General features: G+C 54.5%; 2 protein-coding genes across 6 annotated transcripts; both read left to right on the top strand.

Moving 5' to 3' along the window:
* ELN (elastin) lies at positions 49,807–82,492 on the top strand. 5 transcript variants are annotated; one of them, XM_018040738.1, is made up of 36 exons: positions 49,807–49,973; positions 56,062–56,112; positions 57,195–57,224; positions 57,754–57,786; positions 61,129–61,164; positions 61,858–61,953; positions 62,197–62,268; positions 62,350–62,412; positions 63,107–63,154; positions 64,130–64,201; positions 64,425–64,454; positions 64,949–65,020; positions 65,864–65,905; positions 66,318–66,377; positions 66,647–66,697; positions 68,137–68,232; positions 68,318–68,377; positions 68,929–69,105; positions 70,113–70,166; positions 70,740–70,820; positions 71,061–71,099; positions 71,504–71,608; positions 72,306–72,362; positions 73,942–74,073; positions 74,165–74,215; positions 74,724–74,855; positions 75,469–75,507; positions 76,923–76,994; positions 77,173–77,232; positions 77,478–77,561; positions 78,442–78,480; positions 78,686–78,739; positions 79,070–79,114; positions 79,456–79,482; positions 80,130–80,180; positions 81,239–82,492. In XM_018040738.1, exons 1-36 carry the CDS (start codon positions 49,892–49,894, stop codon positions 81,280–81,282), a joined length of 2,337 nt encoding a protein of 778 aa, XP_017896227.1. In that variant the 5' UTR covers positions 49,807–49,891; the 3' UTR covers positions 81,283–82,492. The 5 variants fall into 5 exon arrangements, with proteins under 5 accessions (XP_017896227.1, XP_017896226.1, XP_017896228.1 ...); XM_018040737.1 differs by having other exon boundaries at positions 49,810–49,973; positions 71,058–71,099; XM_018040739.1 differs by lacking the exon at positions 65,864–65,905 and having other exon boundaries at positions 49,810–49,973; positions 71,058–71,099.
* LIMK1 (LIM domain kinase 1) lies at positions 94,920–120,915 on the top strand. Its single transcript, XM_018040965.1, has 16 exons — positions 94,920–95,214; positions 96,907–97,003; positions 104,121–104,259; positions 104,607–104,716; positions 106,295–106,501; positions 112,524–112,629; positions 112,729–112,895; positions 113,924–114,107; positions 114,624–114,710; positions 115,019–115,150; positions 115,506–115,565; positions 115,897–115,962; positions 116,320–116,476; positions 119,044–119,099; positions 119,326–119,483; positions 119,593–120,915. Exons 1-16 carry the CDS (start codon positions 95,160–95,162, stop codon positions 119,753–119,755), a joined length of 1,944 nt encoding a protein of 647 aa, XP_017896454.1. The 5' UTR covers positions 94,920–95,159; the 3' UTR covers positions 119,756–120,915.

Raw genomic sequence — 140,273 nt, 5'->3', positions numbered from 1 at the left:
GTTCTGGTACCAGGGTCCTGTCTGGTACCAGTCTCCAGGGGGAGACTTCAGGAGACCAGCCAAGAGAGGGACCCAACCCAATATTAGAATTTCTTGCCACCGAGCTGTCAGGAGAGTTTTCGTCCTATTCACGATCTTTCTGGGAGCGGTCACTGCCTGTCCATTGTCAACAAGAGTTGCCCTTCAGAAAGTCCAGCTAGAGCCCGGGTATCATGTCAAATTAAGACCCTCATGTCATTGTAGGGAAACTGAGGCTCAGAGAAGTCAAGTCACCAGCCCAAGTTGCTTTACTAGAACAGGACTAGGGCTGGACACAAGGGCTGTCCGATGGCCCCCTTGCAAGACTCCCTCCTCATGTACTTGACCAGAGCCTCTGGGGGTCTGGGATGAGCTGGACGGTGATTCAGGGAGGAGTGGAAAACAAGATGAGCAGCTGTGGCTGCAGCCAGCTGCCTGCGGGCCAGGGCGCCCTGCCACCCACGGTCCAGCCCACTCTCTGCCAGGGCCTGTTGCCTGCTGCATTGCAGGCGGCCGGAACGCCCAAGCTCCTGGGGCCGCCACCCTCTCCCCTCGTGGCCCTGGCACAGCATCCCACACCAGTGGGCCTGGATGCCCAGACCGCCATCTGCCAGCAAGCACCAGTCTGCCGCCCAGCATGGCCAGCCCCAGGGTCTGCTGGTGGATAGACAGCCCTGCTGAATGGGGGGCACCAGGCCTCTGGGTCTGCCTCTGGCCATGGTTGGGCTCCTGGACACCCAGGCAAAGGACTGCCCCTCTGCCCACCACCCATCTAGGGCAAGCTATCTGGGGTGGGAGGTGAGGAGTGACTGGGCATTTTAGGAGGGAATTTCCAGGGTAGAGGACCCATTTGAGACCCAGACACTGAACTGTCTGCCCCTGGAGGGCCCCAGGTGGCTGCCCATCAGCTGCCTTCCCCCGCCCCTCCTCTGTAGGTCCTGTCTCAGTGGGTGAACCTGCCAGCCCATCACTCCCCAGCAGTGTCCTGGCAGCCCTCTAATGACAGCCACATGGTCGTTGCTCCAGGACAGACTTCTCCATCCCTTACGCAATCATTCACCAGCCTTTGCCAGAGACCTGCCCCCTACCCCCAGGCCTGCCAGCCTGCCCCATCAACAGTCAGGGTGGGCTTATAAAAGAGGCACATGGGGGCCATGTCACCCTGAGCCTTACATCTTCCCTGGCTCCCTGGTGACTGCAGAGAAAGTTCCAGCTCCTTAGCCAATTGTCAAGGCCCCTGGTGTCCCAAGGCATCCATGCTCTTCAGGCCCCAGTTTCCCTCCTAGCTAAACATCTCTGGTCCCTGGAAAGTCTGGGCTGCTTGACAGCACCTCTAGTCCCAGGCCTCGAAAGTTCTTCCCACAAGATTTGCCTTAACTACGGCCCCTTCATGAAGCATTCCTGCTGATTCCTTTGGCCTGGGGGAATTGGCATGGTGTACCCATGTGCACCACTGCGCTCAGTGGCTCTGATTTGGGTCTCAGCCTGCCTTCCCCACTATAATAAAAGCTCCTAGAGGCAGTAATAAATCCTGTTTCCTTCTCTCTGCGGCCTCAGCGCTTAGCACAGGGTCTGCCCCAGAGAGAGGGCATGCAGGAAGTACGTTCATCCATCCATCCATCCATCCATCCATCCATTCCCTACACTTGAGGTGTTCTTGGAATATTGCACAGCTTTCTCAAGCAGGACAGCCAAGGGCAGCCATGCTCAAAACCACAGGGTTTGGAGGCAGCTGACCGGAATGACCTGAGAGGCGAGGGGAGGTGCAGGTAACTGGTGTCTAAGGGGGGAGGCCCGGCCCCTGGCCCAGCGAGACCTGTTTTGCAGTAGCCTGATGCGTGGGACAGCTTGGGTTTAATTTTTTTTTAATTGGAATATAGTTGCTTTGCAATATTGCATTAGTTTCCACTATACAATAAAGTGAATCAGCTATATGTATATGTATATATATCTTAATTTAAATTTTTTAAAATTTTTCTTTGGCTGTGCTGGGTCTTCATAGCTGCACGCAGGCTTTCTCTGGTTGCAGAGAGCATGGGCTGCTCTTTGTTGCAGCGTGCAGGCTCCTCTTGCGGTGGCTTCTCTTGTTGCGGAGCAGAGGCTCTAAAGCGCAGGCTCAGTAGTTGCTCTGCAGCACGTGGGATTTCCCGGATAAGGGATGGAACTCGTGTTCCCCACATTGACAGGTGAATTTAGCCATTGGACTACCAGGGAAGCCCCCACCCTGCCCCGCCTTTTCATTTTAAGCTCTCCTACTTCCTAGCTGAGTCTCGTGGGGCAGTTGATTACCTGCTCTGAGCCTACAGTGATATTTTCCCTTGGTGTTTCATAGGCAATGAGGTGGTGGTGGTGTTCAGTTGCTGAGTCATGTACGACTCTTTGTCCCTGACATCCCACTGTAGACCCATGGACTACAGCACACCAGGCTTCTCTCCCTCACTATCTCCCTGAGTTTGCTCAAACTCATGTCCATTGAATCAGTGATGCCATCCAACCATCTCGTCCTCTGTCGCCCCCTTCTCCTCCTGCCCTCAATTGTGGGTGCTTGGTAGATGGTTGCTCTCCACTCCTTCCTTCTTTGGGGAGCCTCTTGTTGGTGTGAGACACCTGGAACCTCTTCTTGAAGAATTGGGGAGTTGGGATGCCTCAGCCCTGTAGAAGCCAGTCTGAGGTGGCCCTGTGGGAGGTGAGCATGGCAGAATGGTCCCAGAGGTCTCTGCCTTGGGAGGAGGGGCCTCCTGAGTCACGGGCACATGGATGCCCGCCTGCCCTTCTTGCCCACACACTGCCATGGCCTCTGGCCTCTGCACTGCTTGGCAGGGCTGGTACTGGGTGCGCCCAGCATTGGCCCCACAGTGGCTGGCAGGGCCAAACCGTCATCAGGCCTGGCCCCGTGCCTGGCATCCCCCTGGCATTGCTTGGACACTTGCTTCCTGCAGACGGATGCTGGCGTGTGCCCTGTGCTGACAGGCCCTCCCTGGGGCTGAAGGTGCCTGGGGCCAGCCCCCCACCCACTGACCCTCCCAGGGAAGGCCTGATGAATGGAGGCTAGTCAGAGAAGGGCCCCATCTACCCTCAGGTCACAGCAACCGGGGCAGGGTGACACCTTCCTCCCCTGACTGGGGGCTTTTCAGAGCAGGGCCTTGCCCACCACCCTCCTCAGACTGGGCTTTCTGAGCCAGGGCTACGTCTCCCCCTTCAGACTGACTTACGTTTTAGGGTGAGTCCGTGTCTCCTCTCTTCCACCAGCTTCACGGGCAGAGCCATGACTCTTGCTCAGACAGAGAGGGTGGTTGCAAGAACATTCTAGAAGGACCTGGTGGTAGGGGAAGCATGGTGAATCCAAGGCCCAGTGAGTGGTCCCATGGGTGCTGGGTGTCAAGTGGTAGAGGAGGGAAAACAACGGATGAAAGATGGTGGGTCCGTGGCTCCCTAAGGCTGGGCTTTTTCCTGAAGGTGGAGAGGCGCCGGGGAGGAAGCAGGAGGGTTAGGCGGGTGAGTCCCGCAGATCCTGGCTGCCATGTGGACCACAGGAGATAAGCCTGGGTGCCGAGGGGTGGTGGGTGGGTGGGAGAGCGTGAGGAGGGGGCCGTTTGGGAAGGAGGAATCGATGGGCCTGCTGGCGGGGGGACAATGGGGGCGTCAGGCCCAGGCCCCCGAGCCGGGCTTGGGCAGTGGAGGCAGGTCCATAGCAGGGGGGCGAGGGCCTGGAGGCGCGCAGGTGGCCATACCCAGAGCACAGCCCTGGGGGGACCTCGAGTCCAAGGAGCCGGGCAGCAGGTGGAGGTGCCGTGCCCGTGAGAGGCCAGGGAGAAGGAGAGGTTTCGGGGCTGGGCAGGAGGGTGCAGAGAGGAGGCAGGGACGAGAAAGCCCCTCCGGCAATGCCCGTGTCCTCTGCTGGAGGAGGGGCAGCACGTTCTGCCTGGAATGTGGGGGTCCCAAGGCAGCTGGTGCTCAGGGGGGCTCTGTGGGTTCCCTGACATCCCACTGCCCTGGCCTGAGGCCACCCGCCTCTGCCTCCAGCCCTCCCACTCCACACCGAGCCCTCGCAGGCCTTTGGAATTTTCCAGGTGGAAATTCACCTCAGAGGCCCTCTGGCCCAACATAAGACAACCCGTCTCGTCTCTGGTCCCACCACCCCTGAACCCCAGCTGTCCTGTGGGCTCCAGCACGGGGGCTCCCCAGGATCACCGGGCCCTCCTCCCCGGGGGCAGTGGCCGAGGAAGGAGACGGGCCCCCTGGTGACCCGCGTGTACTTCTCCCCTTTCCCCACCAGCTCCAGACACATTTGTGGTTTATCTCTCTGTGTGTTGTTTATTGTGTGGAGGCCAGGCCTCCCAGCCAACTCGGAGCTGGACCGGCCAAGCCGTGGCCCGAGACGGCCATCCCAGCCAAGCCCGGAGCAGCCCCCCGCCCGCGCCCTCTCCGCCGCCCCTGAGCCAAGCAGGCCCTGAGCTCTGGCCCGGTCTGTCGCTCTTTATGGAACCCCGGGGCCTGTCTCCCCCATTGTCTGCCCGTGTTTACAGCCTCGCTGTATTTGCCTCATTGCAGTCTGGGTGACGCCCCAGTCTGGACAGGGCCTGCATGCCATCCTGCTGAGACCTCTCTCGTCGCCCGGGCCCTGGGCCCCTGGGCTCCTCGTCTGTCATTTCACTGGATTCCACCCGCCGGCAACCGGCTTGCTGCGAGGGGTGTCACCCACTGGAGACTGAACGAGGGGCCCTGGGTGAGCAGGGCAGGAGGCATGCATGTGTGGGATGTGTGTGTGTGTGTGTGTGTGTGTGTGTTGCGGGCCTGGGGAAGGCGCGGACACGGACCCAAGCACACACATACACCCTGCCTGAGCTCGTCAACTGTTGCCCCATCTCTGCTGCAGCGACACGGCCTGGAGAGCTAAGGCCGGGGATGCTGACAGACCTCCTTGCCCGTTCTCTCCTTCACCAGCCAAGTCACTCACCTGTCTGGGTCTCGGTTTTTCCTTTTGGGTAGAAGGAAGGCTGTATTCGTGCTGCAACTACTGAAGCCCACGCGCCCCAGAGCCCACACTCCTCATCAAGAGAAGACAAGGCCATGGAGAAGCTGGAGCGCCACGCCTGGAGAGCGGCCCTGCCCGCTGCGCCTGGAGAAAGCTCGCACAGAGCCATGAAGACCAGCGCAGCCACAGATTGATAAAGAAACAGTAAAAAAAAGAAGGGGAGGCTCTGTTGACCCCAGCCTTGCAGCCTGCCTTTGGGTGTCTAGAAGGGCTGTGCTGGCCTCTGGCTACAGTCCTACAGCCTGTCTGTCCCTCTGCCCTTCTCTCCCTTGGCTACCGTTGTTAATCTTTGAGGCTCTTCCCAGGAAAACACATCTGGTAAAATTCAGTAAGTCCCCTGAAGTACCCCCCTCAACTCTCCGGTGAAAAACCTTCTCTATGAGACGGGACAGAAAACCCCCCGGAGGCCTAGAGTCTTCCATCCCAGATGCAATAAAGGTGGTAATCACTGCGATGTCCCAGACCTGTCTCCTCTGTCCATTAAGAAGCAAAATAAGGGAGCAGGTCTCAGACACCCCGAGGCCGGGTGCAGCAGATCACCTGAGCTCATACCTTGACGCTGTATGATAACAAATGTTGGTGCCCCTAACTCTAGAAACTAGGGGAGTGCTCACGTAGCTGTGTGATCCTGGGTTGAGGTCCCCTGCCAGCCCCCTGGCTAGAGTGACCCCGGGAGACTGTGGCCAGAGGCCTGCAGCTCTCCGGACCAGGGAGTGGACTTGAGGGCAGGATGTGGCCAGGTGGCAGGGCCGCGTGGTGTGCAGGATGGCCGAGCGTTATTGATCTTGCTGGTTCCTTAGTGGGTGCTGACAGCTGGGCGGCGCTGTGTAACACTTCCCAGGCGCCCCCTTGTCCCTTAGGACTGGAGCTCTAGAGACAGCGGTGGTCAGGGGACCACGGCCTGGGGCTCCCAAGGGCAGGCCGGGGAGGTCTGTAAAGTTCTTGCAGAGATCAGTTCCCCAGGCCATCTGCCTGGGATGCCTGCCAGCCATAGTGCTGGATTCCCAGGGTCTCCCTTCCTCGGAACCATAGCTATGTTCCTGCGGCCCCCGGGGCTCCCCTGTCACTGGAGACTGGAGACCAGCCCAAGCCCTCTGGGGCTGAATGAGGAACTGCAGCTGGGGTGGTTGTAGCTGAGGCAGGGGGCTCAGGGGTGCCCTGGAAAGGACAGAGAGGTTACTCCGAGGGTGAGGAGCCCCTAAGGGGGCTGGGGTCTTCTGAGCCTTTTGACCTTGGTAAAGAACCCACCTGCCAATTGCTGGAGACGCAAGAGAGGCGGGTTTGATCCCTGGGTTGGGAAGATGCCCTGGAGAAGGGAATAGCGACCCACTCCAGTATTCTTGCCTATAGAGTTCCATGGACAGAGGAGCCTGACAGGCTACAGTCCACGGGGTCGCAGTCAGTCAGACGCGACTGAGCTGCCATTCTATTTCTATTCTATTCGGGCAAAAGGCTGCTGCAAATTTACACAACAAATCTTCTACAAGCCATGTCCAATAACCTGAGTGGGCAGGGTGCTCCCCTGGGAGCCCTCAGAGCCTTCAGTGACCAGGCCTGGGCAATCTCTGTTCCCATCACCCGCCCCGGGCTGCCTCAGACCCTAAGACCCTTCCGCTTGTCTCACACCCATCATGGGATGCCTGAGGAATTGACACAGCATCTTTCTGGATGGTGAGGGAAGGTACAGGGAGGATCAGAGGCTTCCCAGCGGGCCCCTTGTGCCCAAAAATGGTCCAGTCCCCCAAGATCCAGGCTGCGGGGAGGCATGGTCCTGGAGAGCCAAGCTCCTTGACCGTCGCTGTGGCCAACCCTCGCGCTTGGGAAAGGCTGTTGTGCACTTGTGTGAATGCTCTTATACCCGAAGCCTCAGGGTCTGTCTAGAGACTCCATAGACAGACGCACCCCTGTGACTCTGAGGCAGGCCATGCGGCTCCATCTGGGAGTCCACAGTCCGGGCCAAGGATGGGCTCGCGGCCCACCCACCCATACACACACACAGGCCAGCATCCCTGATCGCCTGCCTTTTGGAGAACAGAGGATTGGGGTTTGAAGGTCTTGGGAGAGCCCGTAAAAGAGCCAATAAATGCATTTATGTTCCTCCAAATGACAGAAAGAGGCAGCACTCACGCATCTTAAATCATGGCCATGAGGACCTTGCGATTAATTTCCATTTATCATCCTTCCTGTGCTCTAGAAACATCCACGTCTCAGACTAGCCCCCGCCCCCACAAGCCTCATAAATCTGTTTTGCTGGTTCCACTCAAGCTGCCTGGGAAAAGGCCCCATGTGCCGCGTCTGCTCCTCCGTCCAAGCGTTCAACGCCTTTGAGATTTTATGGTTTCACGTTATTGACTTGGCTTCCCAGGTCTCCTGGGGCAGGCAGCTGTTTGAGAGCGCAACAAGAGGCTTGGGGTGACCTCAGGCTCACCCCCTCGCCTGGCCAGAGCAGGGAGGACCGTGCAACAGGCCTGTAGCTGCCCAGGGGCCCTGAGGCTTCATGCAGGAACTCCTGGGGGACCCTGATCGGGGCTGCCCCCTGTGCCCTGACTTGGGCCCCACACCCCACTCTATCCTGAGGCCCATTTGTCCTCACCTTCCCCTACCTGCGTTGCCAAACCCTCAGCTTCTGCTTCCTTTCCTCTCTCCCTCCCCAGCCAAGCTCCTCCATCCCCAGGGATGCTCTCAAGGGAACAGACCTGAGGTTGGTGCATCCTAGAAGCAACATGTCCAGGTGCAGGTAACATTTTGTGAAGGTAATGCCCAGGGTGGTTCCCTCCACAGCCTCTCCAGGCATCCTCTATGCCACCGGGGATGCAGATGAAGGCCGGACTGATTTTCAGCAGCCGTGTCCTAGAGAAGTGGCGAGTGTGCTCAGTGGCTTCAGTCATGTCTGACTCTTTGTCACCCCGTGGACTGTACTATGTTATAATAATAATTATAATTAATAATTATGTTGGTTTCTGCCGTAAGAGGCTGAGTTTAAGCGGAGGAGTAACATGGTAAGGTTTGAATTTTGGCAAAACCATCCTTCAACGAGGGGAGTCAGACTGGTAGAGGTCACCCTACTTCATACCATATACAGAAATTAAGTCAAAGTGGATCATAGACCTACTAGTAAGAACAAAAACTATGAAACCTCTAGAAGAAAACATAGGGGAAATTTTTTAAATTACCTTGGACTTGGAAAACATTTCTGAAATGCAATACAAAAAGTACAAACAATAAAAGGAGGAATAAGCTGCAATAAATAAAATGCAGAAGATTAGCTCTTCTATCATTTTTTTAAAAATTGTTTGTTTTTGGCTGTGCTGGGTCTTCGTTGCTGCTTGGCTTTTCTCTAGCTGTGGCAGACAATGTGTGGGCTTCACGTTGTGGAAGCTTCTCTTGTGGACACAGGCTCTAAAGCGCAGGCTCAATAGTTGTGGTGCATGAGCTTTGCTGCACGTGGGATCTTTCTGGACCAGGGATCGAACCCCGGCCTCCTGCACTGGTAGGCGGATTCTGTACAACTGAGCCACCAGGGGCACCCTGAGATACGCTTAAGAACGTTTTACAGGCGAGGCGCAGACTGGAGTTTTTGTAAAGCACATAGCCAACAAAGGATATACGCAGAAAATGTACAACTAAGTAGTAAGATAAATATCCAGCTTAAAAAAAGGGCCTAGGACTTCCCTGGCAGTCCAGTGGGTTCCGACTCTGTGTTTCCAATGCAGGGGGCGTGAGTTTGATCCCTGGTTGGGGAGCTAGAATCCCAATGCCATGTGAAGCAGACAAAAAAAAAAAAAAGGCCAAAACTGGAACCCTGGTGGGGCTGTAAAATGGAATGACCACTTTGGAAAACAGAGTGGTAGTTCCTTAAAATGCTAACCATCCATGTACCTCATGACCCAGCTGTTCCCTTCCTAGGAATTTTCCAAGAGAAATGAAAGAATCTATCCACACACAAAAAAAATTATACAGGAGTATTCATAGCAGGAGCTGTGAATTTGTTTGCACCCCAAACTGAAAATGACCCAAATGTTCATTATTGGGTGAATGAGTGAACAAGCAAATTGAGATGTAAACATGCTACAACATGGACGCATCTCAAAATAATTATTCTGAATGAAAGAAGCCAGGCCAAAAAAGAGGATATAAAATTCTAGAAAATGAAAATAAATCTATACTGAGTTGTTCAAGGACATGGTGGGAAGCTGGAGGGAGAGACTGCAAAGAGGCAGGAGGAGACTTTGGTGGGTGATGGATGTGTGTGTCCATTATCTTAAATGTGATGACGATTCTGTGGGTGCACACCTGTGTCAAAACATACTGAAACTGAACATTTCAGATTATTAATGTTGATCTATGTCAGTTGAACCTCAATACAGCTGTAAACAAACATGCAAATTACGGTGGGCAACCAGAGAGGTCTGGGGTAATGTCCAGGACTGTGGGTGGAGTAGTAAATACAGGGCTATTCCCCTTGCGCTAAACTCTAAGTCCCATAAAGGGAGAATTGAGATCTGCATTGCCCGAGTCGTAGGAGGCACTGGGGCAGAGAAAATTGGCTCGTCTCAAGAGGCGTTTAGAAGGCACTTGGCCAGACCTGAGGATGACTGAGGCGAGAGAGGTTGAGGAACCAAAAACAACCACTATGTTTCCAGCTCAAGCAAATGCTCCTGGGGTACACATCCCAGTGGGGAGGGGAAGGTGCGTTCCGACCTGGGGGTGCTGAGTCTGTGGTGCTTGGGGGCCAACGTGTAGAGACAGGCAGGACTGGGGAGTCCCCAGCCTCTCTCCCAGGGGTTCGCAATGTGCGTTTCATATTAGAATGAAAACTTGGAAAGTTTTTTAAACATCCTGACACCTGGACCCCATCACTAGACCGATAGAATCTCTGAGGAAGGATTCCACTTGGCCCTGGAATTTTTCCACAGCTCCTCGGGGATTCTAAAGTACAACCTAGACCATTTCAAGGAGAAAGAACATAAAGGTCAGTGGTGAGGGGTCCCGCCTGCAGCCACGCACAGTGGGTAAATGGTGAGCGGAGTGGGGCTCAAGCTGGCTCTGAGCACCCTGAGCCTGTCACCAAGCAAGGTGGCTCCCTCAGGCTGGCCACCTCGGCTCCCTCCCAGCTCCGAGGCAGGGCCCTGAGCCGCGTCTGGTCCCCCACCGATGGCTCCCCTCACGGCGAGGCTGGATGCCGGCCCCTCACATGGCCGGTGCTGATGGATTGGCTGTCTCCGGTGTGCCGGCGGCTGCCGCTAAGTGGCCTGCTGGCAAGGAGTCAGAGGTCATCTCATCGCCGCTCCGCTCAAGCAGCGCTGGACTCTTTGGGGCGCCTCCCATGTCTATCTGGTGGGATGGAGTGTGTTCAGCATCAGCTCTGAGATCTAGCCCCTGCCTGGTTTCTCCGGGAGAACCGCGTTGGGAACCCGCAGTCCCACGGGCCAGATGAGCCGCTGGCCAGAGGGGCGCTGGGTTCGAGTGAGAGAATGGTCACCACGTGTGCAGGGCAGGCAGTGTTCTAAGATGCTATATGCCATCCCCTTGCTCTGGCAGGCAGTGTCCGGGCCAGTGGCTCCAGGCAAGCCTTTCTTTTTCTTCTGGTAGTATTTTTCCCCTTGAAGCCTATGTGGGGCCCGGGAACTGGGTGAACCTGCATCCGAACCTCCATCTAAGACCATAGTCCTGGTCCGTGAATGGTGTAGGGCAGGTCCTGGTGCAGCAAATGGCCACAGGGGTCAGGGCACCTCGGTTCCAGGAGCCATGCCATCACCTAAACTGAGTGACCCTGGGCGAGTCACTTTCCTGGCTCACGGCTCGGTCTTCCCTGAAGAACAGCAAGAAGAGGGCCGAGTACCTGACAGGACTTCGGCAACCCCAAGATGGGAGTCTGAGCGTGTGTGTCACGGCGAGGCTGGTCTGCCCCGCTCTCCCAGCAGTTCTGGGCCAGCCCGGCACTGGGACTTTAAACCTAGCCCAGCCAGGAGGGGATGCAAGTTCAGTTCAGGTGACAAGTGCCACTGGCAGATACGTCAGAGAGAAGGGGCAGCACGGACCAGGTGGGGATCGGGAGAGGCTTCTTGGGGTGAAATTGGAGCCGTCCGTGAGGCCGAATAGGGGTAACCCCGGGTAGAAAGGAGGAAGAGGAACAAGCCTTCCAGACGGAGGGGCCAGCATGTGGAAAAGCAAAGGTTATCGTGCTGGGGAAACAGATGCGGTTCTCAGTGGTCAGAGCAGGGAGTGTGTGGGGGGTGGGGTTGCAGGAAGCCAGAGGGCAAAGTGGGGATCTGGGGACCAGGGGGCGGGGCTGGGTGAAGCCGGGCGGGCAGGGCAGGTTGCTGTGGTGTAGGCTTTCTTCAGGCGTGTCCGCAGACCCGCTGTCTCTGATCACCTGCTTGTGTGCGCGCACGCGCTCCGTCGCTCAGTGTCTAACTCTTTGCGACCACATGGACTGTAGTCCGCCTGGCTCCTCTGTCCATGGAATTCTCCAGGCGAGAATGCTGGAGTGGGTTGTCATTTCCTTCTCCAGGAGATCTTCCCTACCTGAGGGAATCTGTTAAAAATGCAGGTTCCAGGCCCGTAGCTCCAGCAGGGTAAGAAGCAGAGAGATCTAAGGAAAAGTGAGATGGCCCCCTCTCAGCCTGATCAGGGCCTGGGGCAGTTTAGGGGCCCTTTGCAAAGAGCAGCTGAGGCCTGGGGTGAACCCTGCCCTGTCTGTGTCAGGCTCCTGGCACAGATGGGCCCTCTGCGTGATCCCCGGCAGGAAGAAGACCCAGTTACCTCCACCTCTCCCTTCTGAGGCACGAAGGGGCAGGGGCTGAGCCTGTGGGTCCCCTGATCGGGGCTGTTAGGGCTTGATTCCTGCAGCAGGAAGCCTGACCCCGTAGCCAGCAGGCGGAGCCCTGTCCAGTTGATACGTGCTCTTTGTCTACTCCCCAGCAGGGGAGGTGACCGTGTCCAGCCTGGTTGGGGTCCAGGCCGGGTCAGCAGTGCCAGCCTCCCATCTGGCCCCGGAGACACCCCCAGAGTTCCAGGCTCTACTAAGCAAGGTCAGGATGCTGGTACCAGGGCTGGGGAGAACTTGGGCTTTTCTGCCATCACCTGCCAAGACTCAGTGGGTAGGTTCCCAGAGATGCAGACTGGCTGTGCTGGGCCGAATCGCCCACCCATCTGGATCAGGGTGGCAGACCCCCGAGCTGCCCAGATGGCTCAGGGCTCCTTGAGTGTGCACAGGGAAGTGAGGCGTTCCCCCAGATCACCAAGGATCCAGACTGGAAATAGTCTCCATTCAGGGCGGGCTGGGGGCTGAGGAGGCCAGGCAAGAGGGTGGGGCTCAGGGACACAGCCCAGAGGGGGACCCAGGGCTTCTCAGAGGGGCCTGTGCCCTGAGCCCAGGGACGGGATGAGGCTTGGCCTAGGCTGAGCTCCCTTGGTGCCTGGCACCGGGTGAGGCTGGGGGTGTGGGTGGGCCTGGCCTCTTCCAAAGCCCTCCTGGTCGGGCAGCGGGCGGGGTGGGCCGGGGGCTGGGCGCGTCCCTTCATATCTTACCCGTTACTTCATTCATTTTGCTCCTACTGATCCCTTGTTTATCTCACTGGGAATGCAGCCGCGGCGGAAGCTGGGGCCAAGGGGAAGGCTGGAGCCCGGGCAGCCTCCAGGAGGGCCCCAGCCCCGACTGCCTGCCTCCCTCACCTGGGTCCCCAAGCTGAGCCCACCGGGTCAGCCATCTCAGCCCCGCCGCTCAGGGAGGGGCTGCTCTAACAGCCCCTAACCTGGAGCCCAGAGGCGGGGTTCTGGGCTCAGCCCTGCATGGATGGGCTATGCGGCCAGGCTGAGAACATACTGTCTCCGGGCCTTGCTTCCTCCGTCTGGGAGTTGGAAGTTGTCCTAAATGACCTTTGAGGGTTCTTGTTGCTGTTAGCAACAAACCTACCATTTCATAAGCACGGACCCCATGTCCACCCTAGGCTGGTTCTCGGGCTCCCAGCTCCCACCCGCACCTCGCACCTGTGCGTGGATTGTCATGATCCCACTTTTAGAGAGAGGCGGGCTACCTGGAGCACCCCCAGGTGGAGGTGGGATGGAGCCCAGGGTGAATAAGACCCTCTGGGGTGGGGTGGGGTGGGGGGTAGCAGCATCGGAGGTCAGATCTGCCCTGGGGCAGGGATGTGAGGGCTCCAGAGAGTCAGTGCCTGAAAATGTCCTTTAGAAACTGATCAGGGGGATATGCCAGGCCCCAGCCACACCTCCTGCTGCAGGGCCCCTGGCTGAGCGTGGCGGATGGGGGTGTTGGTGGCCCTGGGGGCTTGGGTTCAGTGAGTCCTAGTCCCCATCGCCGAGAAAATCTGCCTGGGTGAGGGAGACCCACCCTCTGGGTTGAGGGGGCAGCACTTTGACTTTAAGCCGGCCAGTCTGAGCCCTGGCCCTTGGTCAGTGATGTCCAAGGACCGTGCCACCCTGCCAGGAGGGGGGCTTCCAGGTCCCTCCATCAGATGTGGCAGCTGAGTCTCGGAGAAGCTGACTGAGTTCCTCAGGGCGCACAGCCGTGAGTGGCCGAGCTGGGACCCCCTCCACAGCCTGTCTGACCCCCACCATGGATCTGGACCTTGGCCGTTTTCCGGGGCCCCTCCCCTGAGCTCAGCGACCCAGGAGGGAGTGAATTCAGGTCACGAGAGCCGGAGCCTCAGCGCCCTCTTGTCTTCTTTCCACTCCCCTGGCGACTTGGTTTTCCAGTCTGTGAAATGGGATGGGTGGGTCCAACTCCAGGCTTGTTTCTGCCCTTCATGTTGGAGCCCTGAGGAGGAATGAGGTCATGTTTGTCTAGGGGTTGAAGCGTCTTGGAAGGAGAAAGCTCGGCAAAGACAAGGGCCCATTGTCCCCCCTTCCCCGGCCCCCTGCCAGCTCCCGCCCCAGTCACCAGACAAGGCCAGCCCTGCCTGCAGGCCCCAGAGGCCACCACATGCCAACAGGGGGTGACTCAGTGCCCCCTCCCTTCCCATTGGTTGTCACTGCCTGGAATCCCCCCCTCAATGCTTTGTTGGGGTGTGCAGAGGTCCAGGCAGGAATAGAAGCTAAGGCTTTGGGGGTCCCGGCTTGGGGATCCCACATTCAGGGTGATGCAGTAAGCTTGAGTGAGGGACCAAGGACAGCAGTACGTGGACTTGCCTCTCAGCAGCCTTGCTGGGGACCTCCTACCAGCATCAGCTCGGTGATCGCTCACAGCACCCCTGAGCGGGGCATTGATGCCTCTACCCCCATTTCACAGATGAGGACATTTGTCCTCGGCCACCCAGTTCTTAGTAGATGTGGAAGGGCGAGGTGGAATTTGAACTGGAGTCTGTGTGGTTTAAGAGAACTCTGCAGGGAGGATCCAGGATATGTAGACGGGGGTGGTCGGGGGCGCAGAGAAGGGGCAGGCCCAGACCCCGGGGCTCACAGTGGTGGAGTGGTCCCAGCAGCGATGCAGCGCCTCCCCTCTGAGCCTGTGGACAAGGCCATCCATGGTCCTTCTTTGCCACAAAATGAAGAGGCTGGGCCAATCGGGTCTTCCTCTCCTAGGAAATGGGAAATTTCCTCGGCCTCCGGCACCTTAAAGACGAGATAAAGGATACCTAAAAAATCTCAGCACTTCAAAACAGCAAATGGGGGGACTTCTCTCGTGGTCCAGTGGTTAAGAATCTGCCTCCCAATGCAGGGGACATGGGTTCGATGCCTGGTCAGGGAACTAACATTAAACATGCCGCAGGGCAACTAAGCCAGCACGTGGCAACTACTGAGACCGCATGTGCCCAAAAAGAGAAGCCTGTGTGCCACAAACAGCCGACACAGCCAAAGATAAATAAGTAAGTATTTTTAAAATGAGAAAGAAACACCTTTCTAATGGGGCCATACATGGCCAGGGCCGCTTCTGGGTCAGAGACACCCCTCTTTCTGGCCTTCCTGCAGCTCCGAGACCCATGGAGCTCTGTCAGCAATGAACCAGGCAAGACAAATAATAGCTCAAGCTTAACACGTCCAAAAGTAAACTCTTGATTTCCTCCCCAACCTGCTCCTCCCTGTGTCTTCCCCATCTCAGGAAATGGCAACCATCGTCCGCCCAGTTGCTCAGGCCAGAAAACTGGGAGGCATCCTTGAATCCTGCCACTCCTCGCCACCCACATCCATCCCCTGCCAAACTTGTCAATTCTACCTCCAAAATAAATCCCCAATCCACTTTCCTCTGTTCCCGCTGCCACCGCTGTGTCACACCACCACGGGCTCTCCCCTGGACCACAGTGCCTGCCTCCCCTCTGCCAGAAGAATGGGCTTAAAATGTAAAATGTGAATCAGATCCCACTCTTTTGCTTAAACAGCTCCTCCCCCCAACAGCTTCCTGTTGCTTCCAGAGCAAGACTGGCATCCCTTCAGTGGCTCTGAGGTTCTGGTGACCAGGTATTACTTCACCTCCTTCCACTCTCCCGATCTTCTCTTTGCATCTGTGTGTTTGCACATGATGTTCCCTTTGCCTGGAAGCTCTTCCCTGCAGTTCTGCACTCAGACAGTCCCTTCTTGTCCTCCAGATCTGGGCTTGTGTCTCACTTTCTTCACCATGGTCCCCAACTAGGATTTCACCAGGCTGTTCCTTCAGAGTCTCTGGTTTGTCTCCTTTATAGAAACTTGCTTTAATTTACGATTATGCTTTTCTGGCGGCTCAGATGGTAAAGAATCTGCCTGCAATGCAGGAGACCCAGGTTCGATTCCTGGGTTGGGAAGATCCCCTGGAGGAGGGCATGGCAACCCACCCATGTATTCTTGCCTGGAGAATTCCATGGACAGAGGAGCCTGGCGGGCTACTGTCCATCAGGTCATGAAGAGTTGGACAAAACTGAGCAACTTTCACTTCACAATTATGCATCCCTTTGTCTCTGCCGCAAACTGTTAAGATCCCCGAGGGTAGAGCACGTCTGTCTCGCTCTGTGTTTCTGATTGGCACCAAAATCTCTGCTGAATGAAGAGCAGCAGCTCTTCCTGATTGAGCACTTAAGCCTCTCTCTCTCACTATAAGCATCTTCACCACCCGAGGAGGTAGATAATATTAGTGCCCCCATTTCTCAGATGTGGAAACCGAGGCTTTGAGGCTGGGATGAGTCGCCCAGTATCAGCAGCCAGAACAGGGCAGAGCTGGGCTCAGAACTCAGATGGGTCAAACCTGAGGTCTGACCTAACCCTTGTGCTAGCTCAGTGGTGTGATGCAATCAAGGCCATTCCTGTATTCCACCAAGGCTTAGAAGCCATCCAGTCAAGGATGTGCCCATTAAGAAGGATTAAAACCCCTGACAGTTAAGCTGGGACATGCCATCCCAATTTCAAAGACGTGAAAATGTGAAAACAGTGTTTTGGGGGAACTGATGAAATATGGTATTTTGGAAACAAAAGCCATCCAGTCCTTACGATCCAAGGGACAAAATAGATGGGTTTCTCAGCAGCACTGAGGATTCTTCTGTAGCCACCCCGGGAAGAGCCGAGAAGCCCCGCCCTTGGCCCTCGAGAGTTCAAGGTCAAGCAAGGACAATCCAACCGTGATGAACCGAGCTCAGTGCTGTAGCCAGGAAGCCCAGGACCTCCTGGGGGCGCCAGAGGGAGACCCCAACCCTGGGAAGGGCACAAACAAGCTTCCTGGGGGAGGGGGCAACTAAGGTAGATCGCGGAGGAAGAGCAGAGGGGCAGAGAAGGGCTGGGTGGTGTCGGGCAGAGGGAAGAGCGCCCCCTGGAGGCCTCAACGGACACGGCATGTAGCTCCCTGGGGCTGGAGTAGAAAGAGGGGACCGGCTTGAGAGGGGCATGTGGGGTGAAGGGTGACCGCTCCTTTCAGGGCTGGAGAGCTTCGAGGCTTCCTCCTGCAGCGCAGGGAACCCGTGAAGTCACGAGGCAGTGGAGTGAGCAGGCCAACTCTATAAGCGAGAAGGATGGAGTGAGTAACGACAGGGGCCTTGAAGGCACTGTGGTGGCCTGGAGCGTCTGGGAGGATGCTGTCGAGGATCCCCCGTCACCCTTGGGCTGGACAGGACAGGCAGCTTGAGTTACACTCTCACTCTTGGGGGTTCCCCTGGCTGTGGTCCGACCCACTGGTGAGGGGCACAGGGAGCAGGCTGGGGCTGGGGTGGGGTGCAGCTTCCCACTCCCCCCCCACCACACCCCCCCCCCAGGGCCTGGGAATGTCTAGGCCAGCTGAGAGCCCGCTAGAAGCTGGTGAAAGGCCCCACTTACCGTGACGGATGGGGGCCCCGTCAGGCCACGCCAATTAGGCAAGATGGAGTGCCAGGGCAAGGCTATAAATATCTTGGCCAAGGCCGGGCCCAAGAATGTAAATGGTGGAGTTGAACAAGCGGGAGAAAATGTTCAGTTCAGACAGGATGGGATTTTTTGTGTGTTTTAAAAACATGTTCTTCCCACTGAGAAGACTTCACAATTGGGCAGCAGCAAGACTGGGTGCCCAAGAGCTGGCTTCTTGTCCAGTCGGGCTAGAACAAAGGCTGTTGAGGTGGAAAGTTTCAGGACAAGTCCTTGGGAAGATGCATGCATTTGAAGCCCAGAAAAAGCCTGACCCCACTTGCGGCGTTGGCCTTTGAGTGGGGGTACACATTTGCCATCCAGTTTGGGGACACACAGCCCAGCCAGGTGTCAGGAGTGCCACCAGAGAATAGAGGCATCTCCCCACACCGGGCAGCTTCCCTGGAGTGCTCTGTCCAGCTGCGGGCACTCTGGATGGGGCATCACTGAGGGAACAGCTGTTCAGGGCGAGATGGCAGGGCGGCGGAGGAGCTGCTGGGGTCACGGATGGGTGAGGCTGGGAGACCCTCAGTGGTGCATCTGGAGATGGAGTCCTGCCCACCTTAACAGCCTTGTAGGGACTTCCTTGGACTTCCCTGGTGCCTGAGATGGTAAAGAATCTGCCTGCAATGCAAGAGATCTGAGTTCAATCCCTGGGTTGGGAAGATCCTCTGGAGGAGGGCATGGCAACCCACTCCAGTATTCTTGCCTGGAGAATCCCCATGGACAGAGGAGCCTGGTGGGCTACTGTCCATGGGGTTGCAAAGAGTTGGACACAACTGAGCGACTCACACACACACACACCACAAGGACTTCCTTGGTGATCCAGCGGTTAAGAATCCACCTTCCAGTACAGGGAACATGGGTTCTATCCCGGGTCACGCGTGGGACTAAGATTCCACACGCCACAGAGCGATTGAGCCCGCATGCTGCAACTAAGACACCAGGCAGCCAAATAAATAAATAATTAAAAACCAAAAACAACCTTTGTAGATCTCAGAGCAGCACTGACCCACAGGATGACCCCTCTGCCTTGATGTCTCTGTTAGTTTCTAACCACAAGGTTGCAGGATCACAGGGAGAGAGAATGAAGAGCTGGCTGAGAAGCGGAGGCACGCAGGTGCCCAGCAGCATTGGTACCTGCCCCTCTGCACAGACAGGCAGAGAGTGCCGAGCACTTGGCGCCGCCTGGAAACCCTAGGTCAAGCTCTGAGAGTAACATACTCACTTGTCCTCAGAGGGGTCTGAGGACACTCAGCACAGGAGAGGCAGGGTGGGAGGCCTGGACCGCCAAATGAAGCAGTGGCTGAGCCAGGCCGGCAGAAAATCCCGGGGCAACAGGAAGGGTGAGGTCCAGGAAAGCTGGTGGTGCTGGGCCCTGCTCTGAGCGCCGAGGAGAAGGCGCTCCGAGTAAGGAAGGACGACCCCTCCACAGGGATGCCTGGGAGGGTGCGGGAAGGGGCTTGAGCAGAGTTGCCCTGAGCAAGGACTCATCTCCTGGCCCAAAGCAGCCCACCCCTGGGGTCCTGGCTGAGCGGACAGGTCAAGGAGATCACTAGAGTATTTGAGGGGTTGTTGAGGAATTGACTTATTTGGCAAATATTTATTGAGAACCTACTATGTGTTGGGCACTGTGCTCAGTTCTGCCTGGCATCCTCAAGCACAGAGGTGGGACAGGGGGTCTGGCTTTCCAAGGAAGGGGCTTCCAAGCGCTTGGAGATGGGACTTGGGCTCAGCCAAGATGGAGCTCAGGGTGGAACTCAAATTCTACAGGGAAGGGCTGGGTCTGGGGAGTAAGCCCAGGCAGATGTTGGGGTTGGAACTGGACCGACTGGAGAGGGGTAAAGGGTGGTGTGGGCTTGCCGGGCAGGAGCAGACCTGGAACACACAGGATGGAGGCCAGTCCTGCTCCCTGGAGACCCCCTAGCAGGTGGGGATGCCTCCTCCCAGCCTGCGTAGGTAGGAGGGCTTAGAGAACAGAGCTGAATCTGCAGGTGAAGGGGACCCTGTGACCTTGCCTGGGACATGCCACTTGTCCCTCAAGGCCTGCAGATGCACAGTACTGACTGGGCTGGAGAGGTGGGCTAGGCTGGGAATATGAGGGGGCAGTAGGAGCTGGCAGAGGGGTGAGCACATTTGTGGGACACAAATTGGGGTGTGTGAAGTCAAGAGAAGATGCCTCTATGGAAATCCAAGGCTGTGAGAGTGCAACCAGGGCTGTAGTGCACAACCCAGGTGTGAGTGTGCCCTGAGGGTGTGGCCGGTGTGAGCATCCAAGGGTGGCCAGGTACCAGCAACATGGCAGCCTTATGTTGGTCTCTTTCTCAGTCTTCATAGATGGTTTATACCACTAGCCACTGTGCCCTCGTCCCCCGTGGTCATGCCCAGGGGAGTACCCTCTGCTCTTTCCCCTGACATCACCCAACCTGCAGCCAGAAAGATTTGCCTTTCTCCTTGTGATTTCTTCTATTGCTTAGAAGCTTATAACCCCCCTCAGGAAGTTTAAGAAAAGTTAAAGAATTTAAGGAATATGTATAAATGCTTTTCCAGAGGGAAGAAAATCTTCAGTATTTCCTACTAGCTACTGTAGAATTTTATTACTTATTTATATAAGTTTTAACTCTGTCCTCTGCCTGGAGATGATTTTAGTGTTAAACAGGACGGATTTTAGCAAATGGCCTCCACCCTGAGTTGCTGACCCTTCGTTTTATAATCCTTGCTTTACCGTGCAATCCATTTTTCCATAGAAGTGGTCCTTACATATAATGACTGCTTTGTATTCTATTCCAGTGATGCCTGTTCCTAATCTTACTGCACCGTTAAATTATTGTTCTTAGAGGACATGTTTTATTGAAGGCTTTATAGCATAGTAATTATGATTATGGCCTTTGAAGTCAAACTGACTGAGATTTACATAGGAGCTTTTTGCCACTTAATACATGTGTGACCTTGGGCTAGTTACCTCACAGTAAAATGGGGCATTAGGAGGCCTATAAATAACATCTTCTTTACCAGTTCAGAATAAAAACTGATAGCTGCAGGAATCTGTCAGAGACAGCACTAACCTTATGACTGTGAATTGCTGTCTGCTGTCTCCATTTGCGTTCAACATTGTACGGGAGAGCCTAGCCACTGCAATAAGGCAAGAAAAGAAAAGGTATGATGGTTAGAAAAACAACAAAACAAAGCCTCAGTGGGCATCCTAACCCTTTCTCCCTGACTTGGATAGAGTTAAACCTTAATCATTGGTAGTGCCAGACCTCCTAGACATTCTTCCCACCCCTGCCAGGCGGAGGCTCCCCTCATAAAGTTACTGCCAAGCACAGCAGAAAATACAAGTGTCCTGAGAGAGGAGAAACACGAATGGAGAGAGAACTGGGACGTCCTCTCGCTGCCATGCCTTCAAATAGAAATCTGAGGTGGGGTGGCAATGGAGACTGGCCCCTGATGACAACCTCACATGTGCCCCGGTGATGATGCAGTGAGACAGTGCCCATGAAGCACTCAGCACAGTGCCTGATACAGTCAGTGCTGCACGTATTACCAATGTGCATGGGATCTTGTTCGATTTCGTTTCTCCTCTTGTCTTGAATTTCTAAAAAAAAAAAAAAAAAAAAAGGTTCAGCCTGTATTTTTGCAGATGAAATGTAGGATGCTTTGATGGCATTTGAAGGAAAATAAAACCCACTCCCCTCCAACCTTTGCCCCTCCCTCACTCTTTCAATAGTTGCTGGATCAACACGTAAGTGGTCCTGGGGTCGGGGGCTTCATCCAGGTGCAGGACGGGAGTGGGCAGCAGGGATGGGAAGTGTGGCAGGGACAGGTACAGTTGGAGGGAGACAGGGCACAGAGGGCTGCATGGAGAGGGCAGCATGAGACAGACACTCAGGTGCATCTGGGATGGCTGGACTGGTGCAGTCGACTGGAACCAGATAACACAGGGCTCTGTGAGCATGGAAGGAATTTCCTAGGTTATCCTACTGGTGGTGGGAAGTTATTGGTGGGTTTGAGGCAAGCAGCAGGATGAGCTTGGCATTTTGTAAAGATCAAGCTGGATTAGAAGGGGGCAAGAGTGGATGATGGCAGTTGAGTTGGAAAGCTATCTCAGTAAGGCGGGTGAAAGTGACAGCGGCTCGGTCAGGTACAGGGGTGATGCTGGAGGAGGGCGGTGAGGTGGGAGGGGAGGGAAGGAAGGCGTCGGGGCAACGGGAGCGATGGTGGAGGAGCAGTGGTGATGGGAAGGGGGTGGGGGTGGGGGAACGGGGATGGTTTGGGGAGTGATGAGCTCTGAGGATGGCAGGGGAAGGGAGATGAGGGGGGAGCCGTGGCTATGATGGGGGTGGGAGTGAGTGGGGGTAACGAGACGGTGCAGGGTGGTGAGGGGATAGGCACGGGGCAGAAGGAGGCAAGTACTCGAGGGATTCATGAGGTCAGATTCCCCAGGGCACAGTCCTGGTTTGGACCTGAGATGGAGAGGAGGGGGCAAGCGTGGGAAATGCCTCGGGTTTGAGCGGCTGGGACATGAGCACGGCAGAGGGAACAGTTTAGGGGAAGAGGAGGACTCCAGGTTTGGAAGACTGAAGTTTAGGTGCCAAGGGAGAGCCAGCAGAGATGGTACTGCCTGTCCGGACCAGGGAGGGTGGAGTAGGGTCCTCGGAGCCAGAAAGGATAAGGGTTTTAGGGAGCGGGTGGTCCGAAGTGCTGAATGCTGCTGAGATGGCGAGTAGGGTAAAAAAACCGTGATATTACCCTTGGGGCTGGGCTCTATGGGGTCACCGCTGACCCCGGTGAGGGCTGTTTGGACAGTACTGTGGGGGCGGGAGCCAGACAGGAGTGGTCTGAGGAGTGAGAGGGAGGTGAGGAGTGGGAACAACTGTGCAGACAGCTTTTTGGAGAGTTTGGCTGTGACAGGGAGGCGCGAGATAGGGGCAGCCAGAGGTGGACGCGGGGTTCAAGGGAGGCTTTCTTTTTGTTTTGTCAATGGAATGTCTGCATGCCATTGAAGCGACTGATAAAAACAGCGGTGCTGGGAACCTAAGTGCTGGATGGGCTGAGATGCTGAGCAGGTGGAGGGGAGGGGAGCCAGGCACCTTGGGAGGAAGGGTCTCTTCGGCCTGGATGGAGAGGAGGAGAGTGGACAGACAGCCAGAGGCTTGGAAGCAGCAGGTTGATGTTGGTCCTGTGGAACGAGCCTCAGGCTGTGAATAAAGGCTCAGAGCTTGGGGACTGTGATAAGGACTTGAAGGATTTCTGTTTAAGAGCTCAGAGGCAAGTCCAGAATCAGCCTGGGGCTGGGGTCAGAGGTCACTGTGGACCTTGAGCCAGGTCTAAGTCTGGAGTTAGGGCCAAGATTCAATCCAGGGGCAGAGAGGGTCCTATCTAGAGTGGGGAGGGAAAGTGTGAAAGTGTTAGTCACTCAGTCGTGTCCGACTCTTTGCGACCCCATGGAATGTAGCCCGCCAGGCTCCTCTGTCCACGGGATTTTCCAGGCAAGAGTATTGAAGTGGGTCACCATTTCTTTCTCCAGGAGATCTTCCCAACCCAGGGATGGAACCTGGGTCTCCCACATTGCAGGCAGACTATTTACCATCTGAACCACCGGGGAAGCCCTACTTTGCGTGGCGACATAACTCTACTATCACCATGTAGAGTGAGGAGCAGATGGTTAAAACATGGTCAGAGCCCCACACCCCTGGGGTTCACCCCAAACTCAGGGTGCAGCCCAAGAGCCACTGAGGACAAAGGTGAGCTCTCCCAGACGCTCTGAACTCCAGCTGTCTAACCTGGCCCAGCTCCTATCCAGGAACCCTCCACCCTGAAGGGCAATGCTAGCCCAGACCCCACTCCAGCCCTCTCTCCAGGGCCTCCTGGCTCAGCTCACCCTCCCTGCAGCTGGGCACGAGCCGAGTCCCACCCTGCCCAGTCCAGGGTGAGAATTCCGGCCACACGTCTCTGTGATGTGGTCACGTTGGAAAAATGTTAATCAAGTATTCTCCTTGGTGTTTCCTTTCTTTCCCAGGCTGGATTCCTAGAAGACAGGAATTTATGGTGTGAGAGCTCCAGCCCCCGCAAACCCACAGCCAAGGTCAACAGCACGAGGCGGGCAGCACTGCCAAGCAAGTGGGGGGGAGCCCAGAAAACCAAAGTACATGCATTTTAAAAATTCCCTTCTTTCTCTCACGTTCCCAAAAGGGAGGGAGGGGTGTGCTCAAACAAGGTCCTCTAGACAGGCCCAGATGAGCCCCACTCAGAGGCAAAGCCTGCAGAGCTGCAGGAGAGGGGGTCTCTGGCCCACGGAGGGTCTAGAAGTGGCCCCACTGATGAGCCCTAAGCACAGCAGCCTCCGTTGGGCCTTGGGGGCGCTGGGCCGGCTACCCCTGGTGCCCCTCCTTCTGATCAACCAAGGGCAGCTGAGATGGACAGAGGTGCCCTGGGCCAGAGCCCCCTGTGGTGGGCACCTGATTCACCCAGTCTGGGGGTCTGAGGGGTCTCAATCACCTACACACAGGGAAGGCCCCGTGCCCAGGGGCCAGAATTCCCTGTCACAGGTCCTGGCCCCGGACTCTCTGGCAGAGAACAGGCTCGTTCCAGCCTCCTGGGGTAGCCGAGGAGAGATGAGGCAAGGCCTGGAGACCCCCACGGTTCAAACCCCAAAGACTCGGTGCCGACAAGGCAGCCCCCACTCCGGCTGTGAGCCCCTGAGAGTGTAACTAAACATCCACGCATCACCCACACGCTTGCCTCCAAGTGAGGATGGAATGAAGGCTGATGTGGAAACAGCGGGTGACCGGCACATGAGGGGCTGTGGATCCCCCAGGAGAGAGCAACCTCCCAGCAAGCACATGTGTGTGTAGCGGGGGGGTACAGAGCTCAGTCAAAGAAAGCCTCCTCAAGGAGGTGGCTGGAGTTCACCAGGCAGACACAAAGCAGGAGGGGGCTTGCAGGGAACATTCCAGCTGAGCTTGCTGCATGTGCAAAGGCCCAGAATGTTTATACCTTGGTGAGACTTTTCATATAAATACATTCTCAAATCCAAGAAAGCCCAGACCTCTGGCAAACCACACGTCTGGGTTTCTTGCTCTGCCCTGGAGCCCGGGGATCGACAGAGCGTGTGGCCCGACACAGCCCCCGGGTCCCTGCTCTTCCCGCCAGCTTCCACTCCAACAGCGCCACACCATGCACCCCAAAAGGGGCCCCCCTCTACTACCGTCCAGCCCCTCAGCTCCAGCCTTACTCTGCCTGCTTCCTCCTCCCCACCATCTCCCTCCCAAGCCCAAGGACCACCTTCAGCCTGTTCTCCCCACGTGCCAGGAGTCAGGAAGCGATGGGGGACTCTCCCCTGGGACCTCTGAGTCTCTCTTTCATGGTCTCTGCTCCCTGAGACCCTAAAGTAGAGGGAACATGAACTTCCAGCTTATATTTTATTTTTTTATTATTTTTTAATTTACTTATTTAATTTTGGCTGTGCTGGGTCTTTGTTGCCTGCGGGCTTTTCTGTAGGGACGGTGAGCAGGGGCTACTCTCTAATAGTCAGACTTCTCACCGCGGTGGCTTCTCTTGTTGCAGAGCATGGGTTCTCTGGCATACGGCTCCCAGGCTCTAGAGCACAGACTCGATAGTCGTGGCACACGGGCTTAGTTGCTTTACGGCTCATGGGACTTTCCCGGCCCAGGGATCAAATCTGCGCCTCCTGCATTGACAGGCGGATTCTTTACCAACTGAGTCACTAGGGATGCCTTACATTTTAATTTTTCAATCTCTTTTTGACCCTCAAGCACAGACAGTTCGTTTCCATTGTTGTTTTCAGCCCCGTGGCCCTGCCCTTCCTGGTCATCTTTCTAACGCAGGTCCTTTTCTTCACAAGGGTTCTTGCAAATGTGGACTACTAGTGACTGCTTGCGGGGCTTCCTTTCAGGGGGATGACATGTCCCAGAGCTACAAAGAGGGGGTGATTGCACAACATCATGCAACTGGATTGCGCACTTAAAAATGGTAAATGGGGGGGGACTTTCCCAGTGTGCAGTGGTTAAGGTTCCTGGCTTCCAATGCAGGGACCACTGGTTCAATCCCTGGTCTGGGAACTAAGATCCCACATGCCACACAGCATGGCCAAAAAATAACATTAAATTAAATTTAAAATAATTTAAAAATGGTTAATGTTATGCGAATTTTAGCTCAATTTTTTAAAATGTACATTACTGTTTGGGGGGATTTTTTATTTACTTGAGTGGAATTGGGCTGCGAGCTATATTTCTTTTTTACTTTTTCCATGCAGGGCTCTGTTTTTAAGATCTAACAGCGTGGTCTTGTCTCCATCGGGCTGGTCACTTTGCATGGTGACCTACCTCGTACACCCAGATCCCAGCGTGGGCACCAAGGATACCCCTCTCCCTGCCACCAAGAGCAGTGTGGCTGTGGATGCCCCCTTGTGGGCCCGGGTGGCAGTGTTTTGATGATACTGCCAGGTCTGAAGGTACGTGTGCACTTAACGAAACCCGGCTAGATGGCCCTCCATCAGGGCTGATCACTCCTGCCCACATCCAGGCCAGCATTTAGTGTTACATGGCTCTCTAATGGCCTACCCTGGTGGCTCACATGGTAAAGAGTCCACCTGCAATGAGGGAGACCTGGGTTCGATGCCTGGGTTGGGAAGATGCCCTGGAGGAGATCTTGGCAACCCACTCCAGTATTCTTGTCTGGAGAATCCCACATACAGAGGAGCCTGGCGGGCTACAGTCCATGGGGTTGCAAAGAGTCGTATTCTGTGTAGTCGTACGACTGAGCGACTAAGTACACACTAATACCCAGCAGTCTGATGAGTGTAAGAAATATCTCATCATTGGCCTTCCTCGGTGGCTCAGCGGTGAAGGGTCCATCTGCCAGTGTAGGAAACACAGGTTCGATCCCTGGTGCAGGAAGATCCCACATGCCGTGGAGCAACTAGGCCTGTGTGGCACAACTATTGAGCGTGTGCTCTAGAGCCCAGGAGCTGCAACTACTGAACCCGTATGCTGCAACCACTGAAGCCTGCAGGCCCTAGAGTCCATGCTCCTCAATAAGAGAAGCCACCATGATGAGAAGCCCATGCACCACGCTAGAGAAAGACGGTGCAGCGAAGAAGACCCAGGGCAGCCACAAATAAATAAAATTTGAAAAAAAAATTTTTTCATTATTGTTTTAATTCCCTGGGCTTAAAGGCTTCCCTGGTGGCTCAGCTGGTAAAGAATCTGCCTGCAGTGTGGGAGACCTGGGTTCAATCTGGGTTGGGAAGATCCCCTGGAGAAGGCTACCTACTCCAGTATTCTGGCCTGGAGAATTCCACGGACTATACAGTCCATGGGGTCACAAAAAGTCGGACACGGCTGAGCAACTTTCACTTTCATTATCTTAATTAGCATTTCTCTGATTATAAGTGAGGTTGAGTCTCTTTTCCTATGTTCTCTAGTTGGGCGTGTCTTCTCTGCAAATTGTCCAATCAGAGCCTTTAGCCCATTTTTCTACTGGGGCTGCGGTCTGTTTCTCCTTGCTCTGCAGGCATTCCTTGTCTATTTCAGGCCACAGTTCCTTGTTGCTTAAAAACCATGATGTGTCATCATCCTCCCGTCTGTCACTTCTGGAACCCCTAGTTCCATCTGGATATTTTTGAGGAGCTCGATAAACTTACTCTAAAATTGACACAGAAGACAGATCCATGAACGGCCAGGTGACTTGGAAGTACCGAGAGTGAAGGGTTCGCTTGCCCTGCCCAACATTAGCACACAGAACAAAGCCGCTGGAAGAAAACCATTTGGTGTGGGTGCGAGAACAGAGGAGCTGGTGACAGAGCAGATGCGCAAGCTCGGGGCAGAGTTTAACACACTCCAGGTCCACGGGGAGAGGGTGGAGGGCTTAATAGGGTTGAGGAGAGGGGCTCACTCGACCGAGAAAAATTACCACCTCATCCTGGTTTAATATTATCGTAAAAAGGGGACTCCAGATGGATTAAAGACGGAAATATAAGAAGCAGAGTTCTGAATTTGCTAGAATCAACTGTTGGAGAATAGTTTTGTAACACAGGAGTGGGGAAGGACTTTTTCAAACAAAACCCCTGAAGCACAGATCTGAAGGCAGAAATGGCAGGCCCCATAGCCTTATCCAGGGGAAGCGGCATTTCCTCCCGGATGCCAGCCTGGACCCTGCCCACCTGGTGAGTCATGGGCGCTCTCGAGGCTGGCGGCCTGGCCCGCCCTTCCCGTCGGTCCCCAGGCGGGAGCAGCCTGCAATGCCCGGCTTATCTCGCCCTCGCCCAGGCCCTGTAGACATGAGGTCAGGGCCGGGGATGTGATGCGGGGGGCAGGGGGGGCAGGGGTCAGAGAGAGGTCAGGGGTCGCTGGCAAAGCTGTCGCTGCCCTTTCAAAGTGGGAGTGAAAGACATAGCAGCCCTGAGCGACCCCACCAGCCCCTGGGGCTGGGGGCACAGGAGCAAGGCTCCTGTCACTGGCGACGGCAGGGGTGAGGGAACAAGGACACGTATGGCAGCCTAGCCCTAGATCAGGATCCCCAATCTGGGAGTCTCTCTGCACCTGCTCCCACCTCGCAGCATCCTCTCCAGTTTCTCCATCAGTTCTTTGTTTCCGGCTCTTCCAGCCAGACTGAGAACAAGCAAGAGTGTGTGTCCGTCCGTCCGTTGTCTGTGCTCCGCCTGGGCGCCTCCCTGGGGCGTGACGCACATCTGTGTGTCACCCTTCGGGTCTCCCCGCACCAGCCCTCTCCCCAGGGCACTCCGAGTCCAGGGTGGGCTGAGTCCCTCTCAGAAGCAGGGTATTCGGACACCTGGGTGCCCAGGTCCATACTGGGTGCATCTGTGACCTTGTGTGTGCAGCTCTCTCCAGCCATCTCGCCCCCTTGTCCTGTCCCCGAGTCTGCACTGCCTGTGTTGACCGCTCTTCCCGGAAGTTCCCTGATGAGTGGAACGAGATGGTGTGTCCTCCACCTGCTTCTGGGCATTTTGGCCAGTGCTGGGCAGCAGTCTGCAAGCTGGGCAGTCAGTGGATCAGCACGTATTTATTTAGGGGTGTATAGGTCGGCCTTGAGGGGCTTACAGCCTGGTCTGCCAGCCTGCAGGGACCAGGAGGAGGATATCGATGCAGTCGTCTGCTCTGGCCAGCAGTGTTGTTTGTCTCTGCAGCTCAAAGACCACCCCCACCACAACCCCGAGCCCTTCCCCTTCCGGTGGAGGGATGTCAGATCCGAGGGTCTTTGTTCTGGGTGAGTGGGGGAGGGGGGACCTGGTTCTTACCTCCCTTCACCCACCTCCCTGCAGGGAACCCAACATGCAAGTGTTATCGAAGTGTTCTCAAGTACACATAGCTAAATGATGATAGATGTTTGTGCGTGCTCCATCGCTCCAGCCGTGTCCGACTCTTTGTGACCCCATGAACGGCAGCCAACCAGGCTCCCCTGTCCATGGGATTCTCCAGGCAAGAATGCTGGAGTGGGCTGCCATCTCCTTCTCCAGGGGATCTTCCCGACCCAGAGATGGAATCTGCATCTCCTGCATTGCAGGTGGACTCTACAGCTGTGCCAGCAAGGAAGCCCAGATTTGTACACACACACACACGTGTACTTACATATATATTCAAATATTGTGACTCATCTTTTAACTCTTTAGTCACAGTATTATATTATTGGGTTGGCCAGAAAGTTCATTTGGGTTTTTCATACCATCTTATGGAAAAATCTGAATGAACTTTTTGGCCACCCCATTGTTCCTCTAAAAAAGCACAAAAATCATATGTGAACTCTCATCAAATCCAATGTGAATTTTCACAAACTGAGCACATTTGTATTGACAGCACCGAAATCAATATAGAGACCTTTGCCGGGTCCCCCAAAAGCCACCTTACACCCCCTTTCCGTCTTGATGACCGCTCCCCCCGCACCCCAGGATGACCACTGTGCCAGCCTCTCTTACCATAGACAGATTTTGCCTGTTTCTGAACTGGATGTAACTGGAATCCTACAATATGTCCCCGTTTACGTCTGAGGCTCATCAAAACTATCGCGTGGAGCTGCCAGGGTCGTGTTTACGTGTCTATTTGATGCAGGCAATGGCCTGTGCCTCCCCTTCACCACCTGAGCTCTCAGGAGTCCACCCCTTGGATCTCTGAAGGGCCCCTCCTGGACGCTGCAGCCCCTTCCTGGGCACCAGCGGGTGGTGTTCTGCACACAGATGTGATGCCCTGAAGGCCATCTGAAGATGCAAGTCTGGTCGTGCGGCCCCTCTGCTTCGGACCTCCCATGGCTCCCACTCGCCTCCATAAAAGCCACGCCTGGAGGGATCCGGCCCTGCTGGCCTCCCCGCCTTTTTCTTTCCACTTGCCACTCTCAGGCACCCTACCCGAAGCCCAGCCTTCAAATCTGGCTTTTGTGTTTTCTGAATTGTGGTTACCCTAATTGCTATGTCCTTGTCTCCCTTTATGCTAGCAAACATCTTGTCTTTGAAGACTTGGCTGAAATGCACCCTCCTCCAGGAAGACTTCCCTGACTGCTAAGGCAGGGTCAGCGCCTCCTCTGGGCTCCCACAGCCTCCTGCTCCCCTCAAAGTACCCCCATCTCTCCATTTCAGTAGCATCAGTTCACGTGACCTGGGTGCATCCGGCTTGGGAAAGATGTCAAGGGTCCTGGCCAGGGAGCCCAAAGGAGAACCATCCCTGCAAGGGTGAGCCAGCTTCTCCTCCAAGCTGGCTTGGTAACAGAGAAGGCAGTGTGACCCTTCAGGTCAGAAGCCAGTCTTGGACAGCACCTCTGATCAGGGTCTCCTGTGACTCCTCCAATTTCCCCCGACCAGGATCCCACAGCCCTCTAACAGGGTCCTCCATCTGCCCTGTTGCAGCCCAAGGGTAGCTGCTCATCCCCATATCTGATCATGATGCTCCCTGTCTCAAACCCTCCATGGCTCCCCAGTGCCTTGGGCCCACATCTTGGTGTGATTCCTGTGGTCTGCTGGCCTCCCCAACCTCGCGTCTCAACACCCATGGCTCATCCGCAGCACTTCACTCCATCAGATAGACCCTGGGCAGTTCCCCAAACTCTGCCCCCCAAGCCTTCGCCCACCACATTGCTCTGCCCAGAGCTCTCTTTCCGTCCCCCAGCCCAGCCCCAGGTATGGTAGAAATGGATCCTGTTCTTTCCAGAGAGGACTGACTGCTCTGCCTTGTCCCCTGGCACCCACTGTACCATCTGTCCTAGACCTTGAGATGCTGGGGGAGCCCCTCTGGGTTTGTCTATCTTCCCCTCTAGACAGTAGATGCTGCTTGGTGTCGCCTCATGCCTGGAGCCTGGCACGCAGTGAATGTTTGTCCGATGAAGGAGTGAATGCACCCATTTCACAGACAAGGGACGTGAGGCCCAGAAGAGCGGGGACAGGGCCTCTGATCCATTGTGGAGTATAGACACAGGCCCTAGAGTTTCTCAGAGGGTGTGGGCCAGTTTCTAGCCTCTAGCGTCTTCCCCTCTGCACCAGACCCCAGACCATCCCCTGCAGGGAACAGTAGTCTTGACCACCCCTCCAGGGGCCAGGAAAATCGGGGTCCCCTGGAGCAGTCTTTGGAGAACTTTGGGGCTGCTTCCTGAGAACCAGGTCACCGGGACATCTGTTCTGCAGAGCTGGGAGCTCCAGCCAGGCCCTAGGCTCACCTCTGGGCCCCCCTCTGCCTCCCCGGATGGGTGGGACTCAGGGTGAGGCGAGCAGCAAGGGGAGGACACGGCCAGAGATGGGAGGTGCTGGGGAGAGGCAGGCCTGACTTATGAGACAAGCAGTGATGGGACCACTTGGCAAGGTGGGCACGCACGACAGACCCTTGGAGATAAGAGCCCAGAAGTATGTGAGCGATGTAAACAGCAGGGGGTGGACACCGTGGCCCACCCCCCCCCGCACTCCCCACTGCCCCGTACCAGCCGGAGACACCCAGACTGGGGCAGGTTAAGGACGGAAGGTGTCAGGACCTTCCAGGACCCAGCCTGCCTTTCCCCAAGAGCTGGCCTGAACCTCTCCTTTGTGGGGAATGGCCACCTCCACACATCACTTCATCCTCTCTCAAAGCAAACCTAGTCCTTTCTTTCATCACTGCCTTTGCTCAAGTCAGTCTCTCCTCTTCCTGGCTCATCACAGTCCTTCTCAGTCTCAGCCTTGGGGCTTCCCTGCTGGTCTGATGGTTAAGGATCTGCCTGCCAATACAGGGGGCATGGGTTCAATCTCCCGTCTGGGAAGATGCCACACACCTCGGAGCAACTAAGCCCCTTGCGCTGCAACTATGGAGCTTGCGCAGCTAGAGCCCATGCTCTGTAACAAGAGAGGCCACCGCCATGAGGAGCCCGCACACCATGACTGGGAGTAGCCGCCTCTCACTGCAACCGGAGAAAGCCCGTGCAGCAACGAAAATCCAGCACGGGCAAGGATAAATAAATAAGTAAATACAAATCTTAAAAAAAAAAAAAAGCACAGCCTTTCTAAGTGTGCCTCACACTTTATACCACCTTGGGGGCCTTTGCACACATGATGCTTGATGCCTGGTCTCTAAACTCCTTCTCTGCACTGATCTGCTGGCAAACTCCTACTCAACCATCAAAACCCATCCCATAAGTCCCCTCCTTGAGAGTCATTCCTGTCTCCCTAAGGTAGGAAAGGGGTTGCCTTCAGCTCCTGCAACCCCCAACCCCACCCCGGTCCTCTTGGTTACAGTACTCAGCACTCTTGCCCACCTCCTCTTTCTCTGATGGGCTCTCTAAGGCAGAGGCCTCAGCACACCTTCTCTGGGCCCCTGACCTCCATCTTAAGCTAACGAGGACTCAGAATCTCCAAGTTCATGACTAGAGGCTCCCTCCTTTTATAAAGAGGCCGGAAGGATCAGACCTCCAGCATAATCCACCTCCTATACACACCCACACTCTCTGTCATTCCCCGTAACCCAGTCCTGGGCCAGAGACCAAGAGAGTCCTGGCCGTCGCACTTGATCCTGATCACAGCGGTCGTGTGAATGACAAGAACCCCTTCAAGAGGAGGAAACTGAAGCTAAGGGTTGGGGGGCACATACATATCCAAACCATCCTCCAACCAGCCCAGGCCGGTCCCCGGGCAGGACACGCGGGTGGGGAAAGGTCAGCGAGTGCAAGGGCAGAGGCTGTACCAGCTGCCTGATCAGGACTGAGGACACTCGTGGGCAGGGTCATACCAGTTGTCCCCATGGGGGCAGGGAGATGACCAGCTGAGTGCTGGGGGCAGGACACAGAACCGGGACGTCAGCTCCGTGACAAGGCTGGTGTCCACCGGCAGCCTGCATGGACGGTATGACAGCTGCCTGCCCACGGCACCACCACCCGGCACTGACTGTCCTTGGCTGTGGACGCGGCCCGGGGACCCACGTCTGCAGACAGGACTGGGTGTCTCAGCAGAGCCCCGCTTCTACAGACAGCCGAGACCCCTCCTCACAGCCCTCCCACAGGAATGCGTGACTTGGGTTGGAGACTGTGTCATCCAAGAAACATTCCGTGTTTTCTTTGGTGCGTGCTCTGGGAACGTGGCAAGAACGGCTGCCCACACGGCCGTCCACATACTTGGGTGGCTGCCGGAAAGCTGGGCTGCCCGGGGCCAGCCGCGGCCTCCGTCCCGAGAGGACTGGCCCCCGGGAGGCCACCCCCCCACCTCTCTGGAGAACAGGTGGGAATATCCTGGGGCTGGCATCTGGATCGGAAGGAGGAAGGGGAGGGTGCTGGGGACGGAGGTCTCCCACCCAGGCCCAGGGCCCTGCTGGCCAAACACTGCCTTTGAGTCTGGGATACAGACATGGAGGCCAGATCCCTTTCTGGCCACAACCACATGACTTTGGGCAAGCCACATCCCTCTCTGAGCCTCAGTCTTACCCTCCAGACAATGGGCTCTCTTCAAGGTCCTCTCAGCTCTGAGGGGTCTGAAGATAGAACCTGGGTCTTGGAATCTGAGCATCTCATGCCCAAAGGGCTCACTAGAACCACCTGCCCCCCAACTCCGAGACATCAGGGACACGCCAGCCTTTGTGCCTGTGGGCATCCTTCCTGAAAAACTGCCCCCTTCCTGCTTTGAGCTCAGCGGCCAGCCTGCCACGGTGTCCTTAGTCTCACACCGGCCCCACTTTTGTGCTGAGACAAAGCAAAGTGGGAGCGGTGAGGTGTGCTGTCTGCCCTACTCCTCTCAAAGGAGGAGCCCAGGCCCAGCCCTCGGGCAGCTCTGAAACATCTCTCAGCCTTTCCCTCCTTTGCTCCCTCCTTTCCCCAAGAAAGGCCTCCCACCGAGGCAGCGGGTCTGGGTGTCCCTGGGCCCAGAGTATGCGGTTGGCTGGCAAGGAGCACCCACCTGCCAGCCCTGAACTTGCCCACGATGGAGTCTGGGGCAGAGGTGTGCATCTGGGCACTAGGCCCCAGCACCGGGCCCATCACTGGCTCTCCTGGAGTTAACAGCAGTGCTCCAGCCCCTTCTGTTTTCAACTGGACGTGGTGGACAGAGCTTCAGGATCTCCATGTTTCCTTAAACATTTCTGGCTGGGGCCTGGGGCAGGGGCCGAAGACAAGCGACTTCAGGGAGGAGCGGCAGGCACCACCTGCCCGCTCCTGGAAGGCCAGGTCTACACAGAGACGTGGGGTTGTCGTGGGCCACAGGCTCACAGGGCGCCAGGGGCTCGGGGGTGACAGACGAGGAAGCTGAGGCCCACCGGGCATGGGCATGGAGCCCAGATGGGAGCCCAGGGCATCCAGCCCTCAACCTTTGGCTGCGCAGTTTCTAGCCTGTGGCAGCTCTAAAGAGTGGTGTCTTTTGGGACCCAAAGACTCAGGGTGAGGTGGGTTTCTCTATCTGAACTGGGCCTGTCCCTCCGTCTCTGGGCCTCAGGCTCTTGCGTGGGGTATACGTATATGTCCGTGTGAGAGGTGTCATGGCTATGCCCCGGGAAGCCCAACCCTCTGTGACTGGCATTTCAGTTTGGGGGATTTATCAGAGAATAACCTCAGGGCCTAATGCTCCAGCATCATGGCTCAGGGCCTCAGTTGGGACCCCCTGGAACTGAGACCCGGGCCTGGGTCAGCCTTTGGATCCCTTGACCAGCCAGGCCTGGCCTCCCTGCCTGCCCCCTGCCCAGCTGGCGTTTGCCTTGGCCTGCCTCTCACCAGCCTCGGGGAGGCCCAAGCGCCTGGACGTGGTCACATCCGGCCCAGCCGTCTAAACAGGCCTGAGGCCCCAGGGCCCGCCAGGCCCAAGGGGAGCCCAAAATAACATCTGAGTCAGCGTCCCTGCAGACACCCCCACCCTTTTGGGCCCGCAAGGAGGGGCCTAGAGGCGGCCCAGACCGGGGACTGGGCCGAGGCAAGCGGCCACCTGCTCCAGTGGGGACCCAGCCAGTAACGGTCACAGCCCAGAGGGTGGCAGGACCGTTAGGGTCAAGAGAGGGAGGCTAGGGAGTGGCAGAAGAGGGCGCCCGGCCCTGCGACTCCCATCTGAGAAGAGTCTGCAGGTGCGGGCAGCCCAGGGTGGTCGAGGTCCCAGGAAGGGGAGAAGTAGGGGCCTGGGGAAATAGAAGGGAGCCCTCAACCCCGCCTAAGGTCAGAGAAGACACCCAGAGGCCAAGAAGTCCTGAAAGATGGGTTGGGTATGGACAACGTAGTCAGGGCTGCAAGATGGACAGAAGCCGCAGGCACCCGGGGGCCTGCCCCAGAGTAAACGGGGTACCCCCACCCCTCGGAGGGCACATGTGAGCAACCCAGGACAGCTCCTGCCCCAGGTCTCAAGCCAGAATCTGCCCCACACCATGACCCAGCTGCCGTGGCCGGGATCTCCATCCCATGCTGTCTCCCACCCGAGCACAGCAGTGATCCCAACAGAAGGGACCATCTGCCCTGAGGTTCCCACCTCCTCTGACCCCTTCCTCCAGGCAGATCCCAACCCCAGGAGACACAGAGTAGGGGAGATCCCAGGTTCGGGGCAGGGTCCAGCCGGGGGTCAGCGCTCAGCCGGGGCTGGAGGAGAGGGTCTCCAGGCTGCGAAGCCAGGTTGACTGAGGGGGCAAGAGGGCCCAGAGTCAGGTGGCCCTGGCTCTTCTTTGAAGGTGGTTCCCAGGCGAGCCGGCTCGGGGGGTGTTGTGTCCCCGAGAGGGTGGCAGCTCTGAGGTTGTCCTGCCCCTCCTCTCCAGCCCGGGGACAAGAGGCGGATACCTGAGTCCCCGCTGGCCTGCGGCTTAATCCCCCAGCTTTCCTGAGAACGGCTCTGCTGTTCTTGGCCAAGGGCCTCCGCTGAGCCTGGCACGGCCCCGGCTTGGCCCTCACCAGCGAGTGAGGGCTTGGCGGGGGCCCAGCCAGGGCGGTGGACATGATGAAAGCGGAGAACATGGGGCCCGGGTGGGAGGCAGGGGCCCAGCTGGGCTCCGATCGGCGGCTCTGCAGCAGACTTGGGGCTCACCTCCCAGGGCCCCCTCTCGTCCAGCCGAGGCAGCAGTGGCCTTTTTCCCAGCTTACCTGGGATAGAAAACAGACAGACCCTGTTCCTTCAGGCCTCTGAAACCAATTAGGGCTTCCCCAGAGGGAAGGAACCAGAAGATTGAGAGCAAAGCCCTGATCTTTCCTCCCTCCCTCCCTCCCTCCTGTAACAGGCCTTGATTGCATGTCTACCATGTTCCCAGCTCCGTGCCAAAGTCTGCGCAGGGGGCACAGTGATGAATGTTCTACAGATGCCGGGCCACGCCCTCCGCCCTGCTCCAGCTTCTCGGAACAGCTCTGAGCCAGGGATCTAAGCGGGGCCTTGGGGGGTGCTCCGGTAACGGTTGCTGAACCCCACGCCCAATGTGTGTGCCCTGTGCTCGTGGATGTCTCACCCACCACCCTCTCTAAGAGATGGGGACGCTGAGGCTCGGGGAGGCTACCTCACCCAAGGCTGAGTCCCAAGTGGAACAGTGAGAGCTTGAACTTGAGATCTGTGAGCACAGACCCTTGTGGGGCAAAGAAGGTGTGTCTAAGCCTGCATTTGTCTATGGCCCCGTGTGCGCCCCTCTGCGTGTGTGTATGTGTGTGTGAGTATCTGTCTATGTGTGTGTGCATCTGGGGAAGAGTGGAGAGCCCTGAGGCTGGCTCAGAGGGAGAAGGGTGTACAGACTAGGGGGCAGGACCAGGGGGTTGTTGTCGGATGGTGCCCAGACAGTCCCCGAAAGTCATTTCAGAATCCCCGGGGTCCCCCTGGGCCATTTCATTAGCGATTTTCACATCCTTTTGTTACAGGTCTCGTCTGTGGATGAGTTTTGTAAAAGTTATCTGGGGAGAAGCACTTCAATCATGGAACTTCAGGTACATACCAAGTTCCATTTTTTAAAAATTGCACTATAATTTCACCCCGGGGACTGGCACTGGAGGATGAAGAAGTGAGCGACGGCAGGCTGGCAGGATGGGAGATGAACATCATGTGAGACCCCCTGATTCACTGATTCTGTATGTTGAATACTGGCATCAGGGAAATCATGGGATGAGGGATATGCCAGACTAGGGCTTATTGATCATTATATCCTCAATGCCCAGCTGTTATCGTTCAGTTATTAAGTCATATCCGGCTCTTTGCGACCCCATGGACTGCAGCACACCAGGCTTCCCTGTCCTTCACTGTCTTCCAGATTTTGCTCAGACTCATGCCACTGGTGATGCCAGTGCCCAGTTCAGGGCCTGAAGTATTGTAGGTGCCCCATCGATATTTGGTGAGTGAATGAATCAGCTGCTTTTTGGCTGAATGGGTAACACCTGAGCTTCCAAACTCTCTCTCTCTTAATTAAGAGCTGAGAGCCCTTGAATGAGTCATTGAAACTTTACTTTTGACTAATCCTAGTGAGAGTCTTAGACTGGATCAGAGGCATTAAAGACACAACGTGCAGGGCACAGCGCCCATCTCTTATTTCCAGGCAGACGTTACCAAGCAACCGTGCAATTCTCACCTGCTGAAACTGGATATCCCCCGAATCCTTTTTAACACCACTTCAGGCAGCTGATGCCAGTCAAATGCAGTCAGTGATGGAGCCTATTTGTCATCCTGGTCAGGACAGGCTCCTCTGGCCCATAAATCTACGAACAAATGGAGAGAAGCTATGGGTAAGGTCCAGGCTGTGGGGTGGGTTTGGGGAAGAGTAAGGAGGCTCCATATCCCAGTGTGGGGACCCTCAGAGTTGTAGAAACTGATGAGCTTGTCCCACCCCAGGTAGGAATAGACACGCATATGGAGAGGGGATGGGGGACCCCACCTGCTGCCTAAATCCTGACAGAGGTTGGAGCCAACATTCAGTCTGAAAACCACAGGCAGCTCAGAGCTTTTATTAAATCCAGGGCCTAAGGGAAGGGCAGGGGCTAGTGAAAGAGGCCATACAGCCGGCAACACAGGAGGGAAGGACTTCTCCCAAAGGCTGGAGCCACCAAGCTTGGAGAGTGGTTGGGTGGGCAGACTGAGGCCTGGCTCTGCTGAGATTTAAAATACTCTTGTATTGGGACTTCCCTGTGTGGCCTAATTGTTAACAATCTCTGCTCCCAATGCAGGGGGGCCCAGTTTGATTCTTGATCAAAGAACTAGATCCCACACGCCACAGCTAAATATTCGCATGCCGCAGCTAAAGATCCCATGTGCCGCAAAGAGGTTCCGGTGCAGCCAAATGAATATTATTTTTAATTACTTCTGTGTCAAAGTAGATCTGAGACCTAAAAGTGACAAGCAAAACTATAATACTTCTAAAAGAAAATAGGAGAATATCTTTAAGACTTTCGAGTAGGCAAAGATTTCCTAAATGAAACAGAAAAGGCACTAACCACTAAAGAAATATTGAAAGTGTGCCTTCATTAAAGTCAATGATTCCTGTATGAACAGACAGAAAGGCAAGACAGGCAAGCTACAGAGTAGGAGGTCTTTACAATACTTACAGCTAACCACAGAATTGTATCAGCATACCTAAAGAGCTCTTACAAACCAATAGAAAAACATCAAACAACTCAATTTTCAAAAGTGGATAGAAGTCTTAAATAGGCAGCATGTCACAAACACAGATATTCAAAGGCCCAAAGGTCATATGATAAAGAGCTCACCATCATCACTCATCAGAGAGATGAGAGTTAAAACCATAATGACATACCCCTGTATACGCACCAGAATGGCTAAAATTTAAACACTGACAATTCTAAATGTTGACAGGATGAGGAATAACTGGAATTCTCCTAGGCTGCTGATAAGAAAGTAAAATGGTACTTCTTTTAAAAAAAAAACTGTCCAGGAATTCTTCAAATAATTAAACATATATTTAGCATAGAACACAGCAATTCCACCTCTAGCTCTATACCCATGAGAAATGAGTACATATTTCTACTAAAGACAGGGATGTTCCCAGCAGCATTATTGACAATACCAAAAAAAAAAAAAAAGGAAGCAAAAGCACATTAAAATTACAATAGATAAATGCACTGTGGTATATTTATCAGATGGAATATTACACAGCACTGAAAAAGAATGAGTTCTAGTTCTATACGAAAGTATGGGTAAATCTGATAGTCACAATATGAGCGAAAGAAACCAAATACAAAGAAGTACACACTGTGGGATTTCATTCCTAAGAGTTGGTATGAGCTTCCTGAGACTCATAACAAATTACCACATACCTGGTGTGCAAACAAGAGAAATGTATCCCGTCACAACTCTGAAGGCTAGAAGTCCAGACTCAAGGTGCTGAAAGGGCCATGCTCCTTCCAAAGGCTCTAAGGAAGAACCTTCCGTGCCTCTTTCTAGTTTCTGATGGCTGACAGCCGTCCTTGGTGTTCCTTGGCGTGTGGGTGATTCATTCCAATCTCTACCTTCATCTTCGCAAGCCAGTCTTCTCCCTGTGTGTCTGCACCCCCACATCTTCACATGGCCTTTTAAAATTTTATTTATTTGGCTGCTCTGTGTCTTAGCTAAGGCATCAGTTCAGTTCAGTCACTCAGTTGTGTCCGACTCTTTGAGACCCCATGAACTGCAGCATGCCAGGCTTCCCTGTCCATCACCAACTCCTGGAGCTTACTCAAACTCATGTCCATCGAGTCAGTGATGCCATCCAACCATCTCGACGCCTTTTCCTTCTGCCTTCAGTCTTTCCCAGCATCAGGGTCTTTTCCAATGAGTCAGTTCTTCACATCAGGTGGCCAAAGTATTAGAGTTTCAGCTTCAGCGTCAGTCCTTCCAATGAATATTCAGGACTGATTTCCTTTAGGATGAACTGGTTGGATCTCCTTGCAGTTCAAGGGACTCTCAAGAGTCTTCTCCAACACCACAGTTCAAAAGCATCAATTCTTCACTGCTCAGCTTTCTTTATGATCCAACTCTCACGTCCGTACATGACTACTGGAAAAACCATAGCTTTGGCTAGACAGACCTTAGTCGGCAAAGTAATGTCTCTGCTTTTCAATATGCTGTGTAGGTTGGTCATAGCTTTTCTGTCAAGGAGAAAGCGTCTTTTAATTTCATGGCTGCAGTCACCATCTGCAGTGATTTTGGAGCCCAAGAAAATAAAGTCTCTCACTGTTTCTATTGTTTCCCCTTCTATTTGCCATGAAGCGATGGGACCGGATGCCATGATCTTTGTTTTTTGAATGTTGCTTTTTAAGTCAGCTTTTTCACTCTTCTCTTCACGTTCATCAGGAGGCTCCTCTTCACTTTCTGCCGTAAGGGTGGTGTCATCTGCATAGCTGAGATTATTGATATTTTTCCTGGAAATCTTGATTCCAGCTTTGGCTTCATCCAGCCTGGCATTTCGCCTGATGTACTCTGTATATAAGTTAAATAAGCAGGGTGACAATATACAGCCTTGATGTACTCCTTCCCCCAAAATGGGATCTTAATTGGGGCATGCAAACTGTTAGTTGCGGCATGTGGGATCCAGTCCCCTGATCAAGGATTGAACCCAGGCTACCTGCATTGGGAATCTTAGCCACTGGACTACCAGGGAAGTCCCCACATGGCCTTCTTATGAAGACACCAGTCATTGGATGTAGGACTCACCCTAATCCAGTAGGACCTCATCTGAATTAGATTACATCTGCAAAAACTCAAGTATTAAATAAGGTCACAGGTGGCAGCCATTAGGGCTTGGCCGTATCTTTAGGGGACACAATTAGGCCCACTGCAAAGTTAAGAACAGGCAGAACTACTCTGTGGTGAGAGACATCGGCCGAGTGGTGTCTCTAGTGGGGACTGGCCCGGAAGTGTTCTGTATGTTGATGCGAAGGGTAGTGACACGGGTGTGTAAGCATTTAAAAACCCTCAAGCAAAATAATAACATGAAACAAAAACCCTCAAGCTACCCGCCTACTCTCTGTGCACTTGACTCTGTATGTGTTGTGTGAAAGTTGCTCCGTCATGTCCGACTCTTTGTGATCCCATGGACAGTATAGTTCCTGGACTTCTCCAGGCCAGAATACTGGAGCGGATAGCCTTTCCCTTCTCCAGGCAATCTTCCCAACCCAGGGAGTGAACCCAGGTCTCCCACATTGCAGGCAGATTCTTTACCAGCTCTCACTTTAAAATGCCCTTGTGGAGTTGAATTCACCGATCCCTGGCCTGAGGTTGATTAGGGCAGGTGAGTGGTGGCCAGGAGGATGAGAGCTCCGTAGAGGAGGTGGTTGAGGTGTGAACTCTGGATTGGCTGGTTTATATGTGAAAGTCCCTCTCCCAGGCAAGTTGTTTACTATCGATAGGAATTAGCTTGCCCTGGGAAGGATGGCCCCTCCAGAGTCAGCAAGAGCCAAAGATGGCAAAAGTATCAAAAATACCAGATAAAAAGTGTGATTGAGTCAGGAAAATAACACCAGCTCCTCTTTCATTTGGAGATGAAATGGGTTACTGCCGTTGAAGCTCCCAGCATGGGGCCTGACACATGAGGGGAGCACAGTACCAGCTGGATCCAAAGCCACGTCCTTCCTCCTCTGAGAAGCCTTCCTGGGTTGACCCCACCTGACACTTCTTCTGCCTGATGGCCCCCAACCCCCTTTAGCAGTATCAGTTTTTTGTTTTTTTTTTTTCCTAACCGGCGAACTCTACACACACATGGTTCTGGAGGGACCAGGGCTCTCAGCAGTCTGGGTTGATGGAGAAAGAGAGGGCACCTTAGCCAAACACTGCCAGGCAAGGAGCCCTCCTAGATTCTGCCAGTCTCCAGCCCTACAAGACCTCAAAATGCGTTCTGAAAGCAGCAGATGAGAACAGTCCTACACCCATCTGGATAGTCGGCCCATCTGGTAACACCGCGTGATCAGGAGAGACCCCTTGGAGAAGCCAGCGGAGGGGAGGGACCTTCTGTCCTCTAGGGGACATTTTGAAATGTCATGTCAGGAGGTCTATACACCTCCTGAAACCCACCCCGCAAATCCAGGCAAGAATCAGCACCAGAGGGACTGCTCTCAGGAATGGGAGCAGTGAGCATGTTGAGGGTCAGGAAAGGAATCAAAGCATCAGGAGGGCCCTTGGGGGAGTCTTGGGGGCTTTGGAGCCAGACGGCAGGCATAGCGACCCCCAAGAACTATGGTGACCCAAGCTTGGGAGCCAAGAACTCAGTTCTCAGCAGCTTGGTGGGAATCCCACCTGTGGCCAGGCAAGGGGTATCAGGAAGGCGTTGTAGGACTGGAGGGTCTCCCTCCCCCCGCTCAGCTGTCTACCTGGACGTCACTCAGTCACATCACAGGTGCCTCTTCCCCACAGCTCCCCTACGCAGAGCATGAGAACAGTTCGTAAACGCTCATGGTCATGGTGCCTCTCGGACTGTGACATGCAGGAAAAAAAAATCATCTTCATCCAGGCCTCCCAGGCAAACACGGGAAAACCAGACAAAAGAGTTAAGATACAAGGCTGGTTTGGTCACATGTATTTCACAATTGCATCTCTTCTTTTCTCTGCTTCTAAAATGCTGTTCCTGACCCACTACATCAATTTTATACCCCATCAATGGGTCACAGCCTGCTAGTAGAGCGGGAAAGCCTGAGCAGGAAGGGCCAGCATCCTCCCAGGGTCAGTTACTGGTGGCCTGAAACAGGGCGGGGACAGCTGGGATCTATGCTTTCGGAAGCTACCCCTCCCCCATAGGCAGGCAGGCAGGCAGCCCGTGGGTGGGCTGAAGGGTACAGGTCTCGGCCAGGGCTTTCAGTCTTCCTGCTTCTGCAGATGCCACCCAGAGTGCATCTCCCTTTGAGAGAAGGGACCAGGATGCAGCTCTGGCGTCATCTCCTCCAGGAAGTCTTCCTGATTGCTCCTCATTTCAGGATTGCTGGTGCTAGTGTTCTGTGAGTCCCCCACTCCCAAGGCTCCATGCTCAGCCAAAGCAGGCAGCTCAGGAATGTGAAGGACAGAAAGAACTGACAGAGTAGATAACCCCATCCCAGCAGGACCCCTGGCCTGGCCTCGCCTGCCTCCCACCCTTCATCCTGGCAGCTGCCCTGCCCATCCCGTGGGACCCGCCTGGCGCCACAGGGATCAGGCCAGTTAAGGGTTCCGGGCATGGGTGGAGGGGTCTGCTCAGGGCAGGGAGTGGCCCCAAACGTGGTGTAGAGATGGAGACTGGCAGGATCCAGGCGAAGAGAGCTCCCTGCCCAGCCGTGTTCGTGGGTCAGGCTCTTGGAAGGGCTCCTGGGCACGGAGGGCTGGGGGAGGCGAGGTGATAAGAGCGTGCAGGAGAGAGTAGTGCTGAGAGCCGGGCAGAGGGAGCACGGAGGAGGGAGGGGTGCACAGACTGCTCTTCCCACCAGAGCCCTGTGGGAACCCCTGAGGGCAGACAGCTCAGCCCCGGGCCCTACTCTGTGCCCCACCCAGGGAAGAGAAGGCCCTGCTCTCCATCACTTGATCAGAAGACAGGTGGCTGAGGGGTGAAACACCGCAAAGGCCTCAGCTCCAGGCCACAACGCCTTGGGGTGACCTTGGGCCGGGTGTGTGCTTTCTTAAGGCTCAGTTTCCTCATCTGGGAAGCAGAATAGTTTATTTGGTTGTGAATACCTGTAAGTGTCAGTCCTGAATCCCTCCCCTCCAGCAGCTTAGCAGGCTGCTGGCCAACAGGGCTGAAGTCATCCTCACTTTGAGTCAGAATCCCAGAGAGACAGGAGGCCCAGAGGGAAGAGGTCCTTCTCGGGCACCAGGAGAGCCCTCTGTGACTCCCAGGAGGGGATTGCCCCATGAAAGCCTCCCCAGGCCCTGGCTCCCTAGCCGCAGCGCAATGCGGGGTACACAAAGGCACAGAGGCTCCCACATGGCGATCGTTGAGCCAGAGCCGATTTTAGGCTCCAGGGCTTAGCGGAGACGCCTGGATTTTGGTTGGGGGTGGAGGGAGGAGGCAGAGAGGCCCAGTAACTGGGATGGAATTCGCTGCCCCCGCCCATGTGACAGGGGCTCAGAGTTAGAATTAAATAGATCTGTAGGAGATAGCAGTGCTTTCTGGCGGCCCGAGTTTGTAGACAGGCCTCCTAACCCCTGTGTTTATAAACTTGGTTAATAATATCTCAGATCGAAAATGGAGATGTGCTTTTGTAAACTGTCAAGTGTGAAAGCCGTGAGAGGCGTGTCCTGGACTCCTCTGTCCCGGGTCCCCTGGGGAGGGGGGCTCAGAGCACCCAGCTCACGATGTTCCCCCCAGACGCAGCAGACAGCCCGCGAGGCAAAGCCTGAACAGCACGGGGCAGAACGGCCCGTCCAGGACACCCACCCCCTGGCTCGCACCGGCCAAGGACCCAGACTGACAAATGACTCAGACATACAAACACCCGGGCCTGGGCAGAGGTTACTGGATCGGAGATGCGGGCCTCGGGAGCTGGGACACCCTGGGGCAGCATGTGGAGCTGGGGTGTGGGGCGGGGCGGATGGTCCTCCTGGGCCCTCTCCTCCCTCAAACGCCTGCTTCAGTGGACCCTGTCCCACTCTTGAGTACTTGCTCTGTGTGTGTGTCTGTGTGTTAGTCACTCAGTCGTGTCTCTTTGTGACCCCATGAGCCTGCCAGGCTCCTCTGTTCATGGAATTCTCCAGGCAAGAATACTGGAGTGGGTTGCCATTCCCTTCTCCAGGGGATGTTCCCAACCCAGGGATTGAACCCGCATCTCCTGCATTGCAGGCAGATTCTTAAACACTTGAGCCAGCAGGGACTAGACTCTTAAAGCCGTAAGTTTTCCCTCATAAGGGCTTGTGGAGACCCCGTCCCGTCTCCATAAAAGGACAAGGTGATCCGTCTCAGCTCACACACTGATCAGCGTTAATCCCTGTCACAGTGACAGCCACTGGCCCGTCTGCCCTCCCAGCCTGCTCCCACCACCCCAGCTGGGGGGTTGGAGAAATGCTAGCCCGCCTTCCCAACTCCCAAACCCGCTCTGAGCACAGGCTGAACTTCCCCTGGGTTTACCCGGGTTCGGGTTGATCCCATGTGATGAAGTAAGATTCCACGAGTGGCCCAGATCTGCAGTCTTTTTTCAGCTGCAGATGCTTTACCCCCAGGAAGGTCCGCTGCGGGGGTCCCAGCCGCCTCTGGGGAGGCCGAGCTGCAGAAGGCCGCTCTCCTCTCCCGGATGAAATGCTGCCTAGTACCCTTTGGTAGGAGGCTGCCCTCCCTGGCTCGGTCACCAACGCAATGGCCTCTCCCCTGTGCTGTGTGCGTCTCGGGCCTCCCACTGAGGGCCCCCCAGGACTGCCCTCTTCCCTCTGTCCCTTCTCCTCATGCCCTGTCCCACCGGTAACCTTTCAGTAGCATGAACCACCCTCTTGCTACCAGTGTTCCCTCCTCACTGGTCCCAAGTCAGGCTCATTCCCCACCAGACCCAGACCCCTCGTGGTCTCACCCTGGACCATCCACCCAGCAGCCACTAGCCGCAGGAGGCTGCTGAGCACTTGAAATGTGACTGATCCAACCAAGGTGATATTCAAAGTGTACCCCACACTCCAGTTTGAAGACTTTATACAAAAAAGAAGGCAAAATATCTCCCGAATAATTTTTTGTATCCATTACTTGCTCCAAATACAATCTTTTAGGTATAAATTAGCTTATTAATCAAATTAATTTTATTTGTCTTTTCTTTCATTTCAAGTGGCTACTTGTTATTGTTCAGTTGCTAAGTCATGTCCAGCTCTTTGCAACCCCATGGACTGCAGCACGCTAGGCTTCCCTGTCCTTCCCCATCTCCCGAAGTTTGTTTGAATTCACATCCATTGAGTCGGTGTTGCCATCCAACCATCTCATCCTCTGTCATCCCCTTCTCTTCCTGCCTTCAATCTTTCCCAGCAGCAGGATCTTTTCCAATGAGTTGGCTCTTCGCATCAGGTGTCCAGAGTATTGGAATTTCAGCTTCAGCATCAGTCCTTCCAATGAATATTCAGAACTGATTTCCCTTAGGATGGACTGGTTTGATCTCCTTGTTGCCCAAGGGACTCTCAAAAGTCTGGTCCCCCACCACAGTTCGAAAGTATCAATTCTTCAGTGCTCAACTTTCTTTATAGTCCAACTGTCGCATTCATACGTGACTACTGGAAAAACCATAGCTGTGACTACACGGACCTTTGCTGGCAAAGTGATCTCTCTGCTTTTTAATATGCTGTCTAGGTTTGTCATAGCTTTCTTTCCAAGGCTACTAGAAAATTTAAAATCAGAAGAGGGGAAAGCTCAGACCTTGATGTCATTGGCAGCTGGGTCTCATGGGTGAGAAGGGATGGGCCAGGGCATCGTGTGTATGTATGGCCTTCACTCTGCCTTCCTGCTGATTCTCTCTTAGAAGGTCTGCACTGGAACCCTCACTATCCAACCAGCATGCAAGTCCTTCCCAAACCTCACTTAGGTTGAGAAATTCTTGTTCCCGCTATTAGTGTAACGAGAACCTTATTTCCCATGGGACCACCTGGGGGGACACTCGCTCACATGGAGGTGTAAATAACTGACAACTGAGACCCCCTCATTTGAGGGAACCCCAGTAGGGGGTTCCAGGTCTGGGATGACATCAAGCTCTTCCCAGGCTAGCTGGCAGCCTACGCTTACTCTCTCTGGTCCGAGGTCCCGTGCAGATAGATAGCACATCCTGTACTCAACGGACAAAAGGACCACGTGTAGATAAGGAAGAAAACAGAAACCACACCTCCCGGGTTTCTGGAGGTCTGTCCCTATCACCAGGACACTGCCCCATCTCCTGGAGTGCACGTCTGTGTTTCTCATCTCATACTCTTCAACCATAAAGGAAGCAGAAATAAATCCGTCCTCACACTTCCTTCAGTAATGGCCAGGCCAGTGGAGGATAAGAATGAAGTACCAAGTTCAAGTCAAGAACCCTCAGAGAGCTTCCAGGGGCAGGGATGTCGAGGGGCACAGAGCTGGAGGAAGCTGAGTCCAGCAAACTCCAACAGCAAAGGTCCAGCACCCAGCCCTCCAGGACGAGTCCAGGTGCTGGGGAGCCACTCCATCAGCCAGAGGGGAGGAAAGAGGCAGAGCAGTGGAGCCAGATCGGGCAAGGCCCTGAAGGACATGCTCAGAAACCTGGGCTTTGTCTGAGACGCTTTTTCTGAGGGTTTCTGAGCACAGCCATGACTGAGAGCCAAATGGAGGCTGGGGCTCTGTCCTTCCTAAAGGTCTGGAAAGGCTGGTGGCCCATCAATGACTCACCTGGATGCTCTGGACCAAGTGGGTGGGTAACACTTGTCGGTGGTAACAGTAAAGCCAAGCCCCTGCAACATTTGGTGCCCGAGGCAGTTTGACATTTTCTTTCTTTCTTTTTTTTTTTTTTACATTGCTTCATCTGTATAGCTATGTAGGCAGGTGGGCAGAGAGCAATTCAGGACTGTTGTGTTTCTTGAATGAATGAATGTTGGTCTATCACTGTAACCCCCAGTTCTTACATTATGCCTTGAATGCATTGGACTAAATGGCACTGGATAATCAGTCTACTGGGTGTGATTCTTTGGAGGTGTACAGAAACCTTGTGGCATATGAGTTCATGGAGCTGGTGTGATACAGGATGCTAAGGAAAAGGGGGGACTCAGGGATGCAGGTGGGGAACAGGACACAGGGGAGAGGCCGGGCCCGGCAGCCTCAAGTCATACCCTGCAGGTGCCCCCACACCTCTCCTGGACACCCCCCTCCCACCCCAGCAGCAAGTCCTCTCCCGCTGGCTCCAGCCTCCCTCCCAGTCCTGGAATTAATAAAGACTCTGAGCAGACTGCGGTTTGCAAGTCTGAAAGCCGGTTCCTGCCCACGTCACTGCCCTGAGAGGAGTGGGGCCCAGTTTCTCCCCAGTACCCTCATCCTTTCCCCTCCCCGGGAAGGGGCAGGCACTCAGATCCACCCTACCCCCTGGCCTCCCCTCCCTTCCCCCAGCAGGCACATCTCAGGCCCCAAGCCTCAGCCCCTAACCCTGAGCATCCCCTACCCTCAACAACAAGGGCTGCCTTGGGCTCATCATCTCATCAGAGACGCCCCCCCCAAAGGACCCCCAAATAACACGCACAGGAAGTAAGAGCTGTACACTTACTGTGCACACACAGCTTCAAGACAGTTCTTCTAGCATGCACACCCACCCCCTTCCAAACTCTTGGAGCAGCCATTGCCTGAGACCGTGGAGAGGAAGGGGACAGCGCAGGGTCCCAGGGTGACCCAGCAGAGAGCCAAGTCTAGTAGCTACAAGGCGTGGGGCTTGCAGAACTAACGTTAACAGCAGCAGCCCTGGAACTAAGACCAGGGGACAGAGCATTTCGGAACTGCAGACGCGGTACAGAAATATATGACCTCATCTCACCCATCTTTGCGATAAGCTCCCAGGCAGGAGTATTTATCACCATATGACAGATGAGGAAACCGAAGTCCTTTGAAGAGGTTACCCTGATAGAAAGTGCTCGAGCCAGAATTTTAATCCTGGGTCCCACCGAGCCCAATGCCTGGCCTCTGGCCCCTGCAGTCCCGGCCTCCCCCGCTGGCCCTGCCGACTGCCTCGGTGCTCCTGGCTTGAGGAGGGGTCCTTTAACTCCTGTCCTCGGACTGGTGACTGTGCTCTCCTCTTATCCTCCCTCTGGATGCAGGGAAAAGCTCTCAGAACTCACGGCCTTGACTCTTCCCCGTCATAAGCTGGGGTAAAGTCAGGTACCAGTCTCCCCCTCCTATCCTCTGGCCCCCAGATTTTTTCCCCACTTAGGTGGGGAGGCATGACCCCCTCGTTTCCCACCCCATCTCACCCCCTCAATCCCCAGGGTCCCGATCCCGCAGTCAGGCGAGGACAGCCCAAGTCCTTCTGGAAATGCTGGTCCCAGTTGTTTCAGCTCAGGGCCTCCCCCTCCTGGCCACAAGAGGAATGTTAGTCCCAGGCATTCTCCTGGGACAAGGAGAAATCTGGTAGTCTGAGGGCTACCAGGTCTGGTTTGGGTTCTAGGGATGCTCGGCGTTGGGACAGGCGGGGGCCGAGTGATACAGGTGGGGGATGTTGGGCCACTTATCAGTCTGAGTGGGCTCCCCCGCCCCCCTGGTTCTCTGTAGGGCACCTGGGGATCCAGCCTGATCTTAACCAGACACTGTGGCCCGCATAAACTGCAGGGGGCTATATCTTCACCCGTGACAGACGGAGCCCCTGTAATATATCAGTCTCCAATGTGACCCCCCGATGCCCCAGGGAATGACACCAACAGGGTCTCAACCCCCAAGCCATTCTGCCCACAGCCACCTGGCCTCTGCAGACCTGGATCCTAGACCAACCCATCACCCCCTCCCCAGCCTCAGGCAGGAGGCTGTGACCTTAACCCACAGAGAATGGAGCCCTGCAGGGCATCAGGGGCCCCTTCCCTGCACCCAGATGCCCCACGGGGGCAGCAGCAACACGGTCTCACCTTCCCAGACATTCTGCCCACAGCCCCTTGACCTCTCCAGACCCTGGCCTGGATGGACCCTGGACCCCAGGTCTAACCAACAGCCCCCTCCCCAGCTTTGGCCTGTCTCTGGCTGGGTCTGGGAGTGTTGAGGGAGTCTGGAGGGCCGAGGTGGGGGGGCAGAGGCGCAGGACAGCTGGCCTGTGTCCCCACACTGGGCCCGGGGCCCAGCCAGAGGGGCGGGGGCCTGGCCACTCAGGCCTTGGCTGGGGCCGGATTTTTGGCCGGGCTGCAGGGCCCTCCCTCCTGCTTCCTCTCCCGAGGGCTGTCCTGGCAGAGGCCCCCCTCGCACTTTCTGGCGGGAACAGGGCCAGCAGCGAAAGAACAGCCGCAGAGGGAAAGCAAGAGAGAGATGGGGGGAAACTCTGTGTGTGCGTGTGCGCGTGTGTATGCGCGTGTGTGTTTTAAGGGAAAAAAAAAAAAGAGCCCACAGTCCAGTCCAGTCAGACCCAGCCTGGGAGGCTTGTGAGCCGGCCTTTCGTAATTGCCCCCTCCCCGTGGCCCCCTCCCCGAGGCCGCCCCCTTCTCCCGCCTTCCCGCCCGCCCTCTCTCCCTCCCTCCTTCCCTCGCAGCCGACGAGGCAGCAATTACGCTTTGGGGATAAAACGAGGCGCAGAGAGCGGGCTGGGGCATTTCTCCCCGAGATGGCGGGTCTGACGGCTGCGGCTCGGCGGCCCGGAGTCCTCCTGCTCCTGCTGTGCATCCTTCACCCCTCGCAGCCCGGAGGTAGGCCTCACCCTGTTCCCCCGAAGGACCCGCAGCCCTGGGGCCGCCCGCTCAGGTGGCTGGACCGACCGACGAGAGGGCGCCCTGCCCTCCCAGCACCCTCAAGGGGGGGCCCAGGCAGGAGCCCCTCAGCCACTGGACCCTCGGAACCACCCCTCCTGGGAGCCAGCCGTGCGGAGCAGAAACCTGTCATACGTTTGCCCCGAGACTCAGAATGGTCCCAGACCAGCGCCGGCTTCTGCTGCCCCCACAGAGCGGATGAACCTTGCTCTGTCCTGGGGGGCTCTCTCAGGATGGGGGTCCCGAGCACGCTGGGGAAGGGCTGACGAGGTCCCTTCGGGTCTGTGAGCACCGGCAGTTGGCACACCTGTGGACCCAGTGGTTGTGCACACGTGCCCCAGGGACAGGGGACCTGGGCTGCAGGCCAGCTCTGCGGCAGTGAGCTCTCTGACCTCGGCAGGTTCCTCGTCCCCTGGGAAGTCGGGACCCGCTCCGGGTGATGTCAGGGTTAAGTTGATTGCAGGATTGCGGGTTGGAAAGCTGCCGCTGTGGTCTGTCCCTGATGAGAAAGGCTAGGACTTCTGAGCATGTGTGTAAGTGTGTGAGTGTGCGTGTGTGCACGAGTGTGTTACATGCCCTTGCACAGGTGTGCATGGTCTGTATATGTCCGACTGTGTCATCAGATAAAGGAGGAGGCTTCTGGGAGGGGATGAATGTTCACAGGTTCATCCCGGGACAGGTGTGTGTGTTTGTGTGTGAGTGTGTGTGTGTGTTGGAAGGAGGGGTGTTATAAGATATGTGAAAGTGCCTGTTAGCATGTGCAAAAGTCTGCCACCCAACAGGCGTGTCCCCAGAGGCGATCTGGTGTCCAGGTGTCACTGGGTGTGGTTTGTCACTGAGCACGTGCGTGCGTGTGAGTGTGTGCATGCGAGTGTGTGTGGTATGGAACACCAGCGAGGACAAGGAAGCTGGGGGAGGTATCTGTCTCCTGGCAGAGGGAGAGCCCTGAGTGCTGGGGGCCTGCGTGAACCTGGGGGCACTCCCGGGCCACCTGGCATGTTCCCTGCCCTGGTCCCAGAGGACGCCTCTCTCCGGGCTGCTACGCACCTTGGGGGGGGAGTCTGGGAGTGGTCCCCCAGCATCCCCCGAAGGTGCTCCTGGCCGTGGGGAGAGAGAGGTGCAGGCAGGCTCCTGAACCTTTGGTGGGGTAGCCTGGGTGGGGTCTGGTTTCCAGGAGAGTCCTCTTTGCCGTGAGAACCAGTGGGGTCCAGTGTCGGGATGGGGGGAGCCACTGGGTGGAACAGGGCCAGGCTGGAGGGCAGGAGCAGGAGCTGGGCAGGGGCAGCAGCTGTTTCCGTGAGATTGACCAGCAGGGCAGGACCGCTGGGAGCAGGGGCTTCCTGCACAGAGGTCAGCTCCCGAATCTGGACAAAGCTGAGGGATGCTGGCGCAGCATCAGGTGGGGCCCTGCGCGGGGCAGAGAGACCATCCCAGGGCAGCAGCCGTCCCTGGGCCTGAGATGGCAGCTCGGGTCCCATCTGAACCTCCTCCCCGGAGTCTGGCCCCTGAACACCTGCCTTCCCAGAGACGGCTCCTCGCTAGAGCATGACACCTAGCCCCCGCAGAAACACTAAGAGTAGAGAATTTTTATCTACGCTCCACAAACAGGGAGACTGAGGGTGAGGCTGGCTAAGGCAGCACCAGAGGGTGAGTACCAGCCAGCTCATCCCTGGGCTAAAGGATGAGGGAGGTGGGGGCCAGGTTCCAAGCGGCATTTGGGAAGGAGCAGGCCTGGGACTGAGTACTCCAGGGTGGGCCTGCCCTAAGAAGAATGCACCCTCAATGACCAGGCTAAATGCTCCGCTGGCCCTGTTCTTTTTTTGCAAACATAAATCTCAGCTCTGTCCCGGGTGGTAGAGTAGCCGGGTCCAAATAAGGGGTGTGTGAACTGATGCGGTCTTCTGGGGTTTGTGCCCAGAGCCTCCCAAAGGAGGGGCCCCCTCCCACATGCACAGGCTCGCACAAGCACACACACACTCACACCTGCCCGGCTCTCCTGAAGGATGTCACCCTCATGGGTCCCCCAGTCCCAAAGAACCGTGTTGCCAGTGGAGACAAAACAGGGACAACCCAGGAAGGCTCTGCGATGGAAGGGTTGTCTGGACCCATTTAAGATGGGTCAAAAGTAGCTTTGAAGATCATTTGCCCCAGACTCCCTTGCCATTTAAAGAGAGAGAGAGAAATTAAATCACTATAATTGGGACCAGCTGCCCCAAACCCCCAGAAATTTTATCATTTTAGCTTTGGGTGGTTTTTCATTTTTGTTTTTCTGATTTTGGAACTGAAGATGGTTTTGAAACAGGGGTTTTTTTTCAGCCTATTGGAATTACACAGGGAAGTTGAAACCATTCTGACATGCGGTCTCACCCAAAAATTCTTGCTTTACTCGGTCTGAGGAGGGACCCAGATGTGTAGGTCTTGTTAAAGCTGCCGCCCAGGTGACTCTGAGGGGCCTCCAGGGCCTCGGACCCCCAGTTTTGGGGTTGATGCTGCTCTCTGAGTCTGCTGGGGCCAAGGCAGGAAGGCAGGCGTACCCGAGGGGAGGGAGGGGACAGACTCAGTCACTGAAGGGCGGATTGTTTTTGAAAAGCCCTTGGCAGCCTTTCTCCATGCAAACAACAAACAGCTTCATGTGGTCTTATCTGCTCCCCAGGCCGGCCCCCCTGGACTTGGAATTGGCAAAGTCCCCTGCCAAGGCCTGCTGGCCCTCTGCTTGCTCCCAAACAGCCATCTCCCAGCTCTTTGAACCCGGAGCCCAGGGCCCAGGCAGAAGGCCCTGTGTGCGACTGGGGTCAGCTGTGGGTACCTGGCCAGGCATTTCATCCCTCTGGTTCATGGATGGTTTCTCTGGCTATAAAACAGGGAGAAGCATCCTTGCCCAGCATATCTCCTAGGGCCAGTGGGTGACTCCAGCAATGTCACATTGCAAGTAATACATCAAGTAAGAGGACTACGGGAATGCGAATTTTAAAAACCATGTATCCTCTTATTGGGGATTTGCTAGCATGAACTAATATCAGCCTTTGTAATTCATACACATTTATAAGGTTTAATTTTTCTCTTGCCACCCATGCCACGTTTTGTCTAATGGGGAGGCAGCCTATGTGTAAACAGAGACACAGTAACGGAGGAAGCTGATGAGACTGGGAGAGGGGGTGGTGTAGAGGAAATCCAAGAAGGCTTCATGGCAGAGGTGACATTTGAGTTAAATCTTGAAAGACAATTAAATGTTTGAGGGGCTTCTGTGGCTGGGAGGTGAGCCTCAGTCTTTGGGGCTCTGGGGGGAAGAACTGGAAAGAGGAGCAGATTCTACCTCAATAGGAGGGAGAGCTCTCTGTTGGTAGAGCTGATAGCATCAGGAGGTGGTGATTTGCCTGTCACTGGAGGCGTGCAAGCAGAAACACAAGATGTTCGCAAAGGAATTTCAACCCAGGCCAAAAGACTGTTATGATCCCTGAAAGTCTAGGACCATGATTCTAAGATGCAAGAGACAAGTTCCACCCTGGGCTAGCTGGTGAAACAAGCCAAACCCACATAAAACAAGACAAGTATGCTCCAGGCCAACTGCTTTGGGCCAGCTGAGCAGTGGGAACCACAGGCTCAGAGACGGCAGGGGGGAGAAGCTGAGCCCAGTCTCGGTGGAAGGGTAGGACTTGGAGAGAGGAAAGGGCATTCCTGGCAGGAGGAACAGCTCAGGCCAAGGACGGGAGGTGGGAAGCAGGATGACCCTTCGCATGAGGGGCAGGAGAGGAGACCGCTGCCTTTTCAAAGGCCTTTGATCACCACCAGTCTTATTCTGTTCTCATCTTTCCTGTCCTCAAGAGGGGCCCGGCGGGGGTCCTTTACGCCCACTAAGGCTTCTCCGTTTCCTCAGTGCAAAACGGGGATCAAAACCTCTGGCACCGCGGGCTGTCATGGTTCAGGCATGGAGTTTGGCAGACACTGTTGGGCTCTGAATCATGGAGGTGGAGAGCAGGGAGAAGAGAGAGCTGGGGAGAGCTGGGTAGGCCCTGGGGAGAGCGAAAGCAAAAGAGGAGCTGGCCGATCCCAGGACGGGCCCAGCCCCTGTGCTGGGGGGAGAACAGAAGCCCAGGAGAGGAACTGGGGGTTCAACCAGACCAGCCTGAGGTGGGGAGACCAGTAACCTGGTTGGGGATGGAAGAGGTCAGACCAGACCTCCAGGCAACTTCCTTGCCTCCCCTCCACCAAATTCACCCATCCTTTATTGAGCACCTATTGTCTCCCTGGCCCCAGGCCATGTACTGTGAAGTAGAAACAAAGTGTCAGTCATTAATTAATTTATTTTGGAGCAATTATTGAGCGAGCGCCAGGCCCAGGGCAGGTCTCTGGAACTCTTTGACAACGCAGCAACCTGGCAAGGCAGAAGCTATTAGCCCCACATTGCTACAAAGGAAACTGAAGTTCAGAGAGGTTAAGTGACTTGCCTGAGGTCACACAGATGGTAAGAAGTTGGCACTGCCGGGATTAGAGACCAGATGGGTCTGTCCTGAGCCCTTTGCTCCCTCCGCCCACCACATTGTTCTTGCAGCCCCCTCACTCCGACTCTGGAGCCAGAGAGCGGAGGGGTGAGGAGAGAGGAGGGGGAGGGGAAGGAAGGGGAGGAGGGAGAGAGGCCGAGGCAGAGAAAGGCACACGCGAGACAGTGCTCAGAGCTGGAAGCCCGAGCCAGAGAAGGCATCAAAGGACCATGTGTGCGCTTGGCAGTTGATGACAGGGCCCAAGCGCCCATTCCCAGCAGGCCCAGCCTCCTGGGCCACCTCTCTGAGCCCCTCAAGGCTCTGAGCAGATTACTTAGACACTCCAGGCCTGGATCGTAGTGCCTGGGGCGGCAGGGGTGGGGGGGAGGGGTGGGGTGGGGGGGGAGGGGGCGGCTCAGGGGCTCAGGGGCTCAGGCTCGGGTGGAGGGGCGGGTGGCGCCGGGGCTTTGGCACAGGGGGACCATGACAGCTTGGCATCCTCCACCCTCCTGGGCCATGGCTGAGGCTGACCAGGCCCTGGGGCCAGCAGGCCCAGCTGTGCAGCACAGCCAGGCCACAGAGGCCAGATGTCTGCTGGGCATGCTGGGGAGCTGCCCGACATGCTCCCCTAACTCCGTCTGTTCAGCCATGTTCAGCTGGGTGGTGCTGGGGCTCAGGCTGGGGCACTGGCAAGGCGGCTTGTCAAGGGGCCATTCAGTGGTGGTGGAGTCAGGGCCTGGTCTGCACCAGGATTGTCTGTTGCCATGACTACACATAGGCTGGGTCTGGGGCCCGGCCTCCCAGTGTTCCCCTGTGAGAGCTTCACGGGTCCGTGGGGACTGAACTCGTGATCCGGGCTGGGCAGACGGCCCCTTTGGCCCAGCCAGTGAATTAGCTTTTCCTTAGGAAACTATTCACTTTGCTCATTCATGGTGTCCCCCTCTGGGCCCCCGCACCTCCTTAGACAGCTCTGTGTCAGACAGCCAGAGCCCCACCCAAGCTCTGCTGCCCAGCGGCTAAGGACGCTGACCTCATGCTTTCCTATCAGTGTGGGAATGGCTGGGCCTCGGCTGGCAGCAGCCGTGTTTCCTTAGCGCTTGCTGTCACAGCCCGGGCCTGCTCTCCCACAACACTGGGTCCTGCCCACGCCGCTCAAGGCGGGAGAGATGTGGAGGCCCAGCCAAAGGTGCTCAGACCCAGTCCTCGGTCAGACCCTCTCCAGGTAACACAGCGTGAGCCATTTGCTCAGAGGAGTGACCTGGCTTTGAATCCAGCCTCCATCTATTTGCAGCTGTGTGACCCCCAGCCCGTGTCTTAACATCTCTGAGCCTGATTTCACATCTGTTAAATTGGAGTTAATAATTCCTGCCCTTCCAAACTTACTGGGCCATTTTGAGGAGCAGGAAAGAGAAAATGCTTTGAAAATATAAGGTGCTTGGGTGATATTGGTTACTTTGTAGACACACAGTATTGTTGCCATCATCCCTATCTTTTATCATTAGCTTTTAATTCATTCTGGCTCATGGGGGACTCTGCCTCCTTCCTTCCAGGGGTCCCAGGAGCTGTTCCTGGTGGAGTTCCTGGAGGCGTCTTCTTCCCAGGTAATGTACATGAAATTTGCACGTGCCCAGGTAAGACAGATGCTGATTAAATTTGCAAGAGGCAGACATGTGAACACTGCAAAAGGGAAAAACATTGGCATGCCCGCCGCAGAGGACTCATCAGTCACTCCTGTATTAAAAAGCTGTTTACATGATGCTGGTCTACAACTACTGAGCATAAATTTTCTAAAAGATGAAACTCAATGCCTGGAAAACGGGAGGAAAGTGGCCGCCTCACTGATCCTCTGTTGTTTACTCTTCGAACCATTAACCCCACTCTTGGGAATCCATTCAAAGGAAATAATTGAAAAGAAGAGGGAAAAAAAAAAAGCCATCTGCCCCAAGGTTCATAGGAATGTTACTAGCAAAAATGCAAAACAAGAAACCCGCTTGACAGGAGGGTGTGATTAAGTAAACTAAGGTTATGCAACTACTAAAAAGTATGCATATGCTCTCTGATGGTCAAGTGATTTTCAAGTAAAAACAATATAAAAGCAAGAGCAAGGTGCAGATGAAGAAAAAAAAAAGGGCAGAATGTTAGCTCAATGGCATGGCTGGGGGGCGGGGAGCGGGGTGGGGGGTGGATAGAGGGGGAGGCAATCTCGTCCTTTAATTGAGAAAAAAAGCATGATGTTTTAATGTAGATTGAAAAATCACAAGTAATATTTTCAATACTTAAAAAGTGTTTAAGGAACTTCCCTGGTGATCCAGTGGTTTAGAAAGCACGCTTTCACTGCAGGAGGCACGGGTTCCAGGTCCAGGGGACTGAGACCCCTCATACCACACAGTACGGCCAAAAAAAAAAAAAGAATAAAAGGGTTTGAGCATTCAGAACTCATGTGGAAGTGAAAGAAGCCACCAGCACATTCCCAGGCACACACAGAGGCAGGAAACTTTGGCCAGATGAGACAAGAGGAAACAGAGGCTCACAGAGCTCAAGGCTTGCCCAAGATCATGTGGCTAGGCAGCGATGGATTTGACCATGGGTCAGTGGATGGCTTCTTGGCAGGGACTTTGATGGTTTTCCCTCTCTCTCTCTCTCTCTCTCTCTCTCTCTCTCTCTCTCTACCGTGCCAACACAGGGGCTGGTCTTGGAGGTCTGGGAGGAGGAGGTGAGTTCAAACACCAAACTTGGCTCCTCACTGATGGGGTCTGGGTCTCAGCCTAATCCACACATATCCTTAGGCCTCAAAGCTCAGAAAACCCAGGCATTAAGGGGTCCCTCGTTTCCCAGACTGAGTGTCTAGTGAGGAGGGACTTTTCTAAAATCTAGATCCCCCAGCCCCCTAAGCCCTTGCCCCCTAAGCTCTTGCCCCCAGTCTCTTTTCCCTGGGGGGCCCTGCCTTCTTTCATATTTCTTTTGATCCTTGGTAATATCCATGCAAATCCAGCTGAGTGGGAACGATCACCCTCTTCAGAGGCCTGATAAACAGTGAGAGAGGGGGAAACCCCAGGTCAGGACGGGACCTGGGCCCCCCACCCAAGCATCTAGGTGCTGAGCTCCCAGCAGCTCCTTGTACACAGGGGAGGACCATGCTTGACCCCACAGTGAGACCCCACAGTGCCCTGTGGTGATAGTAGTGGGACAGGTGGGCTGGGGCTCCCCATTAACGACTATCTCTTCCCTCCTTCCCTCCGTAGCACTGGGCCCTGGAGGGAAACCAGCTAAGCCAGGTAAGCTCTGCAGCCTCTGAGCACTGAGCTAGGGCCAGGGGGCAGGGGAGGGAAGGGGCCACAGAGCCCTAAACCGGGCCTGTGGATGGAAGGAGGGAGTGAGGTGGTGGACGGACCCTCCCCTCTAGTCTACGCCTCTCAGGACCAGGCTAGGACCGAGCTCCAGGGCTTCCAGGGTCAGGAGGCTAGAGGCAGCTTACAGTCCTCCCTGAAGATGGGGTGTCCAGCACCGACTCTGCCCAGGCCTCTGTGTCCCCCGAGAGTCCCCTCTGCACCAGATCCCAGAAAACAGCCCTGGTGCTGGGGTCAAAAGTCAGAAATGATGTTCCAGTGGCCACCAAGTCTGTGAATGTCACTCTGGGCTCAGACACAGATAATTGGAACCTGGCCTCTGCTTGGATGATCCCAGACTCCCAAATGAAGCCCTCTCTTACTCCAGGCCAAGATCTTGGTTATCCTTGACTCTGATGATCCATTCTGAGCCCTTATCCTGACCCCAGGCTGAGCCTTGACCCCAGATCAAAGCCCTGCACCTAACCCTAGGCTGCACCCTGACCCCAAGCCCCTTTCAGCTGTGCTCCGACCATGGAGTTTTCCAGTTAAGATGTGGTTGGCTGTTTCCTGGCCCACAGGGCTGCAATCCACTACTAGGTCCACTAAGCTCCAGAGAACACACCACCCCCGCTCCAAGGAAAGAGGGTGGGTGCGTTCCTCTGGGAAGTCCTGGTGGATAAGGAGCAGGTGGAGGAAGGGGTGCCTCCGTCTGGATTTATGATCTGATCAACATGAGATATAGCCTTCCCCCCCCACCCCCCCACCCCCCACCCCGCTCCATGTCTCCCTGGCTTTGAAGCCTGAGACTCCAGGACAGTTTGCATGTCCAACAGCTCTTACGAAATCCAACCCCCCCTCCAATGTTCGATGATTCAAGTGCAAATGAATCTACAAGACCCAGATTCCCCTTCCCTGCAGCCCCATCTGGGTTGTGAAACGCTAGGGCTGGGGCCAGGCAAGAGAGAGAGAGACACAGGAGGGCAGGAGGCCTGGGCATAGGGTTTACTGGGGTCTGTAGGAGTCTGCAGGGCTGGGAGCCCTTTGGGATTCACTGCTTATCCCAGCAGAACCTGTTTCCTATCTTCTCAGAGGAGTGAGTGATCTTAAAAGGGTCTTTGATGGTGGAGAGAGAACAGAGGAAAGGCTAGATAAGCAAGAGGGTGGAATTAGGATCGCACGTATCTGGAAAGACCCAAACGGAGGAAGTCGTGACTGCAGAGCTAGAGGAGGGACTGGGTGATCCCGCTGGCAGCCGGGGACACACGGTCGGTTGTGATGAAACACCAGAGAGAAGGCTGAGAAAACTGCACACAGTTGCAGTTGATAAAGTGAAGCTTTGAGTAACGAAAGATTGAGCGTAGACTTCCAGAAGGACTTCCAGCTTGGGGTGAAGATGTAGACCGGGAGGAAAGTCAGGACCTGGACTGATGAAAAGCGACTGGACTCCATGCAAAGGCCTGGACTGGGCCACAGTGCCCCCCAACACAGGGCATGCCCAGGAGAGATGGAACTGGGCACAGGCAGCGAGTGTCATGCCTGGGAACAACTAATCCCTTGGCGAGCAGAGGGTGGGTGGCCTGGCAGCTGCTCCTTGTGGGCCTCAGTGGGCTGGCCCCGCCTGGGCTCTCAGTGGGGGACCAGGCAGCTGGGACCCAGCACCACCCCCACCCCCAGCACCGGCTGCAGGCCAGTCACCCACCAAAGAGCCCAGGAAAGAGCAGGGGGGACATCCAGTGGTCACCCCAACAGGCTGCAGACACAACATGCTCTCTGCTCACAAGCCCTGTGGTCCCGGGAAGGTTAGGGACATGCCGGCCCTTTTGTACATGGGGAAACTGAGGGCAAGTGACTTGCTGTTTCACGCAGCGAGTAGCGGTGGGGCAGCAAGATTTAAATCCAGAGCTCAGTGACTCTGGAGAGTGACGGTTGGATAAGCCAGGCCTCTCGGGGCTCCCAACCTTGGCCATTCTCACCCCCCTCTCCTCCTCACCCCTCTCTCCCTCTTTTCAGGGGCTGGACTCCTGGGGGCATTTGGGCCAGAGAAGTCCACGGGAAGAAGGGGAGCAGGGGTGGGACTCTGCTCAGGCTGCAGGGCAACCCTGGGGGGGTGGGGCACGGGAAGAGGGCAGATGGCTGCAGAGAGCCACCTGCCCCCACCCCACCCACCCAGCCTCTTCTCGCTTCCTGGCCGGTCCCCATCCTCTCCTCCCGGCCCCTCTGCGGTCAGGAAAGACCAGAGGGTGTCTGCTGCCCTGCTGGACCTCAGGAAATAGGCCAGGCTGGAGAGAAACACCCCCGACAGAGTTGGGGTGGGGCAGGGCCAGCAGCACTGGGAAATGAACCCAGGCACACCCCGGGCCCAGCCAGACCACACCACACCTGCCCGGAAGGGAGATGGGCCGGAGGCAGAGGCCCATCTCACAGAGGGCCTGGCTGGCTTTCAGACGGGCCAGCTCACATAAGTAGGAAGTGAGGCCAGGGGACCACACCCAGAGAAAGGCAGGTGAACTCTCTGGGGCTCAGCTGTCCTGCTTGTTTGGGGTCGGTCCCCAGAGAGGCTGCCCCTGAGCTTGGGACCCTGGTGACCAGGACTGGCGCTTGTGGGAGAGATTCTCACATAATTGGAAGCAAAGCCGGCACGGTTGTGAACTCCAACCTGATTGCCCATCGGTCCTGGCCAAAGCCGTGGAATGTCTCCTGGAGGGAGAACAGCAGAGATCGAGCCCAGATGTGGGAAGGAGAGAGCCAGAGGGACCCATTTGGCTTTTTATAAACATTTTAGCATCTGTCTGCAGGCAAGGAGGCTCCCAGACTGCAGGGCAGGCTAGATGGACGACAAAAAGGGCTCCAGATACAAGGGAGAGGGTGTGGGCTGAGCCAGGGGACTCCTGCAAGGAAGCCGAAGAAAGGCCTGGGGTGGGGCTGACGTGGGAGCAGGGCAGGGCTTGGCCTGGCCTTGCTGGCAGCTTCTGCTCAGCTCCAGCCCTGAGAGAGAGCCCTTCTGGGTCCCCCGTTAGCTGGCGGGACTTCCAAAGAAACTGAAAGGTCTGGTTGGGATCAACACAGTGGCATCCACATGGCACAAAGCAGTTGGTTACTAAACAGTGGTGACTATCTTATCAGGATTGGCCGCCAAGTACCGAAAACTTGAGTCCAGCTTAGAGACCTGAGTGACCACACACAGATTCCAGCATTGCCGGGTTTCGTGAGTCCCTTCCCACCCTGGGCCCAGGAACGATGGCCTACACCAGCCTCCCCTCATCTAGCTCTGTGTTCTTTTCCCCACAGGTGTCGGAGGGCTTGCTGGCGCTGGCCTTGGGGCAGGTTAGTGTTAACATCCAGGCAAGATGCCCCTCTGGGCCATTGGGGGTACAAGCAGTCAGGGGTACAAGGGTGCAGACCAGGCCTGTCCTGGGCACTGGTGTAGGGGGTAATGCTAAGACCACCTGCCTGGGGCCCCGGGAATGACAGCTGGGTCTTGGCACTATTATACTGACGAGGTGGCCCTGGCGGTGAAGAACCCGCCTGCCAATGCAGGAGACATAATGAGAGGCAGGTTCGATTCCTGGGTTGGGAAGATTCCCCTGGAGAAGGGCATGGCAACCCACTCCAGGATTCTTGCCTGGAGAACCCCGTGGACAGAGGAGCTACAGTGAGCTACAGTCTATGGGGTCCCAAAGAGTCAGACACGACTGCAGCAACTTAGCAGGCAGCATGCAAGAAGAGCTAGAAGGAAGCAGCCCCAGGAGCCCAAAGAAGTCACCTGACTCAGCGGGGCTTCAGGAAGGCTTCCTGAAGGAGGGAGGTGTGGAAGTCTGACCCCAAAAGATCCCTGTAGCTTGTCAGGCTGAGTGGAGCAGCCTGGGCCATACTGCATCTCTGACTTTGAACCCAGTTCTGGGAGCAACAGTCACATCTTCGCACGGAGCAGAAGAGCCTCAGATGTACCTCCTGGACGGGGCGGGCCAGGGCTGGGCAGGGCTCGGGGAAGGACCTCACCCATCCTCCTCTCTGCAGGGCTCGGGGCTTTTCCCGCAGGTGCCTTCCCAGGGGCTCTGGTGCCCGGTGGCCCGGCTGGCGCTGCTGCAGCCTATAAAGCTGCTGCCAAGGCCGGTGAGTATTACCCTTTGGGACGTGCCATAAGCCCTCTGGCCTCTGTGGGCTCTCCACCTTGCAAAGAACCTTTCCTGGCTTGGGGAAGCGGTGAACAGGATCCTCAGCTCCAGTCTCCTGGGGGTGATGGGAGGCAACCAGCTAGGTCCGAGTCTCAAAGTGAGGCTTAGGCAAGGCTAGACCTCAGTCCAGCGGCCTCCTGCCTTTTGCGGCTCCTGGTGTGACTCGCCTCCGCCTCTGCAGGTGCTGCTGGTCTCGGCGGTGTCGGCGGGGTCGGCGGCATTGGTGGTGTTGGTGGCTTAGGAGTGTCTACAGGTATGGAGGCGAGACCTGGGTGGTCTGGGGGGAGGTCGTGGGAGGAGGGGAGCCCCTCTGATGTGGCCCCTTCCCCTCCAGGTGCGGTGGTGCCTCAGCTCGGAGCCGGAGTTGGGGTTGGAGCGAAGCCTGGGAAAGTGCCAGGTCAGTGGACGGAGTCTCTGGGACTGGAGGGCAGAGGTCAGGGAGAGGCCAGAGCTCCCAAACTCCCTCACCCCAGGGCAGGAAGGTCAGGGCCTGGCTGCATCGGGGCAGGGGTCAAGGGGCAGAGGCAGGCCCAGAGCGTGATCCCAGGTCCCAGACAGGGGTGAGGGACTCCAACTATCCTTCCAGGCCCTTCCTCCAGGACCTTGGAGCAGACGTGAGAGACAGGCTCTGTGTCAGGCATTCGGGTGACCGATGGGGATACTGAGGCACAGAGCAGGGAGTCAGCGCAGCAGGGCCCGCCCAGTCCCGACAGGGCTGGGGTGAAGCCCCATCCGGCGCCCGTCCCTCCACACCAAGCCCTCGAGGAAGTGACTTCAGGTTCAACTGAAGGCAGCCTGAGTCTGCACAGCGGGGAGGGAACATCTGGAAGCTGTTAGCCCCGAGGTGGGCTGGGCCGGCCGTGTAAACAGGCTCCAGGAGACAGGACAAATCCACGCACAGAAGGATCTGCAGATGACTTCCGGAACTCGTGGGAGGGGGGCCTGCAGACGCCACACACATGTCCCCGGCTCTTCCCCAGGGGCCATCCTGGGGGGCTAGCTCAGGAGCCTTGGGGCTGCTGTAGAGGGCAGGGCCAGTAGAGGCTCCTGGAGACAAGACTGCTGCTCACACAGTTTTCTTTTGGCCGTAGGAGTGGGGCTCCCAGGTGTATACCCAGGTGGAGTGCTCCCAGGCACAGGTGAGAGCAAAGAGGAAAAGGGGAACCCTAACTTGAGGAGAACAGCCCCTCGCATCCTCCCGGGGGGCCCCCAGCTCCCCCAAACAGTGGCCACCGGAGTCCTGACGGGCACTGTTGCCCTAAGCATCAAAGCTCAGGCCACAGACCTAAGATAGCTCTGGTTGTCTTTCCCCTAGGAAGACCAAAGAGCTCCTCCCAGCCCCGCCCCCCCCAGAACCCCAAGCCTAGACCCAGACCCAGACCAACATCACAGTCTGCGGTGGGTCTCCAGGGATAGACCGAGTCCCCGGGGTGGCCAGCTGTTTCCCAAACGCCATGAGTCACCAGGGGGGCCCGCCCAGCACATCCGCCCTGCAGGAGACCCTTGGAGTTGCCCTCTCAACCTCCTTTCCCCGCCATGGCCTGGCTACCCTATGCAACATGTGACCTCCTGAATTCCCCCAAAACCCCAGACTCAGGCTGGCTGGGTGGGATTGGCTGACAGAGGGTCCCCCTCGGCCCCCCCGGCCCCTCCCTGCCATGGTGGCCCAGCCCCGGTGGGGGAGAAAGGAGAGGTGGCAGCACGGAATGCTGGAGACCTCCGGGCCAGAGCAGATGCCGGCTTCGTATTTGGTTGTGAATCGCATCCAGCGAGAGCCCCTCCCCCTGCCGAGGGCACAGCCCTCCCCAACCTGCAGCCTGTTCCCTTGTCTGTGCCTTCTCTGATGAGGCTGGGCAGGGCAATGGGAAATTAACTCCAGTTTAAGAGACAGGCCAACAGAAGGGCTAGGAAATAGGATTAAAACTTCTGACCTTGGGGCAGACAGGGCAGAGAAGTCACCACCAGAGGAGCCCTCCACTCACCCCATGAGCCACGCCAGTAGCTGACATCGAAGGAGGCCAGCTGTGTCATGGAGGGTGGGTGCGGTGCCAGGCTGGCCCTTCCAGGTTGGACCTTCCCCACCCTCATCGCCAGCCTCCTCTTTGTCCTCTCAGGAGCTCGGTTCCCGGGTATAGGGGTACTCCCCGGGGTTCCCACTGGAGCAGGAGTCAAGCCCAAGGCCCCAGGTATGTGGGACTCTCTGGTTACCCTCAGTCCTGGGTTGAGCGGGGCAGGGAACTTGGGCTCAGCTGGCCCAGATGGGTGGTGAGAAATCCCCAATGTGTTTGTGATGAGCTGGGAGGTCTGGGCAGAACTGGCCACGGCTTGGGCCAGCACTCCCCTCACTGGAGCTGGGGTGCCCTGGGCCCGTGGTGGCCAAGCCACAGTGATGGCTCCTTGTCATTGCAGGTGGGGGCGGAGCTTTTGCTGGAATCCCAGGTAAGGCAAGGCTGGGTCCCTCCACGCCAGGGAGGGTGGGCAGGCCCATGGGTGGCCAGCCAGGCAGGGACGCCTGCCCTGGGAGGAGCTGAGCACTCCCACTGCTCCAGGCCTTGGACCGGCTTCGGCACAAAGTGGTGTCTGTCACAGGCCTGCTTCCCCTGCCCCAAACCCCTGTCTGGCAGCCTAGAGGAGCCCAGAAAATGCAGCAGCCTGTGCCAAATGGTGAGAGGGCTGCAGTCTCCGAGTGTAGCCCAAGCCACAGGAAGGGGAGCATCCTGCAGCTTCCTGGAGGAAGCGGCCCATCACTGGGCGTTGCTCAGCTGACTGATGACATAAAGAGGCAGGAAGGCCCTCAGTCTCTTTCTGGATTCCGATGCCATGGGAGCTCATTCTAGTCTGAGGAGAAAGTGGAACTGGAGGCTGGAGGCATCACAGGGGCTCCTGGCCCACGTGGCTGGAGCCTGATTGTCTTGCTCTCCTTGTTCCCTCAGGAGTTGGACCTTTCGGAGGGCAGCAGCCTGGAGTCCCGCTGGGATACCCCATCAAGGCACCCAAGCTGCCAGGTAAGGCAGGCAGAGGATTCAAGAGACTCCATTCACTGGGCCTCCCTGCTGGGAGGTCAGCTTGAGAGGGGACTTGTTTGCCCACCTGCATCTTGGGGTGGCTGGAGAGGGTAGTCAGGAAACCTGGCTAATTTTGCCCACTTCTGGTCAACAGCAAAAGAAAGCAGGGAGGAACGAACTTCCCTCACGGGTCCAGTGGCTGAGACTCCACACTCCCAGTGCAGGGAGAAGGCTGGGTTCGAGCCCCGGTCAGGGAACTAGAGCCTGCACGCTGTGGCTAAAAACCCCCCATGCCTCAACTGAGATGCTGCAAAGCCAAATAAAGAAAGAAATATTTTTTAAAAAAAAGAAAGAAAGCAGGGAGAGACCAACATCTTGCAGGTGCTGGCCTCCCATACACACACATGCATCCGTGTCCACACACACACACCCACTCACAGGGACCCGTAGCCCCGATGGGAAGCCATATGTGTTGATGGTAAGAAACACCATTCACTGGAAAGAAACCTCTGATGTCAGTCCACTCCAGCTGTCAAGCTCACACGATGATGAGCTATTTCTTGCTGGGGAAGAGAGTAAGGAAGACCTCAGAGTTGGGGGCCATGGCGGGTAGAAGAATGGCCGTCCCTTTGCGCCCTAGAGCAGGGCGTCCTCTCCCCACTCCTCCTCCAAGGCCTTGGCTCTCCTGAGAGCCTCTGGAAGCAGCTCAGGACCCTGGTGGACGGAAGGAGGCCTCAGGCCTCAGTGCGTGTGGGGACTAGGTCTGTCTGCCCAGGTAGCGGGGGCCCGGTGAGGCGTGGGGCCGCCGGGGGCAGCCGCTGAGCCCACGCTCCATCTCCCCAGGTGGCTATGGACTGCCTTACAGCACTGGGAAACTGCCCTATGGTAAGGCCCTCTCAGACTGGCGGGCTTCTGGCTCCTTCCAGCCGCAGGGTTCCGGCCAGGGAGCTGTGGCACCAGTCCAGGGCTAGGAGAATACCAACTGGGGGGTAGGGTGGGTGTGCAGTCTCAGAATGGGAGCCCCCTAAGGAGGGGGACATGGAACTGGGACTCAGGACAGCCTGGTTCTCAATCCTGGCCCTTGCGCTTATCACCAGGCCTTGAGAAAACAGGTTTTCTTCTCGGAACCTCAGTCTCTTCATCTGTAAAATGGGAATAACCATTCCACACATGTTTGTATTTAACTCTGGCTGGGGGTGACAGGTGGAGGCTCTGGGTGGCCTGGTCCTTGAAGGGCAGGGGAGGGGGCAGCCACCATGAGATCGCATGGATGCCCACTGAGCCTCTCCTGTCACAGGCTATGGGCCTGGAGGAGTGGCTGGTGCCGCAGGCAAGGCTGGGTATCCAACGGGGACAGGTAAGGAGAGCCTCACCCCTCCGCCAGCCAAATAACTCAGGCTCCAGAAACCCAGCCAGCCCACCCTATATCCAGACCCTGGTCTGAGTCTAAAGAAGGACCCTTGTGGGGCAAGGCAGGAAGCTGGGGCAGCTCTCCCAGCCTCTGCTTGCTATATGCCCCACATCCACACCCAGATATGAACCAGTTGGTTTTCTTGGGCCTGGAAGAGATGGGCTCCAGAAATGCTGGGGCACACTTTCCAGTCTCTCCCCTTCCTCTTCCCCCAGGGGTTGGCCCCCAGGCTGCAGCAGCAGCGGCTAAAGCAGCAGCGAAGCTTGGTAAGTACCCCTGGAGCCCCTGCCTGCTGGCTGCCAGCCCTCCAGCCTCACCATGCTGTTACCACTGAGAGCCTCGTTATCCTGTTAACTAACCAAGGTGGCCCCTCCTTGCCACGCCCCTGTTTATCTGGCTTTCAACACAACCCGTTCCTACCTCCCTCCCCCCATTCATTCTTCCTTCCACCTGTGCATCCACTCCACCCTCCAATCCTCCGTCCCTCCATCCCTCCATCCATCCACCCACCCCTCCACCCATCCGTTCACCCATCCCTCCCTCCTCGGTCCCTTCCTCCCTCCATCCAGCCATGAATCCGCCCCTCCTTCTGTCCATCTATCCACCCATTCATCTCTCCATCCACCCATCCACCCACCCCTCCCTCCCTCCGTTCATCCATCCCTCCATCTTTCCCTCCTCTGTCCCGCCCTCCGTTTCAGAAACCGGGGACAGATAAGGGCTCTGCTGAAGAATTTCAGCACTGTCATGGGGCTCAGGAAGAGGGAGACGTGGCCTCTATCTGGAGATAATCAGGAATGGTTCTCAGAGAAAATGATATGATTCATAGCCTTAGAATGTAGGTAGAGTTTGCTGGGCGGTTAAAATAGAAAGGAGCAGGCAGAGGGAGCGGGCACAGCAGTGGCTAGAATGATCATTTTAGGTGGCACACGCATGCGCGTTTAAACAGCTTAATAGTTGAGTATCAATTTCATATATACTATAAAACTTTTAACTAGCGCCTCAAGCCCACGATCCTTGGCTAGTCGATGCGGCATGGCCTTCCCTCGGGCCATGCACGGGCCGAGTGGGCCCCTGGCGATTCCCCAGTTCAGAGTTAGATCATGGGGGTGAAGTCTTCACCTTCAGCCCCAGTCCCAAGGGATCCCCTTCTTGCAGCCATGATGGGATGGAAGATGCCTGCCCACTAGCCCAAGGGGGCGAGAATGTGGAGGGAAGCAGCGAGTTGGAGGCCTGCCGCACAGAGGTCCTCTTCCAGGCCCCCAAGGCTGGAGGGGATGGCTGGAATGCGGGAGCGAGAGAGTGGGGCGGCGAGGGGCTGCGAGAGCCAGGCAGCCGGGCGCTTGGATTACAAACTTGGCCGCGTGTTCGGAACAGAGAGAGGAAGTCTTGAACATTCTTGCAGGGGCCCCTCTGGCCCGGGGAGCGGCCGCTTGTGGTTTCTCAGTATGTGGCAGTGATTAGAATGGGATTTGTCTGAAAACATACGAGTCCCTTAATGAGGCTGTTGAAATGGACACTTTAGGGGTGAGTCAAGGAACAGTGGGGTGGGGGCCTCTTCCCAAGCAGTCCCGGCTGGAGATGCCTGGGCCTCATTCCCAGAGGAGATTGCAGCGGTGAAAACACCAGCGTCCAAGCAGCCTTCCTGCCTGGCTTCAGGAGGGGCCCCTGGGAGCCACATCTTCACTGTCCCCGCTCCAAACAGGTGCTGGAGGAGCCGGAGTTCTCCCTGGCGTTGGTGTTGGTGGTGCTGGCATTCCTGGCGCACCCGGCGCAATTCCTGGCATCGGAGGCATTGCAGGTAGGGTCCATCCCAGCAGGCGGTGAGGGGTGTCCTTGAGAAGGTCACAGGGAAAGGGCCTCACCCTCTGCCGCTTTCTCTCCAGGGGCCGGGGCTCCAGACGCTGCTGCTGCTGCTGCCGCCGCCGCTAAAGCAGCCAAATACGGTGAGTGTCCCCGGAACAGGCAGTGCCAGGGCTCCAGCCAGCCCCGGCCTCAGCATGCACCTTGGAAGGCTCCAGGCCTATAAGGCTGGATGGACTTTGTCTTTGTCAAGCTGGGGCACTGTTCCCCCCTCAACCCCTCAAGCATCATGGTCATGCCTCCCTGCCTCTGTCCAGGAGGCTCTGTCCACTGCTCTCCACTGATTGGCCCAGCAGTGTGGGCAGGGACCCTGCTGACTCCTCCCACTTTACCCCCTGGGCCACTCACAGCTGCTGTACCAGCTGCCTGGGCCCAGTAGAGCATTCTGAATCTGCTTTAGACTTAGACCTTGCTCTTCCCAGCCACAGATCCAAACCCCTAGAGCTCTGTCGGGGTTCCCTCAGTTCCCTCCCCTTCTCTCGGGTGACTTGGATCCACACAGAGGCAATGCCCCCGCAGCTAGATCCTGCACACAGGATCTGCAGCTCCCGAAGCTCCCCAAGGTCATGCTCCCGAAGGCCCCCCTGAGGTTCCCACAGGGTCCAGGCCAGAACAGCAATCCTTCCATCCACAGGCGCTGCTGGAGTCTTTGGCCCAGGAGTAGTTGGCGTCCCAGGAGCTGGAGTACCTGGTGTCGGGGTCCCTGGTGTTGGGGTTCCAGGTGTCGGGGTCCCTGGTGTTGGGGTTCCAGGTGTTGGAGTCCCTGGTGTTGGAGTCCCTGGTGTTGGAGTCCCTGGTGTCGGAGTTCCAGGTATTGGGTGCTCGGATATCATAGGTGGAGCAGCTGAGCTTGGCTATGTGTGTGCACGCATGTTTGTGTGTGCAAGAGAGAGATGTTAGAAATTACTGCCAAGACTTTCTGATTCTCCTTAACACATCACCCTTCTATCCTCTTCTCTCCATACCCTTGGTCATCTTCTCTTTCTTGGGCTATAATTAACTACTGCCAGCCTCTTATCTTCTTCAATTGACCTTCTGGTTGTCAGTATGCTCCATGTCTTTTTCATCTCTGTGCTCCCAGCCCTTCACAGAATATGTGTTCAGTAAATGGTGGATAGATGGGTGGGTAGGTGGAAGGATGGATAAATGTCTGGGGAGATGGATGGATGGATGGACGGGCAAATGGGCAGCTGGGGAGGTAGGTGAACAGCCAGGTGGATGAGTAGGCAAATTGATGGATGAGGGAATGGATGATGGGTAGATGAGTGGAGAGATAAAAAGATGGGTGGTTACATGGATAGATAAATAAGATGGGTAAAATGGTGGATGGCAAGATAAATGGGTAGATGAAAAGAGAGATGGATAGGCAGGTAGGGACAATATAAGTGGTTAGAATGATGGATGAATGGATGGATGGTGGATGAGCAGATGAATGGGTCGGTAGAAGGCAAATACAAAACAGATAGTTGTTTACACATTTAGATGAGAGGATAGATAGGCAGGCTGATGGATAAATGGATGGATAAATGCATGTGTGGGTGGCTGGAGAGATGAGTGGTTGAGCGGGTAGATTGAGATCAAAAGATAGACAAATGGACAGACATTTGGGAAGGTCAGTGGGTGGATGAATGAGTGGCTGGGTAGACAGATGGACAGATGGGTAAGTGGAGATACGCGTGGGTAAATGGATGGACAACCCTGTGTTGGCTCAATAGATAGAAAGAAGATGGACTGAAAGTCAGAGGGATATATATCTACATATCCCGAGTGTCCGCTCCACTCTCCCCTGAGCGTTGGTGTTTCTCTTGGTCTCTCCAGGGGCCGTGTCACCAGCCGCAGCTGCTAAAGCAGCGGCCAAAGCAGCCAAATTCGGTGAGTGCCGAGCGGACAGCTCCGCCCCGCCCTGCTCCGGCCTTTACTTGGACTCCGGGGCCCTCATCTTCTACTCCCCATTGTACAGCCCAGAGAAGGGGAGTGACTTGCCCAGGGCCACACAGCAAGTCACTGGCAGAGCTGGGACTTGGACCCGTTGGGCCCCAGGACGATGTGTCCCCCAGGTGTCTCCTACCACGAGCCCGAGGGCCTGAGTGATAGTAGAGTCCCAGTATGTCATTCCCAGTGGAGACAGTGTCCCTGACCTCCCTGTCCTGGTCAGGACCCTCTCAGAGGAGAGCCCCAGCCTGGCGGGGGATAAGACTGCACCGTCTGCCCATCACCAACAAAGAGACCCTTCCCCAGCTGCTCAGAGGAGAGAGGGGCTGGGGACACACCAGGGAGTGTCAGGAGGGAGGAAGCTGGTGGGGTTCAGGCATCTCATGGCTTCCTGTCCTTCATGGACCAGACTTGCAGGGAGGCTCGCATGCTCTCCCCAATCCAGCATCCCCCAGAGCCCGCCCCAGCCTCTCCCACTAGACGCTTTACCACTTGATTCTCTTCCCTCCTCAGGGGCCAGAGGTGGAGTGGGAGTTGGAGGCATTCCCACATTCGGGGTTGGCCCTGGGGGCTTTCCTGGCTACGGAGACGCAGGTATTCCAGGAGCCAGCCTTTCCCATGAGACTTAGTTCCATGAAGGCAGGTGGTGGTGGCAGGGGTGGGGACAGGGAAAGGGATGGAGCCTGGGGAGGGTAGACTGAGCTCTGGGAACTCAGGCAGGACGTGGGGGAGAGCTCAGGGCGGGCCTCCCGTGCCCTTGGTGCACAGCCAAGGGCACAGCCCAGCTGAGATCCAGCAAGGTTTCTGAATCTCTTTCTCGATTCCTCATAGCAGCAGCTCAGGCAGCTGCCGCCGCCAAGGCAGCCAAGATCGGTAAGTGCCCCAGCCCTGAGTTCCCTGCCCCCTCTGCCTCCCCTCCTCCCTACTCCTCCCCCCAGGGCCAAGCCCTCCACCCTCCCCTCCACAGCCAGGCTCTCCTGTGGGGACCAAAGCTCAAAAATCAGAGCAACCTCACACTCTTGGCCTCTGGGGCTGAAAAGGCCGGGGTTAAGTCAGACGCCCCGGCCCCATTTTCCAAAGCCACAGTGAACATTTCTGCCCTTTTCAATTGCCCACTACTGGGGTCATTGGTACCTGGCTCATCATCCCCCATCCCACACCAGTGAGTTAAAGGTGCCCGGATGATACCCAGCCATGATGCAGCCCCCACCTCCACCCTCGGCTTCCCGGGGGGGGGGTGCTTCAAGGGCAAAGCTGCATGCTCTTCATCCTTCCAGGTGCTGGGGGAGTAGGAGCCCTGGGAGGGCTGGTGCCAGGTGCCCCAGGAGCAATACCAGGCGTGCCGGGTGTTGGAGGTGTGCCAGGTGTTGGAGGGGTGCCAGGTGAGCTGTGTCCCAGCCCAGACATAGGTTTGGTTTATCTCATGGAAGGGTCCCATTTTACAGATGGCAAGACTGAGCCCAGAGACAGGGGTAGAGAAAAAGGGATTTCCCATACTTTGAAGGGAAGTGTCTCCATGGGATTCCAGATCGCTGAGTGAACCCAGAAAGTCTCCTCCCTGCCCTCAGGGATGCTCAGGATGTCAGCCTGAGAGGCAGCAGAACTCTGCTTGGCTGGGGTTTGGGGAGACCTCATTCATCCCCCGCCCCACCGGGCCTTTCTGCTTTCTGATCGGGTGGGAGGGCCTGTGTTAGTCTCTGTTTACCCGGCACTCTTTCTCCAAAGGGAGGAAATGAGATTAATTTACAATCCTCCTTGTCGGTTTGTGGGTTTTTTTCCCACCAGAAGAGGTCTCTTCTGCATTTCTTCTTCTTTCTGGGCGGAGGGTGGTGGGGGGGGTTCCCCTTTTGCATTTCTCCCCCAAGAAATAAGCCGTTTCCTCCAATAGCCACAGAGTCAGAGCTGCTTCTCAGGGAGAGGACATGCCCAGAGCGGCTGGCGGGCCATCTCAGTGCGGGCCTGAGAGAGGGGGCAGTTCCCGAGATATGGACTCTGTGAAGTCTTTCTACCATGGGGGATGGAAGAGAGAGGGGAGGGGTGCTGGGGACCCCTCCCCATCCTTAATCTTCGCCTTTCCAGGGGTCGGGGCTCCAGCAGCTGCAGCCGCCAAAGCAGCCGCCAAAGCCGCCCAGTTTGGTAAGTTGTTGTTGTTTGTCCCTCATTCGTGTCCAGTTCTTTGCGGACCCACGCCTGTGGCCTGCCAGACTCCTCTGTCATGGGATTTTCCTAGGCAAGAATACCAGAGTGGGTTGCCATTTCCTTCTCCAGGGGACCTTCCCTACCCAGGGATGGAACCTGCATCTCCTGCATTGGCAGATGGATTCTTTACCACTGAGCCACCTGGGAAGCCCCCTACCAATTCTGCCTCCGAGCCTGATCCCAGAGCGCTGCTCTCTCATATCTCTGCTTTGGAGTCTGAGAGCACCCCTCTCCAATGTGACCTCTCCAAGCTGTCACCTTCTGGGCCTGAGCCTTCCTCACAGGTCTTGGCCCATCCAAGCACTTTGAGGGATGGGGGAGAAGCTTCTGAGCAGGAAGACAAAGAGAGAAGAGATGCCGGAGAGCCCTCCAGCACCCGCCCCCCTTCCCCAGGTCCAGCTGGGGCCTTGCCCTGTTTCTGGAACAGGCGCTGGGCTGCTCTGAGCTCCCACCCACCCTGAGCGACAGCGGTGCTCTCACTCCCTGACTGGGCTCTGCATCTCCTGCTTCCGCCGAGGGCCACCCTGGCTGCCCCAGGCTCCCACACCCTCCTGAATATGGCACAGCGAAACAGCTCACTTTTGAGCCCAGCTGCATGCCAGAGAAATCTTAACCTCAAGTCTGTTTAATTGCTGAGTCGTGCCTGATTCTTTGTGACCCCATGGACTGTAGCCCCCCAGGCTCCTCCGTCCATGGGATTTCCCAGGCAAGAATACTGGAGTGGGTTGCCATTTCCTTCTCCGGGGGATCTTCCCAACCCAAGGATCGAACCCACATCACCTGCCTTGACAGACAGCTTCTCTACCACTGAGCCACCAGTGATTCCTAAACTCAGATATGGCAACTCATGTTTGTAAAACTACTATTTGCTGAGGCCTTCCCTGGTGGCTCAGACAGTAAAGAATCTGACTGTAATGTGTGTTCCATCTCTGGGCCAGGAATCTCCCTCCTGTTTTCTTGCCTGGGAAATCCCATGGACGGAGGAGCCTGGTGGGCTACAGTCCATGGGGTCACAAAGAGTCAGGCATGACTGAGCTACTAACGCTTTCACTTTCAGCATTTGCTGAGGTAATCCTTACACCAGCCTTATGAGAGTGGTTCTGTTGCACCCATTTCGCAGATGTGGAAACTGAGTCTCCAGGAGCTTAAGTATCTTGCCCATACTCATGTAGCTAAATGGTGGCTGAGCTGAGCTTTGAAGCCAGGCCTGCCTGTCTTGCCAAACTCCTTTCACTACATGTTGTTGCAGTCGTTTGGTTGCTATGTGAGTCTGCCTGTATCAAAGGGGTCCCTGGAACTCCGAAAGCTGAGCTCCTGATCTTGCACAGACCTCTTATTAGGGATGAAGAAGCTGAGGCCCATCAAGAGAAAGTAACTTGCCCAAGGTCACACGGCAAGTCTGTGCCCAGCTGGAACAAGGATCCAGGGTTCCTGACCCCCCAGCCAGCTGCTCTTTCCGTCAGCTTCTGTCCTTGGTCAGGACTTGGTTAAGGATTGGCTCTGCTCTCTTTCGCAGGATTAGGCCCTGGCGTCGGCGTGGCTCCCGGTGTCGGCGTGGCTCCCGGCGTCGGCGTGGTTCCCGGTGTCGGTGTGGCTCCCGGCGTTGGCGTGGCTCCTGGCATCGGCCTTGGCCCCGGTGGTGTCATAGGTAAGCTGTGTGAATAAGTGGGCCTGAGTGAGGGTCCTCTGACTCCTCCAGGGGTGCCATCCTTAAACCTCATCCTCTCCCTCTCCTGCAGCCCCAGCTGCAGCTAAGTCCGCTGCTAAGGCCGCCGCCAAAGCCCAGTTCCGTGAGTGTTCTGCCTGCCTTCTCGGTCTGGTGTGACCCCAGCCTGAGCTGGGTCCCTGGACACCCAACCTCTCAGACCTGCCTTTCAGCCTCCTGAGGCCCCTCAGGCCGCAGACATGGGCATTAGAAACAGATTTAGCATAAGGGAGACCCCACACCAGCCGAGTGACCTCTGATGTCCCTGTGTGGTACCGAGGGCACCTGCCAGGGAGGCTTGTTAGGGGAATCAAATGAGTTCATCCAAGAGGGAGGGACAGAAGGTGAGGCTGGAAAGGGCAGCAGTGTCCAGCATGTGCGGCCCTGCATGGCGGTCTGGGGAGGGGCTGGACTTGGTGGTCAGTGTGAGTTTTAGGAAAACTGGTGGTAGAGAGGGCAGATGAAAGGGACAAGGCCCCCACATGAGACTGGGCCCCTTCTCCTGGGCCCTGACTCAGCTTCCTGGGCAGGACACCCCCAAAAGGGCCTGTTTCCTGTCTGCCGCCATCACCCCACTCCCCCATCTCCCACAGGGGCTGCTGCTGGCCTTCCCGCTGGCGTTCCTGGCCTTGGAGTGGGCGCGGGAGTTCCTGGCCTTGGAGTGGGTGTTGGTGTTCCCGGCCTTGGAGTCGGGGCCGGAGTTCCTGGACTTGGGGCAGGGGCAGGTAAGGGGCCTTCTGGGGGCTGAACAGCAATGCCCCCCGATCCCAAAGGAGACAGGGCTCTCTCCCCAGCACGTCCTCCAGCATCCTCTCAGCGAAGCTTATGATAAATGCTGTTGGATCCTCCTGAGCCGTCTGAGACAACTGGGGTAAGAGGTAGGGGGCAGGCCAGGTGAAGGGCTCCAAGCTGAAAGGAAGCCCACCACCCAAGGAAGGAGGGTGGGGGTCCCTGGGGTCAGTGGAAGTGGTTGGGCCCACCTAGCTCCCCTTCAGCAGTGTGCAGGGGCACGAGGAACTCTAGTTCTTCATCTCCTAGTTACACCAGCCTCGGGCAGACCATGCTGGTCCTCGAGGAGCCAGCAGAGGATAGAATGGAAAGAGGAGGCACAGTTCAGCCCTCAAGCACCCCCAGACCAGACTGGTAGAGACACAGCTAGATACTGGAGCTCTGTCCCTGGCCCGGTGAGCTCCTAGCTGCAGAGTCACGGCTTCAGGGCTTTGAGAGAAACAAAGAAAGCTGAGGAAGTCAAGGAGGGCTCCCTGGAGGAAGCAGAACTCCCAGGCACAGAGCTCAGCTACTGACCTCCCCCACTCTTCCTTTTGCCCTTTTCCCCAGTACCTGGAACCCTGGCCGCAGCTAAAGCAGCCAAGTTCGGTAAGAGCCCCTCAACACACCACCCCCAGTGGTTGATCCCCTTGCTGCCCCACCATCCTTGATAGCACCTGGTCACCTGTCTCCTCTCCCCCTGGGCCAGGGCCCAGTGCCTGGAGCCTACATCACAGGGCTGGGATGGTCAACGTGGAAAAAGGCAGTTTATAGGACACATTAATGACAGCCCAGCAGACTCCGGCTCCTACCCACTAAATGCCGAGCATGACTACAGCCCCAGGACAACCCAAACCGCCCCTCACGTTTCCAGCCCCCCGGGGAGGCAGTTCCACGTTGGTGAGAACCATGGTCTTTAAGGCCCCTCAGGCCCGGACAGTTTCATGGGGCCCAAGGCCAGGGAGGGGCCAGGGCTGATGTCCCAGCAAAGCCAGGACTCCTCATCTGGCCCCCGCCTTGCTGTCAGCAGGACTGTGCCCGCCACGAGGACGTGGCAAGCCTGCCCGCCCCCACCCCCGACACTTGGCACCTAGGCAGCCCCAGCCTGGCCATACCCATGCTGTCTGTGTCCCCCTGCATTCCGGCCTCCTAGGATCTGGGCCGGGGCCTCCGCCAGGGAACTGCCAACCAGGTCTGGCCGGTCCACTTGGGGCCAGTCTCCACCTTGGAAAGTGTTCCACCCACAGCGGGCCTGGTAACCCACAGGCCTCTCTCCTGTTCCTTGCTGGCGGCCCTGCTGGTCTGAGCTCGACAGCCATTGCCAGAGAAACAGAGAAGCTAAGGGCTCTGGCTCCAAAGTCATTTCCTGCCCTTGAAGCCTTGAGCACTTTGCTTAACCTCTGCTGTGCCTCAGTTTTCTCATCTATGAAATGGGGCTAAGGGTACCTACCTTTCTTGCTGCCTGGAACAATAAGCCGGCTAACTGAAGCACTGACCATGAGTGTCCCCCTAAAGCGCTAGCTGTAACTCCTGGCAGCTCTGTCCTGGACAGTGGTTCACACTCAGAGGACCTTCACACAGAGTGTGTCCTCTCACTCTTCAAACACCTGTAGGTGAACAGGGAAAGGATCGTCATCCCCTTTAGGGTCAGAGAGGTGACAGCTCTGATGAGCAGAGAAACCAGAATTCAAACCCAGGGCTGTCAGGGCCTGAGGCTAGTCCTCTACCCTTGGCAGCCCATGGCCGCAGCCACCACTGGGACCACCTGCGGCTCCCAGTGCCAGCCTGGATGGAAGGAGAGGAGGTGGGCAGGTCAAGGATCAAGATGGGGTCTGCCTTTGTCCAGAGGGTCAGGGCAGAGCTGGGACTCAGACCCGTGTGTCTGGGAATGGACCTCTGTCCTCTGCTCCCTCCTCTGGGTCACGTGGCCTTCACCACCTGTCTACTTGCCTAGTGACCTTGGGGCGGGGAAGCATCGTCCTTCGGAAGCGGGGAAGGACTGACTTTCCACCCTCTCTCCACAGCACCAGGAGGGGTCGGGGCCCTTGGAGGGGTTGGAGATCTTGGTGGAGCCGGCATTCCAGGTGGTGTGGCAGGTGAGTTGAAACCCCATGAAGCCTTGAGCACATTACTTAACCTCTGCCGTGCCTCAGTTTTCTCATCTGTGAAATGGGGCTAATGGTACCTACCTTACTGGAAACCCCAGGATGGGCTGGGCATTGAGGGAGACTGATCCATGGAGACTCCCTCCCTGAGCTCCCTCTGTGTCCCCAGGAGTCGGACCTGCTGCCGCAGCTGCTGCCGCCAAAGCTGCCGCCAAAGCCGCCCAATTTGGTGAGCACGGGTGTGAGGTGGGGGCTGCCGTGGGAGTTGGGGGTGTGTGTGTCTGACTACATGCCATGAAGCATATATTCCCTGGCCTGCTCCCCAAGGCCTTCAGGGGCATTGTCTCTGGGGGGTCCCGCCCACCTCCTGGCCCCACCAGCCCTCCAAGGCCCTGGGGGCCCAGGCTCCAACCCCTCTGCAGACAGAGCCAACTGCTGTCACTTGCAGGGTTTAATACACAGCTCTCTCCACAGGCCTGGGGGGAGTCGGTGGGCTCGGAGTTGGAGGACTGGGAGTTGGTGGGCTCGGAGCTGTCCCAGGGGCTGTGGGCCTTGGAGGTAAAGTGTGTTCTGGAATCAGTGAATGAATGGCGTGGGATGTGCGTGTGTGTTTGCACACCCGTGCACATACTGGAGTGACTTAGCAGCAGCAGCAGCAGCACATATGAATGGGAGAGAGAGAGAGACTGACTTTCTTTCCCATCTGGCCACACCTTGCTAGGGCGATCCTCTTTGCCTGGACCCTGCCCACACTTCAACAGCAACTCAAGGTTATACTGAGCCCTGCCCCCTTCTCCGGGCTCCTGCAGCATTTGAAGGGGCCCCAATGGCTCAGCGGGTAAAGAATCTGCCTGCAGTGCAGAAGACATGGGTTCGATCCCTGGGTCAAGACGATCCCCTGGAGGAGGAAATGGCAACCCACTCCAGCATTCTTGCCCAGAAAATCCCACTGACAGAGGAGCCTGGCGGGCTACAGTCCACAGGCTCACAAAGAGTCGGACACAACTGAGCAGCTGAACACAGAGCAGGTTTAGTGAGGGCTGCCCCTTGCAGTTGGGTGTCCCAGTCTCTCCCTCTCCTCTCTCTTTCAATCTGCCCAACCACCTCCAGTGGGAGTTCAGAGAAGGAAAGCAAAGCCTGGAGGGAAATCCCTTTCCCAAAGTCTCTGCCATTGTGGTGGACCTTGTGTTAACGTCTCTCTCTCTCTCGGGTCATCGTTGTGTCTCTGACCCAGCCTGAAATTTCTTACCCCATGTGCTCCACAAATCTGGCCACACAGTAGGAGCTTAATAAAGATTTCTGGAGAGATGGAGGGGTGGAAGGATGGTGGAAGCATGAGTCAGTGGGCAGGGGCAGATTGATGACAGTGGTCAGGAGGAGGACATGACTCTGGGAGGGAGGAGATATTCCTAAGCCCTCCTGCTCCCCATCTTTCCAGGTGTGTCTCCAGCTGCAGCTGCTAAAGCAGCCAAATTTGGTGAGTTGCTCCCACAGCCCCCCCGAGCCCAGGCCTGCAAGCTGCTTATACCCCACCCTCACTGCCCTGTCCATGAACCGGCTCAGTCCTGCTCACAATACCCATGAAGGATCCTTCCTGAAAATCACGTCCTCAGACCCTGGAGGGGATGCTCAGGGCCCCTTATGCTGTGCCTCATCCTGACCCCCTTCTGCCCTCTTCTCAGGTGCCGCTGGCCTTGGAGGTGTCCTAGGAGCCGGCCGGCCATTCCCAATTGGAGGTAGGGGCCGCCTCTGCTGTGAGATCCACAGCTGAGCCTGGCTGGCTAGCAGCGGGGACTCCAGGGCTGTATCAGCACAGGGACCCAAGAAAGAGGGTAGAGGGGACAGTCCGGGAAAGGCTGCAGGGTGGGGGGGACACGTGGGCCTCAGACACCAGGCTGATGAGGCTTTGTTAAGAAAGCTGCTTTGACAAGTGGGGGAGGGGAAGGGGGAGGAGGTGATCCTAGGTGGAGAGGAGTAGGTGACCAGGCCGCGGGGGGTCCCAGGGTCCCACCCCAGCCCACCCCATGCCCCCAAGCCCCCACGCCAACCCCAAACCCCTCCTGCAGGAGTCGCAGCAAGGCCTGGCTTCGGACTCTCTCCTATTTTCCCAGGTACGGCCAGGCGCCCCAGCCCTTCTCTTCCCCTGCCCAGAAGGGCTGAGCCAGGCTACAGAGTCGGGGGCCCCCCGCGTCCTTAGATTGTACAGAGCTGGGCCTCCTCCTCTTCTCTTCCTCCCATGCAACATCAGGGGACATCGGATTTTACAAAACATCGCGTTCAGATGAGACAAACTGAGGTTCAGAGAGGATCCAGGGTCACACAGTCACTGGCAGAGCCCTCCACGCCCCAGCCCAGAACTGGGCCCCTCTCAAACGAGGCCCACACTGCCGGGGAGGCCTTGGCGGGCTCCCTGGAGACGCGCACCCTCACCACCCCTCTGCTTGCCTTGCAGGTGGAGCCGGGGGCCTGGGAGTTGGTGGTGAGTTTACCAGTCTCACAAGTCGGGGCCTCATTTCAAGCAGGGCCCTGAACTCCTTCGCAGCGTGGGCGGGGGGGCGGGGGTGTGGGTCCATCCTATTGAGGGAATGGTTAGTGCAGCCACAGCCCTGGGCTGGCCTGCTGGTATGGGGGCTTGATGGAGCCCATGGGAGAATCACAGAAGCTGCAAAGACCAGCCTTGGGGTGTGGGGACCACAATTCCTAGAGCTCCCAGCCTGGCACTTGACGGGGCATCAGGAGTGAGACGGGGACGTGGGTCATGCCAGGTCTTAGGGCCTAACCAGAGAGGTTGACAAGGTCCCATAGAAGAGGAAAGATATTGTTGGGTAAAAACAGGGCCTATTCAAGCAGGTGGTCAAGGAGGCCGAACCTGGAGCCCCTTGGCTGAGGGGTGAGGCTGTCCCTGGGAAATGTGGCCTGGGGTCTGACTGTGGTGGGAGGGGCTGCCACAGAGCTGCTCAGACCTCCACAGGCTGCAAGGAACGAGGCTGGGCGGGAGGTTCGGGCTGGGGGCAGAGAGACCTTCGGAACCTGCTGCTGCAGGCGCATGGGTGCAGGGTAGGTGGGCGGGCTGGTAGAGATGGGGAAGCCTGGCCACCTCCCCAACCCCTTGCCTTCCCTCCACAGGCAAACCTCCCAAGCCCTTCGGAGGGGCCCTGGGAGCCCTGGGATTCCCAGGTGAGTAGACTCTGCCCCTGGAAGAGGGCAGGGTCGGGGGACAGGCTGGAGCAGGGGGCGGCATGTCAGACGAGGCCCGGCAGGGAGGCCAGGGGTTGGGGAGCTAGACACCTTACCCTCTGCTTCTGCTGTCTCTGAAACAGATCCTCAGAGCTGAGAGTGGGCCAGGGACCCTCCTGGCTCTCCCTGGCCAGGCCTGGCAAGCCCTCCTTGCCTGGTACCCACACCCCCACTCCTGCAGGGAGAAACCGAGAGAAAGAAAAGGCTGGGAGAGGAGGGACTGGGAGGGAGAGAGAGAATGGAGGTGACAGGGGGCCCTGGTGTCAGGGAACTGGAGGGGTAGACCCCGCGGGAGTCCTGGAGCCATGCCCTTGCTCCAAGGGGCAGACATGCGTCTGGCAGTGTCTGATCACCACCCTCAAGGCCTCTCCCAAGGATGCCTGAAAGGGACTCAGAGAAGCCCCAGCTCCACCCTGGCGCTCAGGCTGTGGATCCCCTTCTACCTGCACCTGCTTCCCACCGCCCCCACCCCACCCTGAGACGAGGCAGCCCAGGGAGAAACAGAGGCCAGAGCAGCCTGACCTCATTCAAGGCGCCCAGCTCTCAGTCAGGCACCAGCTGGTGCTTGTGGCCCATGACCCTGCTTGCTTTCTTTCCCAACAAACACCCTGGATGAGCTCTGCAGAGATAATGTCTCACTGCCACCAGGTGGCGGTAACGAGCCACACCTCCCTCCTGCAGGGGTAGGCTCTAGTCCAGGCCCCACGACCCGACCCGGTGGCTTGATGATTTGAAACAAGGTTAACCAGTCAGATCCTCCCCAGGAGAGGGCAAGGGCCCTGCTACCATCCAGGTGCCCAGTGGGAGTCTGCGCAATGGAAGGGCGCGGAGTTTGGCCTAGGGAGGTGGCCAGGCTTCCTTCCGCCTGGCTTCCTGGAGCCTCTGTTTCCCATGGTGATGATGCGGATGTGAGAAGAGCTTGGAGTTGGGCAGAGTGGGCAAGGGCTTGAGCACCAGCAGCCAGGACTGACTGTGGGGCGTGCCTCCCCTGCACCCAGGTGGGGCCTGCCTGGGGAAATCCTGTGGCCGGAAGAGAAAGTGAGCTTCCTGGGACCCCTGACTCACGACCTCATCAACGTTGGTGCTACTGCTTGGTGGAGAATGTAAACCCTTTGTGACCCCACCCCACTTTCCCATGCCCCCTCCTAAGTTCCCACCCCGGGTGGGAACAGGGCAGGCCGGGCGGCCTTGGAAATCCACAGGGCAAGGAGGCAAGCGAGTGGTGGCCAAGTGGGCCCCAGGAGGCCCCCCTCCTTCAGAGGCGAGGGGAGGGTGGGCTTGGCCCCCTGCGCCCACGCCCTTCCCACCCAGGAACTCCCCCTTCACACACTCTCCATCTCTAGGGGACTTGGTGCTACGTGCTGGTGCTTTCACTCTTCCTGCGGGGAGGGAGGAGGGAAGGGCAGCCCCTTAGGGAACCCCCTCCCTGGGGCTCCTCTGAAGATGGTGCAGACACTTCCTGGGCAGTCTCACTTCCCCCTGCCCACCAGGACCCACCTCTGGCTGCGGTCCAGTTGGTACCCAAGCATTGAAACCCTCATGCTGGATTGGGTCACACCATCTCTTGGCCTCCTTGGCCCCCCTTTCCCCGACCCATCGCTGTTCCCCATGTCTGAAGACTCCCCCCAGTATTGGGAACAGCCCTCTTGCTCTTGTGGAATTCATCTGCCCGTCTGTCCATCCATCCGTCCATCCTTGTCCTGGTTTGGCCGCCCGGCACCCCTTGCTGGCTGGGCGCCCCCACCATCGACTCGGTTAACCTGTTGTGACAGCCTGTGCCCAGCCTCCACCCCATCGCACACACCCCTACAAAGGGGCCCCGAGCCTCTGGGTGTGAGGAGCTGTACCATCCGGGGCCACAGGAATCTACCCCCCAACCTGGGTCTCCCCCCACGCAGTACTGTATCCCCATTCCCTCCTCGAGCCACTGTATTTCAGAGCATTTCTCCCCCGCCCTGCCCATCTCTATGTGTCTCGCTGTGATAGATCAATAAATATTTTATTTTTTGTCCTGGACATTTGGGGATTATTTTTGATTGTTGATGTTCTCCTTTCATTTTACTTGTGTGGTTTATGGAAAAAAAAACAAACAAAAAAAACCACCTTTTTTTTCTGATCTGGGGAGCTATATCCCCATTAGAAAATTCATTTTAATCATTTTGGTATAGCTCTGGAGGAAACACACATTTTTAAAAAATTAGAGAATTAACTGCTTCAGAAAAGACTAATAAAAGAAAACCTTTGAAAGGAAACTGTGTCTTGGCCTCCTTTGTAAGCGCTCATCTGCGTTCAGTTCCTGGTCCAGGTAGGGGACAGGGCTCGGGGAATCTTGGGGAACCTTGGGTCTTCCCAGGTGGCACTTAGTGAATCTACCTGCCAATGCAGGAGATGCAAGAAACGCACATTCGATCCCTGGGTCGGGAAGATCCCTGGAGAAGGGAATGGCAACCCACTCCAGTTTTCTTGCCTGGAGAATCCCATGGACAGAGAAGCCGGGTGGGCTACAGACCATGGGGCCGAAAAGAGTCGGACACGACTGAGCGACTAACACTTTCACACTTTCACTTCACCAAAATCATCTGCCATTGACTTCTGGTGAAAGGATCCTTCTTCAAGTTCAGCCTGTCCTTTAAAAATGATAATCCCTTTTAGGGGAAGCAGGGCAGCCAGTCCGACACACTCATCCCTCCGAGGAGATGGGCTCACCCAGACACGCGTTCCCCAGCCTTCACCCCTCAGACCCAAGTCCTTGGCCTCTGGATGCTGTGGCTGCAGCTGGATGAGCGGAGGAAACAAAAATGACCCTTCTGTCCAGACCAAACCTTGACCTTGGTGAACAGCCAAGAGAGAAGAAATGGTCCAACGGAAAAAAACAGGAGCATGCTTCCCTCTCCACGTTCCCTCCCTGTCACACCTGGCATAAGGCATCACTTACAGGAGACTGAGGACCCGCTTGACTGCACCCGTTCCCCAGGGCCATCCCCCTCCCCTCGGGCCACTCATCCATCTGATGTGCCCTCCCGGAGCCCACCCCTCCCTTCTAGAGCACTCTGGGTACCAGATTCCAAACTTCCCTCCCCAAACCAGCAAGTGCACTTCCAGGGCCCGAATGGGCTAGCGTCTGTCCTCCCCAGAGAGAACCCCAGGGCCAGTGGGCACCCGGGGAAGCCACAAGGGTGGCAAGGAGGAGCTGTGTTGGGAGTGCAGGTGGGGTCTGCCCGTGTAGACGCTAGTATCCGCGCATCTGAGCACAGGGGCTCTCACGCTGCCAGGAGTCTGGCTGGAAAGACACCGGACTGGGGCGGTGCTCAGGGACCCAGTCCCGGAGGACAGCAGAGCATAGGAAGCAATTTACCAGGCCGAGAATAGCGCAGAGAGCAGGGAGGCTCAGGCCTTTCAGGAGGAAGAGCAGCCCTGTGAAGGTCCACAGTGCCTGGCCGGAGCGGGCAGAGCCCAGGAAAAAACGGAGGATGGGTCAGAAGCGGGTAGGGGTGCGTTCGCAGAGACCACAGGGGGCTGGGGTGACCACCAGCGAGGAGGAACAACCTGCCCAAGAGCAGTGGCAAATGAGATCCATTCATCACTTATTTGTTCATCGAAAAGACCCCTTGCTCATTCCTCCACAAGCTCTCCAGACTCTGAAATTTGGCCAGCTCCAGCATTCAGCCCGGGGGCCCCCCAGCTGTGGTTTCTCATAATTTATGGCTTTAAATACCATGCATGCATTAGCAGTTCCCAAACTGATACATCAAGCACAGACCTCCCCCTTGAACTCAGGACCTGCACATTCATAGCCAGTTCCTAACATCCCCACCTGAAAGTCTCATAACCCTGAGTAGCATGGGTTCCCCCTCCCACCCCCCACCATAACCTGCTCCCCTCTGCCCCTCCACACCTTCCCCATCTCAGTTCCAGAGGTTCAGGCAGCAGCTTAGGAATCCTCCCCTCCTCCCATCTCACACACCCGATTCACCAGCAAACCCCGGGGCACCAACTTCAGAGGGTGATCAGGGTCCAACCACCCCTCCCAACCTCCAGGGTCCAGGCCGTGATCCACAGCAACTCTTGCCTAGACGACTGACACAGCTTCCAAACTGGGCTTCCCCATCCTGACCTGGCTCTTTTTCAGCCTTCACTTCACACAGCAGCCAAAACAATCCTTTTAAAACATAAAGTCAGCTCAGGTCATGCATCTGCTCAAAATCCTGCAGTGGCTGCCGTCTGCCCAAGCCAGAGGCCCTTCCATGGCTGAGGAGCCCCTTACCTGAGTTGGACCAGCCGTTCTGATCTTGCGTCCTGCTACCTGGCCCCCTACAGGCCACCCAATTACCCTGCCCTCTCCCCATTCCTCGCGGGCAGAGGCCACCCCCTCTCCAGCCACCACCTCCGCTGTCTCCCCTGCCCAGAACATCCTTCCCTCCGCTATCAACGTGCTTGGCACCCTCACCTCCTTCAGGTCTTGACTCAAATGTTACCTTCTCAGAAGGTGCTTCCCTGACCCCGTTTCTGAAATTGCAAACTGGTGGTCCAGGGGCTTCCCTGGTAACTCAGCTGGTAAAGAATCTGCCTGCAGTGCAGGAGACCCCAGTTCAATTCCTGGGTCAGAAAGATCTGCTGGAGAACGGATAGTATTCTTGGGCTTCCCTGGTGGCTCGGCTGGTAAAGAATCCGCCTGTAATGTGGGAGACCTGGGTTTGATCCCTGGGTTGGGAAGATCTCCTGGAGAAGGGAGTGGCTACCCACTCCAGTATTCCGGCCTGGAGAATTCTATGAACTGTACAGGCCGTGGGGTTGCAAAGAGTCAGACATGGCTGAGCGACTTTCACTTTCTTTTCCAGTGGTTAGGGCTTCCCAGGTGGCGCCAGTGGTAAAGAACCCACCTGCGAAAGCAAGAGACTGAAGCAACTGAAGTGGTTAGGACTCCTGACTTTCACTGCTGGGGGCAAAGGTCCCTGATTGGGGAACTGAGATTCCACAAGCTGCGCAAAATACAGTTATTAATTAACTAAATAAAATTGCAAACTATACCTTCCTCCAGCACTAGGCCCTGCCTTCTTTCTCCAAGCACCCGTGACCAACACCCATTGTCAAGTCACAACGCAACACAGCACCCTTTGTTGTTGTCGTTTAGTCGTTAAGTCGTGTCCACCTCTTTGCGACCCCGTGGACTGCAGCCCGCCAGGCTCCTCTGTCCATGGGATTTCCCAGGCAAGAGGCCTGCGGTGGGTTTTGCCATTGCCTTCTGCAGGGGATCTTCCTGACCCAGGGACGGAATGCATGCCTCCTGCATTGGCAGGCCGGTCCTTCACCACGGAGTCATCAGGGAAGCCCAGAGCCCACCCTGCTTCTTTGTTTTTCATCTATCCACACCCCTAATACAATTCCCTAAGGATAAACTTTGTTGTAAGAACAAAAGAGATTAAACGCCCTGCTTCCACTAGTTATACACACTTTGAGAGAGATGGTGATTTAGTCTCTAAGTCGTAGCCAACTCTTGCGACCCGCATGGACTGTAGCCTGCCAGGCTCCTCTGTTCATGGGATTCTCCAGGCAGGAATCCTGTGCCAGGCTGATAACAGTCTCAAGGAGACCTGGGTCCTAATCCCTGAAACCCTGTAAATACCACTGCTTGCTAGTAGTCTGTTCAGGCTGCCATGGCGAAGTGCCACAGGCTGGTTGGCAGGAATTTATTTTCTCACAGTTCTGGAGGCTGGAAGTCCAAGATCAAGGTGTCCGCAGGGCCAGTTTCTCCTAAGGCCTCTCTCCTTGGCATGCAGGCGGCTGCCTTCCACCTGGGTCCTTGCATGGTCTTCCCTCTGTGCATATATGTCTCCTAACCTCCTCTTCCGGAGAAGGCAATGGCGACCCACTCCAGTATTCTTGCCTGGAAAATCCCATGGATGGAGAAGCCTGGAAGGCTACAGTCCATGGGGTCGCTAAGAGTCAGACATGACTGAGTGACTTCACTTTCACTGTTCACTTTCATGCATTGGAGAAGGACATGGCAACCCACTCCAGTGTTCTTGCCTGGAGAATCCCAGGGATGGAGGAGCCTGGTGGGCTGCCGTCTATGGGGTCGCACAGAGTCGGACACGACTGAAGCTACTTAGCAGTAGCAGCAGCAACCTCCTCTTCTTAAAGGACACCAGTCATAGTGGATTTGAGCCCATTCTGACAAACTCATTATTTTTTTTTCATTATTTTATTTTAACTCTTGTGTTCTTTTCATTTATGTGTGTATTTTTTTCAGTATTGATTTATTTGGCTGCACCGGGTCTTTGTTGCCGTGTGAGGGCTCATAGCTGTGGCATGGGACAGTCTTAGTTCCCTGACCAGGAATCAAACCCAGGCCCCCTGCATTGGAAGCGTGGAGTCTTAGCCACTGGACCGCCAGGGAAGTCCCTGATGACCTCATTTTAACCTAATCACCTCTTTAAAGGTTCTATCTCCAGGTACAGTGACATTCTGAGATATTGGGGGTTGGGACTTCAACATATGAATTTTAAGGGGGCATGAATTTTAAGCCCATGGCAGCTACCTTATATGAAAAAAGAGTTTTTGCAGATGTAATTAAGAATCTTGAGATGAGGATATTATCCTGATGGGCCCTAAATGCCATCACAAGTATCCTTAAAAGAAGCTGGGAGACTTGTTGCCAACAAATTGAATAACCTCCAGGAAATGAATAAATTCCTAAAAACACACAATCTGCCAAGACTGAATGGTGAAAAAAATAGAAAATCTGAACAGACTAATGGCAAGAAAGGAGAATGAATCAGTAATCAATCCTCCCAACAAAGAAAAGCCAGGACCAGATGGTTTCACTGGTGAATTCTACCAAATATTTAAAGAATTTACACCAATTCTCCTGAAACTCTTCCAAACGACTGAAGAGGTGAAACAGATCCAAGTTCATTCTAAGAGGCCAGCATTACCCTGATACCATTTCATTGCTCTGAAAGCCAGACAAAGATACCACAAGAAAACTACAGAGAAATGACATTAGCAAGGTGGCAGAATAGGAGGTCTTCAGCCCACATACCCTCACAGAAACAAGCCTAAAATTCATCCAGAACTTCAAAAGACCCCCAAACGGTCAAAACAGTCTTGAACAGGAAGAATAAAGCTGAAGGCATCCCTCTTCCTGACTTCAAAATACATTACAAAGCTACAGTAATAAAGAGAAAGAGAGAGTCCAATGGAACAGAATAGAGTCCAGAAATAAAACCATGCATTTACGATCGGCTGATCTTCAAGGGCTTCCCTTGTAGCTCCGTTGGTAAAGAATCCGCCTGTAATGCAAGAGACCCGGGTTCAATTCCTGGGTTGGGAAGATGTCCTGGAGAAGGAAATGGCAATCCACTCCAGTATTCTTGCCTGGAGAATCCCATGGACTGTAGCCTGCCAGGCTCCTCTGTCTGTGAGGTCACAAGAGTCGGTCACAACTTAGTGACTAAACCACCACCACCAGTCTTCAACAAGGGCACCAAAACCACACAACAGGACACAGATAGTCTCTTCAATAAATGGTGCTGGAAAAAACTGAATATCCAGATACAGAAGAAGGAGGGTGAACCCCCATCTCACACCACACACAAAAATCGACTCCAAATGGATTAAAGACAACTGTAAGGCCTGAAACTACAAAATGTTAGAAGAAAATAAACGTACAGAAGAAAAATATATTAGAAGAAAACATAGAAGACAAGCTTCCTGACAGTGGTCTGGGCAACAATTTTTTTGAATAAGACCCCAGGAGAACAGATGACAAAAGCAAAAATGAACAAGTGGGATGGTTTTAAACGAAAAAGCTTTCTCACAGAAGAGGAAACCATCAACAAAGCGAAGAGACCACCTATGAAATGGGAGAAAATATTTTTGGATCATATCTTTGATATAGGTAAATAGCCAAAATGTATTTGAAACTTAAGCAACTCAAAACTCTGTTTTTAAAAATCCAATTTTTTTAAATAGGCAAAAAAATCTGAGCAGACGTTTCTCAGGAGAATGCATCTAAGTGGCCATTCGGTAAATGAAAATGTACTCAGCATCGCTAATCATCAGGTGATGCAAATACAAATCAAAACCACAATGAGATATCACCCCTTTCCTGTTAGAATGGTTTCTTATCAAAAAACAAAAGATAACAAGTGTGGGAGAGGACGTAGAGAAAAAGGAACCTTGTATACTGCTCGTGGGAATGTAAGTTGGGACAGCCATAATGGAGAATGGTATGGAGGTTTCTCGAAAAAATTAAAAATAAAGATTTCCCTGGTGGCGCAATGGATAAGAATCCACTAGTGGACAGAACCCTAGTCTGGGAAGATTCCACATGCCTTGGGGCCTGTACTCTAAAGCCCACGAGTCCACAACTACTGAAGCCCGCGTGTTTACAGCCTGTGCCCCGCAGCAAGAGAACTCACCGCCAAGAGAAGCCTGTGCACCGCAGCGAAGAGCAGCCCCTCCCGGCCGCAACCAGAGAAAGCCCTTGCACAGCAACGAAGACTCAGCGCAACCAAAAATCAATCAATAAATAAAAATAGAACTATCATATGACTCAGCAATTTCACTTAATAAGCAAAGAAAATGCAATCACTGTCTTGAAGAGATATTTGCATACCCATGTTTATAGCAGCACTAACCACCGTAGCCAAGATATGGGAACAACATACGTTTCCAACAACAGATGAATGAAGAGAGAAAATGTGTTGTATATCTACAGTGGAGTATTATTCAGCCTTAAAAAGGAAGGAAACCCTAAAAATAAATAAAGGAAGGAAATCCTGTCACATGCTACCACATGGAGGAAACTAGAGGACACCTTGCTGAGTGAAAAGCCCGTCACAAGGGAAATTCTGTACAATCCCACTTGGATGAAGCCTCTAAAGTAGCCAAATTCATGGGAAAAAGTGTAGAATGGTGGTCACCAGGGGCTGGGGGAGAGGGGAAAGAAGATGGACCCTTTCATGGGTTCAGAGCTTCAGATTTGCAAGATGGAAAAGTTTTGCACTCTTGATGATCTATATGGGAAAATACTCTTTAAAAATTTTTGGGTATATGTGCACATATCACTGATTCACTTTACTGTACACCTGAAACCAACACAGTATTGTAAATCAATTATATTCCAAATAAATAAAGAAATAAAGACTTTTTTTTTTTCTCTCAAGTTTTGGGGAATTCCTTGGTGGTCTGGTGGTTAGGACTCTTTGCTTCCACTGCAGGAGGCACAGGTTCGAGCCCTGGTCAGGGAACTAGAATCTGGCAAACCAAATGGCATAGCCCCCCCACCCCAAAATAAAATTAAACTTTTGGAGACCTGTTTCACAACACTGTGAATGTACAGTTTACATCCGTTTCAGCTGGGAGTGTCCATTTATACCCAGATTTTTTTCAATAAATATAGTGCCTGCATTTTCATTTTATATGTCTTTGATGAAGTGCGGGGGAAAGTTTGTGTTTGAGTAGAGATTGCATTTTGCAGAATCAGAAGAACAGGGAGTTGAGTCCTGATTCTTTCCAGTTTCGGCTTCCTGGCCTGGGTGAGTCATCATCTATCAACTCTTTTGGTTTTAAGGCAGAGATAGCATCGTGCAGATTTTACGACTTTGTGTGTGTGTATGTGTGTGTGTGTGTGTCTCGGGGCAGCGGGAATGGGCGAGAGGAGGTGTTGGTGGCCCTAACCCCCTGAATTGTTCAAGTATCAACTGTACTTAAACCACTGAAATGTACACTTAAAAATGGTCAAGATGATTAATTTATACTATGTGTGTTTTTTTAAAACACAATTTTAAAAGGAAAAGAAGCCGGAAAGGGAAAGGAACAGATTCTCCTCTAGAGACTCCGGAAGGAATGCAGCCCTTGATATTGGCCAGTGCAACTGAGTTGGGACTTCTGGCCTCCGGCACTGTGAGCACAGTAATTTGTGGCAGCAGCCACAGGAAACGAACACAGTCAACGAATGATTAATTGTAACATCAGGCGAATCAGTGCTAGATCAAAAGCCAGGGAAGGAGATGGAGAGTGAGGAAGAATGTTAAGTCAGTTGGGATGATTGGGGACACCTGATCTCAGGTGAGAAGCCCTTGCTTGGGAAGTTACAAGAGCAGAGAGATGCACAGCGGTTAATGAAAAAGAGCAAAGGAGAGAAGAAACAGGAGCAAAGAGCAACCAGGGACGAGGTCCCCTAATGGCTGCAGTAAGAGTTTTGGATTTGAAAGTAAGGAAATGTCACACTTTGACCCACATGTGCAGAGGCTCTGGAGCATCATGGGGGAATAACCCGGGGGCAGTTGTAATGTACACCCAGCTAGACCAAGGAAGAGGCGGGTTGGAGGGAGAAGCAGTGGAGTTTTGGATCTACAGGGAACCAGTAGAATCTGCCAATAGGATTTGCTGATGGATCAGGTTCAGGTGGCGTTAGTGGTAAAGGACTAGCCTGCAGGAGACATGCAGGTTTCAATCCCTGGGTCGGGAAGATCCCCTAGAGGAGGAAGTGACAACCCACTCCAGTATTCTTGCCTGGAAAACCCCAGGGACAGAGAAGCCTGGTGGGCTACAGTCCATGGGGTTGCAAAGAGTCAGACACAACTGACTACACACACATGGGTGCAAGAAAAGGAATAGAGAGAGAGAAGTTGAGGATGTCTTCGAATTTTGGCTGAGCCACTAAAGGACAGGGGTGTCATTTACTGAGATGAGAAACATTGAGGGAGGAGCAGATCCGGGCACCAGTTAAGAGCTCTAATCTGGATGCATTCAGTTTGAGGTGCCCATTTGTCCGCCAAGAGATGCCTCAAAGATATTTGGGTCTTTGTGTCCACAGTTCAAGGAGAGAGCAGGGGAGTCCCCGAGCCACGTGTCTGGGTGATGTCACACAGAGTGGGCAAGGAGGGGGCAGGCTGCATCTGACAGCAGGGATCCCGTGATGCCAGCTGTCTGTCCCTCCCTGGGCTAGGACAGTTCAGGCTCTGGCCCCCGTCCTGGGTCACAGTCTTGGGCTCATCCTGTCGGTGTTCCCATGCAGCCTTTTGGCACCAGCTTGTGTTCAGCCAGGCCACAATTTGGCAACTTGGAAAAATTCTAATCATTGACCTGGAGCAAAAGTGAAAGTGTTAGTTGCTCAGTTCAGTTCAGTTGCTCAGTCATATCCAACCCTTTGTGAGCACACCAGGCCTCCCTGTCCATCAGCAACTCCCAGAACTTGCTCAAACTCATGTGCATTGAGTCCATGATGCCATCCAACCATCTCAACCCCTTCTCCTTCAATCTTTCCCAGCATCAAGGTCTTTTCCAGAGTCAGTTCTTCACAGCAGGTGGCCAAAGTCTTGGAGCTTCAGCTTCACTATCAGTCCTTCCAGTGAATATTCAGGGTTAGTTGCTCAGTTGTGTCCAACTCTTTGCGACCCCATGGACTGTAGCCCACCAAGCTCCTCTGTCCATGGGATCCTCCAGGCAAGAATACTGGGTTGCCATTCTCTTCTCCAGGGGATCTTCCCCACTCAGGGATCGAACCCAGGTCTCCTGCATTGCAGGCAAATTCTTTACTGTCTGAGCCACCAGACCTGGAGTAAGTCTTTCCCAAAGGGCTCTGGACCCCTAATCCCAAAACTTGTATCACAAACACAATCAGTAAAATATTTTTTAGCAAACATCACATATATATTTGCCACTTGGATGGCAAATAGGTACCTAAAACTTAACACCTCCAAGCCAGAGATCTTAATTTGCACCCAAATTAATATTTGGGAATTCTGTGGCAGTCCAGGGAATTTAGGACTCGGCACTTTTGTTGCTGGGGGCCCGGGTTCAATCCTTGGTAGGGAAACTAAGAGCCCATAATCCATGTGGTACAGCCAAAATATAAAAATTTAATATTTGTTCCCCAACGCACACATAGACATATTCACTTACAAATTACATACCTTCTTGGTTGTATAAATAATTTTTAAAATGGTCATCACATAACAATGCAAAAACAGAATCTAAGAAGAATGTTCTAAAGATGAAAGTGAAAAGTGGAAGTGTTAGTTGCTCAGTCATGTCCAACTCTTTGTGACCCCATGGACTAAAGGAACCACCCAGGGAGGGTCCTCTAGTCCATGGAATTCTCCAAGCAAGAATACCGGAGTGAGTAGCCATCCCTTTCTCCAGGGGATCTTCCCAACCTAGGTATTAAATCTGATCTCCTGCATTGCAGGCATATTCTTTACCACTTGAGCCACCAGGGAAGCCCCTGGTTCTAAAGATGAGATAAACAATATGTGAATGTTTTATTCATTAAAAGTAAAAAGTTGGTTTGTTGCTTTCAGTTAAAAAGAGACAACTTGGATGGCAATGCGACTGAATATGTCAGATCTGATGAGCTGGTCCTTGGTTTCACAGAAAAACATGGCTGCCAAGGAGCTCCAATAAAAGAGGGAAGTGTCAGCTTCGTCTTCTTGTTTGTCTTACAGCATCGGCATCATCTTCAATTTCTGCTTTCTTTTCCAGAAACTTACACAGCCACAAGTCTATTCTGTAAGTGTTAATTGTGTTAAAACTGAGTGATTGTCTTCCAGCTAACTGGGCACATGCCCACGGCCCCTCTACATCCCCCTTGGTAGCCCCCTGCACTGGGGGCCTCTCCCAAGCCCCTTCACCCAGTAGTACTAACTGCTGCCACACTGAGGCTGTGCCTGTCTTCATGGATTTCCCTTAACTCTGCCCAGTCCATTGTCAAATCTCCTTTATTAAACTCCTCAGTAATCCCCGCTGACTGCTCCTGTTTCCTGTATCAGCCTGGACCCTGCCTGATACATACCCTGAAGGAAACCAACAAACAAGCAAAGACGTTGCTGTCCAGCCTCTGAGGACCTACACACCTCCTTACGACACTTTACTATAATTACTTTAGGGCCATCTGACCAGCATATAGTGAGGACAAGCATCAACCCTACATGTTAAGTAAGGAAGGAGGAGAAAGAAGGAAGAAGGAAGGGAGGCAGGGAAGGAAGAAGGAAGGAAGGCAGAAAAAGAAAGAAATAAACAGCTAGGGAGGGAAGAAAGAAGGAAGAAAGAAAAATTATGTTTTGTTTCCTCCCCCAGGTAGTTGTTTGGCACCCAGAGGTGACTGCCCCTCATGTAGGCCACTGGACAAAGCCCTGGCTAGAGAAAATTTATACACACGATAGCTGGAGTTGGAGCATAAACAGCTCTGCCCCTTGTTCACTGGATGAACTTGGGTACGTGGGTCAATCTCTCCCAGTATAGGCTCCCAGGCAGTGGGATGAAGTGGAAGGGTGGACCTCGGACAGACAGTTGTAGGCAGGGTGCTCCACACTTCCAGGGCTGGAAGGAGCACCTGCGCTTTGAAAGTGAAAGTGTTAGTCTCTCTCAGTCCTGTCCGACTCCTGGGACCCCATGAACTGTAGCCCACCAGGCTCCTCTGTCCGTGGAATTCTCCAGGCAAGAATACTGGAGTGGGCAGCCAGTGGGATTTTCCTGACGCAGGGATTGAACCTGGATCTCCCACAATGCAGGCAGATTCTTTATGGTCTGAGCCACCAGGGAAGCCTGTGCTTTGGGGACCACCCAATTCCTCTGGCCACTTCTCTCAAAACCCTCCTTTTAGTAGTGCCTCCTCCTGAACCCTGGGCAGGGTGGCGCCAGCTCCAGGGCTCTGGCACTGGGAGGAGCAAATCCCTGAGCTCAGTTGTCACCATCTTCCCTGGGGCCTGAACCTTTAGCACACTGCCTAGCTGGTGAGAGCCTCACTTCTCCTCCCCATCCAGCACGCCACCTGCCCCTGGTGCAGCTAGCTCTCACTGCAGGCCTCAGGGAGGGAAAGGACCTGGCCGAGGCCCCTCCCCCAGGCAACTACTATGGACCTCAGGGTCCCGCGACGTCTCTTTCTGATCGGTCCCGGTTCTCAGCCTCCATCGAGCAGGCCTAGATCAGACGGGCTCTGCGCAGGGAAACCAAAGTTCCTAACTGCAGGCTTCTGGTTTTTCCAGTAGTCATGTATGGATGTGAGAGCTGGATCATAAAGAAGGCTGAGCGCCGAAGAATTGATCCTTTTGAACTGTGGTGTTGGAGAAGACTTCTTGAGAGTCCCTTAGGCTGCAAGGAGATCCAACCAGTCAATCCTAAAGGAAATCAGTCCTGAATAGTCATTGGAAGGACTGATGCTGAAGCTGAAACTCCAATACTTTGGACACCTGATGCGAAGAGCCAACTCATTAGAAAAGACCCTTATGCTGGGAAAGACTGAAGGCAGGAGGAGAGGGGATGACAGAGGACGAAATGGTTGGATGGCATCACAGACTCAACGGACAGGAGTTCGAGCAAGCTCCGGGAGATGGTGAAGGACAAGGGAAGCCTAGCTGGGCTGCAGTCCATGGGGTCGCAGAGTCGGACACGACTGAGCGACTGAACAACTGCGGCTTCTACACCGTCTAGGTTGCCGCATCAGAGCACGCATCCCACCTAAGCCGCAATTTTCGGATTCCGGATTTGCCTAGGGACTCGGAGGAGTGCTGTCGCTCTGGAAAAGATGAATGAAAGGAGGAGCGGGGCGGGGCCGGGTGGAGAGGGGCGTGGCAGTGGGCGTGACGGGCCGCGGACGGGGGCGGGGCCGCGCAGGGCCGTTCCGCCGCTCGCCGGCGCCCCGCCCCGCCCCGTACCGCAGCTCGGAGGCCCCGCCCCGGTCCGCCCCTCCGCTCGCTCCCCAGGCCGCCGCGGCGCGGAGCGGTTGCCGGAGCCGGTATCCGAGACGCGGCGGCGGCGGTGCCGCAAGCCCCGAGCCCACCTCGGCCCGGCCCGGCCCGCGCTCTCCGCTCCCGCCTCCCTGGCCGGCGGCGGCGGCGGCTGCGGGCGAGCGCGCGGGGCCCGGGCCGCCCCCAGCCCCAGGCCCGCCGGGCCCCGCCCCCCGCCGAGTGCATGAGGTTGACGCTACTTTGTTGTACCTGGAGGGAAGAACGTATGGGAGAGGAAGGTGCGCGGGACGCGGGCCGCGGGGGCGCCGACCTGGGGGCCGGGCGGGCGGGGACGCTGCGCTGGGGGGGAGACGGAGAAGCAAGGGGGGCCGGGCGCGGGGAGGGGGCCGGGCCTGCCCGCCGCGGAGGCCGGGTCTGCGGCGAGGCCGCGCCCCTGTGTCGTCCGGGATGAGCTCGTCCTTCAGAAGCCCGCAGGCCCCTCCCTGGAAAGCTCCCATCCCGTTTTTTCCCTCCTCGGCCCCGGTGAGATGCTCCCTCCACCCCTCGCTGGCGGCGGGCCCCCTCCTCCCTTTCATCCCCGCCTTCTCCCATCCTCCGACCGCCGACCACCCCGGAGGAAGCCCGGGCACAGCCCACCCAGCCCTGGCCTCCATCCGTGCGTGCTGTGTCCATCCCAGGCTCGCCCTGGGCCACCCCTTATCGCGTCTCTAACCGGCCCTTGGAAGAAAGAGTCGCTGGGAAAGCCGCAGCCCTGGGTCCGAATAGCAGCCCCAAGTCTGGGCCCGCTCTCTGACCTTGAGCCAGGCGCTACCTTCTGGGCCTCAGTTTCCCTGTTTGTACAGTTGGCCCCCGCATAGTTGGCGTGCCTGGGAATCTACGGGCAGGATGGGCAGAGCAGAGATACGAGTCCGCCGAAGCTTGTAGGCAGCGGCCCCCACCCCACCCGCTCCCTGCACCAAACCCACTGCCTGCTGTCCGTCTTGACTGGGAGGATGATCAGTCTTTCTTCTGTCCCTTTCACCTACTGCGGCCCAAGGCTTGGGTTTGCAGGACAGTTACTGTACGAAGAGCCCCATGATTCCCTCCCTAGTGTCTCCTTTCCTGGGTTTCCTCCTCTGAGCCATCTCATAGGCCCACCTGGTCCAACAAAGCTTCTACTCTGCCAGCTCCTCCAGCCCTGCCCTCCCCCCAGGTCCATGAAGGCCCACTTGGAGCCACCTTACGGAAGCTCCTAGGTCCCTGAGTCCTCTTGAAGGGGCAGGCTGTGGCCTTGGAGCCTGGTTGGTGACCTTGCAAGCCTTATCTTGTCCAGGGCTCAATCTCCCCATCTGTGCAATAGGAAGGGGCAAGCTCGGAGATCTTGCAGGGCCCACCCTGCTCCAAGGGTGCCAGGCCCCAAGGATGACTAAGCATGCCTAGTGGCCCAGCTTGAAGAGGTGCCAGGCCTCCCTGGGAGCAGGTATCTGGGAGCTCAGCCCTGAGGCCCTGGCCCCTTGTGAGGCCAGGGCATAGCCAAGCCTTCCAGGGGTCTTTAGTACAGGACACACCAACTTAGCGCTGTCCAGGCCCTGCCCTTTGAAAGAGCTCCTCTTCCTGGGCAGACAGGAGAGGAGAAGGGGCTGTGACGAGAGTGTCAGCCACTGCCTTCCTTCTAAATCATGCTGCTTTCTTTCTCCACATTTACACTGCCAGAGCCTGAGCTGAAGAATGCTCTTGCTGGGGGGTGGGCCTCTGCTACCTCCTCTTCAGCTTACAGAGAGAAATTGAGGCCCAGGGGGCCTTGGAGACTGAGCCATGGACTCAGCAATTCTCATTCTGTCTCCTGCTCTGTACGGACACTGCTCAGCTTGGGCGCTGCGTGTGTACAGGGGGCTTTGTGGAGGTGTATGTGGGGTCCAGCAAGGAAGGCCAGGCCTACAGCAAACGACCCCTCCTGAGTATGGTTCCTAACACCCTTTCCACCCCTGCAGGAAGCGAGTTGCCCGTGTGTGCGAGCTGCGGCCAGAGGATCTATGATGGCCAGTACCTCCAGGCCCTGAATGCTGACTGGCACGCAGACTGCTTCAGGTAGGGCAGGCTGGCAGGGGCTGGGGTGCCTGAAAGAAGGCCTGCCAGAGACGAGGATCTCTCTCTGGTCCTGGGCCTCAGTTTCCCTATCCGTCAAATGGGGCATCTGGCTTAGAAGCTCCCTGGAGGCCTCTCTTTTTTGTCATTCTAGACCTCTGAAGAGAGAAAAGGAGAGACCTGCATTTATGCTGATAATCCCAAGGCCTGATGGCACTTTGGCAGGTGGGGGGAGTGGAGGGTAGTCTACCCTTACCTTCTGGATGCTGGTGCTTCAGGGAGAAGAGGGAAACCAAGCAGGCCTTGGGAGGAGATGAGCCCCCGGCTGGTTGCAAAGATGCATAACCAGTAAGACCAGTCCCTTCCCTCCAGGACACCAACTCTCAAGTATAGGAGACTAGGATCAAGGTTGTGGTGGTGCACGTGGGGACGCAGAGGTGGCCCAGCAATCCGGTAGCACCATCCTGAGAAACAGGGCCAGAGGGGAGCCTTAGAGAGCTCTGTGGGGCCAGAGCTGGGGTCCAAAGGATGGGAGATTTCGCAGGTGGAGAAGTGTGGTAGGAAGCAATTCCAGACAGAGAGCCCAGCAGGTGCAGAGGATAGAATGAATGGTGACAGGGCCTGGCCCAGTCAGTGGCCAGCAGAGTTCAGGCAGAAAAGCACCAAAAATGAAAGGAGGTAAAGTTGGGGAGGCCCCGCTGGGATCAGGGCAGCCACCAGCTAGCTGAACAAAGGGTTAAATTTGGGCACTGGGAGCCGCCAACAAGGATTTTTTTCTGTTTTAAAAATAATTTCTAATATTTTCTACACTTTAGCAAGGGCCAGACACTGGTTTAAGGACTCTGTATTGTTGGATACGTGTGGTCTCCATTAGTTGGGACACAGAGTGGTTAATTCTCTTGACCAAAGACACACAGCCGCGGGGGTAAAATGAACATTGGCTGGGGAGCCCAGAGGAGAGGTGGGTTCCGAGTCCTGGGCTTCCCAATCAGGTGTTCAGAAGGAGGCCTTCGAGGAGGAACGGGGCTCTGAACAGGCAGAGAAAACCACAGGCATGGAGACAGGGAAGGGGGGCATTGCCAGCAGCTGAGGCATGGGAACAGCTCATCCGGTTGCACAGAGGGAGTCGAGGGATGTGATGAGGAGGCAGAGTTAGGACTGATGTGTGAAGGGCCCTGAATGCCAAGATAAGGAGCTTCTGAAGGCAGTAGGGAGCCAGTGGAGAGTGTCAGGAAGCAGAAGAGGGTTGTGGGCGGGAGTGCTCCTGAAAAGTGCCATTCCAGTGGGCAGATGGTGGCCACGTGACAGGGAAGGGGCTGTCACAGTGGTTCAGGGATCTGTGCTCATAAGACCCGACCTGGGACAGTGACTCAGAGCAGAGGGAGTTTCAGATCTGAAAGGGACGATATTTGGCAAGGGTTAGTCATGTTAGCCACTATTCATCAGTGACTCCTGTGACGTCATGTCCTCAAGCCTTCACCATAACTGTAGGAGGTACTATCATTTGCCAAATTTCCATGTTAGAAACAAAGGCTCGGAGAAATCAAATAACTTGCCGAAAGTTGCAACAGCTGGAGCTGGGACTCGAACCTGTATCTGTCTCACTCCAAGTCACTGCAGAGTTGAATAAGTCAGGGATGATGGGGGAGGAGCTGAGGGCTGGTGAGCGGCAGAGGCACAATCTAAGCCTTTTGACTTTGCACACCCGGGTGCAAAGGAGACCAGTGGTCCATTGGGTCTGGTGGAGCTGGGGGCCAGGTTGGCCATGAATCACGCCCTGTCCTTGTCGAGCTGGAGAAGCAGTAGGCCAACCAGGGTGGCCCTGCCCTGCCCACAGCTGGCCGAGGTGATTCGAGACCAGTCCCAGGTGGAAAGTTCAGAGAAATCAGCCCACTGAGGGCCAGCAGAGGGGATTGAGATGAGGCTGAGAGAAATCAAGGGAAGAACTTTGGGGGTCCCTGTGTGTGGGGTGGGGAGGGAGGGAGTTAGAGTCTTGGGAGACATGGGGTGGGGCAAGAGTGCGCCTGCAGAAGCCAGAGAAGGGCAGAGTGGGGCCGGACACGTGGAACCCAACTTGGGAGGGGTCCCTGCTTTGTTCACTGGCAGAGGAGGGAGACCCCAAGTGGGGACAGTAGGGAGGGGGCACTTTGGGTTTAGTCCCTGGTGTGGTGGGGCCACAGGGAAGGCTCCTACAGTGGGGCGGGGGCCCACAGGCAGTAAGAGTCGTGACTCCCACAGCATTTCAGGCCCCACGTTGTGTGGTTTTCCCAACAGCCCCCAAATCTGGTTAAGGCCGCCAGTCCTCACGCCCATGACAGGAAAGCAGCTCATAAAGGAGGGACTGGTTGCTGGGCCCCCGGAAGTGCCAGCCCCTGGGCTTCAAGATCTCGCAGTGGGCCCATGGAATGCCTCTGGCGTTAGCCCTAGGTGTCATTGTCACTGCAGGGCCCGCCCCTTTCTCTCTCCCAGCCTCCTGGAAGGGTGGTCCAGGCTTCCTTTGGCCCAGCTGCTGCCTCCGGGAGGTCCATTCTCAGAAAAGTGTGGTGCAGGAGCCCCGTGGCTGCCGTAACTCTGGTAACATCTCCCTGGAGGCTGGTGGGGCCCGGAGGGCGAGAGCTCAGTGCGCAGCTGGCACTGGGGGCTGGAGCCCGGGCTGGGATGCGCCCCCCTCTTCAGGGGACTTTCAGGGAAGGAGGATGGACTGTTCGTGGAAGTCAGCCTCTGTTCCCTTGGGGGCAGCACCGGAAGAAGCAGCTGCTCCCTGTCCCCAGAGAGTCCCCGGAGCCTTTGTCAAAGCAGAGGCCGAGGGGGACTTCCCTGGCAGTCCAGTGGTTCAGATGCCACACTCCCAATGAGGGATTCTCAGGTGGAGCTAGTGGTAAAGAATCCGCTTGCCAAGGCAGGAGATGCAAGAGACACGGGTTTGATCCCTGGTTCGGGAAGATCCCCCTGGAGGAGGAAATGGCAAGAATTTAAGGAAATTCTTGCCTGAAAATTCCATGGACAGAGGAGCCTGGCAGGCAACAGTCCATGGGGTCACAAAAAGTCAGATACGACTGAACACACACACACACACACACTCTCTCTCTCTCTCTCTCTCTCTCTCTCTCTCTCTCTCTCTCTGTCTCTCTCTCTCTCTCCCCCCCAGTGCAGAGGGTGCAGGTTCGATCCCTGGTCAGGGAACTAAGATTCCACAAGCTATGCAGTGAGGCCAAAAAGAAAAGAGGCTGAGGGGCGTGGAGGGTGCCTTCCTCGGATGTGCAGAGCTGAGGGCAGGGTGGCGGCCAGGCCTCCCGTCTGCACCAGAGCCCAGGCATTAGGGCCTTCAGCTGCTTCCTGTTCTGAGCTAAGACCAGGTCCCCCAGCGCCCACACCTCCACATCCTCCTCCCCTGCCTCGTGGCCACACTCGCCCCTCCCTCAGCAGCCTCCAATCCTCAGTGCCTGGAGTGGACGGGGAAGCAGCTCTGTCGGCCCACCCCTGCGCTCCCCGCAGCCTCCGGGGCCCCAGAGATAGGCAGCGGCGAAGGATGCTGGCCTCCCCCCTGAGAAGACGGCGTGTCTTTCTCAGGAGGGCCAAGTAAGTGGAAAGCCCCCCTCCTGACCCATCCCAGGCCTCAGGCAGGGCCTGCGGTGTGAGGGCTGGGGCCGGCTGGGGCTGGCTGGGGCCGGAGGCCACGGTGGGACAGACCCACCTGAGGCCGGGTTCTGGGGCATGAGAAGTGAAACTCCTTGGTCACTGTTGGCTGCCTGTTTGGGGGAAGCAGGCCGAGGCTGCGGCCCCTGGCCCTTCTGGTACAGGCTCCCATCAGGCTTGTCCCCCAGCTGCTCTTTTGCACCCTTGGTATCCAGAAATATGATTCTGGGTAGAGGGCACCCCTGGGAGGGATTGCCCTTTCCTTGAGGGGGTCATCCCGGTTTCCCAGCCTGGCCTGTTCAGCCCCCCCAACCCCACCCCCAGTGCCCTTCTCTCCTGCCCAAGCTTGGCTGTGCCTTTGCCTGCTCTCGGGGAGGGTACAGTATCCTGGGTATTCCTCTCTGGACACCCTTTGTAGGGACATGACCTGCCCCACCTGCCTCCTCTGGCTCCTGCCCAGATAGGGGCCTGAGGGATGAGGGGATGCCCAGCGTCAGGGGCTCCTGTGTGCCTGCCATCAGCAGAGTCCACCGAGGCCCCAGGGGGCCAGCCACCAAGCCGCTGTGTGACCCTAGGCTGGGTCCTAGGTGGAGGTCCTCTGGCCGAGGTAGAGGCTGAGCCCCAGGCTCCTGGGAGCAGTCCCGAGGACGCTGGGGGATGAGAACTGCTCCAGGCTGATGGCGTCGGACAGGAAACACTTCTGTTCTCCTCGGGGAACACCATTTATAGGTGCCTGGCCTGGGACCTCAGGGAGCCTGCAGGTTATAACGGCAGAGGCTGGGGGGATGCAGGCAGCCTGGGGAGCCCGTGGCGGGGGGCATCCGAGCAGGCTGTGAGGAAGTGGTTATTGGGGAGCTGACTGCACTCTCAGCTCTTGAGTGAATCAACAGTCGCGTCTTCCAGGGCTGCTGCAGTGTTGTGTGTGTGTGAGCCAAGGAGTAGTTCTCCGGCAGAAGAGCAGTCTGCCCTGGAGGAAGGCGGCCGCCGCCGCCCCGCCCACTGGGGCGGGGGAGGGGGCTTCCAGCCGCCCGGGAGTCGCGGGAGACTCCCGCGGGGACACTCCCGCGGGGACACTCCCGTGACGCGGTGGAAGGGCGCAGTGACTCCCGGGTCTGGGTGCGAGGCGGGCGCGCGCTCTCAGGCCGCGCACCTTTCCTTCCGCGCTGGGTTAGAGCCCCCCGCGCGCTGCGCTAGGGACTTCCCCTAGGGACTTCCCCACCCTGGGGCGTCCTCCCGCCCCCTGGCTCGGTGCGTTCCTTGCCCGTCGCCCACCCTGCGGTAAGACGTCCACCCACCACAGGGGCCGTGATGTCGGGGCAGGAAGGGCCGCGGGGGCGCCCGATGACGTCATGGCCCTGGTCCAGCCGCTTCCGCCGCTGCCGCCGCCGCCTCCCACATCCCAGCGCCGCCTCCAGGAGCTCTCCCTGCCCACCCCCCACCATTGGAGGTTTCAAAACCTGGGCATTTTGTGCTCCTCTGCCACCCGCCCCCACCCAAAGCCCTGAGTTGTGGTCCCCAGCGCCTCCCCTCAGGCTTCCAGACAGCTGGGAACGCGCTGGATCCTCTTAAAGGGACAGCGTCCCATCAGGGCTCTGGTTGCTGTCCCCTCCCTCCTCCTCCTCCTCCTCCGCCCCCACCTCCTCGGCAGTTGCCTAGTTCAGGAGCAGTTAGGGAGCACAGTCAATGAGCGCTGCCACCCTGCAGGCTACAATAGAGTGGAGGCCTCCCCGGCTGCTTGGAGCACGGGGCTCTCTGACCCAGTCCCAGTCTTTCCTGCCCTCCTCTCTCCTAGATTGTTCCCCCACTGAGCTAGGAGCTCTGAGCCTGGTCCTTCTATCCCTGTGTGACTTTGGCACATCATGCAGAGCACCCAGATAGCAGCAGAGCTGGATGGATTCCCTAGCAGTTCTCTGCATGGCATGTCCTCAGGCTCAGACATACCTGTGCATGCCAGGACCCCGGGTCAAGCTCTACAGAACCCAGCAGGGCTTGTGCCCAGGGTGGAGGGGCTGTCGGTCGCTCAGAGTCCATTCTTGCATTTGCTCACCCTGGCTTAGCTGGGCTGCTGGTCCCCACCCCACCAGGACCCTTGAGCATAAAGAAGCCAGGCGATGTCACTCTAGCTCCTGGCCTGTGGAGTTGTGCCTAGGAGGAAACCTCTACATCATTTCTCCCCACCTGCCCTTCAGGGGCTCCACCAGCCAGGCCTCCCTGCTCCTCATGCCAAACCCTGTTCTTCTGACTGACAGCACCCATGGGGCTAGCTGGAGTCTAGGAAGCCAGGAGATTTCCTTGTCTTAGCTGACTGACTGGTCTACACTGAGCTGAACTCCTGCCTTGTATCTTAGTGCAACTGGGAGCATCTTTGTGGGGCCTGCACTCCCCATCTGTATGACCTTGGGTGGAATAGACCCTCTCAAGTTCATCTGCCTCGTCTCTAGAAATGGGGATAGCCATGGTAGCCTATGAGGACTAAGTAAATTTAAGCAAGAAGGTGAGCCTGTCATATGGAGTGAAGTAAGTCAGAAAGAAAAAACAAATATCATATATTAATACTTATCTGTGGAATCTAGAAAAATTGTACTGATGAACCTGTTTGCAGGGCAGGAATAGAGACACAGATGAAGAGAACAGACTGGACACAGCCGGGGAAGGAGAGGGTAGGATGAAGCAAGAGAGCAGCTTCACATATACACACAACCATGTGTAAAACAGATAGCTAGTGGACGCTGCTGCGTAACACAGGGAGCTCAGCTTGATGCTCTGTGATGACCTAGAGGGGTGGATGGGGGGGTAGGAGGGAGGCTCGAGAAGGAGGGGATATGTGTATACTTAGAGCTGATTCACGTTGTACAGCAGAAACCAGTAGAACATTGTAAAACAGCTATACTCCAATTAAATTTTTTTTAATGGGAAGATGCAAGCACTTAGTAGGTCTTCACAGCTCCAAAAAGTCACCTCCATTTACATCAGCAGCCTCCTCATTGCTGGGAATGGGAGGAGAGGGAGGGAGAAGCAGCAGACTAGACTAGATGAGTGGGGCTCACGGTTTGTTCCAGTGCCCCCTGCAGCCTGAGTCCTGGGCTCCCTGGTTTTTCCCTGGGCCTGAGAGTAAGTCTTCTGCCCACACTTGGCCCTCTTCCGCGCACGACAGGGGATGGGGGCCTCACATGAGGAGCACTTCTCACCCCAGAGCTAGCAGGTGGGCCAGACACTCTGGGTGCAGAACTGCTGTGGTGAGGGCGCGGGGGTTGTGATTTGAGGTTGCACGCAGGATCAAGGCTTCTGGCCAACGGACCATGGTGGAAAGAGTGGGGTGGTCACCAAATCCGTGCCTAAGTCCACTCGCCAAGCCCTGTGCCCAGAGCAGACTGCCTCTATCCAGAGAACACACCTTTCTCTAATGCTGCCTGTGGACTGGCAGGGCCCAGGTGTGGGGGCAAAGGGTGGGCCCCTCTGAGTCCCAGCTCCCCTTTCCACCCAGGTGTTGCGAATGCAGTGCCTCCCTTTCGCACCAGTACTACGAGAAGGATGGGCAGCTCTTCTGCAAGAAGGACTATTGGGCCCGCTATGGCGAGTCTTGCCACGGATGCTCAGAGCACATCACCAAGGGGCTGGTCATGGTAAGTTTGCCCCCCAACCTCACCTGATGGGTGTGTGTGTGTGTTCACAGGTTACTCCCTGCCCCAGATCTCTCTCCCATCATCTCTCTTGTTCTTCTTTTCACTGGTTTTCTGATTCCTCGGTGCCTCCTGAGCCTGTTTGTCTGTCTGTATCCTTCAGTCCCCATCTGTGGAGCCAGCTCTGCCCCCAAGTTGGTTTGGAGCTGCCCTTCTGAGAGGAGGCAAAGGGGAGAAGCTACAGGGGCTAAAGGAACCTCTGAGCTGGGTTGTGGTCCCCCTCCCTGCACGGCCCCCGACACACACACACACACACACACACACACACACACACACACACTTGCTTCCAGGTGGCTGGGGAGCTGAAATATCACCCCGAATGCTTCATCTGCCTCACATGCGGAACCTTCATCGGTGACGGGGACACCTACACTCTGGTGGAGCACTCCAAGCTGTACTGGTGAGTGCCAACCCCTCCCTGATTCTGGCGTGCCCCCAGGTCTCCCACACCAGGGCCCTTCCCCTTTCTGTGAGGGGGCGGTCATGGTGACAGTGCAGAAACCACTGGGAAATAAGACACCGCAGTCAAATGGAGGAAGCCTGAGACTCAGCTCTCTTCCTGACATCACTGCTGTGCAACTCTGGCACCAGCGTGAACACTGACCCTGTAAGCTCAGGACTCATCCCCAGCAAGACCGCCCATACCCCAGACCCAAGTGCAGGGGTCCCCAGGCCACTCACACTTCTGACCAACTGACTGCAGACTCAGGGATCCCCACAGCCCCCTCAGATTTGATACTTCACTCAGTGACCCACAGAGCTCAGGAGAGCACCACAATCATAGCTTTTACTAAAAGCTATACTACAAGGCTACAGTCATCAAAACAGTATGGTACTGGCACAAAAATAGAAATACAGATCAATGGAACAGGATAAAAACCCAGAAATGAGCCCATGCACCTATGGTCAATTAATCTGTGACAAAGGAGGCAAGACTGAAAAGCTATAAATCGGGAGCAGCCAGGTGGAGACACACAAAGGGCCAGGTCCGGGAAGTCTGGAATGCAGTGCTTCCATGCATTCCGCTCGTAGAATCAGGCATGTGATCCGTTCTCCCCAGCATCACCAGAGTTTTTATTAGGATGTCGTTATGTGGCATAATTGACCGAATCACTGGACATGGGGTTGAACTTGGGCTCCTTGAGGTCAGACTGGATCAGAGTGGCAGCCTTTCATCATGTGACCAGCCTACTGGTGACCAGCCTTCTGGTGACCAGCCTACCCCTACCCCACCCCCACCTGAATTGGCTCACTAACATTAACTCAAAAAAAGACAAAAAATAAATAAAAATTTTGGTTCAACACATGAGACAGGGTGCTCAGGGCTGGTGCACTGGGATGACCCTGAGGGATGGGATGGGGAGGGAGGTGGGTGGGAGGGTCAGGATGGGGAACACATGTACACCCATGGCTGATTCATGTGAATGTATGGCAAAAACCACCACAATATTGTAAAGTAATTAGCCTCCAATTAAAATAAGTAGAAATTTTGAAAAATAAAGAAAAACAGATAAAAGCAAACACAAAAACATTAGCTCAAGTGTGGGTTGAGGGGGCTCATGAAAAAAGAAGACACTCCTGAGGATTTAGAGCCTCTTTCCCAGGAACTAACGACAAAGATCAGAGAAATCCTTTAGTGTGGCAGCACTGATAAAGCTGGATTTGAGGGCAGCATGGCATTTGAGGCTACCGAATGGACTTTTAATGACTTCCTCTCAAATGGGATTTATCCCCAGGCCTCATCCTGGCCAGCTGACAGTGTAGACAACCCAGAATGACTGAGCCCCAGAGAGGGGCAGGGCCTGCTCCCAGCCCACCAAGCAGCCAAGACCCTCCTCCTCCCATGGGGAGCAGGAAGGGGAGGGTGGAAGGAGAAAAGAGCCCGGGACTGAGGGATTGTGGGGGGTTGATGCTGCTGGCTGCCCTGATGCACTTCTCTTCCCACTCTTTGGGTCCCCGCCACCGGCGGCTCTTGCAGTGGACACTGCTACTACCAGACCGTGGTGACCCCCGTCATCGAGCAAATTCTGCCCGACTCCCCTGGCTCCCACCTGCCCCACACGGTCACCCTAGTCTCCATCCCGGCCTCAGCTCATGGCAAACGTGGCCTCTCGGTCTCCATCGACCCCCCTCACAGCCTGCCGGGCTGCAGCACGGAGCACTCTCACACCGTCCGCGTCCAGGGGTGAGTGGCTGGCCTGCGAAGGCTGCAGCTGGTGTGGCTGTGGGCACGGATGCTTTAGGTGGGCAGGTCGACTCTGGGGCGGGGACTGAGAACGGGTAAGTGTGAGCCCAGATGGAGCCCAGCTCCAACCACCTGGTATACCAGCTGTCTGATCCAGTCATTCCTCCAAGAGAAAAAATCTGTAACAATTGCCAGATAAAATATTTAAAATGTTCTCTTTACTTACTGCATGACCGAACAAGAAAGAGAAGTAACCAGGTCAGGAACAGGTGAAGAAGGGAGCCGGAGGGTGTCAGCAGAGCATGGAAGGCAGCCATACCTTGAGGGCAAATCTAAATCGGGGGAATGAAGTTTCACTTTTGATGTCTTCTTGTGGCTGAGCATCTCTCAAAGCCCAAGTGACTAGCTCTAGGAAAGTGAGTCTAATAAGAGACACTTAATCCCTTCTCCATAAAGTTGCCCCCCCCCGCCCCACCAAAGTGCTCTCAAGGTCAGGAAGAATAAGAAATAAACCATGCCTTCCACCAGCGATTTCTACCCCTCCTTCCCAGAATTGGAAAATAAACTGATTTGAACCTGAACAGAAGGGGAGAGGGAATCTCCCCTGAGAATTAAAACACTTCGGTTTGCCAACCAAATTGACAAGCCTGGGTGGTTCAAAAAGCCTCCAGGAGAAATTGTAAAAGTTTAAAGTACTTCTCCACTGGGAACGTCCCTAGGCCCTGACAGAAGCAGATGCAGGTGGAACCCACCTCCAGGCTTCAGAGAATTTCCCGAGATGAGTGTCCCAAGGAATAGGAGCCGTTCAGTCAAAAACCACAGAGCACGTGTGGCAACAAGGCCCTGTGAGCGCAAGCCAACAGCAGCAACGGGGCAGAAGCAGACCTACAGAAACTGCAGACAGCGAGATATCAGAAACCATGCAAAATAAGCGCACTCCCTGTGTTTTCTTTCCTGTTTATTCCATGTGTTTAAATAAGTGAGAGATGCTTGGGAAAAGTGAGTAAAGAGTGGATGAGTGTGGAAAAGGACCAAATAGAACCTCTAGAAGTGAAATACAGGTTTAGCAGTAGAGCAGGGTTTTAAACAGCTGAAGTGAGAAGCAGAAACACAAGGTGAAAGTAGAGAAAGAGAGGCTAAGGTGTACTAAGAAAGTGAGCCTGAGAGAGTAGAGATAGAGAGGACAGAGTGAGTGGATCTAATTATCCATCTAGAATCCCAGAAGAAGAGAGAATGGGGGAGAGGCAGTATTTAACAGCTGAGAACTTCCCAGAGGGAATAAACGATGTCAGTCCACAAACTCAAACTCAGTAAATCCCAAACAGAAAAATAAGAAATCTACCCATGGACCACCCCACCTAGTGAAACTACAACACAAAGGAAAAAAATATATATATCTTAAAAGTAGCCATAGGGAAGAAACAAATTTCCTTCAAAAAAAGACCAGACTGTGGTCTGGTGGTTGAGACTCCAGGCTTCCATTGCATTGGGCTCGGGTTCGATCCCTAGTCAGGCAACTAGAAATCTTGCATGCTGCAACTAAGACCAGGCACAGCCAGATAATTTTAAAAAGACAAAACAGAATTCTATACTTGATGAGAATGTCCTTCAGGAGTGAAGGTAAGGGGCTTCCCTGGTGGCTGAGTGGTAAAGAATCTGCCTGCCAATGCAGGAGACATGGGTTCAGTCCCTGATCTGGGAAGACCCTACATGCTGCGGAGCAACCAAGTCCGTGCACCTTATTGAGACTGTGCTCTGGAGCCTGGGAGCCACAGCTACTGAGCCCAGGCGCCTGAAACCCGGGCTCCACGATGAGAAACCCGCGCACTGCGACTACAGAAAAGCCAGCACTGCTGCGAAGACCTAGCACAGCTCCAAAAGACAACAAACAGATAAATCAGTTAAAAATTTAAAAAGGAATGAAGGTGAAATAGACATGTTAAAGCAGACAAAACAGGATTTGATACCAGCAGATCATCCCTAAAGAAAATTCCAAAGGATGTAGAGAAGGGCTGAGATGCAGGAAGAAATGGAAGAAGCTAAGGGGGCAAGCCAGTGGCTCATATGCTGTGCAACACTGAGCTGCTTCCTTGTCCTCTCCGAGCTTCGTGCTGCTGCTGCTGCTGCTGCTGCTGCTGCTGCTAAGTCGCTTCAGTCGTGTCCGACTCTGTGCGACCCCCCAGACGGCAGCCCACCAGGCTTCCCCGTCCCTGGGATTCTCCAGGCAAGAACACTGGAGTGGGTTGCCATTTCCTTCTCCAATGCATGAAAGTGAAAAGTGAACGTGAAGTCGCTCAGTCGTGTCCAACTCTTCGTGACCCCATGGACTGCAGCCTTCCAGGCTCCTCCATCCATGGGATTTTCCAGGCAAGAGTACTGCAGTGGGGGGCCATTGCCTTCTCCTCTGAGCTTCGTAGTCTTTGTCTAAACCATGAGGGAGTCAGATACCTTGGAGCCTTCTAAGATTTCTCCTGGACCTTCATGGACCCTTGAGAAATAATTGCCTGAGTGTAGGACAACTACCCCCTTGGAGTCAGTGGACTACTCCTTCCTTGGGAGTCAGTGAACAGTTCTCACACACTTGCTGGGTACCAGGCCAGTGCCTGGTGAGAAGTGAAGATGGTTGGGGTGGGAGAGGAGAGGGTAGCCGGGGAGAGGAGGAGGCTGGACTTGATGCTGTGTTTCCAGCCCCATCTGGAGCATCAGCCAGGCCAGCAGCTGCCTTCCGCACACAAGTGAGCAGATGGACTGGTGAGAGAGACAGGGAGACTCCCAGACCAGCTGGACCATGACAGCCAGGCAGAATTTTAGGAACAGAGAGTCAATGACACCTCCTCCCTGCCTCCCTCACTGGGCGAGCATTCTTTCCAGCCAACGTCTGCTTTCCCAGCAGTCTGCGAGGGGCCACACCCTTCTCAAAAGCAGCCCAGCTTGCCCAAAGGCTCTTGGCCAGATTGAACTGTTTGTTTGAAGAGTCTTAGCTGGCCACTTTTTATTTTGTTTATGTGTATTTTGTTTATAGCAGCATTGAAAGGGAAGTTAAATTTATCTTTGCCCCACCCTCCCAGCTACTTGAGCAGGAGACTGAGACAAGGGAGATGGAGAGTCTAAGGAATATATATATACACGCTTTCCTATTGGTTTTTCAGCCAAGCCATGCAGCTTGCGGGATCCAAGTTCCCTGATCAGGGACTGAACCCAGGCCCCCCTCCCCCGCCCCCCCCCTCGCCCCGCAGTGGAAGCGCAGAGTCCTAACCACTGGACTATCAGGACAGTCCAGGAAATATATTTTTAAGGCTGTATCCTTGGAAGAAAAGTTATGACCAACCTAGACAGCATATTAAAAAGCAGAGACATTACTTTGCTAACAAAGGTTCGTTTAGTCAAAGCTATGGTTTTTCCAGTCGTCATGTGTGGATGTGAGAGTTGGACTATAAAGAAAGCTGAGCACCGAAGAATTGTTGCTTTTGAACTGTGATGTTGGAGAAAACTCTTGAGAGTCCCTTGGACTGCAAGGAGATCCAACCAGTCCATCCTAAAGGAAATCAGTCCTGAATATTCATTGGAAGGACTGATGCTGAAGCTGAAACTGCAATACTTTGGCCACCTGATGCGAAGAACTGACTCATTGGAAAAGACCCTGATGCTGGGAAAGATTGAAGGCTGGAGGAGGAGGAGCCAACAGAGGATGAGATGGTTGGATGGCATCACCGACTCAACGGACATGAGTTTGAGTAAACTCCAGGAATTGCTGATGGACAGGGAGGCCTGGAGTGCTGCAGTCCATGGGGTCACAAGGAGTCAGACACAACTGAGCGACTAAACTGAACTGACCTGGTCCACAAGAAGTCTCTGTGAAAACGTAGTCACTATTTTAAAATTTTTTATCTTGAAGAATACCAAATTTACAGAAAAATTGCTGAAATAATAAGTGTACTGAATACCTGTACACCCTTTCGGGCTTCCCAGATGGTGCTAATGGTAAAGACCCGATGTGCCAATGCAGGAGACATAAGGCACGTGGGTTCAATCACAGGGTCGGGAACATCCCTAGGAGGAGAGCATGGCAACCCACTCCAGGGTTCCTGCCTGGAGAGTCCCGTAGAGAGGAGCCTGTCCGCGGGGTCGCAGAGTCAGACACAGCTAAAGTGACTTAGCACGTGTACACCCTTTACCTAGGTTCATCGTTTTTAACTTTTTATTACATTTGAGATATGTGTGTCTTTTCGTCTATGTATATCTAGGTGTGGGTGTATCAACATGTATATATATATTTATTTGTATATGTTCATACACACAGTTATTTACTGAATCATTTGAGAGTAAGCTGTAGGCACTATTGACTCATCCTTTCCCCAAATACTTCAGACATTCTTCTGAAAATAAAAGCATTCTCTTTATGTAATTGCCCACTGTATCCTATAGTGCAACTATATGACAGTTAGGAAATTCACCATTAATACAATACTTTTGTCCAGTATACAACCCGAACTTGGATTTTGCCAGTCGGCACAATGCTGTCCTCAAGTGTCTTCAGTTTCTTTTAACCTGTGCCAGTTCCTCCGCTTTCCATTGTCCTTTATGCCCTTGACATCTGTGAAGAGTGCAAGTCTTTTAGGAGGATGTCCCCCGCCCCCGCACTTGGGTTCCTCTTCCCTAGATTTAGGTCATGCATTTTGCCCACGTAACTGATGATGCTCACTCCTCCTCTGTGCATCTTAGTGGTAGACACAGGAGGTCAATAAAGTGCGCCCTTTACTGGGGATGTCAACTTCGATTATTTGGTTAAAATGCCATCTACTCTCTCTGCTGTAAAGGATTTTTTCCCCCCTTTGCAGTGTAACCAGTGAGTGGTCTGTGAGATTTGAGTCTGTAAATATTCTGTCCCCAACCACCTTTCACTAAATGGTTCTTGCCTTCATGATAAGTCTTCCCTGTAGCAGTTTTACTGTGATGGCTACAGAGTGATGATTTTTCTAGCTCTGTTCTTCCTGCTTCATTTGTTACGTGATTTCCCTGTGTAAGGAAGTGCTGCTCCCCCATGTGAGAATATACTCTCAATAATTGAAAAATTGTTAAGACTCTGTTTTTCTTAAAGCTCTGTCTCCTTTCTCTTCTGCCCGCCACCACAACCGTATCCCCCTGCCCCAGCCCTTCCACATCTCAAGGCAGAGGCAGACATTCCTTGAAAAGCTTTAATGAGGACAAAATGAAATCAGATCATTAACACTCAGGAGGAGTTAAAAGAAGCAAAGGAGTGTGGCAAGCTGGCCATTCTGTGACTTAGCTCATGGCCGACTAATGGAAGCCACCAGCCCCACCTCACCTGCAGCTGTGGTTCAGGGAAGGCTGCTCACCCCTTCCTGCCAATCTTGGGAGTGGGAGCCTTAGGCTCATTTTGCAGGGCACATTTTGGGGTCAGGCAGGAAGCCAGTGGGCCCAGACCCTCTTAGGCCTCTTGACACTCGTCTGCCCCAAGCATCACAGGCAGTTGGCAGAAGTCTGCCCTCCGTAGCAGAGACAGTGCTGTGTTGCACAGGAGCCCCCGAGCATCTCATTGCTGCTCTTGCTGTTCAGTCACCAACTTGTGTCCAACTGTTCTGCGACTCCGTGGACTGTAGCCTGCCAGCTCCTCTGTCCCAGGGACTTTCCAGGCAGGAACACTGGAGTGGGCAGCCATTTCCTTCTCCAGGGGATCTTCCTGACCCAGGGATCTAACCTGCATCTCCTGCATTGGCAGGTGGGTTTTGTTTTGTTTTGTTTTTTATCATCTGAGCCACCAGGGAAGCCTGAGCATCTCGTATAGCTCGGCAGATACCACGGGGCATGGCACTTTCCACCACCCATGGCAGGCGTTGCAGTTAACGTAGAACTCTTCCCACCAAGCCAGACTTCAGTGCTCTGGACAACTGCCACCCAGTCATGCAAGACAGCATGGTTTGCCCTCGTACTCCTGATCTGGTCCCCTTGGCCTTGGCTCCCTGGGGCAGGCAGAGGTCTGACCACTGCTCTGTGTCCGCAGAGTGGACCCGGGCTGCATGAGTCCGGATGTGAAGAATTCCATCCACGTCGGGGACCGGATCCTGGAAATCAATGGCACGCCCATCCGGAACGTGCCCCTGGACGAGGTGCGGGTCCCAGGTCTGGCAAGCGGGGTTGGAGGTGGTGCCCTTGTGCCTGCTCCCCACCACCTGAGACTCACCTGTCCACATGCCTGCTCTCCCCAGATTGATCTGCTGATCCAGGAAACCAGCCGCCTGCTCCAGCTGACTCTGGAGCATGACCCCCATGACAGTCTGGGCCATGGGCCGGGGACTGAGCCCAGCCCCCTGGGCTCCCCGACTCACACGCCCAGCGGGGAGGCAGGCAGCTCCAGCCGGCAGAAGCCCGTGCTGTAAGTCAGCCCTGCACCGTGACGCTCTGTGTCTTGTTACTTTCCCTGACGCTGGGCCTCAGTGGGGGTGGGGAGGGGCGGTCCCTGCACTCCAGTTGCTCACAGTCTGATGGAGAAGTCAGCCCTGCAAAAAAAAAAAAAGAACACACCAGCAAGGGGTGCAGGGAGCTGGGAAGAAGAAGGGGAATGAGAAGGAGGAAATGGGGAAGCGGCACCCCCAGCTGGGGGTGACAGGGCTCCCAGGGTGGACCAGAGCCCTGGCTTCAAGGAGCCGCTGGCCTGGTGCTCAGGCATCTGGTTTGTGTTGCAAGGTGGGCTCCAAGGCAGCAGCTGGTAGCCAAGGTCTCACAGCACAGTGATGTGTCCCACAGAGACCACTCTGGTCCCCTTTGCAAGAAGATGCTCAGGACCAGAGACAGCCCGAGGGCTGTGATGTGGTCCAGGCTGGAGGGGCCAGAGGCACCTCTTAAAGGGAGGTGAAGGGTGCAAAGAAGCCCAGAGACAGCCTGGTTCTCATGCTGCTCACTCTGGGGCCTGCTCAGGACTCCTGGTCAGGGGGACACCTGGGGTGACAGCCTTTACACTAGGAAGCAGTGACCTTGAAGGCCTGTGTTTCCTCCTCCCCTGTCTGGAGCTCAGGTCGCCCTGCAGGGCCACCTAGGGGCATCCTGCACAGGTCCTCCACCTCTGCACCTCAGGGCCCGGGACTCAAATGCTAGGAGACAAAGCATCTGACCCAGGGTCGTCAGGCAGAGAAGGCCAAGGGCAAACATTCCTTTCTGAACAGGAAGTCCAAGCCAGACAGGGCACGGAGTGCTTGCATCTGGGTAGGGCAGGGGTCTCATGATGGCCCTGGAGAGCTGCCCGGCGCCACCCTTCCTGACTATGGGCAATTTACATGGACTGGCATCGGTGGCGCATGGCAGGCTGGGGGAAGGGGCAGGGCTGAGGCCTGGCGTCCCCCAAGGGACCCTCGGCCAGGGCCCCACCTGCCACTGGTGGCACTGGGCGCTGGTGTGTCTCCCCAGGAGGAGCTGCAGCATTGACAGGTCCCCGGGCGCCAGCTCGCTGGGCTCCCCGGCCTCCCAGCACAAGGACCTGGGTCGCTCCGAGTCCCTCCGTGTGGTCTGCCGGCCGCACCGCATCTTCCGGCCTTCAGATCTCATCCATGGGGAGGTGTTGGGCAAGGGCTGCTTCGGCCAGGCCATCAAGGTACGGGGCACGCCAGGGAGGGAGGGGACCGTCTGAGGGTGACCTGTTGGCCCTCCACCCTCTTCCCACCAGTGTCCCCAGGAAGCCACAGTGGAAAGGTGTCTGGCTTCCAGACTCCCTGGCCAGGGCTCACCTCCCCCTGGGCCTCGTCGAGCTAGCTACCGTATATAGGTAGACTGAGTGAAAGAGGTCCTGGGACAGTGGCTTCTCAGAGTCAGGATGGGAGGGCAGCCCAGACTGACCCTGAAGGCTTCCTCCCCCAGGCCCTCCTACTCAGCCTAACGTGGGCTGCTTACCCCCTCCACACTCTCGCGACCAGCCCTCTCCTGCCTCTGATGTTCTCTGGCAATGACCAGCCTACAAGGTTCAGGTTTATAGAAAAGGCACCAGCCAGGTTGCCCATGTCCACCAGCCAGGCATCAGCCCCCGGCCCCGTGTGTCCATCTGCCTGGGAAGCGGTGGGCCTCCTGTGGGGTGGCCTGGAGCAGAGCCCGTGCCCCACGTGTCCCCACGCAGGTGACGCACCGAGAGACGGGCGAGGTGATGGTGATGAAGGAGCTGATCCGCTTCGACGAGGAGACCCAGCGGACGTTCCTCAAGGAGGTGGGTGAGGGGCCTGCCCCACGCTTGCCCATCGAGGAGGGGGTGGGTAGCAAAGGGCTCCGGGAGGAAGTGACGCTCAAGCTCTCATCGAAAGAAGACAGACTGCCAAGGGGGCGAGAGGGGCAGGGACAGCCCTGGGGGTGGGGGCAGCCCAAGCAAAGTGGGGGGCAGCGGCAGGTGTGGCAGAAACCCCCAGTGAGAGGGTGGGGTGTGGAGACTCCCCCTCCTTCGGAGCTGTCCATGCGGCTTCTGGTGGGACAGTGGCAGGAGAAGATGGGGGCGCAGCCTTTTTGCACCCCACTTCCCAGGTGAAGGTCATGCGATGCCTGGAGCACCCGAATGTGCTCAAGTTCATCGGGGTGCTCTACAAGGACAAGAGGCTCAACTTCATCACCGAGTACATCAAGGGTGGCACGCTCCGGGGCATCATCAAGAGCATGGTGAGTGCTGGGCAGAACCACACCCTCGCCCCCACCCGACCCCCCACCTGCGTCCCATCCCAGTTGCTCCCACTGAGGGACCCTGGACCCAGTGGCTCCTCCCTGGACCCCAGTCTCCCAGGCTCTTCACTGGGGATAAGCCTCTGATCTCAAAGCTGCTCTGTCAGGAAATTGTTTGGAATTGTTCACCCACACCCCTTAGAGGAAACAGTTGTGGGTGTCGTAGAGAGTGGGGGGTGGTGGTCATCAGCCCCTACAGGATGCTCACCCCCTCCTGCCTTTCTCATCCACTGTCCTGTCCCTGTGGCCCTGTTGGCTCATCCTGGACATTCTCCCCCCTCACCCCCACCCCCAGGACAGCCAGTACCCCTGGAGTCAGAGGGTGAGCTTTGCCAAGGACATTGCTTCTGGGATGGTGAGTAGGCTTTGATTTCGGGGGCAGCACGGGGTAGGGGACTTCCCTGACGGTCCAGTGGTTAAGAATCCATGCTTCCACTGCAGGGGACATGGGCCTGATTCCTGGTCAGGGAACTAAGATCCCGCCTGCCTTGCTTTGCAGTTCCCCCCGACCCAACCCCTGCCAAAACAATTCTCTACCATTCTCCTAAATTCCATAGGAAGCTTCAAGAGAGGACAAAGGGAACCCAGTAGAGGGGCAGATGGGAGCCTTGCGGGAGGATGACAAGGGCGGGGCTTGGGTCCCTCAGCACGGCTGCCCCCTGATCTCCATGCCTCTCTACCCTCAGGCCTACCTCCACTCCATGAACATCATCCACCGGGACCTCAACTCCCACAACTGCCTGGTTCGTGAGGTGAGCAGGCAGGCCTGCAGGAGGGGCCAGTGGGACCCCCGCCCACCACACTCCTAGCAGGCTTGGGGTCTGCTGGGATGGTGACCTTCGCAGAGAACAGGCCACACCAGGCTGCACCAGCCGCTCTGGGCCCGGAGGAGGGCCTGGATGTGGAGGCTGGGGCAATCAGGAGAGGTTTACTGAAAGAGATTTGGGGCAGGGAGATATACCTCAGTGGGAGGCAATGGGAGCAGGCAGCCCAGGGTCTAAGGGGCAGTGATGGAGAGACCACAGGCTGCCCCCAGAAGGCAGAGGAGGGAGTGGGCAGGTGGTGGCGGGAGCATGTCTCAGCGCGGCCCTGCTTCCCTGTCACCCTAGAACAAGAACGTGGTGGTGGCCGACTTCGGGCTGGCGCGGCTCATGGTGGACGAGAAGACGCAGCCTGAGGATCTGCGGAGCCTCAAGAAGCCAGACCGGAAAAAGCGGTACACGGTGGTGGGCAACCCCTACTGGATGGCGCCCGAGATGATCAACGGTGAGTCGGGCCCCGCCGGGCACATCCCCAGGGCCGCACGGTCCCAGGCGGAGCTGCAGGGGGCAGAGGTCCCAGCCTCCTCTTCCTCCTCCTCGAGTCCTGTCATTAGTTTCCTTTTGCTCCTGCAACAGACTGTCACAACTGGCTTAAAAAACACAAGTCATCCTAGGGACTTCCCGGCGGTCCAGTGGTTAGGACTCCATGCTTCTAATGCAGGGGGGCACAGGTTCGATCCCTGGTCAGGGAAGTATGACCCACTGAAAGTGAAAAGTGAAAATGTTAGTCATTCAGTCATGTCTGACTCTTTGCAACCCCAAGGACTGACTATAGCCCACTGTCGTGAAATTCTTGTCTGTCCATGGAATTCCCCAGGCAAGAATACTGGGGTGGGTAGCCATTTCCTCCTCCAGGGGATCTCCCCGACCCTGGGAGCAAACCCTGTCTCCCACATGGTAGGCGGGTTCTTTACCATCTGAGCCACCAGGGAAGCCCTACATGTCTTGAGTTTCACCAAAAAAATTTAAAACCGCGCAGGCAAATTATCCTATAGCTCTGGAGGTCAGGAGCCCAGTATCGGGCTCGCTGAGCTAAAGTCCAGTGTCAGCAGGACTGGGTTCCTTCTCGAGGCTCGAGTGGGAAGGATCTGTTTCCTTCCCTCTTCCAGTTTGCAGAGGCAGCCTCACTCCTTGGCTTCTGGCCCCGCCTCCGGCAAGGCCAGCAGTGTAAGCAGCCTCTTCTTTCCGACGCCCATGTCCCGTTACTTCTCCTGCCTTGACCCTGACTCTCCGCTCTCCCTCACAAGGACCTTTGTGATCAGAGGGCTCAGCCAGCTAACCCAAGATCATCTCCTCATCGCGAGATCGGTAACTGAGTGACACCTGCAAAGTCCCGTAAAAGGCAGCACATTCAGGGTCCAAGGGTCCAAGGAGCAGGCGGTCCCTGGACAGGGTCTAGGGTCTCTCCAGGACCGTAATTAGGCCTCCCACAGAGCACCCTTCTCCCAGTCCATTTCTTTTTTCCGCCTGTCACACAGTGATCCCATGTGTGCCTGGACTGGGGGTGATAAACTCCATCCACAGGCAGGGGACATGCAAACCCAGGGTCAGGACAGGCAGACTCAGGGTCATCTTAACACCAACTCTGATCAAAGTTAATATAAGCCACCCCCTAATAACATAACTGGTAAAGTGAAAATGTTAGCATTGCTCAGTCGTGTCTGAATCTTTGCAACCCCACGGACTGTAGCCCACCAGCCTCCTCTGTCTATGGAATTTCCCAGGCAGGAATACTGGAGTGGGTACCCATTTCCTTCTCCAGGATATCTTCCCGACCCAAGAATCGAACCCAGGTCTCCCGCACTGCGGGTGGATTCTTAACCGTCTGAGCCGTCAGGGAAGCCCTTGTAAAGTGGGGTTAATAGTCCCTATCTTGAAGAAAAGAAAAAGAATAAAACAAACAAACAAAAAGAGTCCTTATCTTTAAGAAGTGGCATGAAGATTGGGTAAGATATTTGTAAACTAGTCAGGATTCAGTGAGAGTGGCTGTCCTGATTATCTTTAACATCATTAGGTAGACAGTATTGTTCCCATTTTACAGCTAAGGCAGGTTGAGGCTCAGAGAGTCTGTATCAGTTCCTGAGGCTGCTGTAACAGATGCACACAAACTGAGTGCTTACAGCAGAAGTCCGAAATCCAGCAGAGCCTCGCTCCCTCCAGGGATTCCAAGGGAGAGTCTATTCCTTGCTCTGTCTGAGCTCTGACCCTGGCATTCCGGGCTTGTGGTCACATCGGCCCGATCTCTGCCTCTGTTTCCACGTGGCTGCCTCCTCCTGTAAGTCTTCTCCTTTTTCCTTCTCTCTCATGAAGACAGTTAGGATGGCATTTTGGGGCTTCCGCGCTGGCTCAGTGGTAAAGAATCTGCCTGCACTGCAGGAGATGCAAAAGACTCAGGTTCAGTCCCTGGGTCGGGAGATCCCCTGGAGGAGGGCATGGCATCCCACCCCAGTGTTCTTGCCTGAGAAACCCCACGGACAGAGGAGCCCAGCGGGCGGTAGTCTAAAGGGTCACAAAAGCTGGACACAGCTGAGTGAGTACACATGCAGGAGGGCATTTAGAACCTGCCCAGATAATCTAGGGTGGTCTCATCTCAGGATCTTGAATCATATCTTCAAATCAGTTCTTTATCTCTCCAAAAACAGTAGCACCAACAGGCTCTGAGGGTCTGACACAGTTCTCTCGAGGTCACCACAGGGTCCATGACATGCCTGGAGTCACAGAGTTGGTTAGTGACCGAGCTGGGCCTGGAACCCCTTGCCCAGGGCTTTCACCTTGACTCCCCCCGCCCACAACCAGCCACCAGCCACCACCCCCCCAGCAGGCTGGCTCAGCCTGGGTGGGCCCAGGTAGGGTCAGAGCCCAGGGCCTGATCCTGTGGAGGCTGTTAGCATCTGCCTCCTGGTCCCCACCTGCGGGTCAGCGCATTCCCCAGCGGGCGGTCCCCGGCCCAGCCTCCTCGCTGGCTGGCACCCCCGGCCCTGTGCACCTGCCGACCATGGTCTCTCCATCCAGGCCGCAGCTATGACGAGAAGGTGGATGTGTTCTCGTTTGGGATCGTCCTGTGCGAGGTAGGCCCAGGGGCGGGCGGCAGCGGGCTCCAGCCCCCTCCCCACATGCTCCAAGCTGCAGGCTGGAGGCCTGCCGGGCCCCCAGGCTAGGGAGGCTATGGGGACGGGCTGCCCGCCGCTGCCTGCATCCCCATGGTCAGACAGGTGCCAGACCCACCCTCAAACCCGTCCGGGTGGCACCCAGCCCCAGGGCCCCCCGGGTAACTGCCAGGCCTCATCTGGACAGATCATCGGGCGAGTGAACGCTGACCCGGACTACCTGCCACGCACCATGGATTTTGGCCTCAATGTGCGAGGCTTCCTGGACCGTTACTGCCCCCCAAACTGCCCCCCGAGCTTCTTCCCCATTACCGTGCGCTGCTGTGACCTGGACCCCGAGAAAAGGTGAGTAGGATGCAGGGCTTAGGGCGGGGTGTGTGTGGGGGGTTCCCAAGCAGAGCCGGAACCCACCATGCCCCCGCCTCCTGTCTCCCACCCCCCACCCCCCGCCCAGGCCCTCCTTTGTGAAGCTGGAGCAGTGGCTGGAGACCCTCCACATGCACCTGGCTGGCCACCTGCCGCTGGGCCCACAGCTGGAGCAGCTGGACAGGGGCTTCTGGGAGACCTACCGGCGTGGCGAGAGCGGACTGCCCGCCCACCCTGAGGTCCCTGACTGAGCCCAGCGCCCCCGGCTGCCCCTGTCTGCCTCCAGAGAATCTGCCCGGCATCGGATTCCTTTACAGGAGGCGGCCCGGGTGTGCCGCCCTCACCAGGGCAGTGGGCACCCAGACCCTCCCCCGCGCCAGGCCCTGCCTTGCCCCATCTCTGCCCCTGGCCCCAGAGCTGGTCTGGCCGCACACACACCATCACCTCATCCTGCCTTACCTCTGTCTTGGTGGGGCTGCCCCCTCCCGCCTCTCCTTGCATGAGCTGGAGGGCCCGTGTGAGCTGCGCCCCATCCCGCACCTGCCCCCCGGCCCACCCCCATGCACACTCTGCTGTCTGCAGTTCCTCCGAGGCTGGGCTGGAGGACAGGCCGCCCCCACTAACCCCCTGCCCCTACTGTGGCCCTTCATGCGTGTTGCCAGGAGCAGACAGGGAGTCTGGGGCCCGTCAGCCCCCCAGCGGGTTGTCTGGGTAGCAGCAGGTATAGATAATTATCCAAACCCCCAAAGGGAGAGAGGTCTGCTCCCATGGGGCAGAAGTCCCGGGGGCCAGACAGCAGCCCTGACTCACTTTGGGTCTTTTCCTTTCTTTATTGAAGCCACTTTAGTGGGAAGCAGGTACCAGGCCTCAGGGAGAAGGGAGGGTCCCTGGAGGGGAGGGGGGAGCCGTGGTCCAGGGGCCAGAGCTGCTGGAGGGCGCTGCAGAGGGTGGTTAGGCAGAGTCCCCCAGCCTCCCGGCCCCCTGAAGTTCATCTCAGCACCCCCTCCAGGCCTCTCCCCAGGCTCCTTGCCAGTGGCTGAAGCAGCCCCTGCCCCTCCCCACACCCCTCTGTCCTCTGGGTTCTTTCTGTGTAATCTATTTTTTAAGAAGAGTTTGTATTATTTTTTCATAACGGCTGCAGCAGCAGCTGCTGGGGGCTTGGGGTTTTATTTTTTTTCGGCGGGCGGGGGTGGGGGGGCCATTTTGTCACTTTGCCTCAGTTGAGCATCTAGGAAGTATTAAAACTGTGAAGCCTTCTCAGTGCACTTTGAACCTGGAAAACAATCAAAAACAGGCCCATGGGACTATGACTCAGAGAGGTGACAAGAGTCATCTCCATCCAGGAATGGGGACGTCTAAGGAACAAAACCCAGACTCAGAATAATAAAATAAATTCCGTCCTCCCCCCCCAGATCCCGGATTGTGACGTGTGTCTGGGGGCCCCAAAGAAACAGGAGGAGAGAGGGACCTTTTGATTTAGAAGCCTGGTCTGGGAAGACAGGAATGGAGGTGTGGGTGGGGACAGATAAGAGGGCGGGGATGGAGGTGTTGGCCCAGCTTTTCCAAAGTTGAGTTTGAGGGTGGGGGGAGGAGTAGGTGGAGAGCCAAGGGAGACTAGGGAATGGGCTGCTCTTATTTCATGCTTGCCCTTTTTTTTTTTTTTTCCTAAAATGTAAAGGGTTCTATCAGGAAACTAGGAACCACCCTAGTTATTTCAAATGTAGGTCATTTAATCCAGGAAGTCATTTAATCCAGTGGAAGGACAAAAAGTGGATACTGAGATAACCATCTCTCTTGAACTGTAGGAAGCGGCCACCCCTTGGCTGGGGCACTTAAGGAAAGAAGTTAATTTAGTTATGTGGTGCCAAGGTTAACAGTTCACCCCTTAAATTTGGTGGCTTGAAATAACAGTGGTCACTTGTGGCTCAGAACTTCTCTGGTAAGAATTGGGAACAGCTTGGTGAGTGGTTTTGGCCTGGGGTCGCCTGTGTTTGTGGTCAGATACTGCCCAGGGCTGCAATGCTTTGAGGGCTTCACTGGGGCCAGAGGGTCCCTTTCTAAGGACCTTCTGTACATGGCTCATGCTCATGGCTGCAAACTGGGATGGCTATTGACTAGAGGCCTCGGTCCCTCTCAGAGGCCTCTCCACAGGGCCCCTTGAGTGTCCTCACAGCATCCTCGAGGGTGAGCATCCCAAGAGAGCAAAGCAGAGGCTCCACTGCCTTTTAGGACCTAATCTCAGAAGTCACACAGACTTGCTTCCACCATATTCCACCGGTCACACAGACCAACCCCGATCCAGCGTGTGAGCTGTCTACACAGGGCCACAAATACAGCCCGGGAGAAACCACTGGAGGCATCTTGGAAGCTGGCTAGAGACGTGGAAAACAGTGCTTAGATTTTTGATGTGTGTTGGGGGGAAGGGTTGGATTCCAGTTGGTGCTGCAACTTCTTACTAAGAAGATAGATGCGGGGCTTCCCCAGTGGTCCCGTGGTTAAGAACCCACCTTCCAGTACAAGGGACATAGGTTCAGTCCCTGATCAGTGTACTAAGGTTCTGCATGCTGTGGGTCAACTAAACCTGTGTGCCCGCACGCTCTGGAGCCCACGTGCCGCAACTAAGACCGGATGCAGCCAAAAGTAATTTTTTAAAAAAGATGCAAAAATAGTGCTAGAGCTCAACATCGGCTCCTGCTGGACAAGGGCAGAAGAAGGTCTCTTCACCTGCTCCAGGTTCCAGTCTCCCTCAGCGGGCCCCTGCTAGCAGGCTCACCTCCACAGGAAGCCAGTTGCAAGGAAATCTGGGAAATGTAGTTTTCAGCAGTCCAGCAACAGTATCACAGAACAGGCAGTGGAGCGGGCTTGGGGCTGAGGCACCATAAGCAACCAGCACAACCCAGCCTTTTGGCTCCTCATCACCCGCACACACCTTTCTACCGTATTTGATTTCCATACAACTCTTAACAGCTTAATGCTTCCACATAACAAGACGCAGATATCTTTCGTACACAGACGCGTCATTCTCTTTCTAAAGCCAGAAATTAGGAAAAGGAAAACCAGGCACCATGGTGATTCCAGAAATACCTAGAAAGGATAACATACTATGACCAAGCAGGATTTACCCCGGGAATGTAATAGTGGTTCAGTATTTCGAGAGTAAATCCGTGGAAAACCGCAGCAAGATGCCACTTAGCGCCCACAGGATGGCCATCATTTTTAAAAAGAAAGGAAAAGTATGTTGGTGAGGACGTGGATGAATTAGAAACTCCCTTCTCTGCTAATGGGGATATAAGATGGCGCCGCTGCTGTGCAGGACAGTTTGGCAGCTCCTCAAAATGTTAAACAGCGTTATGGCGCTTCCCTGGTGGTCCCGCTTTTATGAAATTGCCTGCTAATTCAGGGGACGTGGGTTCAACCCCTGGCCCAGGAAGATCCCACATGCCACGGGGCAACTAAGCCTGTGTGCCACAGCTACTGAGCTTACACTCTAGAACCCACGAGTCACAGCTACGGAGCCTGAGGGCTGCAGCTACTGAACCAGCCTGCCCTAGAGCCTGTGCTCAGCGAGAAGACGCGGCGCCACAACGAGAAGCCCCCTCGCCGTAATGAAAAGCAGCCCCTACTCACCGCGACTAGAGACAGCCCTGTGCATAGCAACAAAGACCCAGAACGGCCAAAAATAAATTAAAAAAAAAAAATTTTTTTTAACAGAGTTATCACCCAGCAATCCCCCTCTCAGGTTTACAAACAGAAGAGGTGGAAATGTACACATAAAAACTTGTATGTGAAGGTGCATAGCAACATTATTTGTAATAGTCAAAAAGTGGGAACAACCAAATGTCCATCACCAGCTAAATGGACAAACAAAACTAGTATATCCATACAATGGATTATTATTCAGCCATGGAAAGGAATGAAATAGTGATACATGCTATAGTGCGGATAAACCCAGAAAACATGTTGAGAGAAAGAAGCCATAGAAGGTCACATGTTGATGACTCTGTGTACATGCAATGTCTGGAACAGGCAAATTCATAGAAAGTAGATTCGTTGTGGGAAGGGTAGATGGGGTGTGTGAGTGTGTGTGTGTGAGTGTGTGTGTGTGTGTGTGCACTCGGTCATATCTGACTCTTTGCCACTCCATGGACTGTAGCCCACCAGGCTCCTCTGTCCATGGAGTGTTCCTGGCAAGAATGCTGGAGTGGGTTGCTGTGCCCTCCTCCAGGGGGTCCTCCCGACCCAGGGCTTGAACCTGCATCCCCTGTGTCTCCTGCTTTGGCAGCAGGTTCTTCATTACCAGCGCCTCCTGGGAAGTCACTCCTACTGTGTTAAATCCACCCCTTGAGGGCTTGATGGTGCTCTTTCAGTGACTACATTTTCAGTTTTTTAGAAACTTTATTTGGTTCTTTGTCAGATGGAGTGTTTGTTGTCTTAAAGTTTGGGTTTATTATTTTATGTCTTTAAGAGTCTTCAGCATACTGAATTTTATCTTCTCTTTCATGCTGTTGTATATCTTCAGGATCTAGGGGCTATAATTGTCCTCATTGTAACTTTGATTCTCACATGTGAAAATTTGTTTAAGGGCTTTGATATTTCCTTAAAATTTCTTCTTTTTTTCTGGCTGTGGTGGGCTTTCATTGCTGCACTTGGGCTTTCCTTCGTCGTGGTGAGTTGGTCGTGATGCATGGCTTCTGTTCGTGGTGGCTACTCTTGCTGCCAAGCTAGGTGTGCAGGGCTGCAGTAGTTGTGGCTCATGGGCTCAGGAGTTGCAGCTCACAGGCTCTAGAGTTCTGGCTCAGTAGTTGTGGAGCACGGGCTTAGTTGCTCTGCAGCACCTGAGAGCCTCCCAGACCAGGGGTCAAACCAATGCCCCTTACGTTGCAAGGCAGATTCTTCACCACTGCACCATGAGAGAAGCCCTCGACACTTTTTTTTTTTAAATTTATTTTTTAATTGAAGGATAATTGCTTTACAGAATTCTGTTGTTTTCTGTCAAACCTCAACATGAATCAGCCATAGTATACATATATTTCTTATACATATACGACATTTCTTAATAATGGGTACAATAATGGGTACAATTTTCATTGTAGGTGAGTCCAACCGCCATATTAGCCCAAAACTTTATGTATACATAATACATCCTGAATTAGTCTGGCTGTTTTTTTTTTTTTTTCTTGTAAATCTCACCTCCTGTCGCTCCTGGTTACAGACCCTCACTAACACCTAAGGAAAGACACATTATTGACTCATTGTCGGTCATGTGTGGCGTTTAGTCCCCTGTTTGTTTCTGGACTCCCGGGTCTTCTCTTTCTTCCCTGGGAGCTCAGCTGTGCATCTAGAATAACTTTAATTTGATCAAACATTTCAAAGGGTTTTACTTGTTGAGTTTTCTGGTTATCCTAGCTGCCAAATCAGAAGCACATGGGGAGGTTTCTCAGAACATGTTTCCTAGGCCTTCTTCCCCCGCCAAAATCCTGACACTGCCTCCTAGAGAGTCTGCCAAAATCTGGGTGCATCTGGGGCCAGAAGTGGGGTGACAGTGGGGATTGTTCCTCTGTAACTTGAGAAGCGGCGTTAGTGGTAAAGAACCCGCCTGCCAGTGCAGGAGACGTAAGAGATGTGGGTTCGATCCCTGGGTCGAGAAGATCTCCTGGAGGAGGGCATGACAACCCACTCCGGGATTCTTGCCTGAGAATTCCACGAACAGAGGAGCCTGGAGGGCTACAGTCTATAGGGTTGCAAAGAGTCGGACACAACTGAAGCCACTGAGCACCCACGCACAATGTGGGAAACGCCATAACTCACTTCCCCGGTGTTCTGATTCAGTTCCTGGTGTCTTAGACTTCCGTGCCTAATGCACCCACAGAAGATGCTGAGTAAATGTACAGTGAATGCGTGAGTGCATGAAAGATGACTGGGTGACGCCTGTGGTCAGCGTAATGCCCACTGTGCAGGTCTGATGTGTGATTAAACCAGAGAGCAACCACTCAATAAAGATCATTTTCCCTTCCCCTAAAACAGAGAGGAGGAGCTTACCACCACCCGCACAGGCTTGGCAGGCCCAGGTCAGACTACCCTTGGGGTGGACAACCTGCATTCCAGCCTCTGTCCCGGTCTCTGAGGACCTCGATGGAGGTCATGAGGGAAGCATGCAGGTTGGCCTGGATTCCATTCTGTGGATTTACACCCACATGTGCTTGATGAGTGGGCCAGTCAGCCTGGAGGACAGGCCCTAGGGGTATCTCAGAGGCCCGCATTAGGCCCCACCTGTTTGTCCATTCTGGGTGTGACACAGAGTGGAGAAGGATCGGCAAAAGAAGAAGGGGGTGACAGAGGATGAGATAGTTGGATGGCATCACTGACTCAACGGACACGAGTTTGAACAAGCTCCGGGAGATGGTGAAGGACCAGGAAGCCCTGCGTGTTAGGACCCTGTAGGGCCTCCTTTTGCCCCTTAAAGCCTCAGCTTTCCTTCTCCATCCCTTCCCCACTCATCCTGTCCTCAACCCTTTCCTGACTCTCGGCAGAGAATTTCACCTGCAGCAGGGCTGCCCACCCTAGGGCCTCCAGCTCATCTCTCCAGGTCTCCAGCTGGTTGCAGGAAGACCCAAAGACTCCTCAAAGGCCAAGTGCCCAGACACAGACTTCAGTTTCCCCCAAGGATCCTGCCCTCTTTCTGGGATCCCAGCTCCAAAGTGTCATCCTTACCCATCCAACCCACGCAGACACCCGGGAGTCACCCTGGACCCCGGCCTCCTCTTCCTGAAAGTCTTCAGGATGGAATCTACTTCTGGGCATCTCCGCAATCAGGCCTCTGCCTGCCACTGTCCCTCTGCATCATCATCTGAGGTCAGCCACCAGCATGGCCCTCTGGGTCATCATACCTCCTAACTCACCTGCAGCCTCCAGTCTGGGGTTGGTGGGTCCCTGCTCAGGGCCTCAGACTCGCTTTGTCTGCCTCCAACGGTGGTTTGCTTTCTTTTTATGTTTTCTTAATTTAAAAAACATTTATCTGGCTGTGCCGGGTCTTAGTTGTGGCATGTGAACTCCTTAGTTGCGCCACGTGGGATCTAGTTCCCTGACCAGGCATAGGATCCAGAACCCCTGCTTTAGGAGGTCAGAGTCATAGCCACGGGACCACCAGGGAATTCCCTGCTTTTGCTTTTAAATGAGCTAACACTATACACTAGACGTCACATACAAGGAAAGAACTCTGGCTGCTCTTGAGTAATTTATTGGGTCCACGTGCATGTTTTTCCCTTGGTGTCCCCAAGTGGCAGCCATACACTGATGATCACAGACCCCCAAGGACAAGCCTTGCTCTTCAGGGCACTTGAGATTAAAGCACCTCCCTCGTCCATCATCACCTTCTCTGCTCCCAACTACAGCCCAGAGTAGACCCATTCGGCAGCTGGTCCAAGTCCTTGCAGAGGAAATCAGCCTCTTTAACCCGGCATTTGAGGCCCTTCCCCAAGCCACCCAGACCACCCTCCAGCCTCACGTTCTTCCCTAGAGAAACACAGCTTACTGGCCTCACAATTCCCAGATACCACTTGCTTTCCCAAACCTGTCTCCATGGAGTTGAGCTTTTTGTCTGCTTGGTTTACATAAGCTGACTGTACAGAACCACATACACAAAAGTGGGCACACTGAGTATAAAACATCAACTGGTTTTTTTTTTTTTTTTTTGAGACATGATAGAATTCTGCTTAAAATACTTATTTGGCTGCATCGGGTCTTAGTGGCAGCGTGGGAACTCATAATTTCACATGTGGGATCTAGTTTTCCGACCAGGGATCGAACCTGGGCCCCGTGCATTGGGAGCACTGGAGTCTTAGCCACTGGACCAGGATGGAAGTCCCCCCAGTGGGCTTTCTTTAAGGAAAGATGTTTCTGCAAACTTTTCATTATGAGGCATTTTCAAACATTAAGAAACCTTGAAATAATAAGTTAATGAGTCCCTTACACCCGCCACCTACATCCAATAATTGTTAACATCTGGCAGTGTGTGTACAAGGTTAATTGTTTGGTTGGTTTCGCTGAACTATTTGAAATCACTTTGCAAACATCATGACATTTCACTTCCTGAACATAGCAAATACTTTGGCATGCAGACGCCTCCTAAAAATACATTATCTTCAAAACCACAAAACCATGATCAGACTCAAGAAAATTAACAATAGGGACTTCTCTGGTGGTCCAGAGGCTAAGACTCTGCGCTCTCAAATGCAGGGGGCCCAGGTTTAATCCCTGGTCAGGGAATTAGATCCCTCATGCTGCAACTAAGACCCAGAACAGCCAAATAAATATTTTTTAAAATGAAAAACAAATAACAATAATTTCCAGTATTACTACTATCTAAAGTCAGTTTCCCCAGTTTTCTCAGCTAAGCATTTTATAGCTGAGTTGTTATTCTTTTGCTGGTCGCATCAGGACCCAGTCAAGGCTCAGGGCACCTTTGTCTGTTCTTCTCTTTCTTCCTGTGCCCCCACCAATCCTTTCATCCCTGGTATTTTTTTTTTTTTGTCCCAGGCCAATCATCTTGTACAAAGTTCCATCTTCTGGATCTGTCATTTTCCTTGAGGTGGCACTTACCTCATTCCTCCATCCCCTTTATTTCTATAAATGGGAAGAGAAGGTAAATATAGAGACTTGACTCGGCTCAGTTAATCGTTTTGACAGAAACATCTCATGGCTGGAGTTCCCTAGTGGTCCAGTGGTTAAGACTGCAGTTCCAAAGCAAGGGGGCCTGGGTTTGATCCCTGGTCAGGGAACTAAATCCCACATGTTGCATCTAAAAGTTTACATTCTGCAGCTAGAGATCCTCCCTGAGGCTGGGAAAGACTGAGGGCAGGAGGAGAAGGGGAGGAGAGAGGATGAGATGGTTGGATGGCATCACCAACTCAATGAACATGAGTCTGAGCAAACTCTGGGAGATAGTGAAGAACAGGAAGCCTGGCATGCTGCAGTCCATGGGGATGCAAAGAGTCGTTCATGACTTAACAACTAAAAAACAACTAGAAGTCCTGCATGCTGCAAATAAGACCCAGCACAGCCAAGTAAATAAACAAGCAAATGGAAAACTTAGAAAAGAAAAGAAATGACTCATGGGTGCTGTGCTGTCCTCAGTCGAGTCTGACTCTACGCCACCCCATGGACTGTAGCCCACCATGCTCCTCTGTCCATGGGATTCTCCAGGCAAGAATACTGGAGTCGGTTGGCGTGCCCTGCTCCAGGGGATCTTACTGACTCAGGGATCGAACCCAGATCTCTTAAGGCTCCTGCATCGCAGGCAGATTCTTTGCCGTTGAGGCACCAGGGAAGCCCCCATCTCATGGGTGGTGTGATGCAAATATGGGAAAGGAGTTTGATTTACTTTCCATGTTTTGACTGATACCTGGAACTAACTGGTGGACATTACAGGGAAAAGGAAGCTGTGTGTGGAGACAGAGCTGCTGAATGCGGCATGCACTGCCTGGGGAGGTAGTGAGCTCCTTGTCACTGGGGGGTATCCCAGAAAGTTTGTGGACCGTCACACTGGTAAAGAATCTCTTGCTTTGGTTAGTGCACCCCAGCCCCCTCTCACCAGCTGGATGATTTAAGGGGTGATTTTAGTCGTCATGGTGATTGCAAATATTGTTGATGCACGGTGGATACTGAGATCCTTGCAACTTTCGAGACAGTCCCGTAAATAGAGCCACATAACCAACAGGCTACTGAGAACTTCTGGGCAAGCATTTCATTAGAAAAGGGGCTTTTGGACTCTTCAGCAATGGGGTTATTTTTTGAAACAATAGCTTCATAGAACCGAGTACACAGAATAGAGTCACAGTGCTTAAAGCTGGGGTCACGGCCTCGGGGGCCCTTCTCCAGGCTCCTAAGCCACCAAAGCACATCTGTGAAAGCCAGAGCTGGGGAACCTGAGATCCAGGTGCTTCTGAAATTCTCCATCACAGGAGTGGGGTGGTTCATTCCAGGCCTCACTGCCAGCATCGCTCACGCTGTGGGTACCTGCAGGCTGGTGCTGGTCCTCTCAGGCTCAGGTGAGGAGCAGGAAGCGTGGTCCAGCCAGTGCCTGGCAGGGGCCCCGTAATGTTTCTTAAAGGCCAATCTGAAACTTTCATTTTCTCCAATAAGAAATACATTCACGTGGCAGAAGTTCAGGAGGCCCATGCAATCATACTGTGGCTTTGCCGGCAGATAAGAGGTTCATGCTCTTCCCAGAAAACAACTTGTTTTTAATGGGCGTGTACTCCCTTTTTTCTTTCCATCTCAGCCTTAGAGATCCCTGATTGCAGTATATGGAAAGGTTTCTCATTTCTTTTTTGTAACTTCTTTTTTAAAAGTGTAATATAATATACATATATAAAGGTGTATATATATATGGGAAAAGCTCCGTGAATTTTCACACACCCAATTGACCAGCATCTAGATGGAGCATCTAGGTTCCAGCCTCCCAATACCAGCGTGTGCTACCCCAAAACTAACTGCTCTCCTGACTTCTAACACTGGAGTTGAGTTTTGCCCGTTTTTCGGACATTTAATATATAAAGACTCAGTATGTTTTTGTCTGGTGTTTTTTTTTTTTTTTTTTTTTTTGGCTGCACCGTGAGACATGTGGGATCTTAGTTCCCCCACCAGGGATGGAACCCAAGTGCGCCCCCCACTGCAGTGGACGTGCTGAGTCTTAACCACAGGACTGCCCGAGGAGGCCCTGTGTCTGGCTGCTTTCATTTACCCACACTGTGTGCAGTTGTAGCTGACTCATTCTCACTTTGGTGAGCTACCCCACTGAATGACATGGCGACTTTTTCACCTGTTCTACCGCTGATGGGCTTCCAGGTGTGTGCCAAGGTTTTGTTCTGCCCACGTGTGCCTGTGTGCTCATAGTCCTGTCTGCTTCTTTGCAACCCCATGGACTATAGCCTGCCAGGCTCCTCTGTTCATGGAGACTCTCCGGGCAAGAATACTGCAGCAGGTAGCCATGCCCTCCTCCAGGGGATCTTCCCAACCCAGGGATCGAACCCGGGTCTCCTGCATTGCAGGCGGATTCTTTACCATCTGAGCCACCAGGGAAGCAGTTGTCTTTGGAAAGAGGAATTGGGTGGCCTGGAGCCCAGGGCGTCAGGGGAAACAAACTTTTCACTTTACACCCCTGGGTGGATTCTGAATCTTATGCTATAAAGCTTACTCTTAAAAACAAATGTTATCCATGTGTATACGTACACACACCTGTGTACATACGTATTAGAACATGGACGTGTATTAGAATATTTGGGGAGTAGAGAAGTTGGGCTTTTGGGGTAGGTAACGTTTGAGACTGGCTTTAAAAAAAAGAAATTTTTATTTTGTATTAGGGTATAACCGATTAACAATGTTGTGATAGTTTCAAGTGGACAGTGAAGGGACTAAGCCATATACATGTATCCATTCTCTCCCAAGCTCCCCTCCCATCCAGGCTGCCACATAACATGAAACAGACTTCCCTGGGCTGTACCGTAGGTTCTTGTTGGTTTCGTGCTAAGTGTGTGCTAAGTTGCTTCAGTCGTGTCCGACTCTTTGCAACCCCACGGACTGTAGCCCACCTGGCTCCTCTGTCCATGGGCTCTCCAGGCAAGAATACTGGAATGGGTTGCTATGCCCTCCTCCAGGGGATTTCCTGACCCAGGGATCAAACACATGCTTCTTATGTCTCCTGCATTGGCAGGTGGGTTCTTTACCACTTCAGTTCAGTTCAGTTCAGTCGCTCAGTCATGTCCGACTCTTTGCGACCCCATGAATCACAGCACGCCAGGCCTCCCTGTCCATCACCAACTCCAGAGTTCACTCAAACTCACGTCCATCGAGTCAGTGATGCCATCCAGCCATCTCATCCTCTGTCGTCCCCTTTTCTTCCTGCCCCCAATCCCTCCCAGCATCAGAGTCTTTTCCAATGAGTCAACTCTTCGAATGAGGTGGCCAAAGTACTGGAGCTTCAGCTTCAGCATCAGTCCTTCCAAAGAAATCCGAGGGCTGATCTCCTTTAGAATGGACTGGTTGGATCTCCTTGCAGTCCAAGGGACTCTCAAGCGTCTTCTCCAACACCACAGTTCAAAAGCATCAATTCTTCGGCGCTCAGCCTTCTTCACAGTCCAACTCTCACATCCATACATGACTACTGGAAAAACCATAGCCTTGACTAGACGGACCTTTGTTGGCAAAGTAACATCTCTGCTTTTCAATATGCTATCTAGGTTGGTCATAATTTTTCTTCCAAGGAGGAAGCGTCTTTTAATTTCATGGCTGCAGTCACCATCTGCAGTGATTTTGGAGCCCAGAAAAATACAGTCTGACACTGCTTCCCCATCTATTTCCCATGAAGTGATGGGACCAGACGCCATGATCTTCGTTTTCTGAATGTTGACCTTTAAGCCAACTTTTTCACTCTCCTCTTTCACTTTCAAGAGGCTTTTTAGCTCCTCTTCACTTTCTGCCATAAGGGTGGTGTCATCTGCATATCTGAGGTTATTGATATTTCTCCCAGCAATCTTGATTCCAGCTTGTGCTTCTTCCAGCCCAGCGTTTCTCATGATGTACTCTGCATATAAGTTAAATAAGCAGGTGACAATATACAGCCTTGACGTACTCCTTTTCCTATTTGGAACCAGTCTGTTCCATGTCCAGTTCTAACTGTTGCTTCCTAACCTGCAATATAGGTTTCTCAAGAGGCAGGTCAGGTGGTCTGGTATCTCTTTCAGAATTTTCCACAGTTTATTGTGATCCACACAGTCAAAGGCTTTGGCATAGTCAAGAAAGCAGACGTAGATGTTTCTCTGGAACTCTTGCTTTTTCCATAATCCAGCAGATGTTGGCAATTTGATCTCTGGTTCCTCTGCCCTTTCTAAAACCAGCTTGAACATCAGGGAGTTCACGGTTCACGTATTGCTGAAGCCTGGCTTGGAGAATTTTGAGCATTACTTTACCAGCATGTGAGATGAGTGCAATTGTGCAGTAGTTTGAGCATTCTTTGGCGTTGTCTTTCTTTGGATTGGAATGAAAACCGACCTTTTCCAGTCCTGTGGCCACTGCTGAGTTTTCCAAATTTGCTGGCATATTGAGTGCAGCACTTTCACAGCATCATCTTTCAGGATTTGAAATAGCTCAACTGGAATTCTATCACCTCCACTAGCTTCGTTCATAGTGATGCTTTCTAAGGCCCACTTGACTTTACATTCCAGGATATCTGGCTCTAGGTGAGTGATCACACCATCGTGATTATCTTGGTCGTGAAGATCTTTTCTGTACAGTTGTTCTATGTATTCTTGCCACCTCTTCTTAATATCTTCTGCTTCCGTTAGGTCCATACCATTTCTGTTCTTTATCGAGCCCATCTTTGCATGAAATGTTCCCTTGGTATCTCTGATTTTCTTGAAGAGATCTCTAGTCTTTCCCATCTTGTTGTTTTCCTCTTTTTCTTTGCATTGATCGCTAAGGAAGGCTTTCTTATCTCTTCTTGCTATTCTTTGGAGCTCTTCATTCAGATGCTTATATCTTTCCTTTTCTCTTTTGCTTTCTGCCTCTCTTGTTTTCACAGCTATTTGTAAGGCCTCCCCAGACAGCCATTTTGCTTTTTTGCATTTCTTTTCCATGGGGATGGTCTTGATCCCTGTCTCCTGTACAATGTCACAAACCTCATTCCATAGTTCATCAGGCACTCTATCTATCAGATCTAGGCCCTTAAATCTATTTCTCACTTCCACTGTACAATCATAAGGGATTTGATTTAGGTCATACTTCAATGGTCTAGTGGTTTTCCCTACTTTCTTCAATTTAAGTCTGAATTTGGCAATAAGGAGCTCATGATCTGAGCCATAGTCAGCTCCTGGTCTTGTTTTTGCTGACTGTATAGAGCTTCTCCGTCTTTGGCTGCAAAGAATATAATCCATCTGATTTCAGTGTTGACCATCTGGTGATGTCCATGTGTAGAGTCTTCTCTTGTGTTGTTGGAAGAGGGTGTTTGCCATAACCAGTGTGTTCTCTTGGCAAAACTCTGTTAGCCTTTGCCCTGCTTCATTCTGCATTCCAAGGCCAAATTTGCTTGTTACTCCAGGTGTTTCTTGACTTCCTACTTTTGCATTCCAGTCCCCTATAATGAAAAGGACATGTTTTGGGGGGTATTAGTTCTAAAAGTTCTTGTAGGTCTTCACAGAACCCATTCAACTTCAGCTTCTTCAGCATTACTGGTTGGGGCATGGACTTGGATTACTGTGATATTGAATGGTTTGCCTTGGAAACGAACAGAGATCATTCTGTCGTTTTTGAGATTGCATCCAAGTACTGCATTTCGGACTCTTTTGTTGACCACGATGGCTACTCCATTCCACTAGTGCCACTTTAAATATAACAGTGTGTACATGTCCATCCCCAAATCCCAAACTGTCTCTTCCCCCATCCATTCCTCCCCCTGCCCACCCCTGCTGGCAACCATAAGTTCATCGGGATGGGCAGAGGCCTGCAGGCTTTGGAAAGTGGGACCAGTTTGGGGAACCCTAAGATGTATGAGGCTGTTATCGAAGCATCCAGGGGAGCTGGAGCCCCTGGAGGAAGAACTTTTCAGGGAGAGTCTGGGGTCAGGAAAGGGCTGAAGACAGAATAGAGGAGTGGGGAGGGGAGACAGAAGGAACGCTGAGGGTTTAAGGGACAAAAGAGGTCATCCAGGCTCTTGACTGTCACCTAAGTTGCCATGAAAGTGAAAGCTGCTCAGTCATGTCCAACTCTGTGGCCCCAGGGACTATACAGTCCATGGAATTCTCCAGGCCAGAACACTGGAGTGGGTAGCCTTTCCCTTCTCCAGGGGATCTTCCAGACCCAGGGACTGAACCCAGGTCTCCAGCATTGCAGGCGGGATCCTTCTCAACTCTATCACACTATAAATAGACACAAATAGGTGGGGCCTAATACAAATCCCTGGGGCACCGCCCAGGGCCTGTCCTCCAGGTTGACTGGCCCATTTCATCAAGCACACAGGGGTCCAAACCCACAGAATGGAATCCAGGCCAACCCAGGAGGCTGGAATGTGGGTTATCCATGCCCTAAGCTCCTCCTTCCTTTCAAAGGCTGCACTGTCCAGTAAGGGAGCCACCAGCCACATGTGCTATTTAAATTTCAATGAAGTTTGGTTAAAATTAAGCAGAATTTAAAAATGAGTTCCACAGTCGCATTAACTACCTTTCAAATGCTCAGTTCCTCCTCAAGGTGGACAGAACAGAAATTATTTGAAACACTCAGCTGAGGTCCCAGGAAAGAGAGAAATCCCAGAGGCCAGAAATAAGAGGGGGCTGACCCTTGCAGAGAACAGCTTGCTCTGCTTCTGGGGTGAGGACAGGGGCACAGCAGGGGCTTGCGCTCAAGCGCATGTGAGGATAGGAGACAGCCTTGGGAGCATGCCTAAGCTCGGGGCAGGTCCTGAGAGCTCTGTCTAAAACTGGACCTTTAAAGAACTTGAGAAAAAATGCCCATCTAGGGGGCTTCCCCGGTGGCTCAGTGGTAAAGAATTTGCCTGCCAATGCAGGAGACATGGGTTCGATCCCTGGTCTGGGAAGGTCCCACAGGCCACGGGAGAGCTAAGCTTGTGCACCACATCTACTGAGCCTGTGCTTCAGAGCCTGCGCTCAGCAACAAGAGAGAAGCCACCACAGTAAGAAGCCCCATACAACTAGTAGCCTTCCGCTCACCAAAAATCTGAGAAAAAGCCCATGCGCAATGAAGACCAAGCATACCCCCAAATAAATAAATGAATAAAATTATTTTTAAAAATGCTCACCTACAAGGAGGTGACAAACAAGCTTGTCTGTTGCAGCCTGAGAATCAGAACTCCCAACCCAGCGCTGCACTGACTGGACAGGAATGGTTCGGGAAAGTCCCAACTCGAAAGACATAAGTACTGAACAAAGCCTGAGGATACTTCTGGGGGAAAAGCGAAAAGGGGTAAAAAAAGCTTGGAAGTTGTGCTCCCAAGATCCAGGCTGCAACAGATTCTATTGGAGGGAAAAAAACCAAGAACCAGCCACCCTAAGGATGAGCTCACAGTAAGAAATGTCAAACCCCCCAGGGGGACGAGTCACTGGGGTGGAATCTCAGAAGACAAAACAAACCAGAGGCCCCAGGTCTCCAGAATACAGGACAACACAGAAAGAGAACACAAAATAAGTCTGTTAAAGGTGATTACAGAGTGGTTGCCGGACTTCCCTGGAGGTCCAATGGTTAAGACTCTGCACATTTACTGCAGGGGGCGTGGGTTTGATCCCAGGTCTGAGAACTAAAATCCCGAATGCCAAAAAAGCAGGGCGGGGGCGGAGAGTGGCTGCCTATAGGAGTAAGGAGTGGACATGAGGGAGGCTTCTAGGGATACTGGAATATTCTGTGTCCTGATCCAAGTGCCGGTTACCTGTGTTTGTTCAGTTTTTGAAGATTTAGTGACATGCATACGTAGGATTTGTATACTTTTTCAGATGTATAATTCAATGGCATCAGTGACTCAATGGACATGAGTTTGAGCAAGCTCGGGGGGTTGGCAACGGACAGGAAAACCTGGCGTGCTGCGGTCCACGGGGTCGGAAAGAGTTGGACATGACTGAGTGACTGAACTGAACTGATGTTATAATTCAATACAATCACTTAACAAATGATTAAAGGAAAAAGTGTTAGGAATTAGAAAGCTAAAGAATAAGACATTATTGGGGTGGAAACAGAGGCAGGGTGGTTTTGTGGGGTTTTTTGGCTGCACCTTGCGGCTTATGGGACCTTAGCTTCTCAACAAGGGATGGAACCCACGTTCTCGGCAGTGCAAGCGTGGAGTCCTAACCACTGGGCCAAGGAGACAGGTTTTAAGAAGAATCAAACAGAACTTTTAAAGATAAAAATGCACTCAATGTAACACAATTTTAAAAGGGCAATTAGTAACGTAACAAGTTAAATGAATTCGAAATGAAAATGACTGACTTGGGAGACATATCTGAGGAATAGATTGTGCTCAGAATGCACAGAAGGGTAAAATGGTGGAAAATATGAAACAGAAGTTAGGACACATAGAAAGAAGAATAACAAATTCACACAGGTCTAAGAAGTTCTATAAGAAGAAACAAAGAATGGGGGAAAGGCAATATTTAAAGAGAGGATGATTACTACTTTTCCAGAATTGGCAAAAGACAGGATGTTAAAGATTCAAGAAGCAGAAACCCTACTCCTGCTCGAAACAGTAAGTCCACATTTATTTACTTATTAGCCGCCTGTGCAGCATGTGGGCCTTAGTTCCCCGATCAGGATCGAACCTAGGCCCTGGCAGTGAAAGCACCAAGTCCTAACCACTGGACCGCCAGCGAATTTCCAAAATTAAAATTTGTTTGTGCTTCAAGCAGCACCATAAAGAAAATGAAAAAAGACCCATAAACCTGTGAGATGGCTATCATCAAAAAGACAGATTACAAAAAAAAAAAAAAAAAAAAGACAGATAACAAGTGCTAAGGACGATGGGGAGACACTGGGACCCTTAAGTACTGCTGGTGGGAATGTGAAATGGTGCAGTCACTTTGGAAAACAATCCAAAGAAACCTCCTCATATCGTGAAACACAGAGTTAACCACACCCAAAGTGAAAAAGTGAAAGCGAAATCGCTCAGACTCTTTGCAACCCCATGGACTGTAGCCTACCAGGCTCCTCTGTCCATGGGATTTTCCAGGCAATAGTGCTGGAGTGGATTGCCATTTCCTTCTCCAGGGGATCTTCCCGACCCAGGGATCGAACCCGGGTCTCCCTCATTGTAGACAGACGCTTAACAGTCTGAGCCACCAGGGAAGTTCCCACACCCAAGAGAAGGGAAAACATGTTTCTACGCAAAAACTAGTACACAAATGTTCATGCGACCTCATTCATAATGGCCCCAAATGGAAGCAACCCAAATGTCCACCGACTGCTGAATGGATGAACAACAGGCAGCCTGCCCACATGATGGAACTTTATTTCATGATAAAAAGGAACACAGTGCTGCACACGGATGTACGGCATGGCACAGCATGCGTGAAGCTTGAAAATATGCTAAATGGAAGAAGCCAGTCACAAAGCACCACATTTGATTCTATGTAAACAGAATGTCCAGGGGAGGAAGGCTCAAGAGCGAGGTGGTACATGCATAATGATGGGGAAACAGTGGAAACAGTGTCAGACTTTATTTTGGAGGGCTCCAAAATCACTGAAGATGGTGACTGCAGCCATGAAATTAAAAAACGCTTTCTCCTTGGAAGAAAAGTTATGACCAACCTAGACAGCATACTGAAAAGCAGAGACATTACTTTGCCAACAAAGGTCCGTCTAGTCAAGACTATGGTTTTTCCAGTAGTCATGTATGGATGTGAGAGTTGGACTGTGAAGAAAGCTGAGCGCTGAAGAATTGATGCTTTTGAACTGTGGTGTTGGAGAAGACTCTTGAGAATCTTTTGGACTGCAAGGAGATCCAACCAGTCCATTCTGAAGGAGATCAACCCTGGGATTTCTTTGGAAGGAATGATGCTAAAGCTGAAGCTCCAGTACTTTGGCCACCTCATGCGAAGAGTTGACTCATTGGAAAAAACTCTGATGGTGGGAGGGATTGGGGGCAGGAGGAAAAGGGGACGACAGAGGATGAGATGGCTGGATGGCATCACTGAGTCGATGGACGTGAGTCTGAGTGAACTCTGGGAGTTGGTGATGGACAGGTGATTGACACTGTTTCTACTGTTTCCCCATCTATTTCCCATGAAGTGATGGGACCAGATGCCCTGATCTTCGTTTTCTGAATGTTGAGCTTTAAGCCAACTTTTTCACTCTCTTCTTTCACTTTCATCAAGAGGCTTTTTAGCTCCTCTTCACTTTCTGCCATAAGGGTGGTGTCATCTGCATATCTGAGGTTATTGATATTTCTCCCAGCAATCTTGATTCCAGCTTGTGTTTCTTCCAGTCCAGCATTTCTCATGATGTACTCTGCATATCAGTTAAATAAGCAGGGTGACAATATACAGCCTTGACATACTCCTTTTCCTATTTGGAACCAGTCTGTTGTTCCATGTCCAGTTCTAACTGTTGCTTCCTGAGCTGCATACAGATTTCTCAAGAGGCAAGTTAGGCTGGTCTCTAACTCTGGGGTAAGATATGGGGAGTTAAGGCTAAGGAGAGCAGTTTCTTCTGGGTATTGCAAATGTTCTGAAATTGATTGTGTTTATGGTTGCACAACTCCGTGATTATACTACAAACCACTGAATTACACACTTTAAATGGGTGAATGGCACGGTATATAAATGATATCTCAATAAAATTATTAAAAATAATACTAATAAAGCACATGAATGGTGCCATCATTGAATTACAGGGTGTTTTTGTCTACAGAGCACTAGCAGTGGCTGCAGAAGCTCTCTGCAAGACTACCCCAGTGGAGGGATGGGAGGAAATGGGATGATGAAGAAAAGGTCTTAGTCAAACTCCAAATATTTTCATTTGATACCCAGTTTTCATAGAAGCAACCGGTATTTATTGAACTTCCTCTGTGAGTCAGGCCCTGCTTTCAGGTGCCAAGACTTCATCTGCCAGCAAAACAAACTCCCCACCCTCAGGGAAGATGGACTTTAGATAAGAAAATGACAAACAAGTAAGAAGTCAGGTTAGACAAGTTAGGAAAAAGAACCAGCAGGGCAGTAAAGAGATAACTGGTATTGGGTTGGCCAGAAAGTTGGTCCAAGCTTTTCTGTACCATCTTATGGAAAAACCCAAATGAACGTTTTGGCCAACCCAATATTTTGCATACAACAAGTTAAGAAGGCTCCTTTGAGCAGAGGCCCGAAGGAAGCAGTGGTGGGTGCTGTGTGGGTATCAGGGGGCAGGAAAAGCAAAGTCTTGAAGTGGGAAGGTGATCAGGGTGTTAGAGGAACAAGAAAAAAATTGGTGGTTGGGTGGATGAGTGATGGGAGAGACAGGGAGGAGGGGTTGGGAGGGTGAGCAGACAGAAGGACCTCTGGCTCCTTCCCAGGAAGATGGCGGGGTCCCGAGCGTCCTGACTTAGGTTTTAGAAGAAACATGACCACTTTATGGAAAATGGACCAAAGGGCCAGAGATGAAGCATCCTTCTTCTACAAATAGTTTCACCTCTTATTCAATAGATTTGAGATCTTTCTGAATGTTTTTTTTTGTTTGTTTCTTTGCAAAGTCTGCACACTTTTAGCGCCACTAAGCTATGGTTTTGGTTAAAAAAAAAACATATTCAGAATTTTTTATTTTCATCATGTATAGATGGTGGTATCATTTTTTCTCATATCCATTCACTTGTTTGGAAAGTCTTTGACCTATGAGTAACACTCAGGCTTGTAACAGAAGCTTGGCAGTAGCTCACTACAGATGCTTATTGAGATTCACATGGGTGGATCTGCATAGATTTATACAGTATCAATATGTCTTTTCACATCAATTGGCTAAGTCATTGATCTTAGTCTCAACATAAAAATAATTCACATTTAAGATTTAGATAAGTTTACAGCATTTCACCAAGAAAACACCAACATTTCAGAACTCAAAAATAGCTGAATATTGACTATTGTTCTTTTACAGGCAAAGAATTGACAGATTAAAACCACTTCTGGAGATCACATAGCTAGTAGTTTAACTGGTGTGGCCAGGATTTAAATACAGGCAGTTTAAAATGCAAACCACAAAGAACTTTCCTGGTGGTCCAGTGGTTAAGACTCCGAGTTTCCAATGCAGGGAGCA

The sequence above is a fragment of the Capra hircus genome, chromosome 25 (assembly GCF_001704415.2).
Source record: "Capra hircus breed San Clemente chromosome 25, ASM170441v1, whole genome shotgun sequence".
Lineage (NCBI taxonomy): Eukaryota > Metazoa > Chordata > Mammalia > Artiodactyla > Bovidae > Capra > Capra hircus.
Note: the sequence above shows the minus strand (reverse complement) of the source record. Positions and strands in the feature narration are given on the sequence as shown.

Excerpts from the sequence above, each read along its gene's own strand:
- ELN (XM_018040737.1), top strand. The coding sequence starts at position 49,892 with ATGGCGGGTCTGACGGCTGCGGCTCGGCGGCCCGGAGTCCTCCTGCTC. Across the intron at positions 61,954-62,196 it reads TAAAGCTGCTGCCAAGGCCG|GTGCTGCTGGTCTCGGCGGT; the intron begins GTGAGTATTACC and ends CCGCCTCTGCAG. Across the intron at positions 72,363-73,941 it reads CGCCAAAGCCGCCCAGTTTG|GATTAGGCCCTGGCGTCGGC; the intron begins GTAAGTTGTTGT and ends TCTCTTTCGCAG.
- LIMK1 (XM_018040965.1), top strand. The coding sequence starts at position 95,160 with ATGAGGTTGACGCTACTTTGTTGTACCTGGAGGGAAGAACGTATGGGA. Across the intron at positions 97,004-104,120 it reads TGGCACGCAGACTGCTTCAG|GTGTTGCGAATGCAGTGCCT; the intron begins GTAGGGCAGGCT and ends CTTTCCACCCAG. Across the intron at positions 115,963-116,319 it reads ACAACTGCCTGGTTCGTGAG|AACAAGAACGTGGTGGTGGC; the intron begins GTGAGCAGGCAG and ends CTGTCACCCTAG.